We start from the raw sequence: 117,352 nt of genomic DNA, 5'->3' as shown, positions 1-117,352 counted from the left end.
TTCATGTCCAGGGGACCTCAACGTTGCAAGCGAACCTTAAGATGAGACGCGATCGTAGGTACCTCAACGACGACATACCCGCTTTGGAAGTGATACACGACCTCGACTACAAAACGGCCCACGAAATCCTTCCCAAAGTGGACATGATTCAGGATCCAATCTGTTGCTTGGCATCGGCGGAGAGTTTGCTTTCGATCGGCCGGGAGAGTGGCGTCACCCACGAATATACTCTGCCGCATCTGGTGCTGCGCAACCGACACTATCTGCAGACGCACACCTACAAGCTGGCGATCAACTCTTCGTGATGACACAACAAGCAACGAACTGGAGCGATCGAGCGGCCACATCGAACGAAAGGACGTGTCGGTTATCTGCTGGGTGAAGGACAACACGCAGCTGTTGGCCATCAGTGATGCTCATGTACATCCTGCACGGGTCCGACCCGGAGGAACCGATCACCTGCTCCGGCTACATCTGCCACTTGGAAGACCTTGCTGGACAATATTATCAAGGGTGGAGGACTTGCTGGCGCACGTCGGGATAGCTGAGGCGAAGCAGTTCATCGAGGATAACCCACACTCGCGGCTGTGGAGACTGCTGGGGGAGGCATCACTGAAGAAGCAGGTCCTAGAGACGGCCGAAGCGGCGTTCGTGCGATGCAGCAACTATCCGGGCATGCAGCTCTTTAAGCGCCTCAGGAAAATCCAGCTGGAAGGGTCCCAACATGAGCCGAGATCAGCGCATTTTTCGGCGAGTTCAATGAGCCGGAAAAGCTATACATGGCCGTGGATCGACGGGATTGCGCGGTTCGGTTACGCCAGAAGTTGTTTCGTGATTGATTCCGCACGGTGCAGATGTATCGGATCGGGCCGAGCAGATGAAGAACGCGTGGCGTGAGATCGGCCACCATCACAGCGCCAAGGGGTACTACGAGAAGGCGCACCATATGGAGTTAATACAAATTAATAGATGATTAACGTGATTAAGCTGACAACTTTTGATTTAATTACTCCTAATAGAAAGAAAACTAAACGTTCAAAAGGTAAATAGGGTAAATAAGACACTGGACAACTATTTTACAATGATACTTACTCTGCCCTTCTAGAGCACAGGAACCGATAGGAGGGTTGATAAACTAGAGCCACACTCTACCGTCCTTAGCGCGGATAAGAAAAATTGACATTGTGATTTATAAATTTTGAATCTTGAAGAGCTTTCCAAATTCCTGTGAACGAAAGAACTCACCTCAAATCTACACACCTTTCGGATATTTTGATTAAATATTATCATGCATGTTGTTTATTTGAGGTAGTACATAAATGCGAGTTTATTGCCCAACAAGTTTCTTGTCCTTACATTAACATTGCTTTTGTACAATTATGGCTATGATTAGATTTTGTTTAACATGGTTGTATTATTTAACATTTCAACGAATTTACATGGTTTATGATTTTAAAACTAACAAATCGATCAAATTGAACGCATCTGAGTTTGCGGCCGCACATATTTATCTAGACTGATTAACCGAATTCGTTCAGATAATTCACATAATCTTGTTGTTAATTCTGCGTCAATTCATCCTTTCCAAATTTGATTTAATTTCGTCATAAATTTCATGTTTTGCGTCTAAAGTGGAATATTGCAACCAATCTGTCAAAAATCTATCAATATCCGTCCTCGTTAGGTTCGATTCACTCAAGAGTTTTGAAAACATCGAAGTCCATTCTTTAACCGAAACAGAATTATTTGCAGGCAACTCCTTTCGTATAATACAGTCGGCAACGCGAACATTATTCAAAAACGCATGATAAAACACATTATGATTTTCGGAATCCAGTTGACCGAAGCAGTCGAAAGGATCTTTTTCCGTTAAATAAGTGAATATTTCCAGTTTGTTTTCAGCAGTTCCATAGTTGCACACGCAAAAGAAGAAAGCGTTCCAGTTGTTTTCTTTTTCATTGATTTCTTTCGCATCAAAACCATAATGTTCAATGAGACATTTCGCCAAAGTGAATAAACCCTCCATGCAAGCGATATGCAGAAGATTCCTGCTCGTTTCTTCGTCTCTGTAGTTCAGTTCTCCAGTTGTTTTCAAGTAATCGCAAATGATCTTTACCGACTTTTCATCAACTAAATGATTTTTCTCAAATTGAAGAATCTTGCCGTAGCTATCGAAGTTAGAATTTTTTAACTTGTCCATCAACACAGGGATTCGCTCTTCGATCGGAAGATGTTCGTACAATTTCCACTGTCGTTTGAAAATATCCTTACCAATTTCTTCATTATTAACCCTCGCATACCAAAAGACGCTCTTTCCCTTCGAATCCAGTTGACCGAAGCAGTCGAAAGGATCTTTCTCCATCAAATAGGCGAATATTTTCCGTTTGTTTGCAGTATTTTTACTGTTACTGTAGCACACGCAGTAGAAGAAAGCGTTCCAGTTGTTTTCTTCTTCATTGATTTCTTTCGCATCAAAACCATAATGTTCAATGAGACATTTCGTCAAAGTTAACCAACCCTCCATGCAAGCGAAATGCAGAAGATTCCTACCCGTTTCATTGCTTTTCCAATCCAGTTCTCCAGTTGTTTTCAAGTAATCGCAAATGTTCTTAACCGACTTTTCACCAACCAAATGATTTTCCGCAAATTTAAAAATCTTGCCGTAGCTATAGAAGTTACCATTTTCTAACATGTCCATCAACACAGGGATTCGCTCTTCGATAGGAAGGTGTTCCTGTAATTTCCAATCTCGCTTGAAAATATCCTTACCAATTTCATCATTTATATGCGCCGCATACCAAAAGACGCTCTTTCCCTCTGAATCCAGTTGACCGATGCAGTCGAAAGGGTCTTTTTCTATTAAATAATTGAATATTTCCAGTTTGTTTCTAGCATTTTGACTGTTGAACATGCAGTAGAAGAAAGCGTTCCAGTTGTATTCTTGTTCATTGATTTCCTTCGCATCAAAACCATAATGTTCAATGAGACATTTTGCCAAAGTTAACCAACCCTCCGTGCAAGCGATATGCAGAAGATTCCTACCCGTTTTATTGCTTTTCCAATCCAGTTCTTCAGTTGTTTTCAAGTAATCGCAAATGATCTTTACCGACTTTTCATCAACTAAATGATTTTGCTCAAATAGAAAAATCTTGCCGTAGCTATTGAGGTTACCATTTTTTGACTTGTCCATCAACACTGGGATTCGCTCTTCGATAGGAAGATGTTTCTGCAATACACACTCTAATTTGAAAATATCCTTACAAATTTCATCATTATTAACCCTCGCATACCAAAATACGCTCTTTCCCTCCGAATCCAGTTGACCGAAGCAGTCGAAAGGGTCTTTCTCCATCAAATAAGTGAATATTTCCAGTTTGTTTGAAGCATTTTCACTGTTGCACACGCAATAGAAGAAAGCGTTCCAGTTCTTTTGTTTTTCATTGATTTCCTTCGCATCAAAACCATAATGTTCAATGAGACATTTCGCCAAAGTGAATAAACCCTCCATGCAAGCGATATGCAGAAGATTCGGACCCGTTTCTTCGTCTCTGTTTTCCAGTTCTCCAGTTGTTTTCAAATAATCCCAAATGATCTTTAACGACTTCTCATCAACCAAATGGTTTTGCTCAAATTGAAGAATCTTGTCGTAGCTATTGAGGTTAGATTTTTTTAACTTGTCCATCAACAAAGGGATTCGCTCTTCGACAGGAAGATGTTCCTGCAATTTACACTCTCGTTTGAAAATATCCACACCAATTGCTTTATTGTTATCCGTCGTATACCAAAAGACGCTCTTTCCCTCCGAATCCAGTTGACCGAAGCAGTCGAAAAAATCTTTCTCCATCAAATAAGTGAATATTTCCAGTTTGTTTGAAGCATTTTCACCATAGATCACGCAGTAGAAGAAAGCGTTCCAGTTGTTTTCTTTTTCATTGATTTCCTTCGCATCAAAACCATAATGTTCAATAAGACATTTTCCCAAAATAAACCATCCTTCCATAATGGCGATATGTAAAAGATTCCTACCGTTTTCGTCGCGGTATTGAAGTTCCTCGATTGATTCCAGATTGTCACAAATCAATTTACATTTTGTTTCATCATCTAAATGTGTGTATGGAAGATGTTCTAATATTTCCTTAGCATTCATTCCTTTTGCTTTGAGTAATTTTATCAAATCCAAAATCTGATCTGAGTTCAAATACTTTGACTGCTTCTCAAATTTTCTTTCAATGATGTAATCAGAAATCTTCCTGTTGTTCTTAGCTGCATAATAAAAAACGTTCTTTCCTTTCGCATCCAGTTGACTAAAACAATCCACAGGATCTTTCTCTAGCATATGAACGAAGATATTTTTGTTGTTATCCCCTCTTTCGCAACTTGATGCGCAATAGAAGAAAGCGTTCCAATTGTTTTCCCTTGTATTTGTTTCATTCGGTTGGAAACCGTAATGTTCCATCAGACATTTTACCAAATTTAAATTATCGTAACCTGCCGCAAATTGTAACAAATTTCTACCTTTTTCATCAGTGCCAGCAAGATCTATGCAGTTATCGAGAAGAAAATGATAGGAGCTTTGGCAACGCCATTCAATTTTACAGTTTAGACAAATTTGTCTAATAAAACGATTGTCTAGTTTTGTTTTTGATTTGTGCAATAAATATTCGACTGCGAATGTATTATCAAGGTGCAATGCTCGTGCAATCACAAACTCCGTACCACTATCAATACCTGGATTGTCTCTTATTTCAAACTTTGTAGGAAAATGTTCCATAAGATCGTGTCGCGATGAAAATCCTCTTTTCCATTCCTTAGATTGATGTGGAGTGTCTTCGTGGCAAATGACGTTATGCCTAGTGCAATATTCGTGGAAAAGAGATTTGAATTCCTGTTCATCATTTTGCAAATATGCAAGCAATTCCCACAACTCTCGTTCAAAATTGTCTTCTATCACTTCCAAATACTGTCGATGATCTGTGATCAAATACTGAAGCACATTAATCGAACGATATTTTAATGCTAACTTGAAATGATATTCATTAGGTTGTTTAAGTTTCAAATCACTTGAATTTTCAATGATTACTTTGGACATTACAGAATCAATCATGATGCATAACTCTAAAATTAGTACATAACTGGCGAAGTCTTCCTTCATTTTTGTTATAAGTTTACTTGGTATTTTATATAACTTTAGACCCATTAGTATCGTCGAATTTTGTATCGCATTCATCGATATCTTTAAATTAACTACTTTGTCTAATCCTAAATTCTTTGGTAATTTCGTGAAAAACGTTTCAAACTTAGCTGTATAGTTTCTTTCTGTGAAGAATTCCATGATCAACACTTCGTTTACCGCATTTAAATGTTCTTTTCTAGAAAATAGAGATAACATTTGAGGAGTATCGATGGAAGCTCCTTTGTTTAATAATGTCACTACCCAATGCCAATCACGAACCTTCTTCTCGAAATATGGAAACATTGATTTGTCAGTGCAATATGCATAATCCAATGGAAACCATTCGAAATATGTGTCTTGTATATTCACGTTATTTTCATCAACCCAGTGCAATAGGAATTCAAAAATTTTTCTATTGGCTTCAGATGGAGGAAGTAACAATGCCAATTGCAACGGAGTTCTTCCCCAATCGTCTCTTGCAGTAATGAAGTTTGGGTTTTCAGTTAGAATTCTCTCCATTTTACCTTTTGAACCATCAAGAACTGCCATATGAAGTAAACTTTTCCTACAAATCATTCTGTCTAAAAATTTTCTTATTTCTACTTCATAATTGGTTTCATAAATTTTACGTTTCAGGAAGTCTTTAACACCGGTAACATTTTGATTCGAATAAAACCACAGAGCAGAAAAAAACTCTGCAAACAACCTGTGATTGAAGATCGGTTTGTCATATACAACTCCTTCGATAAGACCAGATTTTTCTGAACCATTCTTAACATTTTCCATGTACCGGAGTGCAGTGTTTTGCGTTTCAACCGTCAATAATTTCTTTATATCATCTTCGGACATAATTGTGTACAAAGCCAAGAGTGAGTGGGTTTCTTTGACCTTTTCTAGATATTGTTCTGCATCATTCATTGCCTTGACCGTTTTGGAACTAGCAATAGTTGAACCGGTTTTTTCAGTGTTCACGATGTCAAGCTTCTTTTCAACAAAACTTTCAACCATGCTGAGAAGTTCAAAAATATTCTCACAATATTTTATAATTTGTCTTAAAATTGTCTCTTCTTCTACATTTATATACATTTTCACAATAGGCATCAATAGCTCTACTCCCATCGATAAAAACAGAGGGATTTCCATAAGGTTTCCCAGGAGCGTTGTTAAAATTACGAAAACAACACGACATGTCCTTGCTTGTTTTGCATCGTCTGATGATTTGTATTCGTCAAAGTGCTTTAAAAGATATCGACCAATAAAAGAATGTTGATCTCCTTGGTCGAATTTCACTAAACGGTAGCTTTCACAATTCTTCAATGCGGTTTCTACTTCTTTTCTCAAACCATACGGACGGCTAGAAAGGTACAACTTGCATATTCCATCAAAGGTTTTAAGGTTGGATAAAAATTTAAGCACCACCGTCTTGTAACGTGGCGCGATTTCGTCAAACCCATCCATCAAAATTATGATTTGTTTGCTGTTGAATTTATGTTGATAAACTCTAAGCAGTATTAATTCCTCAGAAGAAACGGTTTCCATTTTGTTTTTGTCCAGCTTTAAACAGCCGTTCGAATAATCCAGCGCTTCTGCAATTGCCCAAGCATTATTGAATTTGGGTTGGAGCTGAATTGAATCTATTAGAAACATGTTATCGACAAACCAAGCTAAGTAGACAAGCCGAAAAAGAAATCTGATCGAGATCAGTTCATCCATAGTTTCACTTTCATCCCTTTTTTGCAATAGATCGAATTCGTTGCAATATTCGTTTAGATTGAATTTAATAATCCACCAAGACGGACTCTCATCTTGCAGATACTTAGCTAGCCAAGTCAGGTAAAATGATTTCCCCGATCCGGCTTCGTTGAAAATTACATGCACTTTACGATCGGTTTGATCGGACTGTACTTGGCCCTGGCTGGTTCCGTCAACACCGGGTGGATGTGTGTATTTACTGTTTCTATGCAACCGAATTCTGTTAAACTTTCCGTTTTTATAATCCAAAAATGTTTTATAACTAATGCTATTCTCAGCTTCACTGTCAGGAAATAGTTCAGTAAGAGTTGAACCTTCTTTTCTAGCAGACCAAAAGCTCCTACTCGAAGTTTCCCGTAATATATTTCTACCACATCGCTCCCAATTTCTATGAATGAAAAATTCTTTAATTTTCTCATAACGTTCATTTAACTTATTACATGTTATACCTGTCCTATAAGGAAGGTTTAGGACATGCAAAACAAAATTGAGTTTATCTTCATCATGGAAAAGCTCACTGGTTGATGTTTTGGTTCCAAAGCAATTTATGATCTTGCTTTGATTGATTACTTGATCTCTGCATTTGTCCGTCAGATCTCGGACAAGAAGATCCCTTTCAATCTCTGTAGCATTATAAGTTTGGTCGATAAGTATAATTTTTTTGATAGTTTTTGTTGACATGCCTTCAACCCGCCCTTCTATATACCCTTTAATAGTGGACAATCTTTTGCATTCAATCACCAAAATAAGTGAACTTTTCACCGCATGACAGCAATCTATTATCTGCTTTTTCTGTGATTCAAACTGTATGTCTTCTAAAAATAAAAAATCCACTTTGGAATCGATGGATTGTATAATTTGAGGTACAATCCACGAGGGGTAGTTGTACTCATCAATATCCACTTTGAATTCCACGTTTTCATTATCTTTCACTTTTGCAAGCATCGAATTGAGGTTTTTGTACAATTTAAAATCTTTCCAGACTTCCTGCTTGCATTGAAATCCCAAATCAATCATCAATTTAGTACAATTAGAGTTTGATAAGGTGTTTAACTGTGAAAAAATTAACAATGACTCAATTACCTTAAACATCTCATCTACATCCCGTCTTTCAATAGGTGTCCTACTTTTGTCTTTCATCTTATCCAAAATCCACATTCCGACTTTGTTAAAAGTAAACGCGGCATAAGATTCTTCTCTTATGTTTTCGGGCAACACTTCGCATTCGAGAATGCTAGCAACGACTTGCTCTTCCTCGTGTTTAGTATTGCAAACTATTGTAAATGATTTGAAAAATTTCTCGATTTGATGATCTTCTATTTGTTTTGGTAATGCGATTTGACCGTCTTTTACTCTTTTTGGTGATTCGTTTTTGCCACTTTTGTTTTTTTTATTTTCTTTCTTGAGACGTATGCCTTTCTTTTGAACATCTTCCCAAATCTCTAGAGTACTAAGCAGTTTTTGATACTCCATATCAAACAACATTTTGAAATCCTTACAATCTACTTTATTGAAATTGTTTTCATCGACTACGTAACCACCTTTGGGATTTTTATTGTCTGTGGCAATAAACTTTTCTATGACATATCGGTATGTTTTTAATACAGCAATCTGAAAATCAATATCTTTCTCGTGGTAAATATGTTGGGCTAACTGTTTTGCAAGATCAGCTGAATCCGAATTGCATATTCGTTTTTGATTGTTCTCGTCCTCTCTGCTCTGAGACTCTGTTGGTTTTGACTTTTCAATTTTAATGCCTTTCCTTTTTATATCATTCCAAATGAGTTGTAGCTTATATTCGAGTTCAAAAAGTCTTTTAAATTCCATATTTCCATTGAAAAACTCTGCATTTACTTCGTAACATTCGGGTCCTTTACTTTTCTTTGTGGCAATCTTGTTTTCTATGATAGATCGGTATTTTGTTTGAACAGAATCGTTGCGAAAATCTACATTTTTTTTCGAGAAAATATGCTGTGCAATCAACTTTGCGAGGGTACCTAATTCGGAATTTTGTTTTAAATAGTCCAATAATTTGTTTTTGGTTTCGTCTTTCAAGATGTTCAAATCAATTTTATAGGCATCATTAGTGATGGACTTGAGAATGGAATCAACGATATTTGTGCCAAAAGCGTATTTTTTAAAGGACGTTTTGACATCTTCGTGTAACCCGATGTTAGTACAAAGCGCAAGTACGGGTGGCTTTTGAATCGTATCCCATTCCTTTTGTAGAAAAGAGTTTAAGTACTTACTAAACGCAAACTGCTGACTTGCATCCGATGTAAGGTCGTCCCATGTGATGGTGTAGCTCTGATCTTGCTTGACCTTAGCTTGGATAAAAAGGTCTCCACCTTTGGATTGAAATACGATGTCGTCAAACAATCCACCTTCTTCATCGTCGTTGGTTATTGTGAAGTTTAACTGCTTATCTTTTCGAATCAGCGTAGCAACTCGACATACGATCGGTATAGACAGCTTTTGCTGATAAGTTGCACCGACAAGAGAGTCTATCATTCCTAGATTTCTTTGTTTTGCTGAAACGCCATCACTGGAGTTATGTGATGCTTTCTCCTTTCCTCCATGTGTGTTGTTAGAATCGTTCTTATCGATCGTTCCGGAATTGCTGTCACCATCTTTCGTTGGCGAACCTGCGGGGTTTTGCTGGGATGGATCCATTACTTTATCCGATCTGACCCCTTCTTGCTGATTTGCTGGATTAAAACTGCCGAGATCCGATGCTGTTGTCGAATCAACTTCAACTATCCTTGTTTCTGAAGAGGATGCGTTTTGTTCGGAGACTGATTTATAGTCATTCAAAACAACTTCAGCTCCTTGTGTTTGTAGTCTGTAAAGAGACGTTTAAGAAACTTAGTTTATTGTTCACAGTTTATTGTAACAGCATTTTGTCAGGTTTGGACATAGTTCATGTATCGAAAGCGTATGCGAACACTGAGTCTGTGAATGTCCGGCATAGTCCCGGCTTCGACCGTCTTGGCAGCTATCGAGAGTGGACGAGTACGACTGTAATATGGCCCCGTTGGCTGCCAGCACCCTTGCACGAATGTGTTCCTCGATATAGTCGTCGGTGCGGACCCTTTGTCCCAAAATAGGTGCAACATTTTGGACGACTACAGGAGTGAGTTCACCAGCAATATTTCAAACACATAAAAAAGTGCACATAAAGTGGAAAGGAACTAACTCGCGACTTGACAAAATATCTACATTCAAAATTATTGAATTTGATAGCTTAGCCAATATTGCTTCTTAAGCTTGCTTCAGTTTACTTTCTTAAGTGAGCTTCACAGAAATACATGTAGAAAGACAAACTTCCTTAAACATACTAAAATGACATTCTGACACGAATTCAACCGTCAACTAACTAATTCAATTTAACTAACGGCTAGATACGGTGCCCCCAAGCACAGAAGAAGATCGGAAATCCCCGGATGCCATAGGAATTTTGAAGCCCAAAATCTAATTTGCATGATGATAAAATTTAAATATGACACAAGCGACAACCCGTTTTCAAGCCACTGAGAACCGAAAACCGATCAGCGAAAGGACAAAGTAGGACGAGTTTTTCTGTGTTCAGCTTTCGTTGCGCGAATGGACAACATTTTGATTATCCCATGTTTTCAAATAAAATTACTATAAATAGAATAATTTTTCCTGAAACTTATCTACGTAAATCATACTGAGTTTGCATTTGCTTTACTTACATTGAAATTTAAACGATGTACGATGTTCACGTTCTTTATGATAGCAAGTTGTGGGGAAGTGGTATGTCCCACGACCTTCTCCTGTACAAATATCTGCACTCAACGTAGCTGCTTACGTCACTGCATCGTTAATTAAACACTAAATCACGTCAGCTTCGGAAATATAGCCAATAGTACGTCACAAATCACATAGCCTAAGAAGCATCGTTCTGGTCTTAGATTGCGCTGTGCTTCGATAGGCTTACCAGAGAATGACTTCCAGCATTTAGCTCGCGGATACAGCCAATGCTTTCTTCGCAATCACTTCTTATCTCTTCCTTGCTTGATCCACCATAACTCGAGTTATTTGCTAGGGCACTTTGAGTAGCTATAGCCCTTTGTTGTCAAGGGTTTAAAGATTCTGGTTGATTTCGATTGCTATATGCGTACACGGTCGTTCATGATTTTTCTTACTATCACTTGTGAACTACCAAAAGAAATGGTTTTTTAACATCACGAACGCCATTGGGTGTGGTCGAACATGAATTTCGTCATACTTTTAGTTTATTCTCCCTGCGTCACATCTTCTTCTTCTTCTTCTTCCTTCGGCGGTGATTTACTCCAGTACGGCTTTTGAATCCAGCTTCCTCGGCCTTCGCAAGCTAACCCGGGAGACATAGACCTCCTATAGAGTTAATGACCGGCTACTAGGGCCATATGTCCGGATTTTCGGTGGTTATTCTGATTTTCAGGATGAGTCACTTATTGCCTGCGACCATGCGGTCGGTATAACCTTACTTTTCGCTAAACTAATCTAGGAGCCCCGTACACTGCTAACGATCCGCGCTACTGTGCAGTCAAATTAAAACTGTCCCTGGGCCAGGATCACGCAGTAAGAAAACGGTAAGTTTACACTTTAAAACACCTTTCGCCGTAAAATATGGTCACAACCAAATAAATTCACTAAACACAAGACAAGTGGACACTGTACAATTGCACTTTTAGCTTTCAGCGGCTCCACTTTATGCTCCACGTTTATTGCACACGCGCAATCGCAAAACACTTTCGCCTGTAGGCGTTTAGGCTGATATTGACGATTTTGCTACAATCTTCACCATTTGGAATCGTATAATTTTGTAACTTTCCGATATTTCACTTTTCGGTTGCACTAAGCTACTACTCGCAGTGCCAACACGAGAAAAGAATCCCGGTTTTTCGCAATTCTTCGAATAGGGTGGTTCGTACTAGTGATGTGCGTACTAAGTAAGAATGAGTGGTTGAATTAAATCGGGATCGGAGTTGGGCACGACCAGCTCCGATTTTCTTTCGACTGGAATTTATTTGTCAAAGTGGCGATTTGTTTACTTTTGCTCTGATGTTTGCAACAGATTTTGTTCATTACTCTAGGATAAACAATACGCTAAATTCAGTCGTGAAAATGATCAAATAACTGTAAAACACATTTTGTGGAACTTTGCGTTATTACACGAGTGGACATCATTTTTATGTCAAACGCCCTGCCAGAGCCTTCTTTGATAATAAATGTCTGGGCAAAGATGACAGATAAAATTTTCGTCTAATAAGGGCATTATTTGGGCAAAAATAGTTGAACACGATATAAAAAGCATGTTCCACACTATGGAAAATTACAACATTTTTCTAAAGTAAGCATAATCGTCACTCGGGGTCCACACTGCATCGCGACGTCCCGTTTCAAAAGTAGCCCAGTTTCGGCAGAACAATCGCGCAAGCCAAGCGCGACAGAGGTAGGAGAGTATGTGGAAATATCCCAGCGAACGGCGGTACACTGAATATCGAGCAGTTTTTTGCCTTTTTCTTTCGGACCCCCCGATATCCGCTTAACGGGGGGTCGGATTACACGCACACAACGTTGAGTCAGAGGTGACACGCACACCAAGCGCGCCAGGCAAAAAGAAAGCAAAAACATAGTTGCTCTCGTATTCCGCTCTCTACTATGTCCAGCCCCACTCTTTCTTCCAGCTCGTCTTCAATTCTCACCAATGCGTCTTTTTCTACTATTTTGTCGTCATGTTGTCTCGATAGGATAAGTCAGTGCTATAATTACTCTGGGCTATTTGTCAGTTGCCGATGCCCGAGGTTTAACATCCAATATTAACCTACGAGGAATGGACATCGTTTTCCATTACGTTTCATTCTCTCTCCCATCACGGCGCACGACTTTGCTCCGCTCAGGTGTAAGCACGGATGGTTTCGCTTACAGCTGTTCGACGTCAATGATATGAATGGTGTATGTGTTCGATGCATGCATGGGGTATTGTTTTGATTGCGGAATGAAATTGAGTGAAGCTAATGGAATGAAATTGCACACATGAAACTAAGTAATTTCTTTATTTGTCGTTCCTCTTCTACTTTGTTTTCCGTACTTTTCACTATAGAATTGAATAAATGAAAGAACAGCATTAAAACAACGATTAAAAATAATGAATTGCTGTGGGCTGAAATACGGTAGTAATGCGTCTTCAGATTAACGCAACCACCGCAATAATGCCGTTAATCGCTCTATGCACGTGTCATCGTGAGTAAAGGTCCATTGGATTTCGGTTCATGGAAATGAACCAGAGCCTTTGCGTTCATTTTCGCCATTCACATTATTGAAACAAACAGAACCGTACAGCGATTGCTACTAATTTCAAACTTGATATTTGAAATCGAATTTAAATCTGGAGACCTCTACATTGCTCAGCAATCAGCTGTGCCAATAACATAGAAAACTCAGAGCACATGACAAACAAACATAGGTCCAATAAGAGTGAAAGAGATAGCACATTTGAGACATGCTCTTTTTGCACACAGCAGAAAGCATTGAAAGAGAATCCTAAACACGCATACCATGCATATACCTTCCGCTTCACGCACACCATCAACCGATTTTTATGCCGCGTTAACCACAAATGCATGACCCAATGAGGAAGAAAGAGCCAGGGCATAGCATCAATAGCAGCTATCTCGATCTTGTCCACAGTAGAGGGTCGTGGAGATGGAATTCTCCCTACCCCTCGCCTGTAAAATGGACTGATTCGAGCAAAACCGTTCACAGGGATGTATCACATTGGGGCGCAAACTCGGCTAAATTTTTTTATTGAATTTTAAGGTAGTAATGCATGATATTTGTTTAGCTACGTATTTTATGCACCCGGAGTGAGTTTGGCGCTTCCACATTTGAAATTCACTGAGAAAACAAACTTAAACAAACAACGACGATATTTTGGCCCGCCGTAGGAAGTATATATTTCCACATCATCTCCTACTTGTTGAAGAGCAGTTTGTTTACGTTTCGGCACCCGAAAAAACTTTGGTAAAAATATCAATTAAAACGGAGTTTGATGATTGAATTACATTTCTGAAGCCTAAAAATAAGTAGTACAACGAAAAATCCGATGTTTCGTGGAGAATATTGCTCGTTTTGTTCGCGTTTGTGATTCGGTTTGTTTGCGTTTTGTCCAGCTGTCGGTTTGTTTACGTTTCGAATTGACATTTGACAAGAGCTAGCGCGACGTCGCGTTTTTCGCTGTTTCTACACTAGCGCGATTTGTGCGACATTTTTTTTGTATGGATTTCGGCCGCCTGTCAGGCGACGTCGCGTTTCGTGACGGGACGTCGCGCTGTAGTGTGGACCCCGAGTCAAATTGAATGTATTAACGGATGCAATATATATAATATGAACGATTGTCAAGTTTTCCTTATTATTTTAGTGAAATCAAGACGTATTGTTCGGAATGAACCCACTTGGATAGTAATCACTTTGGTTGGATCAAATCTTTAGAATTTGTCAAATGGGATTCGAATCTTTGGAATCCGTCTAAGGATCGAGTCTCTGGATCTTCCGATTCTCGATTTTTCCCAACTCTAGTTTTGATCATTACTGCCAGTTGGTTTTATTTATTTTATTTACCAATACGGTTTTTAGCTTTTAAAGGCCTGGTTCTGATTAGGTTCTGTTGAAAATGAATATTTTATTCTGTCTATTTCCCCAAAATGTCTCACAAACGCGCAATTTACCGAACCGTTGATGCAATTTGTGACGATTTATTGGGATTTTTGGAAAAGTTCGCCAATGAAACACTAGCAAAGCAGGATTGATTCCGCCTGGGAGTCTGGGGTAGGTCGAAAGGGTGGTCAAAATGATTTCAAAGTAACACTTTCTGTTTTGTGTTTGCGTTTCAGGTGGCTCGCTGGCGGATATTCTTTGCGAAGGCATGTACGATCTCCGTTCCGACTTTAGCAAGTGGCAGATATTCTTTTGCGAGCAGCGTGTCGTTCCGGAAGCCGACGAAGAGTCAACATGGGGAATCTACTAGCTATAGCTTGTGGCGACAACGTACCGGAGAGCATATTTTTCCCGGTCGATTGTTCGCTCGATGTCAATGAGTCGGCCGCCGACTACGAGCGTAATATCCGGAAAGCGTTTGGTTTGGAAAAGTCCACCGAAGTGCCCTCGTTTGATCTGTTGATTTTGGTAATTGGCCCCGACGGACTCACGGCCTTCCGTTGTTGAAGGAGGTCCTGAGAAACTGATCGCACCGATTGACGATTCCCCGAAACCTCCACCGAAGCGAGTTACTATGACGCTTCCACTAATAAACAACACCAAGGTGTGCCTGTTAGGTGCGCAAGGCCGCGGAAAGGCAGAAATGCTGAAGGTAAGTCATAAGCCTAGCCCAGCAAAGTAATGCAAACATTAACAACTTCCTTTTACCTACCGTAGAGAATCGTAGCGGATAGAGACAAATCTCTGCCGGCAACTCTCGTGGATCCCCCGAACGGACAACTTATTTTCGTAGCGTGCGACGAAGCGGCTTCGTTGATCGAAGGGGATCCTCTTAGAGGATGCTAAATGATTTCGGAGTGTTTCCTGAACGAGGTTCGTGCTTTTACACTATTGCCATTTTACTCATCATGGAATCTTTCTCGGTCTTCAATGGACATAACTGTGTTTATAATGTGTACATTCCACGATATAACGATGTCTTGTGCCTTCCAGAGATATCTTCTATGATGTTCTAACCAGTTTTGTAAAAAAGGCATTGAAGATTGTTTATCAGAAAGAATTTTACTAACTGGGAACTTTAAATATTATCGTCAAAAGGTAGAGGAAGGTAATGAATTTGTTTTCAAACCTGGACCAGTGTAGCTAGCTAGGAGATCTACAAACAGATGTCCTCAAGGTTATTAACAATGTGATGAAACGGAGAGTCAGTTATCTTTTCTAGCAGGCCTCGATACTCTCCAGAAAATATGTGTTATTCTTGTTATTTGAATTCGTTAACCTCACAAATAAGGTATCGAGAACGGTTTACAAGATGGATGTGCTGTCAATTATAATACTAATCCATGGCATTTAAAAATTCAGAGATTTTCCTTCTTCGCGCTTCCCCCATGGGACGTAAACGGTGGTGGATTGGCTTTTATTTTATTCTAACTTGTACAATAAATTACATCCAATATTTAATATTACACGTATCACATAACATAGCCCAACTCGTGGATTCTTGTTTCATTGCAATGATAAAAGAAAAGTACCCTGAAGGCACGTGGTTGTGAAAAAATAGTAAAATCTTCAACCAAAACGGCATCGGTCGCCTTTCCTGCAGCACCTCTCGTTCCGTGTGGACGAACGTTTCTTCTTCTCAGTCTTCGTCGATAAACTTTTTGTACTCGTAGTGGGTGGCAGGATCGATGGGGCCCCAGGCCGCGGTTGGTTTGAACGAATTTCTTATTTTCTATAGTGGAAAAAAAACAATGGATAGTTCTGTGGAAGCGTTTGTTTGGTGTAAAGTAATTATTGATTTGCGCGTACCTCGGTGAGTGTTTTTCCGCTTTGCTTGTAAATGGCATAAATTCCCCAGATGGGAAGCTGCATCAATCCAAATGCAAAAATACACCATCCAATGTCTACCTCGGTAAGAACAAAAGAAAGTGTTAAAGTGTGTCTCTGGGGTATTATCGTATGTGATAATCTTGCGCCATACCGTATGCGATGGTGGGATACACGTATTGTTTGTACATTAACGGTTCCAGCGTGACAAGATTGTAGATCAGGATGACGAACATCAGCAACGGTGTGATCCAACGCCAGCAGAGCCGCCAGTAGAGGCTGGGTCGGTGCCCGAGCATAAACTCGGTGTCCTTACAAAGCCGGTCCACTCCGTAGACCCACCCGATGGCGATCAGCTCGGCGATCGCGAGCACCAGCGCAATCGACGACGCACCGTAGTAATCGACCAGCTTCAGAATGTACTGGCCACCCTGTGGAAGTTCGTAGAGAAGCACAAAATGAAGCTGACAGAGCAGAAACGGAGCGAAGGGCTGAAAGATTACCGGTGTAACGTAAATGCTGCCGAGGAGAACGCCGCACACGGCAATAATGGTGGCCGCCTGCCAGTTGCGAACCCGCGGGAATTGATCTTTGATCACGGTCATTACGCAAGACGTCATCGCGACGTTGCTACCGATGCCGAGCACGAACAGCATCAGGAAGAACAGCACGGAGAACGCTTGTGGTAGCACCTCGAACTTGGCGATCGCTTCCGGATACGAGATGAACGCAAGCCCGGCATCCGACTTCACCACTGTGCCGACGTCCGCTTTCCCGGTGACATGCGCCAGGTGGCCGAGGATGCCAAAGATGGTGCATCCCGCCAGCAGCGAAGTGAACGTGTCGATCGAGGTGACGATCGTTGCGTCGCGGTAAACGTTATGCCGGAACTTGTTGTATGAGGAGTACATGATGATGTTGCCGAAGCAGATGGAAAGCGAGAAGAAACACTGCGTGACGGCGGCGTACCAAACCTTCGGGTCGTAGATTTTGTCCCACTGTGGTTTGAGGAAGTACACGATGCCATCGATGGCACCCGGGAGCGTACAGGCGCGGATGAGCAGCACCGTCATGACGACGTACGGAAATAGCGCGAGGAAGTACGATGCTTTGCCGGAACTTTTCACACCTGCCAATGGGACGCGATAGTTCAGTCCAAAACGACTCCAAAAAGTTTAATTCTTCACTTACCTTTGATGAGGGTCAGCAGGACAAGCGACCAGGATAGAATGAGGAAGAGCGTTAGCCTCACGTCGGGCATCCCAATGCCATCGTCAATACCATCCAGTTCCTTCAGCACAACCTTACTAAAAGATCCATTACAGATTGTTATGAATGTCTCTCTTTGAAACAAAAAAAATTACATCGATTGTATGACATCACCACGAAAAGCTTCACCCAACAAGAAACGGAAACCCAACAACCTCCACCAGGACGTAATAATACAGGAGGAAACTACAAGGACCACAACACCGAACTTACTTAAAATACAGCTCGGAACTACTCTGTACCGTCGGAACAGAACCGATATTAGTGCTAACGATTGTGTCATTAGTGAAGGTAGTCGTTGTCGTCGCTCCTGTTTTGGCCTCCGAGTCGATGCAGTTTGAAAGCCACTCCGGTCGGCAGTAGGCCCACGGTAGCGGGTTCCAGAACGAGTCTACCATGTAGCGTGAGATGAGTGCCATCAACGAGGAATAGTACGTTATGAGGCAGCATACCGAAAATAGCTGCCCAAAGCCGACACCTTACGTTGGAAGAGTGAAAAGGATGCGGAAGTGCTATACTACACTTGGTTTGTTGACTGCCGCGCTTAAGGTAAAGTCAAGGTTAGTTCCGAAGTTCTACTCGTGAATGCCTTTACCAACAAACCGGGTGGCGTGTGAATGTGCGCGCACTTACGTAAAGTACAACTCTGCGGAGGACGTCCTATTGGACAGACCGACCGCGGTGCTGTTGTTCGGTGCCGTCATGGCCATTTCGGCGGACGCATTGCGCACCCCGGACGGAATGCAGCTTCCGGCCCAGCTGTCCTCGCACACGGTCCAGGGTAGAATGCTTTGAAAGGAGTCGAACAGATACCGCAACGTGGTGGCCATCAGCGACGCGTAGTACGTCGTCACGATCGTCGTCGACAGGATCTGCCCATAGCCGACCCCTTAGTGATGTGGGATAACAGGTTAAAGCAGTTGGTTGGACTGATTTGTCTTTCTCTCATTTTGAAACACACATTCCACCGAGTGTCCTGCAAAAATGAAGGATCGAACATGGCGATGGGTAAGCTTACCTCGCATGATCGGTGCCATATCGTACACCTTAACGCTGCCCCGGCTCGAGAACTGGCCGATGATCATCTCCATGTAGTAGACCGGTTTGCCCACGAGGAGCAGGACGATGATGTACGGAATGACGAACGCACCGCCACCGTTCTCCAGCGCCACGAACGGAAACCGCCACACGTTGCCCAACCCGACCGACATGGCGATGCAGGACATAAGGAACTCGACCCCCTTACCCCACTGGTCCCGATCGGCCGCTGGTTCTGGGATGGCACTGCGGTTCGGGATGATGGGCTCGACGTTGACCGTTTTCCCACCGGTTAGCTCCACGTCGGTAAGGTGAATACTGGTGACACCGGGAACTCCAGGACGGCTAGGATTCGCCGGTGTGTTCCATCGAAACTGACCGGCAATCGAGGGGCTTCCGTCGCCAATGAAACCATTATTATCTCTTCCCTCCATGTTCGCTGTCGCTCTTCAGCAGGTGTTAGTACTTCGATGATTAAATGTTCTGAAAGGGTTACAAAAGGATAGCTGTAAAATCCATGAAGATAAAGTATTTAATGTCTTGTATGTCAACGTCAACAAAATTGAATCACTGGGTAACTTTATTTATAAATCAAGGTTTAAGCCAATCTTATATATTAGAGGCAGAGATCTCTTCGGGATTTCTCCCATTCAAGACTGGCTGATGAACATCCTTTTTCTGGTTAATCGAACACCTTTTGTTTGTTTGGGATGATCCTAAAATAAAAAGCCTTCTTTATTGCACCCTCAAAGAGGTTACTACTTAATTTATAGCGGCTTTTTGGTGGCCATTGCCTTCGCGAGCGTGGTGCGATCGATCGATCCACCTCCATCAGTACGACCGGTGAAACAAGTTTTCCACACGAACGAGCCCCCCTCGCCTCGCACCGGATAGGAAGGATTTACGGTTAGCGAATTTCAATGTCACCGTTAACGGACTCGCATCGAGCGGTTTCCGACCGGCGGCATTTTGGTTCCGTTGCGTGCGTGCGTGTATTGGGGCCAGGCCGATGCTCCACGTAGGTGAAGGTAAGCGAAGGTCACGATCATGGGTACGGCGTGTCTGTAATATGGTGCGAGACTTGACGCTGTTGCCACACCTGTTCGAACAACCGTCGTTCTGTGCCCTGAGGCCTTTTTATTGCATGTCTGTCTCGCATGCTTTCAACTAACCGGAAGAGGAATTTTAATATACTTCCGATGTTAGGGAATGTTACTGATCTTTTATTACGTTTTCATTGATGGAATGCAATCCATAAAATAATATTTAATTTTTACACATCTATCACAGCTGTTAGCTTCTTCCACAATGCCGATCTTCCTGTCCCTACACACTGATCTTCACGCAATGCTGTCGAGTGTCATCGGAAACGTGCTCCCCGGATACGGCCCACGCCTTCCCGCCGACCCCGAGTATGATCTGCGTCAGGTTGGTGCTCTGCTGGTAGATGACCCGGTGATTTTCCGCCTTCAGCGATCGACCAGGCGTCCACTTGACGATGGCACCGTCCCGTGGCAAAATGTACAGCAACTGATCGTGGAAGTCAAGCGTGAGGGCTTGTGGCCGTCCGAGCAACCGCCCAAGGTAGGCGACGTTCGCTTGCATCACGATCTTCTGGATCCCGTCGTGGGGAAAAGCGAGCTGGCGGAGGTTACGGATCGGGAGCGCAAACAGTCGATCACTAACCGTGTCCGCCACGTACAACCGATGGTGGTTGATCGTCATCTCCGACAGCGAGATCGGATGCAACGGGGTAAGATCGGTCCTTCTGTAAGAGTACAAGGAAACACTGTAGTGAGTGGATACGATCTCCACCCAAAGATCAGTCTCCGTTTCCCTTGGGTTGACACTTACTCGAACTGTAGTTTACCCAGGGAGCGCTTGAACAGTGAGTAGATCAGTAGGTAGTCCTGGTCGAGCAGGGTAATGAAGGCACGGGTGTCGCCATCGGATGCCGGTACCGGATCCACGACGATCGTGTGGAAGCGCTGTTCGGACTCCGGACGTCGGAAGCGATACTCAATCTCACCCGTGGCCGGACTAAGCAGGCTACGAATCGTTAGCTTCGGCCGGCAGTGACGATCCGGACCGCTCAGTATCCAGAGACGTGCGATCCGATCGACGTCGGTACTCAACACATTCCGTAGCCCCCGGCAAGAGCACCTCCAACTTCGGTCCAGCTCGTCCGACAATATCCAGGAGCGCTGGTTGGGGACGTTTTCAGGCCAAACGGTTTCCACCAGAGACACTATTCGAGACACGACAGTCACCGAGGATGACAGCTGATTAAGTAGTGCGTTTTAGTAAGTGGACGATTCTTGTCACTCACCGTTCGCCGACTCGATCGTCACGAAAGCCCTCGAGTGGTAGAGAGACACCTGGCGCACGCTAAACCGATCGATTCCTACCGAGCGTAGATCCCACCCGTTGGCACAGGAAATCACAACGACGCCGAGAAGGAACACGCGCACATCACGGGACTTCATTTCGGGAGGATAACACTATCAAACGCCACCTTAAATCACGAACAACCCTCATCCGCGTTGGCACTTTCCAAGACTGACCGAAGCGGAGGGCCATCGTGGCCACACGGGAAAGTATTCGCACACCGTTCCGGGAAAGAGAAGGCTCGTTTGTGCTGTCGTTTGCGCAAAGTTGGTGTTGGATGGAAGGCGACGGTGTGTTGACAACGAGTGGAACGGCAAGGTCGCACTGTAGGTTTTGTACGTCGAAGTGGGAGAGCACGCGACTCCCTTTAGGCTCTGTGGAATGTGGTTCAGTTTTACACAACCGCTCAAAACAAAATCGCACTTGAATCGCACAATGTTTACGTATGAGGATGAGTTGTAAATTGGTTTATTGAAGGGTTCCATTGTAGGTTTAACATTTGTATGCGTCGTAAACCTTATTCTAGTGTACTGTATCGAGCGTGATACCTTCCAAATTCGAAACAATTTCAATAACACGTGTGTCATTTAAATTTGCTCGATCATCAACTGCTTAGATTAGAAGTAGACCAGTGGAAAACAATTTACTAACACAATTCTTTCTTCTTTGGCCGTCACTTCGACAAACATTTCATTTCAATTACCTTTGTAGAATGAATTTTATTAATTGTATGCTCTGTTTCTTTTCTTCAGGTTAAAATGGTACATGACATGTACACCATTTGTCCAACAACCGTTAGCTATTGCTTGATCCGGCAACTGAAGGTAACGATTCTAAGCTGAAGGCAATAATACATCGAGTGCCTGTAATTGTAAGATCTCTATTAGAAGCATCACGCAATAACAGTTTACTCATATACATCTAAATTAAAGACTGACTAACGGGACACGATCATTCGTAGTCTTGCAATTTGATTGAGGAGTTTAAAAATATATTTATTTTGAAACTGCAATGATAGAATTTCAATGATGAAAGATCGTCTAATTTTGAAGATAAAGTGTATGATTACACTAATTTTACTCATCAAATTTTATTTACAAAATTACAGTGGCAATGTAAAGCAAGCTTATTTAGATCCATAACCATCCTTCGATTTTCATTGCTCATATGTTTGCACCGTCTTTTTTTGTGTTTGCGATTGAAGGACTTTATAAATGCAAAGCTAGCATTTGAAATTAGTTCAGTAAAAGTTGCAGCGTAAGTTAAAATCCGACGTAACAGGTCACGATCAAATAATCATAACAGCATGTGAAGGCGACTTTGTTCATTGTCTGAATGATGTTTAAAATCATATGGGTTTATTACGATTCGAATTGTGCCGGCGCAGACCATATACTTAACCTAGAATACGCACCTAATCATAGTGATTTAGAATAGTTGTGGCAGGATAACCTCGCAAAAAGTGAAATAAATATCAAATCCAGATCACCAAGAAGCCTACGTAATAGCGGCGTCCCCTGACTAATTCTACCGGCATCGATCAATCGCGGCTTATTTATTCGTCACTAACACCTCTCCCATGTACCGAACGATGCTTAGTACTTCACATCGGACATCATTCGGAATGCACAATGGGCAAAGGGGAGGGGAGAAAAACACATTTTTATTAAAGCTAGCAGATCACTGCCGAGACGCCTACGACAAAGCACCGTTGCCGGTAGGTGCGTTTCCTTGTGGTGGCACGTGGAAAAGCGGTGCGTACCGAGCGGCCTTCCCTCGGAACGGGTTCGCTCGTTTATGAGATGCATTTAAATTGCACTCAGCTGCACGATTGTGCAGCGCATTTTAATGACCACCCTGGCTCGCGCACAGTTTGCAGGGCTAAATCGGCTGGTAACATATTGTCGCTTGCGTTCCGTTGTCACTTCGGTTTCGGGCAAGATGTCGACGGCTTGTTGATGAAGCTATTGTCATTGTAATTATCGCCGGTGTTTCGAATACTAATAATCAGCTTTGTTTTATTTGGCATTTTTTTTCATCTGTAACAGAGTGACGGTCTTTGTAGGTTGGCCGCTTTTAATCGTGAACCACCGATTGAGGGAATAAATCATCTGCTACCAATGCTAAACTTCATGTTCTACTATGTGTTCCTAAATGTCGGTGTAGGTCATAGGTATCCAACGACCCGGACCGATGCTGTGAAACAATAAATTGATAATTGCATCACAAGCAAATCGCTCGCATACCTCAGTTCTCGTACATGTACGAGACCTTCAGGTTGGGGGCTGTTTTATAAGCTCGAGAGAACGTTCAAGCATAGAGGCGATCGTGCATGGCGATGATCAGAAGCCTGTAGCGTGTAAGCCAAGATTCTCACCGAGATATTGGAGGATGTACACGATCAGCGAAGTTGAAGATCTACTGTGCGCCTGAAAAAAAGGGGTCATCTAGAGCCTAAATCAGAGATTCCTCTTGAGGTGTTGGATGCGCTTCCAATCTTTTCCCTTAGCTACCTTAACCAACCTCCGATCTCGTATCTAGCTGGCCCTTGACAATAATTGACGGCGGACCTCCAGGTTGGTACCAGGTGCCGCGGTTTATAACCGGCGCAAAATTGGCGACGATAAAACTACGGCAACCAACGCGAGATAAACGTCTTTGTTCCGTCGATTAGTTTCGCTTTGGCACTTGGTGTGTTGTTTGTGAGTTTTAGTGCGTCCCGGGTAAATAAGCAGAATTGTAATAATTTCAACATGGCGTCCGTCGTCTTATCTGTTGCTCGGACCGGCAACTTGCCTACGTTTGCTTAGACTCGATTGGAGTGGTGCCGATTTCGTGACGTGTGGGTCTCTCCTGCTAACCTTCCGATGTATGTTCCACCCTCACCAGGTGCAGATTCTTGGCCTTGTTAGACATTGATCTACTTTTTGTTCCCCCAGTGTTGACCTAAAGACCGGATCATACCCGATCGCTGTACATCGACAGGCAAACCGGCAATCCGAAGCTCTATGTTTGCACGTCAGTGTTTCAGGCTCGGATGACGAAGTGTTGGCGTGTCCAAGGTAAATGGATCAACACACAGTACGGAACCTTGGTGTCGCCTCGATCTTGGCAGAGTTCGCTCGTTTCGCCAGTCATTTTGTGGATAGACGAAGGCGTAGAAAAACAGACTAACAAGTTCGAACTTTTAGGAAAAAGCAATTCAATTGGTTTACTTTGAATGCGAGGGGATTCCCACATGGCGCGCTTGCGTATATCTGTAGATGGTGATGAGCATCCTATTTACAAAGTGTCTCATCGAGCAGAAGACACACGAGCAACGTAATTAAACAGAGGGGAATTGTTTATTATTTGCTCTTCGGGAAAATCCTGGAATTTGGATTCATTTTGAGTTATTGATTCGGTTGAGTAATTTTCTTGCTTGTTTTAACTTTTTGTGTTATTGCTTTTTACTTGCGTAACAAAGTTTTCATATTTCTGGTATCTAGTTTTCATTTTTCTGTATGTAGGCTAGATTTCTTATCCTCACCATTTCTTTATTTTTGTTTTCAGCCCTCCAACCTTTTCGAGGATCCAGTTCCTCCACATTTTCCACGTAAGTAGAACCACTTCAAGTTTTTATTTATTTATTTATTGCACTTATCTTACCTAATTAAAAAGCATTAGTATGAATTTTCTTATCGCTTGAGTGATTGCAATTGTTACAACCCTTCATGAGTGCTATCAACAACCATCCTAAGAGGTGTGAATTAAGGATGTACTCTCTCAGAAACGTGATTTTTTACAATCATTACCATCTCAAGGAATCACCCGGTTCTCTTATCTGTTCCGATTGTCGTGATAAGTTATGTTTACTTTTTGGCGCTGCGGCTTTCAGTGTTTTGCAAGTGCTTGAATGCAGGTGTGAAGAGTAAGTTTCCGCCAAAGAGCCGTATTGTCGGGGTGCACGGATGCAAATCATTAGCAGCGATCATTAGGGCCACGCTTGAGCACTTTTTATGTTTTGGTGCGCGAATGGTTTAGTAACCTTGGGGTCGCTTCAACACATTGTGACCGGTTTCGATTTTCTAACGCCAACGGAAAGGCAGCTGATTCATGCGCGTCGTAGGTCGTCAAATCATGGAAATGATGCCAATCCGCCCGTTGACTCTACAACCAGCTGATTGAGAGGTGATGGACCTTCTATTTTTTCTTATTCTCTATGCTGTAACAAGGTGTTCGAGTTGCTTTAACGACCGATTTTCAATATATCGTTTACAAAAACAAACCACCACAGCCGACAATCTAAAGTTCAACGACTTGTGAGGAGGAAAACTGTAGAGATTTGGAAAAGGAGTACGAGCAAGCGGACAAGCGCGCCAACTGCTTGCCCAATTCGATCACAATCGGCTTTTTCCTCCCTTAATCATTCAATCATTGGCGGAAGGTGTGAACGATGGCACACCGATGGTTTGTGGGTTTTGTTTGCATAATGCCCTTCGACGGGTTGGAGTAGCCGCCCGCCCGCCCCCCTTCAGGGCCCTCTCAAGCCCGGTTATGTTACAAAATGCTTCGCATCGTGGCAAACCGAACACGGCGGAATGCAGTGGGGGTAAGAAGTAATCATAATCGGATGGTGGCTTCCAGCGTGGTTGTGGAGGCCATCAAAATTAAGGCCCGATGATAATCTCCCCCTCGGCTTGCGCAGCACCTTTCCCTCCTCTGCTACCCACAAAAAAAAAAGAAACGGAACGGAAAAGGGATGCTCATTGACACCAATCGAAGTAAATCACACGTGCGAAAATAAAAACGAAAAGGAAAGCAAAAACTGCCACCTGAGTTCCCGTAATCGCATCTTTGCCAATCGTGGTGGCGAAACGTGAGCCGAAGGGGATGGGTGTGAGGCGGTGATCGGTTCGCGGTCTGGCGTTTAGTGTCATCACTCGGTTATGTCTGTTTGTGGTTTGGGGTGCAGCATAAGATCATGGATCACGTCACGTGCTTGGGGAAAACGATTTAATCAGTGAGCGAATGAGTTGTTCATATCTTTTTTTCACTATATCTTAAAGGTTTTAATTTATTTTCTGACGTAGGAAGGTTTCGAAATTTATCACAGAATAAAATTTGAAAAATGTTACGCATGATGCGAAACAAATTATTTTTCAATTTAAGAAATTCCATGTAAACGCATTGCAACTAGTTTTCCTGATGGTGACAAGATCACGCTTATTTAAAACACTTGAATTAGTTTTCCAAGATTATTTGAAAATAAAATGATAGTTCCTTTCCTGGCGTGACAAATTGGTTGCACTTTTTGGGTTTATTTTAAAATTATAATAATTCTCTGACAATTTTGCGTAGATCTACACGAAAAGTTGTTAGTTAAATGTTGAAAGGTAAAAAGTAAAAAGTAACCAGTTGTTGACTCCATTTCAATCAATATTGTATCCTACTGTACTGTAATTCCATTAATAAGATGTTACATGGGAAACATCTAGGGAAAGTTAGTCACCATTAGAAAATGTCAACCGCACAATAAAAATTAAATATTTCTCGGGACGTGCATATCCCGTTAGAGAAAAGACTAGTTTAGAAATTAACTACAAGGTAGCAACCAGAAGCCTTGCTGACTAAACCAAGATTTCCTTCGAAGAGCGCCATTAATGTATGCACACGAACTCTTGCCTTTTTAAAATCACGTTCCACTATTCGCGACTTCCGTGAGCCGTGAAGGTAACGTTCAAGAAAATTACTAACTTCCAAGAAGCTGGACATTAATCCTCTTGAAGATACTGCTCAGAGTCGTTCAGTTTGAACGTGTTACAAGTCGGAAGTTGATAGAAATGAATAAAAGGAAATCCTTCGTAGATGAACAACATTGAACTTCCGTTTCGATCCTTTAACGATTGGGTGGGCGATCGATGTCATTATACTTCAGTTTACACTTTCAACGGTTTTTTGTTCTCGTATTCTCCTTGTGTTTTCTCAACGTGCAGCTCTTGTAAGAACTATGTTTGAGGCGTTGTTGGACGCGATCATGAATGGCGGAGTCGCGGTGTCGGTATCGAGGGGGCAAAGTTCCAAGCGTGCTCCTTCACCGTAAACCGTTCGCTCCTTGGGTCGCCTTAAATCATTCAAGGAAAACGGGTGCATGCCTCGAGGGTTCGCTCGTTCACGAAGAAAGAAAAAATATATATAGAAACCTAAAACAATCGTAGTCGCACTTCAGCTCGAGAACGGGAATGTCTAGAACCGTCGTCGACCGTTCGGAGTCGACAGTTTAGATCGATCGAGTACCGACTCGATTTTCCTTTTCTTTTCCCTTTCGTCAAACCAACCCCGTTCTGAGTAAGGGGGAGGGTTGTGTTCTAATTGAACCCCATGGAAGCTGGCCCAAGGGAGCCAGTGTGTGTGTGTTGTGTGGACGACTTCCTGCATCAGCCAGTTTTTGTTTCGTTCGCGGAAACAGGTTCACCTGTTCCGCCGGCAGTGGAGTACTTTTACTCGACTGTGGACTACCGCCCGATGGTTGGTGGTTTTGGAGAGGAGGTTAGTAATTGAGCCGGTTGTTGACTTTTGAATTTGGGATCACGCCTGAGTGGCGAATGGAGACGTTAAACCCGATATCGGAATGATTTATTGCCGCCAAGGATATCAAAAAACAAATCGGTTTTGTGCGGAAGAGGATCGTGTCCTGTACAAATTCTTGTACAGTGTTTTTGGTGTATTCTGACAAATGAGATGTTTCTGGTGTTATTGTTAACTGTTTGCAAAGATTATTCATTTCATACGTGGTTTCATTTTGCTCCATTATGAAAGACATCTTGACGGAAACCATGTGTTAAACTATATCATCGCGCATGAGAGGTGTCAAAAGATTATTGTTCATCTTGCTTCAGAAACATTTTAATAGCCTGTTGATTTTTATTGCCCTAATTCGAACGGAATCCACTTTGCCCCACAGCGTCAACTGAACGTCGCAACATTTGATCCGCAATCGATAATCGGTAGTCTTAAGACCAATCTGTTTCTTTTTTTTTTAATGCGATACAGATCTTGATTGAAACGGCTTGTGCGGCAATTTGGCTTAGAAGTAGGCTCACCGCATGCGTAAAACCTTACGGTCGGTTGGATGCAAGATGCTAAATCGCATTTATTGGCCCCGAAATGCAACGTCATCGTCGCGTAACATTGAACTCGATTTCACTTGGCCGCGGGAGTCGATGGTCTCGTGTCGATCGGTGTGGAGTGCTTTTCGGACGGTAAACAATCGCCGCCACAATTAAGAATACGCACCGAGAAGAAAAAATATAAACAAACCACAAAATGGCAGGATAATGGCGTGAGGGTCACTTGGGTTTGATTCGATTGACAATCGGTTAGGCGGAACTTTGAAAAATTAGTTATAGAAGGGTTTCTGTTGGAACTTATTGCATATTTACCGTGATTGCTTTAAAATGTAAAAACGAGAAGAAAACGATAACAAATACAAAGAATTATATTTGAATTTATAAGCGCCATTCAAAACATAGTTGAACAACAATTTAAAATAAATTGGAGTTTTAGATAAACGTGGCGTGGCCATGATAGTAATTGGTCATGAGTTCAAATCCTATGAGGAAATAAAAAGCCATTTTTCATGGAAATAAAATTCTCGTAAACAAGCCAACCTATACCAACACATCGGCCGTTCCTGCATAATAAGGGCGGAAAAAAGCAAATGTGGAGGTCGACATCAGATGGAATCGTTGGAAATTTGGGATACAGAATTCTGTTCGTGCATCCTCTCGGTGGTTCATCGAATGAATCGAGCATCTGTCAATGATTGTCACTTTTTTGTGCACAATGTGACGGCAGGGGATAACATTTACGTAATTTAATGGAAGTATTAATAGAGATTGCGCGTGTGCGCCCGGTTTTTTTTTGCGCTACTTACCCTTGCTATTGCGAAAGCTACATGAATAAGAATAGCTTCGAAAATTGCACCCCTCGTCCGAGTCACAGAAGTGACAGTAAATTAAGGGTTCGCAGTGTAATGATGAGCAGGATTCTTTTTTTTTACTTTCGGCAGACAGCTTTCGCAGAGCTTTGCAGCGATTCGCCAACGGTAATGAGGTCTTAATGGAGGTCTTTTTCGAGGAGGACACTGACTGTCCGCACTCCCGCACACTTCGAAGGTCCCGAAGATCGATATTTGATGTGAGGACGTTGTGGTACGTTAATGCACACTGGATGGTAATATTCACTTTAGTTGCTTTTTGGCACAGTGTCGATAGGCTGAATGTTTGCAGGTAGTTTTTTAGCGCATCCAAATAACTTTGGCACAGACGATTGATCTATAAACACACGACAAGATGAACGAGGAAACACACTCAGTAGTTTAAACAAAAGTAAATGAAAAATAACGCTTCACTTCGAACATGTGATCACGAAAGACGTTTCTTGAGGGCAAACAGACTCGCGTGACAAAACAGCCGAAAAATTGAGATGAAAATTGCCTACGAACACTAGGACCTGCGAGAGGCCAATTTGGAAAATAGCCGAAAACACGCTGACCGTCGAGTAGCTTCAACACGGTTTATTAGCTACGTCGATTGATGGAATGATCGCTTGATCGTAAGTGAAAAAGAACTCACACAAAATTAACTGAATTTTTTTTTGAAGGTAATTCAACCGTTTCCTCTTGGAAGCCTGAACACACTAAAAAGTACACACACTCTGGTTGAACGAATTTTAGATGATCATTACACGCACTGTGGTTGAACGAAGCGTTGCTGCGTTCTCGTCGAGAAGGGTTTTAGAAGCCGATCGAGCGCCAAACCGATCGCGACGGCCGTTGCTTTGAAACTGAAAGTCGAAGGTAGTGTGCGGCGTGCTTTTAACCGCGCACTTCGCGTACCGCATGTTGGCCATGTGCGATGGAAGTGTGCGGCTCTCGTTTGACAGTTGCGACGCAGCTTTGCAATCTTCCAGTAGTTAAAATATCAGAAGTACTTGGTAAATGATTGAAAGTAAAACATTTCTTGCAGAGGTGGTTTGGCGTTGATAACTTCAGAACAACGTTACAAAACTAAAACGTGTTCCTACTGGTTTCGATTGGTATCTCTCTGCACTCGGGAAGCACCTCATGGAAAGGGCGCCACATGGAGCTTTTGAAAGCTCCGCTAAGTTGAATGAGCTTTGGCCTAACTTGGCGGTTTGACTTGCGAGGTGGTTGCCGAAAGGCTTCGAAACATTTTTAAACATTCAAAACGTTATTTACTTGGTATATATTTGTTTGCATATTTCATAATTCGAGATAAATGCCCGGTTCGCTTGCTTAGTTTCTTGATAATTTGAAATATAAAGCATCGTTAAAGTTTATCTAAAGTAAACTTGAACAAACGGATGAAAAGACCTTCGTTTGCTTTACTCTATTTAATTTGTTGACGATTGAAGCGTTTGGTAGATGATGAGAAGTGAAAGGTTAAGAAACTATCTAATATAAATTATTAGCAATGACTTTACTGAACGGAATTTCGTAATTGTTTCATATTGTGGCTGTCTTTGTGTTAAAAATATTCTCGTTTAACCGTTCTTCAGATTGTAAAAAAAGAATTAAAGAAAACAGAAAAATCAATCACAACTTCACACCACATTTTAAAACGTGTTGTGGTGATTAAATGTAACAGTTCCGCAAAATAACATTGTAGCAAAACCACCTTCTCTACTCTTACAATTAAGTACAGTTCAAACACCCATTGGAAGGCTACTTTAGGAGAAGGCTCTGATTTAAATATTCGTAGCTACTCAACTTGAGTAACGATCTGCTTACTTAACGTCCACCCTCGATGTCAACCGATGCGAAAACCAAAATGAGCTGCAACGAGCTTCGAACTAATGGACGCGGACAAATTACATTCAAATTATCTCCTCCCCTCCATAGTGTGCATACAACGTAACAAACGAATTTTCCGACAAGGTCACATTTTTCTTTCATTAAAGGGTTGTTTTGGTTTGCTAATTGAAAAAGATGGCACCTACCATCCAATTACAGTACTCGATTGTATGGTGGAAACATGTTTACGTTCAATCGAAATTGATAACACAGATAGGTATTGAATTCCGTACTCCTGGGAAGAGATGCGACACGAACTTTGGTTGATCATTTTTGTTAAACCGAGAAAATATTTGAGTTTTTTCGGAGCATAGAAAATCTTGGCTGTTGTTGTAAATACTAAGTTAAGTTAGGAAAAATTATATCTTCGATTTTAAACTGAACAATTATAAATTGAAGAATTGAAAAAACTTTTCTAAATGTCATCTGCTTCAAGAGTGTTTACACCACGTGTTTGAGCCTGAGAATAATTAGATAAATTTTCCATAATGAATTTTACCGATGCTTGTTTGTTATGTTTGCTTGTTTATGCTTTCAACAATCGAATTCTAGTATAACAATAGATCTATTTTTTCAATATTCTTCCACATTGTAAGCTTTGTTATCTAACCTGACTGATTCTAAAAGGAAGTGAATAAACCAGTACTACAATTGCTCGTGAGTCATGTATATGTTTTTATTTTGTACAAGACATGTTTGGTCCGGTGATGTAGTTCAATTTTACCCTTCGCTAATGTGATTTCTTGCTATGCTATTGTGTGTGTGAGTGTGCACAATAGTACGATGATTGTAGCGGTATATCACACCGTATCAAATTATGAGCATTGTGTTTTCCCTCATTTTTTTCTTTACCTCCCGATCGCGGACCCAAGTTGAACTGAATGCGTTACATCTTGCCTTGGGATTCCTACACGCAAATCAACTCATAACACACGAGAATTATAATTACCCACCTAACCCCAGCTCGGTGAGTAGGTTCTTCCCATCTCGGTTGTAAATGTGTCAGTTTGCTTCCACCTGTTACCAAAGGAAGGGGTTCGTTCTATACCTCGACTTCTGGTTTATTTTATTTCGATAAAAATTACCTGGTTAAAACTCCACCTGATGTGGAACAGGGTGTTTCTTTCGATAGGGCTTAAGTGTTGATCACTTTTGTCAACACAACTCGTGTGTGTATTTTCATTTATTTATTCATTTATTTCCTCTCTAATTTGTCACAATCACTTACATCCTAATTAGTAGCCGTGTTGTGTCTACTTCGTCCAGTGGCACAAGTTAAAAGTCATTAAAGTAACAAACATAAAAATCTATCACGATATTGTCGGGCGGTTTCATCTCACTGTGTCATTTCTAAATCGCAAAGCACTTTTCGTTTTCACTTTTCCTTTCCATTCTCGCGCGGAGAGACGGTCGTCCGGTTGTCCGGCTGTGTATGTGCTTTCTTTCACTTATTTCTGAGCATACGGTTGCGCCGGCAGCGTCTTAATTGCGGGTATCAGATGCACCTTGTAAGCATTCCGATGCACCGATGCTAATTGCACGATCGTCTGCGGGAACCCGAGTGGTTGAACAATAGACTGCATCGTTTGGACGTCACGGTTTACGAGTGGAACGGTGAGAGGTGCCGGGGTATCTGACGTCACTGAAGGTCGGCTGCACGAGGGCAAGGTTGCTAGCAGTTCGAGTGCATCGTGGAGCGCAAAGTCTCAGATACACACACACACACGGTGGGTTGTTGTATGGAAAACTCGACTCTAGAGGTCGCTCCGGCTTTTTGGAGAAGGAAAAGAAAAACACAGTTTCGCTCTCACTAGTTGTCTGCTTGCTAATACTGCTGTCACACATGGCTCTGCGGGATTCCGTTTTCCCCGGGGTCTCGAATGATTTGGACAGAGAGCGCGCCCGGACGCGAGGTATCTACAACTACGGTCGGTCCTGCTACACCGACACCCGGTAGGTCTTATCGTTCCGATGGAGAACTCGTCGCAATCGCGTCCAGCGTGACTCGAGCGGCGTGTAGTTGTTGCAGAACTCGAGGTACCGCTTGCGCACGTCCAGCTCCTCCGGGCCCCAGTCGGAGAGGGGTTTCGAGGCGGCGATGATCCGCTTCGTGAGGGTCGTTTCCGTGCGCTTGCGTACGGCAAACCAGGCCCACAGCGGGATCGGTACCAACGCACCGGCGTAAATGCACCACCCGAGAACTGTCGAGACGAAGGGGAGAGAAACCAGATTGAGGAAGGATTAGAATGGGGACCAATTGGTGCTTTGGTGTCAGAACAGAGGGACTGTCAAACTCACCGTGATAGACATCGTCGATTCCAGCTGGACGTTGACTCTTGACGAGTCCAATTACGAGGACCACGATCAGTAGGATCGGCGTGACGAAGCGCCAGCATAGGCGCCACAGGAAACCGGTTCGACGGTTCAGCATAAACTGGATGTCGCGTGTCAGCTTCCGTATGCCGTACAGCCAGCAGAATGCAAACAGCTCGAAGATGGCCGAGGTGAGCGTCACGAACTGCACACCATAGTAGTCGAAGTAGTCCAGCATCTTCGAGCCGGACGGTGTGACGAAGAGTAGACCTAAGCCGAACCCTAGTACTCCGATCACACAAACCGTCTTCCACGACTTGAGCCGGGGGGCGCTATCCTGCAGGGCGGTCAGCACGCTGTTTATGAGCCCAGTGCAGCTACCGACACCGAGCGTTAGTAGCATGAAGAAGAAAAGCAACGCGAACAGATTCGGTACGTGCTCAAACTTGGCCAACGCGTCCGGGTAGGTGATGAAAGTGAGCCCACTGCCCGGATACACCACCTTCGTGTAGTCGGTTTCGTTCGTCAGGTGGCCAAGATGTCCGATGATGGCGAACACCAGCGAACCGGACAGCAGCGACGTGAACGTGTCCAGCCAGGAGATGATCATCGCATCCCGGTAGATGTTGTTGCTGAAGTTGTTGTACGACGAGAACGCGATCACACCGCCGAAACAGATCGACAGCGAGAAGAAGCACTGCGAGACGGCCTCCTTCCACACGTCCGCACTCAGCAGCTTGTCCCAGTCCGGTGTGATGAAGTACTTCAAACCCTCGCCCGCTCCATCCAGCGTGAATGCGTACACCGCGAACGAGATCAGCACCAGGTACGGGAAGAGGGCAAGAAAGTACGCCACCTTTCCGGAACCACGAATACCCTTGATCATCATGATGGTCATCGCGACCCAGATGAACAGCAGACACAAGGTCAGCTTCCAGTCCGGCACACCGAACTCGCCCTCCGTCAGCAGTCCCTCGCCAGTAACCGAGTGTCTGCAATACGCCACCAAGTGGTCAATTAGCACACACTCTCCCTCTTCAGAATCAATCGCCTTCGAACACTTACGTGTAGTAGAGCTCCGCGGAGGTTTTCACCGGTAGTGCATTGTCGAATGCAGGCGTCGGGCCGGTGTTGGACGAGTTGACGCAGTTCAGCCCGGTCCAGGTGACGTCGCAGGAAGCCCACGGCAGCGGACTCTCGAAGGAGGCGACGAAAAATCGAATCGCCGTTGCGATCGTCGCGGCATAGTACACGATCACCACGCAGATCGATACCATCTGAGCGATACCGATACCTGCATGACGAGAAGAGAAAGAGCAAGGTGTTACACTTTAACATGAGGAGGAATTTATTACTATGGAGATAAGAGTGTTTTGGAACGGTTATTGAGATCCTTAAAATCTAGAAATGATAAGATAACCTATTAGAAATATAGGCATTGGTTTAATTGGTTCAAATGAAGCTCATTCCATTTTCGACAACAGTAATCCATTAGATTGGCGTTGGTTAAGCGATGAAAAGGTTTATCTCATCAGATAATGCTGCTCTCGGAGTATTTAATCAAACCGATAACCTATGAAGAGATGACTGTATCTCTGATACTTTGTTTTGACATCGGGCGCTTTGGAGCCCGATTAGAATTACCTGAATATGTACCTCATTTAACCCCTGTCTCAGAACACTAAATCATGACTAACGATCTTCTAATGACAAGGGAGTTCTAATGATTGAAAGTTTGTTCCTTTTGTGTTTCGCGTGCTTTCATAAACTTTGCAATTTGTCGTTGCATTTTTTCTGCTAAAACATGCCGTCTGCGTTTGACGGTACAATCCCAGATGACGGAATGACATGCGGGCGTCAAAGTCGTTAAACGAGCGCAAAAGCAACGAACCCCCCGCCATGGTGAACGATGAGTGATTTATTTGTTTGCTTTGAATTTTATGGACCTTAGAAGCTAGGTCCACGGGTGGTTGTTACGTTTTTTAAAGGATTACGGTATGGGAAGGTATGTCTTTAGAAACTGTGACAGTTGCTTCCGATCCAAATGCTTGTGATCCAAAACTAACGCGATGTTCGCTGACATTGGGTGAACTTCAAACTCCCATTTGAACCTGTGACATTCCAGATGCGCTATAAACTTTTCTCTCCTGCATGTTCGTTTCGTTTGTTTGAATCGCGCGATCCCCCAAAACGAGATGCAAAACAATTTTATCTCGAAACAAAAACGAAAGGAGAATCGTAAACAAACGCATGCATTAGAGAACGTCGCGCCGGGCATTAAACGAATTCTTTCGATGACGAAACCGGTTGACTATCCGTCGGCCAGAATCGAACAGGAATTCGATCATGGAAGAGAAAGGAACTAATTGGTCGCAATCGGCAAAAAAAGAGAATAGAAGTGAGGTTGCAAACGACGTTGCGGTTGGTTGGATGCAGCAAATAGCCACAACGAAACACTCGTGAGTATAATGGGAGGAACTGTTCCTTTCCTATTCAACATTTCAGCGAAAAACCGGGGGTAAATTTTCTGCACTAATCGTAGTCATTTCCTTTCCAGTTGCATGATTGAATTGCATTCGGGCTGCCACATCTGAGCAAAGACACGTGAGCCTCCCACCACCCGGTTGGGAGAAAAGGGGGACTAGCTAATCACTAGCGTGGATCGTGTGCAAACATTTGTTCCTCACGCCGGGGGATGGGGATAAACGATCGCCCGTGCCTCACTACCTACCTCGCATGATCGGCGACACATCGTACACCTTGACGCTACCGCGGCTGGAAAACTGGCCCATCACCATCTCGAGGTAGTAGATCGGCCGTCCGACGATGAGCAGCACGATCAGGTACGGAATGACGAACGCACCGCCACCGTTTCGGAACGCCGTCGACGGGAACTTCCACACGTTGCCCAGCCCGACCGAGAGAGCGATGCAGGACATCAGGAACTCGACGCCTTTGTCCCACTTTGCCCGCTCGACGGGTGGTTTTTCCGGCCCGGCTGCCACTTCGGCCGTGGCCATCGTCGCGAGGGCTAGCGATCCATTCTGGTGGAGGTCCGTTGATTTCCGGTTGGCATCTGCCGCCAGACCGGGGTCGTCCGTTCCGACGAATGCCGGATTATCCGCACCGGACATGGTGGATGAATGAAGCACTCTCTCTACCGAACAGCGAGTTCCACACGGTATGCCAGCCTTTTTAAGGTGTCCTCCAAGAAGATTTGAGCACGAGATTTTCGAACGTGCCGAACGTGTCACTTGGTGTGAATTTGGATTTTTCTCAAATCCCGTCACCAGTTGTCACTAACCTCCGCGTTAATGGATTTGATGCCGTCGTGTCGTCGAAGCTAAATTACTGTTTGTAACATGGTTGTCGCGCTAAATGGCTGTCCGTTACACGGGATTCGAGATGTTAAACAAAACGTATTAAATTAAAATCACAAAGTTCGTGCGGTTTAGGAATATGTCGGTAGTCAACGGGCGGCTAGAAGCGCATTGGATGCGGTTTGTTTTTTCCTCCTTCTAGCTTAGCTGATTGCAATTTTGATTCGACACATTTATCACCGAAGTGTGGCGGACCTGTGTCAAGGACTTTACAAGCACGCGTCGAAGGACACCGGCCACGTGTAAGCACAGCCAATTCTTCACTTTGCACTTCACGGTTGATGTGTTTTTACTCTGTTACGCACTGCAAACTTCACCGACACCTTCGCCCCGGGGTTCACGAAAAGGGATTAGCAGGGCGCGAAAAACCACCAACCACGGCCGGGTACACTACCGTTTCCTGTCACTCGGGGAAAAAAACCCGGAGGCTTCAGATGTTTCCCCTGAGGAGAGTTAAACAAACGATCTAGATCCGCAAGCGGTTCCCTCTGGCGCAGATCCGAACGGGTCGAGTGTTCGTCCGCTAGTGAGGCGCTGCCGGGTCTGGGGCAATTAGTTTATAGCCATCGGGAAGTCGGCGTCTGGCCCCGACGCACACTGGCAGAAGAGCGAGACGGAAGCCGCACACTACAGCACGCGGAAACTCGAACTGCGTCGATTCTAAGCCGCAGAGGGTGCGTCGGATAAGCGCGACCCGGCGGAATCGGCACTGGAATGGGCTCGGAGTGGGGGGCGATTAAATTGCGAATTTACTGACTCTTATGGGTGGCGGGGTGGGATGGGGTGGGTGGCTGGCAGTGCAACTCCTTCCAAAATAGCCCCCGGTGAGGCCGTCTTAGGGGATTCTTATGTTCGGTCAGGTTTTTCGGTTTTTGGCTTTGTATCTCTTGCTGCGGTACTTATTTGCTCGTTGCGCGTTCGCCAATATTCTTTTTCGGCGCTCCGCACGACCAATCCGGGCGATGAAAGCTTCAGGTTTTTGGCAATAACGCGGTGACCGGCAACTTGCCTCCGTGTATTGTTTTTTGTCCTTTTTTTAGGAGTGGAATTTTGCACATCTCATCGCGGCACGACACGTTATAATTTGACTGGTCGATTCGACTCGGCCTGGTACTTATGTTAAGCAACGTACGGTTTGCAGCCGCTGTTTCCATTTTTTTTTGTCTTCTCTCGTCGCTTAAATACTTCTTTAGTCATGTATGGACACAGGTTCATTTGACTTTAAAATTCATTAGTAAGATGCTGCGGTAAGAAAAACTAAAATCACTCGAATTCATTGTGCTAATTGTCGTGGTTGGTATATGGATACTAACAAAGGTTTCTCGTTTTTTTTAAAATGATGTTTGGTTTACTTGTAAAATTGTTTTACTTTAATTGTAGCATCCTCATAATTTGTATTTTGCATTTATCATAAACCTTGTTTACATTTTAATAATAAATTTCAAAAGCTGTGTATTTAATCATCTTTCTTATATTTGCTCTTCACTTTTCTATCGATAGCTGATTTATTGATCTACGCCAGGGGTCGGCAAAGTCCGGCTCGCCAACTGATTTGATCCGGCTCGTAAGAAAATTGTAGTGCTTCATACAAAAAACCTATCTCAATTTTTATCGGACTAATTCACAATATTAAAATTGTTTTCTTTCCAAAAATAAAGATTAAAATAGTTGACGGAGGTGTTCCTGTTATATGTTAAAAAATATCAAAATTCAACGAAAAGAAGTATGAAAATGTTTAAATAGTTTAACGATAAAATTTCAAATATTTTTTCTTTTACTATTTTTCTTTGTAACTTTACCATCGAATAAGATGATACTCCATTCACATGTGTACTACTTTGAAAACATTAAATCATCTCTTAAGGTATCCGACCCGCGCTTTCGGTTTCCTTTTAATCATCTGGCCCTTTTTAGGAAATGTATTCCGACCCATGGTCTACGCACACAAGTTCATCATTGGAATTGTCCGAAAAAAAATTGCCTGTAGGCTTTTTCTCCGATCTGCAGGGGATTTTGTGAATTACAAAAAAAAAACAAATTGATGTTTCTAACTTTTTTTAAAGTCTCAAACATTTCAACTGAGATTCCTTGATGTATTACAAACGTTAATAAGTTTCATTGTTTCGAATCAACTTCGTATGTCTTCATCATCACCAAGTAAGATTGCGTCCCTAGCGATTGCTCTGGGAGGGCGTTGAAATTCCCCGGAAACCTGCCTGGAGTTTTCTCAAAACCCCCACAAAGTATCCTCCACAGTAGAGGGCCCCCGAGGGGAGGGGTTAGCTTCCGAAGTGGCATTTCAAAACCGATTTAACCTTCAAACACCGGCCACGTTTCGCAGATCATCCGAGTCGTGGGGGAAAGCTCGCGGATCGCTTTTGGTTGGGTTCGCGTCTCCAGCATATGCGTTTGACGTAAATCGGCACGTTATGTTTTGGCGGACAGTACGCCATGTATAATATGCTTGGCTAGAACACGTTCTTTCGTGGGGTTTACACAGAAGTGAACCGATTCTGCAGCCATTACGCAACCACAACCGCCCATCTGTGGATGGCCCACGGGAATCACGGGAACTTCATTACCAAAGGGGAAGATAGCACGATCGACCCGATGCGGCCGGATCAGTTTTGTCCCCCTAGAGGAAGCCAGCTTATCAGCAGCAGGTAGTGTTCATTCATCGGCGCTCACGTGCATCAGCGATCCGGGGGAGGAAAAAATGTTTACAAATTGTAGCACTCGATAGCAAAAGTTGTCCGTTGCTTTTTTGTCTGCCATTTTGTTTACACAACGGCGGGTTCCCACTTTGCACCGCGGCTCGGCGTGTAAATATTTACGATAAAATACAACAAACCTCCCGACCGCTGTTCTGCACACCAGGTTTGAGCCGGTTTGTCGTGGATTCGCCGTGTAAACCTAACCACTCCAACAATATTAAACGAAAGGAGGCCAAACGAGGATTCGGTGCAGGGCCAAGCGCGGCTCGTGTTGCGCCTATCCCGGATGAAAGCTATCATCATTTTTATGGCGAAATTCCACCCCCCACCCCTTTCCAACCCGGGCGTTGGGAGGAAATGCAAACACCAACTCACCTTCGACAACTAGCGCCCATTGACGCGCGATTACGATGATGAGGTTGGAATGGCGAGGGGAAATGATGCGAAACAGGGTCGGTGTGGGACATACCGTTCCACAAACCGTCTCACCGTCCTTTGGCTCATCTGACCGCTCACATGCGACAAATTTATGATTTAATAGGTCCATCATTTGTGATAAGCGAAAGATTCCCCAGAAGTATCTTTATGTCGCAGTGTATTAGCTTGTTGCTTCTTCGTGTGCTTGTTCTCCTAGGGAGCTATTAGTGGTCTTCTCACAGACCTTAAAGACAACAACCTTCGGTTCCTCGAAAAACATCTCCGGCCAATGGGGGAGTATAGCCGGGATAGACTCGGATTGGTTGACGCTTACTCGCATTATAGCACTCTAATATCGGTTCCCTTTACAGCTCCTGAGGTTCAGGGACGCAACTGAAGGCTCGAAGGGGGAAATTTATTCCACTCGGAACTCACGAATGCGCTATCCTACGCCATCGGTTCTGTCCGTACTCGATCTAATCGATTTGTCGCAATCATTACTCGACAAATAGATATCCCACCATCATCAGCCGATCACGTGGTTGGGCGAAAGCGGGAAGAGCTGTCTAAACTTTAGTACACCTTTTATTATCCATATTATCATCTATCCGTTCGAAGAGCAGTAAACGTGTGCTGCTGCTGACGCACTGAAGTCCGATGTATCGATGTCTAGGGGCCAGTAGGTTGGAGTGCATGAAACGATACTGTTCCAAAAAGTAAATAACACTAGAAACAAATGGAGCTATTTTCAGATTTACCGTTCAAGGAATCTACTTGTTATATCCCTGATTATACCCTGCATACCATCGAAACCTGGTAGTAGTCCTCGTCAATATCCGTAGTTTGAGTCTGAATAGGTTGTATTAGAGATAAGAGGTTTCAACATTTTGCAACGGCATGACTGGACACAGACAACCTCATTAGAAGGCGAACGATGTTGTTTGTTGTCTCTTTTATTGTTGTCTGGAAGTCCAGGAACCAAAGAGAAACATTAGTGGACACAACGTTCTTTTTATGGGACAAGGAGAAGACAGTATTCGATCTAATCTTTCGGTCAGTCTTTTTAAGGTAAATGATATCGCGGCGTAAAGTGAAAATCATATCAAAAGGACATGGTGTGGAGGGGCTGGTGTTGAACAAGTATTTTGTGTGTTAAGATAACACAGAAAAACAGACCCCTTGTGCTCTATCAACCGTGTACATCTCGGATGTACGAGGTGTGATGGGAATAACTGTACGTGACCGGTATAATGCTAGGAACGATCTTTCTTTATTGGAATCGTCAGACCAACACTTGAAGCACGAAACTAGCAACAAATAATTGTTTAATTTCACGTTTGATCTATGCATTGCGCAACGTCGTCCCGACTGCATGGAACGTTAATAATGACATGGTAAAAAGAAACTGCTTACTTCTTATCGATAAAACTATTACTTACACCTCGTTTGATATTGATGTACTAGTTAGTGTATATTTAACAAAATGAAGTGTTTGGCTATGGCCATCTCACGTCCAGTCTGTGCTCGGCTTTGTTGGTAGTCCCAAAAATCCCACTTTTTTTATAACGCACATCACCACCACTCCGATTTCTGCCTTCGACCACGCATTGTCATAATACTTTCCGTACGACTTTTAAATTCCCTGCCTGCCATTGGAGAGCTCTCGATCAATCACATTTACTGACGCCTCACGTACACCGGACACTACGCATTTGTGATGAGGGAAAGCACCGCAAGCCGCTCGGTGGGGATTGAATCTTTCCACCTTTTCTTGTCTTTCCTTGCTGCCCTGACACACGTTTGTTTTACGAGGAACAAGCTGCGAGCGATTGCGACAAGCGACGAAAATTTTTTCTCGAAATATTTATACTTGTTCGTCGGAAAACACAGATACATTTACTAACAATTGTGAACTACAAAACGGAAGTTCGAGATTACTTACGTTTATCTCGCCCTCAGTCAGTTAATTTACAAATCACACCCAACCATAGGTTTCGTTAAAAAGTCTTGTCTTGAGAAGAAACAGAAATCGATCATTTGGAAAATCCACAAACGTTGTACATATTCAGGCGACCCATTAATCACTGCTTGCAGACGAGCCGGGACGGTACTTTATACTGGTGGTATTTTTTTACTTACGGGAATCCCTATGAGGTTTCCAAATCGTTCGTCCAAAAAAGTTTCACTCTATGTGTGTGTGTGGGAATTTAAGAGTCTGTTTAAACCATCGTGCAGTGGGATTAAGGATCGGGTTTCACAATTCCCTTGAGACGTATTTCATCTACAATGTATGATCATTGCTAGTTTTTGCTTTCAGTAGTTACTTATGTTTTAATGTTTAATTTGCCCGTTAATCTATTACCGATTGCAAATTAGTAACAAAATTGTATACCAGTACGTGTTTGCCATTTGTTTCGGATACGAAAATCAATCAGTACCATAGCTATTTTTAAAAATTTCCTTTGTTTTATTTTTCATGTTTATCATTCAGCTTATGTTGGGTATTATACACAGCACATAAAAATTAATCTAAAGCATTACTACATAATGTTCATGGATAGTAAAAGCTTAATTTTTCAATTTGAGGATCTCTTCAACGTTCTGTCATCGAAAAAAGAATGTTTCTAGCGTGATCCTAACTTTGGTATAGATTTGATTCGAAATGAGTAATGATGTACGAAGTAAAAACATTCTACAGAAATACCTGCATGTTCACTATACACATTCAACATGAACACGAACCTGCAGCACCTTATACTAGTTCCAAAGATTACGTCTAAGAGTTAGAGAGTCGTTTTATCTACTATCGAGAACATCCTTCCCGAGGAGTTTAGATTATCACTGATGTGTGTGTGTGTGTGTGAGAGAGAGAGAGAGAGTTACTCATCCCGTCGAAGTAACGGACCATCAACCCATGTTGAACATGCGTTTTTTGATACGCTGCACTACGCTCGATGGCACGGGGTGAGTCTTTTGATACTGTTCCTCCTCTATCTGATACTGCATGCGGATACCGTCATCCTCCGGTCCCCAAACGGCCAGCGGTTCGAGGGCTTTCCGTGCCGCTGTGCGGAGTGATTCATCATGCCGACTGCGCCGCCGGTGCATTGCGTAGATGTAGAAAATGGGCAGCTGCAGGATGGCGAGGGCGTAGATGGAGAGTCCTAGAACTAAAACGATCAAATCCGGTTAGCAAGAGAGGTCTGCGGGAGAGGGGAGAATCACTCAGCTTACTATTGTATTGTGTTGGGATATCTTTCAAACTGATGTTCACAATACTGAAGACAAAGATGAGTACAGTGGCCATCGGGGCAATCAAACCCCAGCAGATGCGCCAATAGATGGAAGTTTCGATCCGCAGCATAAACTTAATGTCCCGGCAGATCCGATCGACACCATAGATCCACGCGATGGCGGCCAGCTCGAGGACGGCAAACGTGAGCGTCACATGTTTCGCACCCAGATCGTCGATCACATCCAAAAAGTCCATCCCGCCGGGAGTAAGGTACACCAGCCCCGACAGGAACCCGATAATGGCCGTTCCCAGCACGACGTGCCAGTGCTTGATATCGGGCCGCTGGTCCCTGATCGCCGTAATGATGCTTGTCGTCACGCCCAGATTGCTCCCGACGCCCACAATGAAAAGCATCAGGAAGAACAGGGCAGCGAAGACCTGGGGTAGAAATTTGAACTTGGCTATCGCGTCCGGGTACGTCATGAACGTAAGTCCTGCACCCTGCTTTGCGAGCTTCTGTATGTCCGGCTCGCCGGTAACGAGTGACAAATTACCGAGCACCCCGAAAACAATGCATCCGACGATGATGGAGGTGAAGGTATCTAGCCACGAAATAATGACGGCGTCACTACGAGAAAAAAAGGACGATTCAGTGTTGTGTGGTCAGCTAATGAGAGGACTTTAGTCAGGGCGTCACAAACTAATGGTCAACCTACCGGTGTACATTGTTGCGGAAGTTGTTGAAGGACGAATACGCCACAATACCACCGTAGCAGACCGACAGGGAAAAGAAGCATTGACTGATGGCTTCGTACCAGACCTGGAAATTTAAAAGTTAATTAAAACGTAGGAACGGGTGGAAAGTGAATCAGGCTGAAAGTTTGTGCACTACAGTTGCATACATTCCGGCGTAATTCAATCAGTTCAAACCGGTTCAATTACAGCAAAACTAACAGCGTTCTGTAAAAGATGTTTTACAAATTGTAATCGCTTGCTAATTTACCTTTACGTCGCGCAATTTATTCCACTGTGGTGTGAGGAAGTATAGAATTCCCCTCATCGCCCCGTCCAGCGTCATGGTTTGGACGAGCAGTATCAGTATGATCACGTACGGAAAGATCGCCAGAAAATAGGACGCTTTACCGGTACTTTTTGCTCCTCGCATCAGGATAATCGCAACGACAACCCACGAGAACAGTAGACAGAGGGTCAGTTTCCAGTCGGGCGTTCCCAGACCGTCATACAGAGACGGTGCTTTGTGGATGATCGTGTTGCTGTAAGAGTGGAAAATCGATCATCAAACTATTGGTAATTGTAATGCACATTACATTTTCTAAAAAGAATACTTACAGATAGTACAGTTCCGCTGATGAGTGAAAGGTAACGGATGTGTTGGAAACGTTCAGTTGGCCTACGGCCGAGGAGTTCACACAGTTTGGCCAGGATGGATCGCACTCGCTCCACGGCAGGGTGGTGCTAAGCGATGCCACAAAGTATCGGAATGTGATGGCCAGTATTGGCGCGTAGTAGGTCAGCACGACGAACATTCCGATGGACTGTGCCACACCGATTCCTGCAGGTTGTGGAAAACGGTTTTTGTTTAGTCACTATCTGCAACACACACACACACACGCACGGAAAGCACCCATTCCGGTTTTCCTTACCCCGCATGGCTGGCGCAAGATCGTACAGCTTCACGACACCTCTACTGGAGAACTGGCCTAGCACCATCTCGAGGTAGTAGATCGGCCGACCGACGATAAACAGTACGATAAGATACGGCAGCAGAAACGCACCGCCACCGTTCTCCAGTGCGGTGTACGGGAATTTCCAGATGTTGCCAAACCCGACCGAGTACGCGATGCACGACAGCATGAACTCGATGTCGCGGCCCCATTTGCCACGCTCCGATGCCGTGACGTTCTTCACGTCGCTGTCCGTTTCGAGCGTTTCGGTAGAATTCATTACCTACGGGAAAGATGCCGGTGAAAACGTGGGTTGATGGTGGGGTGCGTCAAATTTCTAATCGATCGATTCGATCGATTAATCGGAGTACAATCTAGCAGCACGCGTTTGCTGGTGCTTATGCAAGCCGCACCGTCATTGTTGTGATCGGTGAAAATCAAAACAAAACCGACCGACTGGCTAATCCGCTTCCTTGTTCCTCTCGCTACTACACGTACGTCACACACGGTACGCGAATTTTGACACTTACCGACGAGGCCACCGATCGGCTATCCGCTTGGCCATTGGCGGCCGCTTTCACGCCGCCGTTGCCGAACGCGTGGTTGTCCATGTCGTGTGCGAACCAACACTTTTACTAATTAGTATCACTTTTTAACACTCCGTCAAAGGATGCTGTCCCGGTCGCCAACGTTGGCGTGGTGTGCGCTCACTGGTGATGCTGCCCCGTGCGCGATCGCTGCACGATTGATGGAGCTCCACTGGATGGGCAAAGCATTTAATCCCAAACGGCGAGAGTAAGTTTCGTGTTGGTGTCGTGAATGAATGTGCAAGTATTACTCAACACATTCACCAGCATACCCCGCGATATGCACACCGATCTTAAGCCCGTTGCAGTTCGCGCCCCGCGGAGTGTCGGTATACACAGACGATACGATCACCCCGACTCCCCGCCGCAGCTTCCAACTTCTCTGCCCCGACGGTTTGTTTGTTGTGTCATAAAAGCTGGTGGCCGCTTTTTCCTCCTCGTAAAACCCGAACCACGGTCACCACCATGGGTTGAGGGTTTTCCCCGCTGCAAAAAATAGCAAAACCCGGTAGACCGGCTGCTTGGTGCAGTCAGCCCTAGGCCAGGGGCGCATCGTGTGGCGCTCGCGATCGTTTCCTAAAACGTCGGTGGATAACCCGGTCGCACCGAACGCACACATTGGCAAGCTGAGCGTATCGATCGTTTGTACTTTGCATCAGCATACTGGTTATTTTCTCTATTTCGTCGAACAGAGATAGTTGGCATCAATCGGGCAAGTGAATTTGTTTTTGGCAACCGATGGCATCCGGCGGAATATGCGGGTGTGAGTGCCGCTTCTTCGCAGTTGGTTTCTAGTTATTAGTCAAAAATCAATAAAATGTACCAACCGCAGATTCCCGCTAAACGTGATGGATGCTTGCAAATGGTTTTCGTAGAAAGATGTGCCCTCGTGGAGGGCTGTTTCGTTCGCGTCTGTGTTGATTGGATGACTTAATTCTAAATAAGTGCGCAGATAGGGGAGAAATGTTGTCTTTCCTCTGTTAGAAAAGACGCAACACATTGGTTTATCATTCTACGTTAACTATAAACGTTTTGCCTTTCATTGTACCGTTAGTTGATGTTATTCATTTTTTTTTAAATTTTGATAAACCTTTTTTTTTGCAGAAATATCAATTGTCAACAGTGAAGATGTTGTTTGAAACTTATCTGCAAATCAGTGGTATGTTACATAAACAAGTCCTTTTCGTTTATTTTTCCTACTAAACCACAAGCGATCGCATTGATTCTCTTTTTCCCTGGCTTGTGCTTGTGTTATCTCTTTTTTTCATTTCATTTATCAACACTACACATGCTGACTGATAATTGTTTAAATTAATTATAATTGGAGATTGAAGCATTTGTATCAATTTGCGTACAATGCGGAGGATGAGCTTGAAGATTCCCCGTGAATCTTTCCCCCGTCCCACCATACAAAATAAATGGAAATGCTTCAATCAAGCTGGGTTTTGCAAATTCACATCAGAAAGCCAGCTGATCAACGTGACGCGCTCTTTATTAGTACGAACCCAGTAGATTAGTCATTTTCCTTGATGCACAGGAATGAACTCAAACAGTTAGAACGAGGTGGGGTAAATTGCATTGGGGAAAACACCATTGACAATATTTTTCTAAATTATTGTGGGGTAAATAGCGATGTTATGATTCAATCATAACATTGTGGATTTTTTCTTGCATAAACTTTGTTTTGTTTAGGCATGATTTTAAAATATTTATTTCTATCAAGAGTTCTGTTATTGCCATTTGTATTCATGCAATTTCTATCGTTGGTTTTGTTAATTCCATTCAGACTGGCTACAGGGTACAACAAAGTTGCAGGGTGAATAAGGTTTTAAATTTCATAGCATTCTAACTAAAAATTGATTGTCTTTATATACATATGGTAGTTTTTTTTTATTATGTTCACGTTATACTTAAGAATTATTTTAGTGTGATATTATTTTTTATCGTCCTATCGTCTATAGTAATTTTCCTTCTGAGGGTCGTCATCGGGCCAACAAACGAGCGCACGCTTAAAACTCGAAGTATGCTTTTTTGCCCACGTGGAGTCGAAAGTCAGAATAATGGACCTTGAATTTTCTGTAGATGCTCAGGTAGCGAGCAATCGATGCAATGTTCTGTACTTTTCTTTAAATTTTTGATTGCCGTTTGAGAGGATTTTTCTTAACGGGCTAAACAATGCGCAAATCACAGCACAGTTTTATCAGTAACATTCGGCGATATAATAGTGCTTTTACATGTACGTCAATGAGCACTGCGGCACCCGGTGCAAATTTATGGGCAATAATATAATGGATGCTGGGTGTAACAAAGGGCTCCACAGACAAACGGGCTTGACCGACCCAAGAGCGACAGATGTTAGTAGAGTGATGAACTGGACCCCGTGCAGATAACGTACAGATCAAGTGTAGATACGTACACGTACTTTCACGACGGGCAGCAGGAGCAAGTAAATATTGATGGCAGAGTTTACGCACGAACCAATGCATTTCCGCAGGTGTAACTCGCACATCAGTACGTTTCGATCGTTGATCACGTGCTGACCCAGCACAATCCACTCGCCAGAAGGTTTCGCGATGCCTACGGCCATAGTTTCTCCAATGCGCCGCAAGTGAACTCACATATCGACACCAGACTATACGCCGATCCTATAGACCGTCGGCAAATGTAGTAGTGGGTCTCCAAATTGTTTCATCAGGTGGATTGCTCGAGTGCGACCATATGCCATCTATACGATTGAAGCAGATATTCGTGGCACGGAATATGAAACATGAAAAGTGGAATGAGAAGCGTGGACGGCATGGAACCTTCAATGGGACGGAAGGGGAGCCAAGTATTTCCGATGAGCCAGGTCTTCTTCTTCTTGGCGTAACGACCTCTTGGTCATTTGCCTGCCCGTTAAGGGCTTACGAGACTTGTTTCCCTGTTGTACGTGGATACGTCCTCTCGTACAGGGGAGAGTCTGGTCTCAGTTGGGATTCGAACCCACGCCGTCGAGGTGGTGAGCCCCAGCGCTCATGGGCCGACTTTCTAACCGGCGCTACCGTTCGGCTGTCGCGGACCCCGATGGGCCAGGTATCTGTCCTCAATAAACCTAGTTAAAGATAACTCGGCTATGGCTTCCTAGAAATGGGTAAATAGTTCCATCTCTTTACTTACGTGGATAGGACTTCTTTAGGACTAGAACACAATCCATTATAGGGATGCCCCAGATATGCTAAAAAAAGTTGAAATCCATTTTTTTTTCTTTAACTCTATAAGAAGTTTATTGTCCAAAAAATACAGAAAGCTGCTAAATTGAATACAATAACTTTACAATTTTGAGCTAGCTTGAACTGAAAATGAATACATTTTTCAAAGCTTACATTTGTAGAATTTCTTAATCATAGTTGGCTAGTAGGCGTTATTTTAATATTAGCGACCAAAACCTACAGGTTTTTAGTGACTCCTATTCTACGTTGGTGTTATTTGTAAAAAAAACACATCTTTATAATTTACTATTCATTAGTTGTTTGTAGAATCTTTAACCAAAGAACACTAATTGAATTTCGGAACATCATTTGCTGAAGCTCGGGCACAATGTCTCGATCACGTTGTGGACAATGGTGTTTCCACGGGCACGCTTTTCTTCCGCTCGCTTCCTTACATCCGTTTTGTACAGCATTTGTGTCGTGGGGCTCTCTGGACCCCAGTCCGGTGTTGGGCGACTTGCGGCGATGATTTTGTTCACAAGTCCAGTTTCGGTCCGTTTCGAGACAGCATAAATCGCCCAAATCGGCACTTGTACAACGACCAGCGCGAATAAACACCATCCAAACGCTGCAACGGAAGTAAGAAGAATTGCAAATTTTAGGTCGCTCGACATTCATTGGGTAGCTTCAAAACTCACTGATTAATTCGGACGGAAGTTTTGCGCGGTTCTCGATAGTTTTTTCATTGGGCGTGAAGCTTAAGATCCAGATGATAAAAATCATCATGAATGTGACGAAGCCCCAACAGATACGCCAGAAGATCCCGGTCGATATGCCCAGCATGAACTTTATGTCGTGGCATATGCGATCCACGCCGTACATCCAGCAGAAGGTGACGATTTCCAGGAGCACCAGGGTCAGCACCGTCATTTCCACGCCAAAATCATTGACCACATCCAGAACTTCTAAGCCTCCCTGCAAGTACCAAACCAAAGGGTTTGTTGTTATACAGTTTTCGGCAAATTCCACTTGAAGAATAGATATTCTACCGGAGTGATGTAGACCAGTCCACTGCAGAACCCAAAGATCGAGACCACTGCAACCACCTTCCAGTCGGCGAGCTTGGGATAGCGATCCTTCACACCGGCCACAATCGTCGTCACGATGCCGGTATTGCTGCCGAGTCCGAGCAGGAAAAACATCAGGAAAAAGAGCACGGCGAACACGTTCCGGCCGGCTTCCAACTTTGCTATCGCATCCGGATATGTGACGAAGGTGAGACCAGCTCCACCCAATGTCATATTTTTACTCAGCTCTTCCACTGTAGTGCTCGTAATGCGCGCAATGTTGCCTGCGATGCCGAACACAATGACGCCCGACAGAAGGGAGGTGAACGTATCAAGCCAAGAGATGATCATTGCATCGCTGTAAGGATTTGAATCAGACGATATTTGTATTTGTCTTATGCTAACAGCCTGATTATCTAAGACGATTGACTGCAGTGTTAGTGTTAAGCTCCCAGGCAAGGTTGAGGGATTCCTAATGCGAGTAAAGTTATTACTTACCGGTAGATGTTGTTGGAAAAGTTGTTGTACGATGAAAACACGATAACCGCACCCAGCGAGATGGTCAGCGAGAAGAAACACTGCGCTACCGCTGCTTGCCACACCTGAGTTTAAGAAGAGAAAAATAGATGATAAACACTGAGGCTTCAATCGCAGCGCATATTCGCTATGCTAACCTGAACTGTTAGTAGTTTCTCCCACTGAGGTGTTAGCAGGAAAAATATGCCATCCCAAGCGCCTTGAAGAGTGAAAACTTGTATGAGCAGCACCAGCAGGATGACGTATGGGAAGATGGCGAGGAAGTAGGCCGCTTTCCCGGAGCTTCGGATACCCCGGATCAGGATGACCGTGATGCAGATCCAGCAGAAGAGGAGACACAGTGCGAGATACGAGTCCGGCGTACCGATAGTTCCTGTTATCTTCGTCGAATTGCTATGCATTATGTTCTGATCGAAATAGTACTCCGCCGATGGACGATGAGATGATGTTGGGTTAAATACGATTTCCAGCTTCTCCGAGTCGACACAGTTAGTAGCGTTAAGACAGCGGGCCCATGGCAGTGGGGTGGAGAACGATTCGATTAAGTATCGCACCGAGATCGAGAGAACAGCCGAGTAGAAGCCCAGAATAAGCACCATGATGAGCGTCTGACCGACGCCGACACCGCGCATCAGTGGTGACATATCGTACACTTTCACGCAGCCGCGGCTCGAGAACTGACCCATCACCATCTCCAGGTAGTACAGAGGCCGCCCGACCAGAAACAGGACAATCAGGTACGGTATCATAAAGGCTCCGCCACCGTTTTGCATCGCAACTTGCGGGAAGCGCCACACGTTGCCAAATCCCACCGAAAGCGCCACACAGGACAGCAGGAACTCGATACTGTGGCCCCACTTCGCGCGCCGCACCTCCCCCGATCCGTCCGTCGAGACTTCCGACGGGGTGTCGCGAGCGGTGGCGCCATCCCTCAATTGGCCCAACATCGCGGTATCCGCTGACCAAGTGGTAGGGGTGGTGGTGGTGGTCTGTAAAAGTTAAATATATCGTCAACCATCGAGCTAGTGCGGAAGGAAGGGTGAGTCAGGGTTTTGGGGGTTGGTTGGCGAGAATGCACGCCATTCGGAAAAACGTGACCTCATGGCGGCAAGCACGCCAACGTTGGCACGGTGCCGTCTACCGTCGATATGCCTGATGCAACTCTTACGCGTCTTGAGTGAGAGCGCAGTGCAAGAATATTTCGAAGAATCGAAGGCGCCCTACGTCGCTAGTTGACACAGCCGGTATATTTCTTGGAAGCGAGTCGTTAGTCGACTACCTGCCGTCGCCCTCGCCGCGTTCCGTTGAAGTTCAAGTTCAGACTTCACACAATGCCAGTGCTATCAATGTTTACTTTTGTAATATAACGCTGTGCCGCAGGAATGCGTGGCAATCGCGAATACATGCGAAAAATTTATCAGTTCTGTTGAGTGAAATGTGAACACTTCATTCAGTAAGTACATTTAGCAACCGTTTAGCGAATACAGCAAACATTGCAGGGCGCGGAAAAATCGAACTTCGTCGTGCGTCTGTCGGTCGACTAATTTAATGTTTGTGCCACAACAAGTATATCATAAAATAACATGTTACGTACCCTGTTGGACCTTTCAAGCAGTGCTCTAATATTTACATCTTTTAGTGCGATGCCCACAGCTTTTAGTGAGTCCATCCAACCTATTAATACGATCGCCGGAGCTTTTAAGATAACGCGAGCGTCATTTAATGACTCCGAAGCATTAAGAAGATTGATAAGATAATGCGGGCACGCTTAGTGCGATTGCGATTAGGATATTTGCCTCAGTCACTTTTGTGAAGCTTCAGCGATCGTATTAATAGGATGGATGGATTCACTAAAAGCTGTGGGCATTGCGCTATAAGGTGGTAAAAAATGTCCTGCAAAGCTTGCGAATGTTTCTTCTCAGCCCTTGCAAGTATGTTGGCCCGATTCAGCTTTGTTATAACAATCCCGTGATACTGATCGAACATACAATTGATTGAGTCATAATCGTTCAGATGAAGATTGATTGAAGATGCAACGAAGGGAGTTTTTCTTCGTATATAAACACATTCGCTCATTCGTAATTGCAATTAACCATGTAGCCGTTTAGTTTTACATTTGAGTCACCGTGTGGGATTTTGTTCGGCTGTGAGTTACTGAGAGTAACAAATGAAGTAATAAAATATTAGTTCTCACATAAGGCTGTTTTTCTGCCTAACTTGTCACAATTCACGCTTCTCTTAATGCATTTCGATACACGTTATAAGTGAACGATTGAGAAATTTTGTGTTTGAAATTAGGGAAACCCATTTAAGGGGCATTTAAACAAGCTACACAAACATCTGTTGCTGTTGTCGTGGTTCATAATTGAGTTGATTGCAAAAGGATCAAAACTACATGTTCAATAATTATTTTTTCAACCGCTCAGTACCCCAAAGTAGACCTGTTATTCAATCAAAATAAATTTGTATTTTAACCTTGTCACCATCGGCTTCCGGGTCGTAAGTGTTCGGACGCACCAGGACGTCGTTGAGGTTGCATTCGTTCACCATGATGGCTTTGCTCAAGCTACCAGCTGCCGCACTGAAGACACTCCACTTTTGCTCGTCCAACCGTTAGAATATACTGACCACACTGCAACGACTGCACTTGCCATGCACATGCAAATGCAATGCACGATTCGGTTACACAACTTGGCACAGGACGCTGCCGCTGCTGCTGCTACTGCTGTTTCTACTGCACTCCACTGCTACTCGACTGCGACTGGCTTTCGCTCACCGATCGGCATCCCTTTTTACAACCCTAACGAATGACGCCGTGTGGGTTTAAATTCTCAGTACTTCCCGAACGCACCGCATGGCACTTTGCCCCAACCGAGGGGGGTAACTGCGTTTGAGTGTACGATTTTCCCCGATGCAATAGTGCATCTATCGGCAACGGTTTCTAAACAATTCATGGAACAAAAAAATGTGACCAACAGGCGGGAAGCTTATGTCAACAATGCGTTTCGTCGCAGAACAGCAACAGTTGTTTGCGTCGACTGTGACTTCACGGACGAGAGAGTTTACTTCTAGGTACGCTATGCTAAACATATGTGATAACTGGCAAAAACCCAATACAACGAGAAGGATGACTTTTATCGTACTACCAACGCCGTATATTGTTATACGCGTAAAAACAACCCTTTAACGGAGGTTTGTGTGTGCTCGTGCAGGAATACATATTTGTACGATATTCCGTGCTAGTGAAATAGTTTCCCGTGTAACATATGCACTAGTTGGCGTCTGCGCAGACCACCCTGTTCGTTGATTCTATCTTCCATAACACTGTATTGCTCCCGGATTGCATCATTTTCGGGACCCCAGGATCTGGTGGGGTGGAAAGCGGCCGCCACCTTAGCCCGCCAGCCTTTCTCCTCTTGGGTGTGGATCGCGTAGATTGCCCACAGGGGAAGTTGAAGGATGGCGAAGACGTAGAGCAACCAGCCGGCAACTGAAGGTACAGAGAGAGAGAGAGAGCGAGGGTGTTTCGATGAGTGTTATAAATGATTCATACTTTTGACAGAAGTAGCATGTACCATTGTAGCTGACCGGGACCTTTAGGGAGACGTGGTCTATGAAGCTCACCACCATGATGATGGCGACCAGCGCGGGTGCCAGCAGTCCCCAGCAGATGCGCCAGAAGCGGGTCGTTTCACGCTGAAGCATAAACCCAATATCCCGACAAACTCGATCGACACCGTAGATCCACGCGAAGGTGATGATCTCGAAGAAGGCGAGCGTAAGTGTGACGTACTTCGCTCCGTAGGTATCCAGAACCTCCAGCAGGTCCAGCCCGCCCGGGGTGAGGTACACCACGCTGACACTGCACATTGTCAAGCTGACACCGAGCACAATCTTCCAGTTGGCGACCGTCGGACAACGGTCACGTATCGCCGTGATGACGCTGGTGACCGCGCCCAGGTTACTGCCAATCCCTACGATGAAGAACATCAGGAAGAACAGCACGGAAAAGAGCTGCGGGTAGAACTCGAACTTGGAGATGGCATCCGGGTATGCCATGAAGGTGAGTCCGGCACCCTCGCGCACTAACGTCTGAATGTTGTCCTGGTGGGTGACGTGCGCCAAGTTTCCTAGCACTCCGAACACGATGCAACCGACGACGAGCGAGGTGAAGGTGTCAAGCCAGGAGATGATCATTGCGTCGCTGAAAAATAAACAAGAAATAGGAGTAACTATGTGCGCCTGTGAATTGATAATAGGAAACACAATTCTCACCGGTAAACGTTGTTTGAGAAATTATTAAACGACGAGTAAGCGATGATCCCACCGAAGCAGATTGACAGCGAGAAGAAACACTGTGTCACCGCCTCCATCCATACCTTGGCCGTGAAGAGCGTCTCCCATTTCGGTGTAAGGAAAAACAGGATACCCTTAAGTGAACCCTCGAGGCTGAGGGCATGAGCCAGCAGGATAAAGATAATGACGTACGGGAAGATGGCCAAAAAGTATGCGGCCTTGCCGGTACTGCGGACACCTTTGATGAGTATGGTCGCTAGGATGAGCCAACAGACGACCAGGCATAGCACGAGCTCCATACTGGGCCAGCCCAGACCCTCGGCCAACGAATTGCGGTGCATTATCTTTTCACTGCAAATTGAACAACCGAATCTTTCGCTCAGACTGGCTGACGAAACTCTGCACTGTCGTTACATACGTGAAATACAACTCCGCTGACACGTTCCGGCGCTCCTGCGAGCCGTTGGAAAATGAGCTCTCGACATACCCGCGGAAATCCGAATCGATGCACCGGCTCCACGACTGGTCGCACTTGCTCCACGGCAGCTCGCTGCTAAACGAGAGCAACAGGTAGCGCAGGGTAATCGCCAGCACCGGCGTGTAGTAGGAGATGGCCACCAGCATCGCGATCGACTGCCCGATGCCAACGCCACGCATCGCCGGAGCCATATCGTAGATCTTGACGCACCCACGGCTACAGAACTGTCCCATCGCCATCTCGAGGTAGTACAGCGGACGTCCGATCACAAACAGAACCACCAGGTACGGCACGAGGAACGCACCACCACCATTGTCCAGCGCGGTGTACGGGAACTTCCAGATGTTGCCAAACCCGACCGAGTACGCGATACACGATAGCGTGAACTCGATGTTACTGGTCCACTTTTCACGTACCGGTGCTGTAGGAGCTGCGATCGCAATACTGACGCCATTGATATGCTGCAGGGACGTAAAGTTAGCTTGCGTTAGATTTTTTTTGTAACAAAAACTGCAATTTTAAGGGTTCAAATAAGGGTAGTCCACTTGAGATAAATGAAGTTGCGGATTGTCTAAAAATAGATATCTCTTTTATCTTTATGTTCATCTTCATAAAAATCTTATCTGTCTACCACGACTTTGTAGTAAGTAGTGGATAAATTATATAAATAAAGTTCCTCGTATGTGGGGACACGGTCTCATTCACGTGAGTCGCCCTAGTAAAGTACAAGATTGAGTACATAAATAGAATGTTCCGATAATTTGTTTGGTATTCATTTGACAGCAGGTTGTGTTTCATCTGCTAGTCTCTCTGTTGTTCTCTGCTTAAAGTGCCACTTATCGTTTCAACAACCGTTCAGATGTATTGCCGTATGCTCTCACCCTGCTCAGTGCACTCACTATTCACCTGCTTGGTATCTAATGCTCAGCTTTCACTTGCCACAACGGGTGTAAAACGATAAAACGAAAAGTCCTTCGTCCGTTGGCAGACTCAGACTTGGAAGTCAATGAACGAATCGCTCGGCGATTGTTTATTTGCACCTTTGGTTGCTTGGTTCAGCACCTCATTGAATCGCCATAGCAACGAGTGACGGTCGGTTTCTTGTAGTGTCAGAATACAACTGGGTTGAGCGGAGGTTAGGATTTTTTATTTTCTGGCACATCTGATTTCCCTTTCTACCAATGCGGGTGGACGGTGTTCAGTGATAGGAAATGTTGACCTGAAGTCTTCGGTATCAAGCGATGGTCAGATTTTTGAGCACATGTTTGCCAACTTTGTAGTGTCTGTGATGATGCTCCTGCAGAATGTCACACTTTCTACTTTTCAAACCGTAGGTCTTAATTATCTCTCGTTCTTTACGATACGATTCTTCTGTCTGGTGTATATAAAAACAACCTGACACAACATTGTCAACATTGCGGTGCGATCCCGTTCAACCTACTTTTTCGATCGTGGTTCACGGGGCCAGGGAGATAATTGTAGGCGAATGCTTGCCATACTTGCGTCGCTTTGCGTGTGAAATATTTAAAACGCGGAAATTTGAGAACGCGATGAGATTTAAATATAGTTGGATCTTGAAATCGAATCCGCAAGCAACAGGCATAGGTATTTAAAATGATCGCACCGGCGGAATGGCGGCTGTTTAAATTTATTTTGGAAGTATACATCAACCACTCCCACATGCAATTTCGCATACACGAACACTCAATGGCACTGTACTGCTTTCGCTGGCCTTAGGCCAAAAACGCGCCACATTGGTTTCTGCTCTTAGTGGAAGGAAATGGAGGAACGCAAGGAAATACTACTTGAGACCGGAAACTGCACTCATGAATAATCCATAAATCAAACAATTAATCTCACAGACGACAGTAGTGAAACGACTATGCAAGATGTCTACGCCAATCACGTACGGTCAATCCTTTGGCGATCGTTTTAGGTGTTTCCATTTGATCCTAAGATATCCCACTGCCTTCCCTATCCGACTCCGTAATCCGACAGATCGTGACAGTTGGAGTTGAGCTGGATCGGTGTTCGGATTTCTTGTGGCTCCCTGAATTCACCGCCGTATACAACCACTGTTGATGCACTTAAGCGCAGCGCAATAATTATTGCGACTGAGAATGCGATTATGGTTACGTTAAAAATAAAATTATTTCAAACAAGGGGCCTCGATGCTCCTCCGCGGGAAATGTACCGGTAGAAGGTTTCGTTGATACTGACAGATCAATTGATAGTAGCGGGTATCCATCCGCAACAAGTATTTTGCCGGATTACCGGTTTCACGTCACAATTGCGCAGGAGCGGGAGCTTTACGAGGAGCTGCGCAGTGGGGCTTGCAAATCTTCAACAACCGGCAGGATGCGAGTTTAGGTCGCTAACATTACCTTCAAAATACTATAATGTGTGATATCTAAAATTGGTGAGTGAAATGATATTTTAAAGAATTATCTTTAAAAAAACATATCAATTCCTAACGGATTTAAGGTATGGGAATTACTTTATTTAACATCGTTCATTGTCTCTCTCTTTTAATATGTCCCAGGACGCTTAACTGTTTCGGTTCTGTCCTGTCTATTTCTGTAACGGTCAATTACTTGGTTTTACTTGGTTTCTTGTTAACGCCAATAGAGAGCGGGAGCAAAGCGGACAATGATGATCTGCCTCATGAGTGCCAGTGTTGATCAGCTGTTTTTACCGCTCCAACAGACGCACGTGGAGCACTCAGTTGAAGACGTATATTTTTAACCTGATTTTAAAAACAGGGTGCCTATATTGCCTGCTCTGATAAAAGGAGAATAACAGAGAGCTTGATGGAGATTACCAAAGGGAATTTCCCTGTTTTCTTTTCTAAATCTTCGAAATCGTTCTTATCAATGTTCCATTGCTACATCTACTTACTGTCTCAGCCCCCCCTCAACTATGCCGACTGAATTTCTTTAACATGCTTCAGACAAATAAATCGTGTTATTCTACGGGTCACCCTGTTAACGGTCGTAGCTTTCTTGAATGAAAACAAACGTGCATGGGGGTAGTACGCAGGCGCTCGTATATTCATTGCTGGCAAAGAAGCAATGAATGGCGGTCACGGTCAAGGAACAAAATCGCGCGTAGTTGCGGACGGATGGTGTTATGATTAAAAGGCACCGTACCGCGAGTTTCCCTAGGAAGCACTCTATCTCTCTCGCTCTCTCTCTCTCTTTCTATCTGATTGGTTTATTTTTCAATTACAAAATGCATCATCGCCGCTCGTTATTGGCTGCCCTTTTGCGCTGCGATGATAAGATAAAGATGCACGCAACCACCGTTATGGTTCGATGCTAAATAGGCTAAACAGTAATAGATTTATTGTCAACTAGTGAAATACCACGTTAATCAGCTGCCTAGTTCGTGGGCTGTGCTGCTCGGAAAACTGACGTTTATACTGTTCAATATATTCTGAGTAGTTGGTCCTTGTGATCGGGTCCTCCGGCCCCCAGCTGCTCTTGGGTTGGAAGACTGCTTTAAGTCTGTCGAATGTGAATTCTCCATGTCCAGTTTTTAGAACGGAATAGACGGCCCAACATGGCACCTGGAGCACTGCCAGCGAGTAGAGGCACCAACCGAAAGCTATGGAAAAATGGAAAAAGCGTTAAAATAACTGTTGGATGAAGTATTTACAACTGTTTGGAAATTTTTCTCAACCAATAATACTCTCACCGTTGAAACCGAAGGAAACTTCCTGAGCCTTATATCGGTAGAGACTGATTAGGAGGATGCAAAGCAAAGTAGAGGGAGTTAAGACACCCCAACAGATCCGCCAGAACTTGCCCGTTTTGATATCAAGCATGAACTCGATATCTTTGCAAATACGGTTAACTCCGTAGATCCAGGCAAAGGTGAACAGCTCAAATACGGCGAGTGTAAGCGTCACCAACGTTACACCATAGTAGTCCAACACGTCCAGAACGATCAAGCCTCCCTGTTTGATAAGAATCAGTTACTTAAAAATTCAGTTCATGATGATTTTTTAGAAGATTCCTGTCGCCTACCGGTGTGATGTAGATCAGGCCAATCGCAAATCCGGCCAAACTGACCCCGATTACTATTTTCCACCGCGTGATATCTGGTCGCTGATCGTGGATGGCCGTTATGACGGTGGTAACGATACCGATCAGCGTTCCAATGCCGAGCAGGAACAGCATGAAGAAGAACAGCACCGAGAAGAACTGCGGTATGAAGTCGAACTTTGCTATCGTGTCCGGGTAGGTAATGAACGTCAAAGCGGCGCCACCCTGGACCACCTTGGACATGTCGGACTGTCCGGTAATGTGCGCTAGGTGGCCGATCACTCCGAAAACGACGCATCCCGCAATGAGCGAGGTGACCGTGTCCAGCGAGGTGATAATCAAGGCGTGTCTGTAAATAGAAGGGAATAGTGGATATGTATGTAAACTACTTTATGCGTCAGTATTTCGTCATATTATTGTGTCAGTGCTTACGTTCTATGTACATGGTATTCACTTCTTACTTGTAAATATTGTTGGAGAAATTGTTAAACGATGAGTATACAATCTGTGCACCGAAGCAGATACTCAGCGAGAAGAAACACTGCGTCACGGCCTCGTACCAGATTCCTATCGTGAGAAGTTTATCCCACTGCGGCTGAAACAGATACGTGATTCCCGTCCACGCACCTTCCAGGGTTAACGAACGAACCAACAGTATGGCGATGATGACGTAGGGAAAGATGGCCAGAAAGTAGGATGCTTTTCCGGAACTTTTAATACCTGGAAAGATGGCGAAACAATGATAAAGATCAAAATCGATTGGCTTGGTTTTGCTCAAGGATATCCTCGCAATACCTTTGATAAGTATAGCTATAATACAAATCCAGGCTATGATGAGACAAAGCGTAAGTTTCCAGTCTGGATACCCCAAACCGTTGTCCAGCGTCGCAGCGGCGTGCAAGACCGTTTTCCTTTAAGGTGGACAAAGGTTTTAAAAGTACAAAATCATGAGCCATAGGAGGTATCTAACGGAGATTTTACTCGGAGCTTTACTCACTTAAAAAAAAGTTCGGCTGATGTTTGCGGTTGCGTTACGTTAGGACCCAACGAGAAGTTTCCTTTGAGGGCCGAGTCGACACAGTTCGTCCAGCCGGGATCACATTTGCTCCAGGGTAGCTCCGGACTAAATGAAGGGACCAGGTACCGCAGGGTGATGGCCAACACCGACGTGTAGTAAGTTAAAACTATGAATATGGCGATGGTTTGCCCGACCCCAATACCCCGCATAGCCGGGGCAAGATCGTACACCTTGACGCAGCCCCGGTTGGAGAACTGGCCCAGTACCATCTCGAGATAGTAGATTGGTCGTCCGATAATAAACAGCACAATCAGGTACGGTATCACGAACGCACCACCTCCATTCTTGTAGGCGGTGTACGGGAAGCGCCATACGTTGCCAAACCCCACTGAAAGTGCCACGCAGGATAGCAGGAACTCGATGTTTTTACTCCACTTTTCTCTTGGTGGGCGCCCACTCTCGGTGGGTTGTGTCCCCGGTGTCGTAACCTTTAAATTAGTGACACAGAAATGGTGGACAGTAAGATTAGGTTGATTCAACAATTTCACTACCCTCTGCAAACGGTTAGTTTATCTTCATTCGCCACTTCCTTCAACGTACCAGAATCTGAGAATTCGCAATATTTGTGGTTCCGTAATCAGGGGAGGTTCCGTTAACATCGTAGTCGCCAACGTAAGCACGGTTTTCCATGGGAGTGAATGCACTTTACACTAAAAGGCAAAGCAATAAATACCACACCACACCACAATAAACCTATAACGTTCTTATCACTCTTTGCTCTATTTGAGAAAATGTTGTTTCTAAGGTTACAATGAATTCCCTCCTGGCAGCGTTCAGCTTCAGCACTGACGAACATTTGCTTTCAGACTGTCCATTCAATCCAATCACTCCACAACTTTATATCTTATAGTCGTAATACGTGAGGAATTGGAATGTACAGCGCGCAAAAAAACTTTAACTCTTAAACCACAACTAACAGCAGGTGACACTCTGCTCTAAAACAAACAAACACACACTATCACGTAACGCCTGTCTGGGATTAGGCAAGCTGTACAGTTCTACTACTATCCTTCTTATCTGAATGATCTTCCCCGTAATTTTAAAAGTTTATGGCTTTTTTTATTACCGTTTCTTCTATGTTTCAGGTTTTCATTCTCGCGAATTTATTTACCTGAATCTTTTGCAAGCCAGATGTTAAGCGATTCATGATTTATTTTATTTATTTTTCAAACCACGAGTTAACCCTCTTTGAGATTTTTTTTTGAACATTTGGTTACGTATAGGACCGCATCATGAAAAGTTCCGTTCGCAAACCGATGTCGTTGGCCATTGTAGGTGTTCCTGTTTCCAGTTTGATGAATCTCGAGGCGCCCCTCCAATTATCTCCAACGTAGTCCCGATTCTCCATTCTGAAGATAGGCATGTTACACTTGTCCTGCTTTGGTCAGCGTCGCGCATAGACTAACCAATTTATCCGCGTCGAGTGGTCTTTTATCCTACCTTCCTTCTGGTGCGGAGAGGGTGTGTAACGCTCGTAAAGTACCCCTCAGACCGGTTTATAAAACCCCCAAAAGTTGTGTGTTCGTAGGTTTTTTCTATCACATAATCCGTTGTCTTTACTGCTCTCCCTTCCCTGTTATAAAACATGAGGTCTACTTTAAATAGTTCCATTGGTATAAATCACGAAACGGAGTGTCTATGGATATTATTCAGTAGGCTATGGATTAATCGTCCTACTTGGCCGTTGTTGGTGTTGCCGTTTCTATTTTGGTGATCGTGGTGGCTCCAGTGATTTGCAAAAAAGCCAATGGGTAACGTGGTGAGACTCCCTCCAATATCCCCCATGTAGTGCGATTCTCCATTCTTCAGATGGGTGCCGCACAGTTGTCTCCTTTGGTCTGCTTAATGTAGGATTCTCCAGAAATATCTCTTTGCCACATACAACACTCGGCACTGAATATTTCCTTTCTAGTTCCAAACAGAGTTCAGTACACTTTCACAATACGAAAAGCGCTATGTGACATTACCCTCAAGAGCAGGGATGTCAAACATGCGGCCCGCGGGCCACATGCGGCCCGCGGGCCACATGCGGCCCGCAAGAACATTGGGTGCGGCCCGCGACGCCTTTGAAACATTACATCGAAAGTTTGGATCCTTGAGTATTGGCTTATAGCAAATACCAAAATATTTAATGTAAATTAAATGTCACGAACTGCGAATTGCAAGAGAACTGAACGAATGTCAATTTAAACAATTTCAATAAGAAAGTGATATGCAACTTTGCAGCAAAGGTTTTACACAGATTTTTCTAGACAAGTGGATAAATAGTGTTTATAGAAAACAAACGTGATGAACTACTAGACCATTCCAAACAAAATAACAAATGCGGAGCAATAAGTTAGCTATTGTAATTATATACCTTTACTTTTCTAAAATCATTAACAAAATACACAATAGTGTTGTACTGCAACATATATTTCAATAAACTTGATTTGAATTCGTTAAAATTTGGAAAACGATTGAGCAACAAACCCTCTCTTTTACTCAAAATTTGTAAATTTCATAAGAAGTAATATAATATAAAAAAATGTGAAAATGTAAAACATGATTGACTGTTAAGATAAAACCACATTGATAAGAACATTATTTTCATCACTCCAATCAATTATATGGTTTGGCCCGCGAGCCTATTTTGGGAGAAAATGCTTCCCGCGAACCAATTTTGGGAGGAAATGCGGCCCGCAAGGTGAAACGAGTTTGACATCACTGCACTGTTCGACTTCAGGTCATAGAAAAGGGTGCTCAGGTGATCAGATTGCTTGTAAAGATCCTAGGGTCCGCTCAAATATAGCATCGGGCGCAGACTAACCGACTTGGCGCGATTGAGTGGTCAAGTTATTGCAGCTTTCTTCTGGTGCATAGAAGCCGGACACGAAGCTGAACCTTCAAAAATTTGCATATTCGCTGGGTTTTTCCCGCAAATAATCCGTCTCCTTCTAATCTAATGAAAGAGTTCAAACCTAGTTTGGACTGAATTCTGACCTTGTCGTTTGTAGTTTGTTTAGAACTCAGAACATTCTCTCCCTATGGTTCGTGATGTTGGAATAGAACGTAACGAAAGGTGAACCTTATCCGCGCTAGTAATATTCAGTAGAAAGATGGCGGCTTCACGTTTTTGAATAATTTCATATTCATGATGAAAGTTTAACTTCTTTGTTATGTTTTGTTATGCTAACTTTACACCGAGCTAGTATACGGACAAGCTTCCATAGCAATTTATTCTAGTGTTAAACTATAGCACAAACGAGTTTTTTAATTGAAGTAAATAGCAAACGATCAACTCAAAATGAAAATTTCATTCAGGTGATTCAACGAAAATGGGTTCATCTAGAAAATGTAAAAAATCATTTGAAATTATTGAAAATTTTCTAATGGTGTTACATTTATAAGGGTTAGATTTTCGGTGCAAAATGGAGCAAGGAAATGCAAATGCATCAGTCGGATAAGTAAACTACATATATTTTCTTATTTCGAGTTAAGAGGAGTAGAAAACATATACATTTATAATAATACACAGTTTACAATTATTGGCCTAAAGCCAAACCTAACGTGATCACAATTGGTGTAAAAGCTGCTTTACTCCATAATCTTTTTCAGCAGTTTATGGATAAACGTGCCGGACTGGTACGAACTTTGTTGGTTGTATTCTTCGATGAATTCGGCATACTCGGCATTCTTGGTCGGATCCTCCGGGCCCCAGTCGACCATCGGTCGCAGGACAGCCTTGCAGCTTTCCACCCACGTGTGCCCATGCTTCTGCAGCAAGGCATAGATGGCCCAGCACGGCAGCTGGAGCACTGCGAACGCATACAGACACCACCCGATCGCTGTATGGGATGGAGGGAAAATAGTGTAAATTAAAATTCTATCGAATGGTCAACTATATGAGCCTAACTATAGTTTTACGTACCATTGAGGCTGTAAGGTGCATCAACCGGTTCGTAATTAATAAGACTGACCACTAGGATGATGAATACTATCAACGGGGTCACAATACCCCAACAGATGCGCCAGAACTTGCCCGTTTCGATACCGAGCATAAACTCGATATCCTTGCACACGCGATTAACGCCATAAATCCAGGCGAAGGTGAACAGCTCAAACACCGCGAGCGTTAGCGTCACCAACGTTGCACCATACTTGTCCATCACATCCAGAACGATCAAACCTCCCTGTTTGAGAAAAGTAATGGTTTTAAAGTTGATCAAAATTGAGAATTATTGCAATCCGCTTCCAAATTATGGCAATCTAAAGCATTACTCACCGGTGTGATGTAGATCAAACCGATTGCAAATCCGGCCACACCGACTCCGATGACAATTTTCCACCGCGTAATATCTGGCCGCTGATCGTGGATGGCCGTTATGACGGAGGTAACGATACCGATCAGCGTTCCAATGCCGAGCAGGAACAGCATGAAGAAGAACAGCACCGAGAAGAACTGCGGTATGAAGTCGAACTTTGCTATCGTGTCCGGGTAGGTGATGAACGTCAAAGCGGCGCCACCCTGGACCACCTTGGAAATGTCGGTTTGCCCTGTAACCTTCGCCAGATGACCGATCACCCCGAAAACGACGCATCCCGCAATGAGCGAGGTGACCGTGTCCAGCGAGGTGATAATCAAGGCGTGTCTGTTTGCGAAAAGACGGTTCCGGTGTAAAACAAACTATTATCTAGGGAGCATTTCAGCAAAAAAAAACCTACCGGTAGATATTGTTAGAGAAGTTGTTGAACGAAGAGTAAACGATCAATCCACCGAAGCAGATGGTCAGCGAGAAGAAGCACTGCGTGACGGCCTCGTACCAGACTTCGATCGTGAGAAGTTTGTCCCATTGAGGCTTAAAGAAGTAAGCGATCCCGGTCCAAGCACCCTCAAGGGTTAACGAGCGGACCAGCAGAATGGCGATGATGATGTAGGGAAAGATGGCCAGGAAGTAGGATACTTTACCTGAGCTTTTGATGCCTACAAAAAAGAAGGCACAAGTTGATTATTAGCAAACCCGTTCGTTTCCTTCCAATCACACTTGGATGGTGACTCATACCTTTGATCAGGATGGCAATAATGCAAACCCACGAAACGATGAGACAGATCGTAAGCTTCCAATCGGGGTATCCCAAACCGTTGTCCAATGAGTCAACTTTGTGTGTGATGGTATTCCTGTAGAATAAGTTGAGGAGTTTTAGAATGTATCATCGCTTGATCGCGCCGTCAAGTGTGGAAGGAAAAACCCACTCACTTGAAATATAGTTCCGCTGACGTTTTCGGTTGCGTTACGTTTGAATCCAACGTGAAGTTTCCTTTAAGGACCGAGTCGATACAGTTCGTCCAATTGGAATCGCACTGGCTCCAGGGCAACTCCGGACTAAACGAAGCGACCAGGTACCGCAGGGTGATGGCCAAAACAGCTGCATAGTACGTAATCACCGTAAAGATGGCGATGGTTTGCCCGACGCCAATACCTCGCATAACCGGTGCAAGATCGTACACCTTAACGCAGCCCCGGTTGGAGAACTGGCCCAGCACCATCTCGAGATAGTAGATTGGTCGTCCGATAATAAACAGCACAATCAGGTACGGTATGACGAACGCACCTCCTCCATTGTTGTAGGCGGTGTACGGAAATCTCCAGACGTTGCCGAATCCGACCGACAGGGCCACGCAGGATAGCAAGAACTCGATGTTTTTACCCCATTTTTCTCTGAGTGGTGCTGCACTCTCTTCGGGGACCGTCTTTACGTCGACTTTCGTATGCTGTACCTGAGTGGGAAGAGGAAAACGATAATGAGATAATAATGAAACCGGTTAACGAATATTTGGAATCATTTCCAATTATCTTGCCATCTTTCGCGGGGCAATTCTTGAGGCGAAAATCTTTCATTCAATTACAGCTAGCTTTTGTCATGGTTACCTTGTCGATGCCGACAAGATATTTGTTATAAGCCAAAATCTATTTATTCAAACAGTTATCTCGCAGCGAATGCAGACATAAAGTAAACACATTGAGTAACTGATAGTTTTTCGATCATAATGGTGTTGCTTTAGTCAATTAGAGTTGAGCACGTGTTGGTTTAATTTATAGTTTTTACTTCGCAACGTGTTTTCCCAACCACCCCACTCGAACTCTTTGCGAAATTCAGTTGCTTGCTCTAGTGCTTGCCAATTCGATCGTGATTAATTGTCGTTACTCGTTCACTTTAACGTTCCATGTTCAATTAAATCACCCTTAAATCGGGTTTTGATTGAAAAAGTATCACAAAAGGACCGAACTGTCACACGTAACAGGGCGGTCTGGCGCCACCGGATTTCCTTCAATTGATTCAATTGATCTAAGTTGGCGCCCACGCCTACGCGCCCGCACCGTGTCGGCTTTCGTTTGGGTTTTCTTCTGTTTTGTTTTGGTGTTATGTTTTCACTTCTGGCACCACCGGGCACGTGCTTTGGCACAAAGCACACGGTTGGCGGGCGAGGGTGAGGGCGGGGAAAAAAACGGACACAAACACAACAAACCAGAAGATTCCGATTCACGAAATCCCCTGTCGAGAATGGCACCGGCGAAAGGCGAACGAAGATGAAGCAGAGACCGGGCGTATTTACGTAATGGCGGGGCGTAATGGAGAGCCCCATTGACACGATGAGTCACAAAAACCCGTTTGGCGGGGAATCCAAAGCCGACGACGGCTTGGAGCTCGCACGTGTTGGTAGCGTTTTTCGCCGCTCGCGGTTTGGCGTTCTGTTACACTTGGACACTTTCCAATAAGCCGCCGCATCGTCGTACCTGGCCGTTGTTGGCGTTGCCGTTTCCATCTCGGTGCGCGTCATGGTGGTTGTGGCCATTGGTGTGCAGGTAGCCGATGGGTAGCGTGGCGGCATCCCCTCCGCTCTCCCCCACGTAGCTTTGATTCTCCATGCTTCAAAGATGGATGTGCTGCGGTGCGCTTTGATTTTCTTTTTTCTCCTCACTATGGGGGAATTCCCCTGGCGTCCGGTTTGGCGTAGGTTTGCGCTAGCAACCAGAACAACCTGCCTAGTGGGCACCACTACCGACACCTAAGTTTTGCCGCGGGCTTCAAACACCGTCGAACAGTTCACTTTCACAACACGGCACGCGGTTTCTCCCACCACCTCAACGGATCTGTTTGGGGCCAAGGCAATTGGCGCTCCAACGCTCGGGTTGTGCCGGTGAGTAGGTCCGCTCCGTCGTAGCGTCGCGCGCAGACTAAGCTTCTTGGCACGATCGGGCGGCAAATTTATTCCAGCTGAATGCGCTCGCGTGACACAACAAATACCAGCAGCAACGCCGCGAGTAAAAACAAAAGAAAACCTATACCAATGGAGCTGGACGGCGGGGAGGCTGGGCCGTGAGCAGTGGCGGGGGACGGGGCCAAACCCGCGTGTCGGTGATCGTGCAGCTTCCGCTGCGACCGGTCTGACAAGCCTACAATAAAATCGCGAGTTTTTGTGGGGGTTTTTCCCGCACGTCGTCGATCGTCTTCCATTCCCCGCAACTCCGCTCGATCTTTGATAACAACCTAGTGAAGGTTTGGTAAAGGCCATTTTGGGATGAATTCTAGCGAACCTGCGAAACGTCAACGGTTTGTTTTGGCGATACCTGCCCTAACACAGGTTTACCCTTTCGGTTCGCGTCATTCATTCGTCGCCCACGGTTTGATCAATGTCGCGCATCTTCATCTCGTTCTGGTGGAATAGGATCGGTTTGTTGACACCTGCCTGCCCGCACCCACACACACACACACACACCCGATCGGCGGACCCAACCGATGCCAAAAATGCTCCATACAGCTTGACGCTTAACACGCAACAGGGCTGGGGGATTTTTTGTTTGTTGTCATTTTCATGCCAATGCGGGCCGGTTTCAATCTCTTTTTCTAATCGCGTGCAGAACTGCATCAAATTTGCACACATTACCCTTCGCACAACGGGATTAGATCATCGAGACATGTACGCTTTAGATGCGTTCAAATTTAATAATAAAAATTGTAAAACTAATTTTGTTTTTTATAGCGAACAAATGACTTATATTGGACCTTATTTTGTGTACACAACAATATATTATATTACAACTTTCATTGCATTTAATTTTTTTTGATACTTTCCTTTTGATAACACACTTTTACCACAATGTGCGAACATTAATACACAAAAGGTACTGTGAGTCTTTGTTGGTCGTAGGGTTTCCGGTTGCAAATTAGGGGTTTGGAGTTGACTCACCGAAAGAACACATAACATTAACATAAAAACAATGTTTTAGATATTTCTTTTGGATACTTTTTTCATGCAGTATCCCGAGCTGTGAAATGTATAAATAAATTTTGTTGGACTTATTTGTGTACTTTTCTTCAATGAAATGTATTCCAACCTAAATTTGCAGAATTAGATTATTTAATTTGATTGATACTTTCCATTTTAGAAACTCATTCGTTTCACAATGTGTGCATCTTGTAGAAGATGAGAACGGTTGTTGGATGTTAGCGTCGACTCATCGCGCTTTCACCCAAAGAATGTTAAATTGGCCAAACGGATTTTCCTTCCCATTTGCTTATCTTTGTTAGTATGATTCTACGAATCCATTTAACGCGCAACTGCAATGCAGGGATGTGGAGTTATCACGCGACAAGTCATACTGCCATGTTAAATAAGTATGTATGCACACATACAAGGTGTCATGATTAGAAAACGAAACCCACCCCCTGCGTCATCTTTGCTTCCCACGAAGGACTTTACTGTAGCATAGTTCAACGGAAAAGGAAATTGAACTCACGCAACTGATAGCTTTCAATAAAATCCCAAAATACAGATAGATTGAACCGTCAGACCAGATTGGTTGTTCTACGAAATAAAAAAAATTGTGTCGGGAGTTCCAATTCTAGCAGCTTCAATTCCAGCAATTTAACTTAAAACAAATGTGTCATGAAGTCCATCCATCTAGTTCTATTTCGAATGTCGGTGCATGACTCTTTTCATCTTTCAGTTCTGAGTGTTTCTAGGTTTGGTTGTTTTTATTTCGCTTTCCTTTGAACTACATCTATTTAACTTACTAAAACACGGTCCGATCAATCCGAGTTTCGTCGTAGGGAGTTTAGTGATTAGATTGCCTTTGAGGCATCAACAAACGTTCGCAACAAATAGTTGGAATTGTTTATTGTGCTTGCTGCAGTTTCATATGAACGATTCGCAATCCTAGTGGGCCATTTGAATAATTGATTATTATTCAAAACATAATATGCAAGAAAACAAACTATTCGTTGCTTGACTATCTACTTTGTTTGGAATGTAGTGTTAGGAAATGGAATCGTATTGTACGGGAACGAAAAATGCAGGTTACTGGACTTAATTAGCTATTCGCTTCTAAAATCTTACCTAAAACACTAAATCTGCCTATCAGATAAGTTTCATGTAATCTTAAATGGCATAGTTCTACACCCTAGTAACTCATTCTTCAGCTGAACACATTGTCGAAAATTCGTCTCGCAATCGATCTGTTGCGTGGCAGTGCCTGTTCGGCCTTGTACACCGATTCGTGGTACTTGGCGTTCAGCTCCGGGTCTTCGGGGCCCCAGTCGTGCGTTGGCTTGAAGCAGTGAACAAGGCGATCGCGCCAGTCCGGCTCCTTGCGCTTGAGGAAGGTGTAGACGGCCCAGGCAGGAAGCTGTAAGACGCCCGCGGCGAAGATGCACCAACCAAAGGCTGAAGGCAGAGAGACGGAAGGCATGGTTATTTGATTTTGATTAAAATACACTCAATAGCTGATGCTGGTCACTTACCATACATTCCATCGGGATAGACGTAGCCGTTGAAGGTGAACGATTCGTACGTAGCGATGTGATATATTAGGATGGCCGCCAACAGGGTCGGTGTGATAAATCCCCAGCAGAGGCGCCAGTAGAGCCCCGTCTTGATGCCGAGCATGAACTCAACGTCCCGGCAAATGCGACTTACACCGTAGATCCAGGCAAACGTCATCATTTCGAACACGGCCAGCACAAGCGCCACGAAGGACGCGCCATAGAAGTCCAGAAAATCGAGCAAGTACTGACCACCCGGTGTGGTGTAGATGATGCCGATTGAGAAGCCGACGATCGCGATGCCGAACGCGACCAGGGCCGGCGGAAGGTGTGGAAAGCGGTCCCGGATCACGGTCATGATGGTTGTGGCCATGCCGACGTTGCTGCCGATACCGAGCACGAACAGCATCAGGAAGAAGGCGACCGCAAAGAACTGCGGCCAGAAGGTAAACTTGGCGATCGCGTCCGGGTAGGTGATGAAGGCCAGCCCGGCACCGCCACGGACCACCTGTTGGATATCGGGAGCTTCCAGGACGTGGGCCAGGTGTCCGATGACACCGAACACGATCAATCCGGCAAGCATCGACGTCAGGGTGTCCATGATCGACACGATCGTCACGTCCCTGGATCGTGAAAAGAAAGCCAAAAGATTGTAAAATTCATAACTTGTTGCATCTGTGACAGGACATAAAAGAGCTCTAAAAGGAACCGGTACTTTGGTAACCTACCGGTAAACATTGTTGGTGAAACGGTTGTACGACGAGTACATCATCACATTTCCGAAGCAGATTGTAAGGGAGAAAAACACTTGCGTTACGGCCGCATACCACACCTTCGCCTCCAGGATGCGGTCCCATTGGGGCTTGATGAAGTACAGCATGCCGTCACCGGCGCCCTCAAGCGTACAGGCGCGGATCAGCAGTACCAGCATGACGACGTACGGGAATATGGCGAGGAAGTACGCCACCTTGCCGGAGCTTTTAATTCCTGAAGAATAAGATAATGGAAACGAATGATGGCCATATAAGTTGATCTTGTCTTTTCAACCATTACTTAGCGTTTACGTACCTTTTATCAACGTTAAGCATATGCAGGTCCATGGAACGAGCAGGCACAGGACCAAACGCCAATCGGGGATGCCAATTCCATCATGTATGCTGTCTGCCTCTTTTAAGACATCTTTGCTGGAAAAGTAATTGAACGTAGATCTTTGTTTAATTCTTGTCTCGAAAACATAAGTTATATTCATCGGGGTTCGTTCGATCAGTTCTGCAAGAACATAAAAGAAGGCATGCTCTATCGAGTCGAACCCTATATACATAACATTTCCCCTAATGTTCATTATTATGTCCTTTTTATGCATTTTTCGTTCGTATGCAAACATTCGTTGTAAAAGAATTTATAAAATATGTTTTTGTTGTGGTTATAATAATTTGTTACGTCATTTTAAATATGTTTCTTATGGGGTTATAAGACGAGGACAAATTTAATTTTTTGCGCACAATTCCCTGCTTGCTCCGTAGAAACCCCGTTCGATCGATGTCTTTCAAGAGTAAAAGAAGTTCTAGATAATTGTCACATTAGCGCATCTAGGCTTTCCTATTAAATAATCCAGCGAGTCCTCGAAGCTGAAATGAATGGCCTAGTTTTCCTTACTTACACAAAGTACAACTCGGCAGAGGTGACCGCCCGCGTGGAGTTCTCCTCCATGTTGGTGATGAGCCGGGAATCGATGCAGGTAGCGTTCCACGCATCGCTGCACTCGCTCCACGGCAGCGGATCGCCAAAGGACGCGATCAGGTAGCGCATGGTGACGGCCATCAGCGACGCATAGTACGTCATCACGATGAACGTCGAGTAGGTCTGCCCGACACCGATGCCTCGCATGGCCGGTGACGCGTCGTACACGTTGATGCAGCCCCGGCTCGAGAACTGGCTGATCAGCATTTCCAGGTAGTAGATAGGCCGACCGACGAGCAGCAGCACGATCAGGTACGGGATAACGAACGCACCGCCACCGTTTTCGAGGGCCGTAAACGGAAACCGCCAAACGTTGCCCAGACCCACGGAGAGTGCGATGCATGACAGCAGGAACTCGATATCTTTGCCCCACTTATCGCGCTGCCCTTTGTTGGGCATGTTCTTGACGAGGTTCATCTCGAGCAGCGTGGAGGGAGTGGAGGCAACGGAGTCGTCTGAGGAGTGCAGGTGGTTCACCTTGGCAGAGTTCGTTGGGTCCGCCGTAGTATTTAGGTCGGTGGGCTCGATACCCGAGCCTACTTCCTTTGGCAGTTCGTTCTTGCCGTTGGCAAGCTCCTGGCACGACTCCAGGGGTGTTCGGGTCGTCACCAACACTGGCTCATCGTTCTCGAACGCCGGATTACTGGTGGCCATGGTGGCGATAGAACGATGGAACAGTTTAGCAGAACCAAGAACCAATGCTATGCTTCACAAACACACTACTACTGCTGGAATGGTGGAATGCTGGGGCTTCACTGGGTCGACACTAGGAATCCTACGGAAAGCTACACACTACGACCACGGCCTTAGTGGAATTAAGCGCTCTAAACCCAACTAGCAGCTACTAATACTACCGTGAGAACCGGCTCCACCGTGGCGCCACACCGAGTTGACCTGAACCCTTCTGGGTGGGGGCTCTCGTCGGCACGATAGACGCGCTGGAACCCGGCAACTTAGCTGTGCGCGCGCCCGGTGCCAGGGAAGCACTAAACCTTTCGGTGCTGGTGCAGAACTAATGAAGCATTTGTATCGACATGTGCTACACTCTCTAAGTGGATTATGGTTGGCATACCAGAACTGGCGCCACCGGGGAACCGCCTCCCGACAGACGCGAATCTATTATGTGAGGCTGAAGTTAGCCAAGATCAAACGGAACGTACACCCGCGACCGCTCTCCGAGGACGATGTGTATATTAAAACCAATTATGTCCACTTAAATTATATGTCGGTGCGCGAACCAACGTTCGATTTGTACGCACGCCGCGTTCCTTTGATTTCTGGCCGCTGATTCCTCGCGTCCTTGCTACGATGTGCCTGGCGACAAGCGTTGATCCTGCCGGTTGCACGGCTTCCGAGAGACTGACGACCGTCTTCGATGTTGGACAGCACGTTAGTTGGATCAGAACGCTCCAAGGTGGACGCGATTGAGGCGTCGAAAACCGGGAATCCTAAACCACCCTTCCAGGCACCCGAAGGAACGCCACCCATCCAAGTCGGGGGCACCATTAGTGTAAATGACTCGCTACAATTATAAGCCCCTCCGATCACCCAGCCCACCACCTCTGCCGAATCGGGTACGGCTCTTTCGGGCGAATGAAGCTCTACAACTGCCGGTGCCGTACCCTCCAATGGGCTGGAAATGGCCGAAAATTTTGCCGAAAATATGCCTGCCGATGCACCGACGCACACCTGATAGGGCTGTGTCCCGAAAAGGTGTTACCTCGAAGTAACGTGATCCGGCTGGATGGTGGAGCCGGTGAAGCTTGTCCAATTCTCGGCCCCTTCGTCCGGCGGAAGTGATACCCGTCGGTGGTCGGTGGTGCTTCGATTTGTTAATAATGTGTCTTAAAGGCAGAGACCCACGGTGGTTCTCGGAAATGTTGCCCAAAGCGGAGAAGTTGGGTACCAAAACAAAACGCAAAAAAGTCCCTTCTACCGAAGGGACGTACAGAAGCTTCTACCCACAGAATTATGAACACCTACTGTCTCACCTCTACGTCATCCTTAACCAGCCCGAAAAGTGTGCATATTTGGCACTTGTCTTGTGTATGAATCGTCTTACCGGTTCATTACTGTATTTGCCACCATTAACATTTGTTTTGAAGGGCTACTTAAACAACGCCCGGCGACGAGCTTAGCCTTTGGCGTAAAACCCGTAAAGAAATTGGAGATGCTTACACCTTTTGCCGAAAGACCGGTTGATTGGCAAATGTTGCGCAATCAAAAGCACCTACCTGGTTGGTGGGACCTGGAAGGGACTGACCTTTTAGCAAACACTTGTCACAGTACCCTAATGTAACATTGTAACTGTCTTAAGCCTTCCCCCCTGTTGGAGGTAAGCCTTTCGATCATTGCCGATGTTTGGCTATGGTTATTTAACCAATCAGCAGGTGTTCCTGTTGTGTTTGAAGATGTGTTTTATGAATATTTAAAAGGCATTAAATTGGTTTTTGAAGAACTTTCCGGATGAGTTTGAAGGAACATAAACCCATTTTACTTGGAATCTTTGTGAAACTCTCTTATTCTTACGGTATATTGGAAATTTGTGATAAAAATAATCTTTCTTACTGTTGATCCATACCATCAATCAATGCGAATTGATAACAAACAAGGTACCGATTTGCCCTCCCCGATTGATCGATTACGATTTTACGATCGCTGCTTCAATTCACGAATGATGCAATCGTGTTTTTCATTTAATGAATAAACGATCGACATTGATAATAATTTCGCAATAATTTTGGCGGTGTATTTGATAAATAACATTTAACGATCACTTGTTTCAACTGGAAGAAGTTTAATGGAGCAGAATTAAACAATTGCTTCCTGTTGTTGTGATACATTCAAACGAAAGCTTTAAAGTGCTCGAAACATTGTTCCTTGTTTAGTCTAAATACTAGGAATCGAGGATGCTGCGTAACGTCTGCAAGCCTGCCATCATAGCAGGCCCAGACAACCAGTGGAATCCAAACATCCCGTGGCAGAAAGTCTAGACGCATCGTAAACTGAGCCGGCGTATGGATTTACTTCCCGTATGGTTATTGCACCTGTACCGAACGGCTTCGGTACAAGAAAAAACACAAACCGGTTCACTGATCTTGAAATCTCTCTGGTTGGCAAACTTTAGTTAAGCCAGGGAACGGCCGGGGTGTGAAGGTGGAGGAACACTATTCGTGCGGCACAGCGATGCAGTAAGGATGGGGGACTGGATACCGGCATATGGCGGCGTACGATCAAACGGAACTCGCTTTATCGGGTGCTATAATGTTTGCCGACACTTGCTGGAACCGTACCCAGAGTATGCGGTTTAGTTGGACTTGGAGCATGTTTGTCTGGAGGGCGGATAGAGCTTATGGCGCATCAGGGTTCATCTCTTGGTACCGAATGTTTAGGAAGTGTATTTTACATAATGGGCACACGTCGAAACTTTCACTTTTGCGATCGCTTTCCTTCGAGGTCTTGTTAACTCCTGGTAAGCTGGCAATTCTACACTGCCATTTGAATATCTCTAAGATTACATTTCAGAACTTCTCAATGTCTTGAAGGTCCATTTATGCACGTTCACTAAAAAGGGGGAAGGAATCGGTATCCAACTAAAAGCACTCACGAATGCGACCTGCTGGCACAGCAAGCGCCACAACACTGTCGATCCACGCTGTTTCATTCACATTTACCCTACTCCCACCTGCCGCTACTACCCGTCCCCTTCTCAACACCTTTCCCCTTCTTTTTCACTCCGTTTGGCCCTATTTTGCCGCTTCACGGACACAACTGCACCGGGCGTGGAACGCTAGAAAATGCAGTTCGTTCGCCCTCACTCACTGCTTTGGGTAGCATAATTGGAAGCTATGGAGCGCGGATTACCGGCAAGCATGGACTAGTGGGAGGTGCAGCCCTTAATTCATCGCCTCTGATAGTGTATGTCCCTCCGAGCCCTCCAACCCAATTGAACGTTGTTCAGGCCACGACAAAACGTTTGGTAATCCGTACAAGCGATTAAAAAGTGATCGTGACTACACATCAGCTAACCTAAGTTAGCAATACGCAACACTGGTTCGGTCTAACGTCACCCAGCATCATCGGGCTTTGGCGATATATGGTTGGAGGGGGGGGGGGGGGGGGGGGGGGGGGAGAGGATTAGATTCCCTTGCCCAACGTCGTTCCGGTGTATGGTAGGTCATGCATAGCAACTTGGCCCGGCGGCGGTATCGTTTGCCCAGGTGTGTACATGCGTTCCCTCCGCGGAAAAATACGCAACTCATGGCGGCAATGCGTGATATTGAGGGGTTTAATTTTAATGGGCATTTTATTCGCGACAATAAGCACCCATTTGGAACAGTTATATGGAGGGTGAAGAGTGATGAGTTTTATTGGTTGAGCATTATGGGGGGTGGCAATCTGTTTCTAAGAATAACAAATAACAGCTGTGTTTCTTATAGCGCCCATTCTGTCGATGATACGATGCGCTTGGTGTGTAGATTAAATGTAACTTACGTCATCTGTTGGTGCATGTTTCAGGTGAATTTTGGCAAAAAAGTGTCTTCATTTGATTGTTTATTATGGACGGGTAAAACACACCGTCTGAAAAACAAACTATTTGCTGACCTCGTCTTGTTGCGGAACCAATGGTAAATCCGGCCTATTAAAGCCATGCATTGAAATTGCATAAGCACAGGGGTTCTGGGGACCGGTTTGTTTTGTGTAGACTTTTTGAACCCCAACCCTCAAAAGTGTTCTGTTACCCTATTTAACGGATTCAAGTAGGCTTTGTTTAGGTTTCCTCGAATTGAAAGTAACAATCTATTTCACTAATCGTTAATAGAGTTACTAAATACATATTTGGCCAATAAAGTGATTTAAAAAGTTGGCAATGTTATAATGACCTTTGTAAAGTTTAAAAAACTAACCTTTCTAAACAGTAACTTAATCAAATAACATAACCAATGAAAACCAGAAATATACAGGCACTGAGTGATCTAATTAAATCATTTTTATATGCAAGCATATGAAATCCTTTTCTTGTTGAAAGTTAAGTGAAATTTTGATTTCTGCTCTTAAACAGGTATCAAAGTTTGTTTTATATACATACCAAAATTTCTAAACTAAAATATGTGTTTAGAAACACTTTATACTTTATCATTATATAAACGTTAGATTATTTAGATTCTTTTTCAACAATATGTTCTCGGTTTAGCGAACCAATTTATAAAATATTGTGCAAAATTCTATCGCTGTTAGTCTTTTTACACATAGAGCCTATTTTTGTTACGCTGCTATTTTATCAATGGCTACTTTTATGTACAACTACGCACATTTCGATGTTAGTTACAGTCCCATGTAGAGAACGGCCATGGCAGACAAGGAAGCGCATATCATGAACGCAGATGATATGAAAGTGATAATCAGAGTTGAGCCGACGGCGTCAATAACGGCTCCAATTGCCATCGATACTACAAGCTGTGAGAAGAAACAATATGTGATTAGATTATTGAAATCCGTTAGAGTTTAGATTGTCTTCTGCTTAATCATACCTGCGCCAAACATAACATACTGCTCATCATTGAGACGTCAACACCGAATCCACGTTTCTCGATACTCTCCACGTACTGTCCGTTGACTTCGCTAAACTATAGAAACGTTGTTGATGTTTTAACACGTTGAACGTTGATGTTATGTTGCATATTTCATTGTTAAATTATCCAACGGGACGTTGTACTTACACAATTTTTGGAATGATAGTGCGATATCAGCAGGAACGGAATGGAATAGATGGTCGCATACATGACCCCGGTGAGGGAGCAGCATAGGAACACCACCAGCTTGTGTGGCACCAACCCCATCGCCAGCATGCCGATACTGTGCGCAAGAAGCCCACAGACGTAGACAGGGCGGGCCCCGAACCGCACGATCAACCGTTCGATGAACGTCGAGTAGATCGAGGACGTGGTCGAACAGAGTGCCATACCGAGACACGCGAAACGGACACCATCGGCGTATCGCTCGGCAGCCGGGGATCCTTCGAGAGCCTAACGAAACAGATGAAAGATGATTGTGTGAATTTGTGGAACTTATGGAAAAGAACTTACCCGCACATCGCCATCGTACACTGTTGCACCGACAAAATCGGTGTAGTATAAACAGTACGTCAGGTAGCTCATATGGCTTAGAAGCTGAGTAAGGCATAGAATCTTCATAGACCGTGGCATCTGAAGCACGTTGCGTACGAACTGTCGAAAGCCGACCACTTCCGGCGTATCGTCTACCTCGGCCTCACCCTTCTCGCCGTTAACCCGGCGTACCTCGTCCAGAAGCATCTTTTGAGTGACGGGTCGTAGCATCGGGTCCGATTCTTGCACCGGAAGTGGGATCTCCTGGAAGCTGGTGAGTGTGACGACTAGCCCCACAAACAGGACGATCCAGTTGGCTGCAAACACGGACGAATCGTTTCCACCGAACAGCTCACCGATGCCTATCGTGTCCCAATCGATGGCTCCGAACAAGGCACCCATTGTAGCACCGATACCCCCGGTCAGTACCATAACGCTGAGGACGCGCGTCTGATCACGCACCGTACACACCTCCATCGCGTACGTCCGGCAGATGCCATTGCTCGTCTCGACCGAGAAGTCACTCATGACCAACCCGATGGTGGTGATCGTAGCCAACCATGGCACGCTGTCCAGCCCGAGCAGCCTTCCGACGGCCGTCCCATTCGGAAGGATCAGCATTCCGGTGAGGGTCGTCGCACCGAGCGCCAGAAGGACGGGTCTCCGGCGTCCCCAGCGCGATCTTAACCGATCGCTGATGGATGCGATCACCGGCGCGAATAGAAGCCCTGCAAGGGAAGGCATCGCCCAGATCATCGTCATGATCGTGTGCGGTAAGCCGATGCCGAGCAGGATAGGCGCCACCAACGCCGTCTCCGTCGCGTACGTACACTCGATGCCGACGATCATCAATGACAACCGTACCAGCTCCCATTTTGATTTGGCTCTACGATGAATCAGAATCGAAACGTCACTTATCAGCTTACAACTCGAGTCAATGCGTCCGGAACAGTTTCATCACGGGGACCACCATCATCACCACTCCGGTAAAGGTATCTGTACCGATCGCACCACACCATCGGAACTCACCTGAACGAGTGCTGATAGCCACGGCTCGGATCGGCATTCGCGTACCGGTGTCGCTGCACCAGCATCCCGTGCAGCACTTCATCCTCCGACAGCCGGCCATGCTGCTGGTACGTACCGTACATGGTCGCCTGGGCAGCGTTGCGCACCGAAAGAGCACCGAAACCGTACTGAAAAGACGGATGCTGATCCGTACGATCGTACGCATTTTGTGTCGTCCGTAATCTCTGCCCCGGGACGCGGAAGCGAACGTTTAACCTCAAACTCGTCCTTAATCTCGCGTGATTGTAATAGCGTTGTGACAGTTTTTGTCCCTTTTTGGTAGCTTAAGGTAAGGTGAGGCAATATGCACCACTTGAGCGAAAAACATTGCAAACACATACCCCAAATTACGTACAGATCAATTTGACAACTTTTCCTCAATTACCGAAAATATATCAACACTTTAACATTTTTATTTTTATCAAAAAGCTTTAAAAAGTTCATAGCTCGAAATTTTTGCCACATGTATAGCAGTGTGTTTCAATATTAATACCGGTGAACTCTGCCGCACATAATCCGATGTATATTACCCACGGATAAGAAAGTTTTAGTTCTTGTGTCCACTTCCCGAATACAATGATTAAGAACCCAATTCCTTTCCAGTATTCGTTAAATAATATATTGGGGTACTTGGTGTATATGTGCTCGATTGCAATATCTTATTTCAACACTTGTTACGCTTCAACACTTGATTGCTAACACAATTTTTAATTATTTCTATTTTGTCTGATAATGTAGAACCGTGAAATTAACAGTTCATGTTCATAAGGTCCACTAAGTAGCACAATCCACTAGATTAAAATACATAATTCAACTCAAATATACCGGTGTATTCATCGGTGGTTCATCTTGCTCCACTTTCCCCTACGTACCCTCTAGGGTGCCGACTGACAAAAAAGAAATATTGAATTGTCTGTTCGTTGCGTTGATAAGAGAGAAATGTAACACATTTAAACAAGCAGAATGGGAGAACGAAATAGAAGGAAAAAATAAGGCCCATTCGGGAAAAGATAAGCAGTTTTAACCTCAATCGAAATAAATATAGCACCTTGATGGCGAGCGGCAATTGACCATGAATCGCTCGGGCACGGGCTTCCTGTTCTAGCCCTAGTGTGATTTCAATTTGTTTTTTTATGTTTTCTCTCAAACTACTCCCCAATGTAAAGCAATTTTAACCAAGCGATAAGGATGGCCCCTCCTTAAGGCAGGTTCTAATCAGAACGGGTGAAACCGATTGTGCTCTCCACTAATCGTTCCGGGGATGTTGTGACGTCCGGCTGTTACGTTTTTGCGTAAGAAGTGATAGTTGTGTAGTTAAAAAAATACCCTCCAGCATAGAACTGGTAAATAGTTGGCCCCAACAAGCTGCTGTCATGTTTTTTTTTATAATTACACGAATGCTATCCAATCGAAGTGTAATGTTCATGTAGGGTGTGCAAATGGATTCTAATTACTATCTCCTGATTTTACTTCCACAAACCCCCGTTTCATCTGCTATTACCTGATTACGAAAGAAGAAAATGAATGTTTTCGATGACCGGTTAATTTAAGAAGACGTTAGAAAATAAATTCCTTATTTAAATATTTTGTTTGAAAAATTATAAAGTAAAAGGGAATTTAAGTAAGGGTCTTTAACAGTTTTTAGTACTCCTTCTTCACTCGAACCGTAGGGTAGACAAACGAATTAAATCGTTATGGTATCTGGTTGTTTCAATGTCGACAGCTAGTGTGAATGACTCCGTAAATACCCGCATTGAAAGCATTTCTTTCTATCACAACATCAATGTCACTTGCAAATTTACATAGTTGTTTTTGTACTTGAATGTGGTGTTTTATAAGTAGAAATTAAAATCCCTGCAATTGTGCTTTGAACGCTTTAAAAAAAGGCGATATCCGTTTCGGTTAAGTTTAATTAAATCCGACAAAGAAGTTAACATTTGAGCCGTCGGTGCATCGGTAACACTTCATCGACCAGACATTTATTAGTGCACATCATAGTAAATCACAGTATCGTCCTCCCACCGCTACGCGCGTATCACATTTCCGCCATTCCGTCCAAAGGGTTCCCAATCCATCCGCCACCGGTGCGCTATCACAGTCCCATGTAGACGATCTGCGAGGCCGTCAGCGCGGCCACGAGGGAGAATATGCTGGCGGAAAATATGACCACGACATTCGACTCCACCGCGTCGATAATGCTGCCGATGGCGAGCGATATGATGAGCTGAGGAGGTGGGAAGGAACGAAAAACGGGGACATTATCACCTTGCGGGAAAACGCTTTACGCCGCGCAGCTTACCTGGGCGAGGAACAGCATGCTGCTCATCAGAGAAACGTCCGCTCCGAAGCCCCGTTTGGTGGTGTTTTCGACGCACTTGCCGTCCTTCATCTCAAACTGTGCGGGACGGAAACCGGGAAAGATTCGTCAGTTTTGTGTACCGACTTGCAATTGACCGGTTCGTAACTTACCGAGTTTTTGGAATGATAGTGTGCCACTATCAGGTACGGTATGGAGTACATCCCCGAGTACATGATTCCCACCGTTGGGCAGGCGATGAAAATGACAAACTTCTCCCGGAAAAGGCCCATTATGAGCATGCCGGCGCTGAACAGCAGCAGCCCGGCCATATACACTGGACGAGCACTGATTTGTGGAAGGAAAAGACACGGTTATTACCATTAAGCACATTGAAATGAGCTAGATTCTAAGCTTCCATTATTATTTCCTCATCAAAATATGACAAGCAGACGATAAAGAAATCTTGCAGTTAATTTTAACAAGTAGTAAGAATGTCAAGAAAGAGATATTGTTGTGACTAATTTATATTTTTGTTCAATTGTAGATGTTATCTTCTTATCAACTCACACCCGAGGTTCGCTTACCCGAGTCGTCGAATCAGCTGCTCGATGATGGCCGAGTATGACGCGCTGCAGACGGCGAACACCGCCATTCCCCAGCAACCGTAACGGACCCCCTCCTCGTACAGGGCGAGCTCGGGTGAGCCTGGTGGTGCCGCCACGTCCCCACCGAACACCTCCGCACCCACAAAGTCTGTGAAGTAGAGACAATAGCTGAGGTAGCCGAGCTGCGAGAAGAACTGCGTCGTGTAGAGGATGAACAGACTGCGCGGCATGTGCACGATGTTGCGCACGAAGTCGCGCAGACGGAGCGGCTTCTCGTCGGCATCCGGCTCGACCGTGACGGACGCCTCGACCGCCAGCTCCACCTTCACCGGGTCGGCCACGATGACGTCCTTTGAGATGCTGTATATTGCCCGCTGGCGGGCCTTCTCCGCCTCGAACACCTTCGGGGACACGTGCCGCAGCAGGGGGTCGGACTCGAGCAGCGGTAGCGGAACCTCCCGGTAGCTGGTGAGCGTTATCGACAGCCCGACCGCCAGCACCAGGAACACGAAGAGGAACACGGTGGCCTCGTTGCTTCCGAGCAGGTTGAGGTTCGTCTGGCTCCAGTCGATGGCACCGAGCACGTACCCGACGGTTCCGCCGAGCCCGCCGATAAACATGGCCGTCGTGAGGACGCGCGCCTGGTCGCTCGGCATGCACATGTCCATGAAGTAGGCGCGCGCGATGCCGTTGCTCGTCTCGGCGTCAAAGTCCGTCAGCACCAAACCCACGATCGTCACCGGTATGGACCACCGGAAACCCTCCATCTGGTCGACCGGGACGTCCGGATCGCCGAAGAACACGCCGATCGATTTGCCGTGCGGCAGGATCCACATGCCCGCCATCATCGCTAGCCCTAGCCCGAGAAGTACCGGCCTCCGACGACCCCAGCGCCCTCGGATGGTATCGCTGAAGGACGCGATCATGGGAGCGAACAGGAACCCGAGCACCGGAGAGAACGCCCAGATCATCGTCATGAAGGTGTGCGAGAGACCGATGCCGAGCAGGATCGGTGTAACGAAGGCCGTCTCGGCCGCGTACAGGAACTCGATGCCCACGATCACCATCGAAAGGCGAATCAGCTGCAGGCGCGATTTTTTCCTGCAGTTCATGAGTAGAAACACCACAGTGAAGGTCAGTTCATGTTGTACTTCTTGCGTTCCTGCTTCTTTCTTACAAAACATGGATTCAAGCTACGACCCTCATACAGCGTAATGAATGACATAAAATCATTTGTTTCTTTAACGAGCCAATGGGTTTGCCCTAGATTACTCATGAAGTGTTGTAATTGCAGGCAGAAGATAAGAATTCATTAAATTATCATTAACCCTTTTGGTAGGGTTTATTCTGTTGCAAACAATTACAATTCTCACAATACCTTTTTACACACTTTTAAGCATTTTATTTGCTTACACGAACTGATTTTAATGTAGTTCAAGGTAGAGATGAGTAAAAACAAACCTAAATGAAAAGAACCCATTTTATCCTTATCACCTCATTTTATCACTATCGATCAAAAGGTAGGTCGGTATGATTGGTGCTTTTACCTACATTAACATTGTCAACAATTGTGTTCTATTCAATCTGCTTATCACCATATTACGGTTACTCGCAGTAATCAAGGTGGTTTCTTTTACATCCAAACCCCCTTTGTATTTTATTCTCTTGTAGTTTTTATCTTTGGTATGTGTACCTCAAAGCTAGTTTTAAGTCTTGATGATTTATTCACCAATTCATCTTCTTGGTTCGGTTCTGTTCGTAGGGATCCCCAAAAGAGCGATGGGATTCGTTTCATAATTCAACGAGATGTTTGGATTTTTTTTCTCTTGCTAAAACGCACATTGAAGTAAACTTAATTTAATGCGATTGCTAGTGGGGTTAATAACTGGTTGTAAAAGCTCATGGACTAGTAAACAGTTTCGCACACGTCAGACGTTCTCTCATTAATCCGTTTCGTTCGTGTTGTTTTTGGGTGCTTCTTAGCTCATGGTCCATTCTACCGGGAGGGGTGCAGCAATGGAACAAGTTAAACCAGTCTTCAGTTGAACATTGGCACTGCGGTGTCAAACAGCCAAATGGCACGTTCCGCAATGACAAATTCGTTTCCGAGCCGTAAGCTTGTTAGCCGGAATGAAAGTGCATTTTGAAATTCAAAACACCGGGCAAACATTCGCTTGGCAAAATCCAACCCAGATAGGAGGGTTACCGCTTTACTAAGCTTTAATTTTAAAATGCATGTTTTGTCTATCTCAGAAAGTAAACATACTTTAGCAAACATAGGCTTTCTTATCGAAAAGGTGTACTCCGGTGAAGATAAATATGGCAACACTTGCCTCCGCATCGTGACCATTATCGTGGCTAATCGTCACTCAGATTTCCACGGCAGGACCATCTGGTGTTGGCGACTAAGACCACGTGTATTAAAACTGTTGTTTGGAGCTTTATCAATGCAAGCACTATTGCAAAAGTTTCACTTTCATTTCGTTTCCATGGGCGACCGTTCCCACAGAAGCGATGAACCATATATTCGTTGTCGGGGAACAGATGTTTCCTTGGATACTTAAGCTATCTCTTTCCAAGAACGTTGATGATGTGCAAAATTAACACCACGAAGGCATTGTACCGATGATACGAGGATAAGCAAGTTGTTGACACTCGGTTATCCGTGTAATAACCGAAAACGCGCCGATAAAGCTGAGCATACGCCAGATAAAGTTTGTGTTTTATGGTGCCCCTGTCAGGTGCTGCTTTGGTTGTTTGGGAGAAACGAGTTGCCGGTAAGATACAATCTCTTAATCGACGAATGACTGCTTCCATCCCTCTTCTAAGCCGTGAGAGTGCAATCTGGACCGAGCTGGCTTGTAGCGGCTAATTCCACCCGAAGCCCACCATGTTCCATTTCTCAGCGAGGGAAATACCCACTCCAACTCCCGTGGAAACATAGGCATACATATCGATTATAGCACCTATAGCGCAATAAACCATCGCGCGTGTGACGTTCACAGTGTGCAATTTCGCCAGCGGGTTGTGGGTGAAAAACAATTATGAGCAGCAATGGAGCCATTGACACCGGAAAAGAAGGACTTAGCAGGCATGTTTGCAGAAGGGAAAGGTTATGGTGTCACCTTTAACGCGCGCGTCGGTCCTGAAATGATGTGCAAGCTTTGTTTTATTTGCCATCGTACGACGAGGCGATGTCACTTTAATGAACGCTGGGTGGTTTGCAATGCTGTAATGTTTTATTGGTCATTTGAAACTACTCACAAAACCATTAAAAGTGAATAAACCACTAAGTGCAGATAAGTTTCGTATGCCCCAGATTCTGTTGAATGTTATTACTATTAAATTAGTGTGCCATTTGAGGTCAATTGAACAGAAGGAAATGTATTTTTAAATGAACCACAGACATAGAAAATGGGTCTAACTAGGTTTTATTTCTGCTAATAGATGTCAGAAAACTTCTTTCCGGTTAAATATTTCTCTGTAAAACATTTTCTCGTTTATCCACGATCGATTCGGTTTTGGAAACATTGTGCAGGCGAGCTTCCCCGAACTTACCGGAACAGATGCGAGTAGTCCCGGTCAAGCTTTTTGGCGTGCAGGAAGCGTACCTGCAGCATGCCGTCCATAATTTCCTGATCGGAGGGCTGCGGCCCGCCATTCGCGTACCCTGCGGCGTCCATTTTGTTCGCTGTTTCGTTACTTTCGGCCATCGCTCCCAATACCACTGGCACTTAGCACTAAGTTGAATATGAAATCTGCCTTTTTTTTTCAAATAATTAGCTTTTCTTAGTGAAAAGTTATGGTAACTTTTATGGCACCGGGTGGCAACTGTCGATGGCACTTCGATTAGGCTTTTCTTTGTTTGTTCACGGGGACTTTGTTGCTTTCGTTTCGGCAAAAACCAAAACCCTATGTCACCCGTTCCCGGAGCAGCAGGACAACGAGGACTGCATATTGGGTGTTGATCCTTTTTCTCCACGCCTGGTTCACTCCGGCTTCTCGTCTTTCTTCAAAACAATTCAACTCTAAACTTTCGTTTAAAAGCAAAACCAAATCCTTCGGCCGGGTTCTCAATTTCACAACGTTTTCAGCTCGAACACGCGACGGTCCTGCAGGAACCGAATCCCTCCGCACATGCCGCACCGCCGTCTCACGAATTCACCCACACAAAACTGGCGTAGTTTGGAACACTTCGCCTCTTAAAACGCAAACTCCGAATAACCGAACGAAATCACCGGATTTTTTGTTTTTAAATACTCGCGTTCCACGTGGTTCAGGTGTGCAATTGCTGCAACCTGCGTGACAACTAACGGGTGGTTGTTTCCTCCTCCTCGTTTTTTTCCGTCACCTTAGTTCTCTCAAGCCCACCGTGGAACGTCACACGCGCGCTACTAAACGTCGTCGCCGGCTGCGATCGCGTTTTTATAAGCGGCGTCGCGATTACCGCCTGCAGGTTGGCGGGGTTTATTATTTTTCGTTACCGCTCTTATTGTTGTTGTCGTTGTGTGTATGTGTGTTGGCGGTTTTCCTTACCTGCACGTCGATCTACCGCCCCTCGCACACCCGCCGGAGGGGGTCGTTAGGCCTCCTTCTGGAGGGCTTCAGGCGCGTACGTCCTTGGGCCGAGAGACAGACATATTGGAAGAAAGTATTGAACGAAGAATTATTCGCTGATAAGCGTACCACATTTTCCCACCCCGTTTCATGTGGCGTGCATGTGTATGAGAGAAGGAAGGTGTATTTTATAACGGTCGATCTTTATTATCCTAATTGGGCGATTTAATTTACTGCCGCCAACGTGGATGATGGAGCGAGGAGGGCCGGCGATTATCAGCTTATTTGACCAGTTACGAGATATCGTTTCGTTCCTGGTTGTGTCGATGCCTTTTCGGTACTCTATCTTTTCGCAACTCTCCATTTGTGTTCCAATCGATCCTTATCCATTATTTCATTATAAGAAAGGCACCTTTTCGTGCAACCAACCTCGCTTCAGTTATCGATCATTTGGATGCGATCATCTTCTTCGTACGTGTTTACATGTAGATCAGTTGTTGGAAAAATGTTGAACAGCAACCCGATCGTATTGTTTTGTTCCCGACCGGAACTGGTTGTGTTCAAGTGTTTGTTTCAGTTTTCAACCAGAGTCGGATTACCGGGGTTTTTAAGAGTTTACAGTGGATCGTTCAGTTCGTGGAATGGTTTCCAATCATTTGGCCCATCAGTCAACAACGGGAAACGGTTAAGCACATCCACATCCGGTTGTGTTCCGTGTTTCCATGCAGCTAGAACTTTATTTCAAATGAATGTGCGTACATTGTTGCAGATGCATTATAGACGGTTCACGTGGAAGAGATTTTGATTTAAAAAAATAAAATAAGGTACATTAGGACATGTTAAAGCTGAAGTAGATGCTGGTCTCTTTTTGATAAAAATGTGTTGCAGTTTATTACTGATTTTCTACAAATAGAATCAACAGTCGCTATTAACAGTGGGGAACTATGGCTGGAACGGTGATACTTGATGCGATTTTAATGGCACTTTTGGAAAAAAGTCTCTTGCGAGTTATAATTTAGTTAAAGTTTGTAAATATTTCAATCAAATGTTCTTCATTCGTTGAACGTAAACAAATTTTCGACTATTCTATGTCGAATTCATACTTCTGAGGTGGCAAGCAGCTGAAATAAACAAACGATATCCTTCATTAGCTATTTCAGTTTTTATGCTCATCCGGTGAAATATAGTTTACAAGTTCAATCGTATAGAACGAGAAATAATGCTTCGAAACAGTAGAAGCATGTTTCGGAGGAATAAGACATGCATTCACCTAACGGTAAAACTATGGTTTAGAACACTACCAAGCGAAATAAAGTTTTTGTTAAATTGTTTACGAAATTCCGCTACATTCAAGGACACAGAATTTGTTTGTCATATCTTGAAACCGTCATTAACAGTGTTTGAAACCGTTCTGAGTTCACTTTGGTCTTTTTTCGTCTTTGCACATTTGTTTGCCTATGTCTGCTGTTAAACTCAGCCCGCAGCCCGTTATGTAGGTTCATAAAAAAAGGTTTGCCGTTTGAAAGTAACCTGCGATGCTCATGAGCTGTACCCGAACCCTTGGGTGACTAACCTCCATCTGCCTGAGGAGCCAGCAGAAGGTCAAGACATGCGTCCGCTGTGGTCTCAATCGCTTGGAACACAGATCAGAACGGTCATCTGGTTATTGGCAGAACAAAATGGGTGATGTGATTTTTTATCGACTTTTTTTTCCTTTCGTGACAGCCCAGAACCGGAACCGTGTAGTGCTGCAGCCATGCTACTGCAAATCGGTGCTAGGCGAGATTTTTAATCACCGGTTGTGGACCACTACAGAGACACGCTTCGTGTTGAGATAATCGATCACTCAAACTTACCTTCTAATGGGTTAAACGTGAACTTCAAGAGGAACTTGATTGAGGTTAATTTTGCACACACTCTTTGGTGGTGTGGCTGGAAACTCGTTAGTGACACAACCAAAGCATCGATGAATTATTTAATTTCTAATTTTTAAGGCTCTTCTTTAAGTCATCAGATATTACGCGTCCGTGTGCGGACATTTATTATTCACCTTTCCCATGAAAGTTAGCTCATTCGAGTGCGATCTGCTAACGATATGCACCGACGAAGCTCAACGAATTCATAACTAACTCTGGAACTTATTTAGTCGACGTTTGCCTTCTCGTCAAATATCTGGCGCATACCAAAACACCGTTCCTCTCGACGCACTTTGGGATACGGAATTGTAGCGCCAATCGGTACCGGATTAAACCGTTTTTTTTCGCAACATTGATAAATGGCAAGGGCTCGTGAAATTTACGACCTTGCCGGGTTCGGATAATCAATTCATCACCATCGTCCATGTTTATCACCACGATGGTGGCAAATCTTACCTTGCGACGCATTTTGCGTCAATCGGCGAAAGTGTACACGAGTCTGGCTGAAGATTACTCCATGGAACCTTTGCGAACCTTCAAAAGGTCCAACGATCGAAATTATATGGTCCCAATTCGAGAGCCGATAATGGCCACGCAGTTGTAAGCGCATTGGCACGGGAAAATTGGGTTGTTTTTGGCGAAATCTCCTCCTTTTATGTCCGACCAATAACGATCCGGTTGTCTGATAAAGAACCCGTGAGCCTATTTTAGCCAATTGTAAAATGTTTATTTGATTTCAATGGTGGGAAAATGTGAATCAAACGTAGGGTTGTAGCAATCGAATGCTTTCATGTAGGAAAACAGTTGAAAGAAACACATTTTTGTTCATCCTCTTCAGAATATTGACTTTTTCATATTTGTCCAAAAAATCGCGGATAAAAATAGAACCCAAACGAAATTCTCATTATTTAGTAAAACTATTTATTCATAAAATTTACAACCCTTTGATGGTAAGTTGGGGTTATTTATGGGGTTTTCCATTAAACCCTTAAATAAAGTTAGAATTGGCTTTTGTTGTATCCTATAAACATGAGCGCAACTGTACGAAAAATCTACAATTCTTTGGATTACGCTACTCTATCTACAAAAAAACAAAAAAAAAACAATGAGAAATTAACCTTGCCTTATCGAACTCGATAGACCATGGAGCAGATCCCCGCCTCCCGCTGTTGGTGTCATTTGGTAAAAGTTGGCTACCTACAATCTACATTCCCTAGATCTCTATCGCTATCCCCTTTCGGTTAGTATCACATCGTGGAGGTGTATGCTACTGCGAGCAATAGAGTTAAGGCTACAGATCCAGATACTGGATCTGGGAGGCGCACAGTGCCGCTATAAGGCTGCACACGCTGGCAGTGTAGATGACGGAGGCGGTCGTTCCGGTTAGCGTCACGAGTGGCCCCATCGAGAGGGAAAGGATGATCTGCGCCACGAACAGCATGCTGCCGATAAGCGAGATGTCGGAGGCGAGCCCACGGCGCGGTTGGGTTGCACTGGTTTCGCCACTTGCGTCCAGCTGTGGGAAAAGATAAAGAAGTGTGCGATTTAAAACATTGTTGGTGTATTTCAAACGTATAAATTGAATCCCCAAACCCACGTGCTCAATTCATGAATCTAGTAGGCGTTATAATTTGAATGAAGCAAATTGCATCCCTAAGGTATGCAATAGACAGCACATGGCATCTTGTACAGTGATGTTCAAGTATTTAGCCGGTTTTATGGTTTTTCACAAACCGAAATAAATTATTATTTAAATCTGTATACATACCCATCCTTTCGCGTGGTACTTTGCCAGGATGATGTACGGCATCGTAAAAAGCAGCGCACTGACGATGCCACCTGTAACGCTGAACACGTACACGGTGATTTTGTTGGGAAACGCTGCCATATACATCATGCCGAGGAAATCGATCAACAGCCCACCGCAATAGACGGTCCGTGCTCTGAACCGCCGTATTAACCGCTCAATCGTGTACGAGTACGTGGAAGAGGCCATCGAATAGATAGCCATCCCGAAGCATCCATAGCGGACGCCCTCGATGTAGAGTGCGTACTCGTCGGAGTCGGAGTTTGCCATCGGGTCACCGCCGAACACCTTCTCACCGACAAAGTCCGTAAAGTAAAGGCTATAGCTGATGTGGCTCATCCAGCAGAAGAGATTCGTCGCGCACAGCACCCCCAGCGCGGACGGTATCCGGAAGGTGGTCTTGAGGAAGTCTTTGGTCGTGTGTGCGGTGCTGCCGTTGCCCAGAAGTGGTTCCTTTTCCGTGTGTCCGTTCATGGTGATGTGATGACCGTTCGGTTGCTCGTACTCGCTGTTTAGCTGAAGCACCAAAGAATCGGCGAGGTCTTTCACCGGCACCAGTTGACGCTCGGTGGTACGATGTTGCCGCTCCTTGGCAATGATGCGCTCGGTAAGTGGCTGCAGCAACTCGTCGCGCTCCATGAGAGCAAGTGGAATTTCTCGAAAGCTGCACAGCGTTACGGTGAGGCAAAGCACGAAGATGATCGTCACCAGAATAAACACGGTGTTGATGTTGCCACCAAGCAGATCCCCCAATATCGTTCCATCCCAGTCGATCGCTCCGATGAGGTATCCTATACATCCTCCGACCCCGGACAGTAACGAGTACGTACTACAAGCCTGTCCATGGTCCTCTGTGAATAATCAAATACTCTCGTCAAGATTGTACATTTCTTAACCCCTCCGCACGTATCTCTTACCGGGTAAGCTGACATCCAACAGGTACGCCATTGAAGGGGCCTGCGAAGAGTCGGCACAAAAGTCTAGCAATATAGTGCCGAGGATGGTGAACACTATCGCCCATCGGTAATGGATGCTGGGATTGGTAGTGCTACTCGACAAGATCCAATCCGACCCAGGGTCGATCGCAACAGTGTTGTTAATAACGGGTACTCCTGCTTCTCCGATGTCACCTAACCAATGGCCGATGGTTTCCCCAAACGGCAGCAAAAGACAACCTGCGAAAGTAGAGCATCACGAATTGAAGAAGATTTAATAAAACATATTATAGCCTTCATCAAATTCAAAATAGATTTGAAGTGCTGGTTGAGAAGTGCTTTGAATTGATGGAGATATCAACCTGTTTTCAGTTCAAATGTTAATTTCACACATGCTTCACCACAAGTGCAGCTACCGAACTATTGTATCAGCTTTGTAATTTTGAGTTTTATATTTCTTCCTATTCCTTTACGTTGGCAGTTTTTTGGTACACGTGACTGTGCAGTGATTTTTTTTTTTAAATTGCAACTAATTTGTTTTAATAATTTCGCGATATGAAATTATCAGTGCAAAATGAAACATTGAACATTTCAAAAACATTCGAAAATATCAAAAATGGCTATGAAATCAAATCACAAGTCAGAAAGGTTAAAATTTGTGACTTAATTGGTAAGTGTTGATTTGTTCGTTGCACAGATTACCATATTGCCCGCTCACAAAGGTCAACACACTTGACTGAGTTGAGTTTTGCATGAAATTGTTTCAAGTGCCGTATGATTGAGTCATTCTGGTTCGAAATCACATTCGCTGGTGCATCCGTCGCTGTGCACAATAAGATCGTGGGAAAAAACTGGGCAAATCAGAAACCAATGGCTAACTCATATGTTGAGAAAAAGAAGGTGACTTTAAAATAAAACTGTAAAAGGCAAACGCTCGTGCTCGAGCGATAAGTGGCGTAGCATCGTCCCGTATTGACAATTTCATAACCTGCTCCCGGGCTGATAGCTGCATGACAGCATCGTACGGTCGATTTTATGATGAATGCAGCTGCTCCAAGTTCACCAAGTGCACTGCTAAATCAACGGTGCCGATATCTTAATTCCACTAATCACACAATCCACTCAATAACGTCCGTTATGGATACACGTTTGTATCATTACGTGGCGTCTCCAGTCACAACATCCGCCAGTTGGTGCTGGCGATAACACAAGTCATCCTAGGAAAGGGGAAATATTTCCAGCGGGATCGCGCAGGGATTTTGTAACACAGAACTGTTTTCTAATGGAAGCACAATCAGTGTTTGTGTACACAAACCAGCCGAGATTTGATGATAGCGTTTCAAATCTCGCGCGCGATCTAAACGTGAAAGCAACTCACATGCATGATGTTATGAGGTTGGAAGAATAGTATGGTGTGTTAGTGAACAACCATATGTTTTTTAACTACTCTTCCGAACAGTAGCTTTTCTTCTGCACTTCATCTATTTTTGACTCACTATTTCCAATTTTATTTGTTATTGATTCATACACTAGAACAAATGGCACGAAACAGCTGCTTCACTTTTATGAGAACCTAATGTAGTTTACCTACACTACTACTCATAAAGTAAAAGTGTGATGTAATGAAAAACAAATCTCCCGCACCAAGTACACAAAGCAAACTTGTTTACAAAAGCGAGTTAGTTTGTTCCTTTTTTCTTCCTTTCGCTTTGTTTCACGGTATAGTGGTATCACGGACACGTTCTATTCGTCTGTTCCTAGGTAAGGCACACTTTGATTGATGTAAAACTGAACTCAACAACACGTTTCAATTCTGCATATTTTAGTCGCCCAAAGGATACTGGAATGCACTTGAATTGCTTGGATAGATTGATTGAGATTCATCCAACAAATGACCACACCATACACATTAGTCCATCGGAGTTATACACCACGCCACCAAGTCGAGAACACTGGCACTCACCTAGCACGAGTCCTATGCCCAGCATCACCAGGACCGGGCGGCGTCGACCAAACCTCGACCGGCACCGATCACTGAAGGTGCCCAAGAATGGAGAAACGATGAAGCCGATCAGCGGTGAGATTCCCCACACGACCGTCATCAGCTGGTGCTCGATCCCGATGCCGAGCAGGATCGGTGTTACGAACGCCGTCTCAGCGGAGTACACGATTTCGATTCCCATGATCACGAACGACAGGCGCACAAAGTCCAGCAGCGACTTTTTCCTAGCAACGTAGAAAGGCAAGAGTTAAAAACACAGGCTCGAACTGATCCTGATTCGGGATCGCTCACCGGAAAACGTGCGAATAATCGTGCTGCTGTCGTCGGGCATTCTCTTCCCGTACTCGCCGGAGTTCCCGTGCCACTGCATCGGTCTGTGTTGGTTTGCGGGCGAGCACGACCCGCCCGGATGCCGCCGGATGTGGTCCTCCACCCTTTCCCGTTTTGACCATGGTGATGACGGTTTGGCCGTCGTCGTTGTTGACGCCGTTCGTGCCCTTCCTGGGTCGTCCCCAACTGCGCTGGAATGCTCGGAACGGTCTGGACGCGAACAGGGCCGCAGTGCCACTGACGGCGGCCGACGCGAGTCGGTTGTACAAGCTCTTTATCTCGCGCAACATTCTCCTTTCCCGTCCGGCGTCGCCGGTGGCAGATCACCCACCCCGCGGGTGGTGCGGGTGCAGCAGTGAGGGTTTTTGTTATGGTTTTGAGATGTTTGGTATGTAAATTGCACGCAGCGCAGCGTACTCTGGGCGAGAGGCGCACGTCACCAACGTGTCGGTACGGTCGTCTGTATCTCTCACACTCACTCTCTCTTTCTCTCACACACATGCACACCCACAAGCCACGTCGGTGGCCGTCGCCGGGACGGAGGGTACCAGAGTAGAAGCAGATTCCGCAGGTCACGTTCACGCCGCTCGCCGGGAGAGATTGCCGGCTCCGATAAAAAAAAACGGTCCGGCGTTCCGGCTGACAAAAACCACCCCGTGTGATGATAAGGCCACCCCTGAACCGTGCGTCGCCGTGTAGATGCAGTGACCGACCGTCGGTGTCGACTCCCGCGCACCGCTCTTTGAACAACCACTACCACCACCGATAGCGAAAGTGAGGAAAACAAACAAACCGACAGAGTACACACCGACGGCACAAACCCTTCCCCAAATCACGGTAAATCTTCACACGAACCCGATCGATCGGGCGGCAAATCGCTACTGAAGGCGACCGAAGGTGTCGAACGTTGATTAAAATTGATACCTTCCGCGTGGCGTGTCTGTGACGTAGCGCCCGGGCGCCCCACAGCTGAAGAGATGCTAATCCACCCCGATTCCATCCCGCTGGAGCGCCCTTTTACAGAAGCGGCGGAGCAGGAGGGAAAAGCCGATCGGTACGGTTTAGATTCCGCCGCTGTTGTAATCGATGGAGACCCTGGATGGAGCTGCTGAATGCTCGTGTGTGGATGTTACTGTTCGGGGCTCGGGAGGGCACGTATGAATTGGTAAAACTAAGTACAACACGTATCATCGCGATCTTGCGTTGACGTGGAATACAGCTGCCAACACAATGTTGTACCAATTGTGTGCCTTCCCATGTTTTATTTCATACCGCCATGTCGGCAAGGAACAGATTTTGGTGGCATGGGACTCTTTTTCTTTCTTTCGTCACTTTATCGAGATGTGATAAGACCGTCGATGGTGGACTTTTGTATGAGCTTGTCGATGCGTGATAGCCTAACGAATGGTGTTCCCTAGACCACGGCTGACCGGATGACTCACCATAATTTATTGTCGTTAATCGCAATGTTTACTGCTTTGGCGATACGGGCTTCCGCAATCGGGTGGAGACACATGGGAACCGGAATAAAAATGGGCACCAAAAACATTTCATTGATAAATATTCCTAATTAAACATTACCGTTCATTAGGAGTCAACATTAGCGCACTTTAAAAATAGCCACATCCTTACAGAACAAAAGTGTGCTGATACCTTTATCTCAATGTTTGCATATCCGGGAGATTACGATACAACGAGATAATTTGTGTGCTCGAAGCTGGATCGGCACACGTTACCATTCTGGTTTGTTGGAAAAGGAATTAAACGTGTCTTGAGGCATCGTGCCGACCGTCATTAACATTTATAGCTGTTGTTTATACGCTGCAAACTCCGGAATATTCCATATGCTACGGTTACGTTTTCTTTGCGTAAAAGTACAAGAATATTGTAGGTTTAGTATTTATGAACAGGAATTTCAAATCAAACAGTTATCCAACCATTGCGAACTGCTTAACAAATCAGGGCCGATAGATTGATTGATTAGTTTTCGATAACGTTTTCAATTATCGTTTTGGGGGCAACGATAGTCAAAAAACACGTGTGTAAAGTTTAAAATTTATTTCCGGTATTGCGTGCTGCCTACCTTCCGGCGCAATTAGTTACTGGTGGGATATTTTCACCGATCCTCGTAGACTTTGTCGTCCTGCAACTTCTCTTCGACAGAATTGGATGTCATTACCACAGTATTTTGGGATGTAAAACAGCAACGTAAAACTGGACTTTCTGGACTGGTAAAACTTTCTTTTTTAAACAATTTGACAAAATCTTTATCAACAGAAACCTAAATGTCGCAATTCACACTTCTAAAAGAAATTGAAAACTATACTATCCATAAAACCATTGAGTCCCATAGCCTAGTGGCCGAAGAATAAAGCGTGTAATGAATACTTCAATTTTGGTTTTTAATAACACAGCAAATATCAATTTATTACCAACTACATACAATTTTCTTATCTTAAATTATGAATTAAATGACTATCACCGTAATGTAAATTATCTGATGCAGGTAAAGATGGGTGCCTTCTAATGGTATCGCGCAGGCATCATGGTGCGACTAGAGATCCAGATACTGGATCTGGGAGGCGCACAGTGCCGCCATGAAGTTACAAACACTGGCAGTGTAGATGACGGAGGCGGTCGTTCCGGTTAGCGTCACGAGTGGCCCCATCGAGAGGGAAAGGATGATCTGCGCCACGAACAGCATGCTGCCGATGAGCGAGATGTCGGCGGCGAGCCCACGGCGCGGTTGAGTTGAGTTGGTATCGCCACTTGCGTCCAGCTGTGGTTGAAAGTAACGATCTGTGTGGTTATAATTCAACTCCATAAACTGCAAGAGTAAATTATTTATAAGATTTACAGACCCATCCTTTCGCGTGGTACTTTGCCAGGATGATGTATGGCATCGTGTACAGAAAGGAACTGACGATGCCGCCGGTAGCGCTGAACACGTACACGGTTACTTTGTTGGGGAACAGGGCCATGATCAGCATGCCGAGGGAATCGATCAGCAGCCCACCGCAATAGACGGTCCGTGCTCTGAACCGCCGAATCAACCTCTCTATCACACACGAGTACGTGGAAGAGGCTATGGCACAGATGGCCAACCCAAAACACCCGTAGCGGACGCCTTGAAGGTATAGGGCGTACTCGTTGGAGTCGGAGTTTGCCATCGGGTCACCGCCGAACACCTTCTCACCAACAAAGTCCGTAAAGTAAATGCTATAGCTGATGTGGCTCATCCAGCAGAAGAGATTCGTCGCGCACAACACCCCCAGCGCGGGCGGTATCCGGGAGGCGATATTGAAGAAGTTCTTTGCCGTACGTGAGGTTCTTTCATTACCCATGAGTGACTCCTTTTCCGTGTACCCGGTAAGGGTGACGTGGTTATCGTTCAGTTCGTGCTCGTTGTCTAGTAGAGGTAATAGCGAATCGGCGAGGTCTTTCCTTGGCGCGAAGAGTTTTTCTTCGCTGGTGATGTGCTGCCGCTCCTTGGCAATGATGCGCTCGGTGAGGGGCTGCAGCAACTCGTCGCGCTCCATGAGAGCCAGTGGAATTTCTCGAAAGCTGCACACCGTAACGGTGACACTTAACACGAAGATCATCATCACCAGAATAAACACGGTGTTGATGTTGCCACCAAGCAGCTGGCCCAACATCGTTCCATCCCAGTCGATCGCTCCGATGAGGTATCCTATACATCCTCCGACTCCGGACAGTAACGAAAACATGCTGCAAGCCCGCTCGTGATCCTCTGCAAATTATCAATTGGCCACAACAATACTTGACGATTTTCAAGCACTCTAACAAACCCCTTACCTGGTAAACTAACATCCAGCAGGTACGCCATGGCCGGTGGTTGCGTAGAGTCGGCACAAAAGTCTAGTAAAATAGTGCCAAGGATAGTGAACACTATGGTCCATCGGTAATGGATGCTAGGCGTGGTACTAGGCGGGGTGCTTTCAATCTCTGAGGCAGAGTTGATCACAACAGAGTTGCTAAAGACGGGAACTTCTGCTTCTCCGATGTCACCCAACCAATGGCCGATGGTTTCTCCAAATGGGAGCAAAAGACATCCTGCAAAATAGAGCCACACGGTTTAATTTATGTTTGTAACGTAATGTATATTTTTTGTTGAGTGATTTAGATGCATTCTCTAAAATTCATGTTTGTTTATATAGAATGTACACTCCATCAAAGAGGAACTCCATAAAATATGGGTATACTGAGACCATTTTGTAATCTAAGCTTCAAAGCAAGGTGCTTTGAAATTTCATCATTTTATCACTCATTTTATAATGTTGAATGGATTTCGTAGAATGGAAAGCTGGACTCCAACGACCTTTAAAACCAAACACAAACTAACTGGCAGTGTCTGAGCGATAAGTGGCGTAGCATCATCACGTATACGTATTGACAGTTTCATAACCTGCTCTCGGCGTGATAACTACATGGCAGCACCGCACGGTCGATTGTCGCGATTAATACAGCTGCTCCAAGTTCATTGTTAAATCAACTTAATTCCACTAATCACACAATCCGCTCTATAGCGTTCGTTTCGGATACCCGTTTGTATCATTACGTGGAAACTCCAGTCACAACATCCGGCGGTTGGTGTTGGCGATCAGATCTCGCGCGAAATCTAAGCGTGAAAGCAACTCACATGTATGATGCTGTTGAAGTTGGAAGTATGATGTGTTAGTGAACAATCATATGATTTTTGATTACTGTTTCGAGCAGTAGCTCTTCTTCTGCACTTCATCTATTATTACTCACTATTTCTAATTTGATTCGTTAACGATTAATACACTACAAAAAATTCCACTAAGCAGCTGCTTCATTTTTATGAGAACTTAATTTAGTTTACCAACACTACTACTCACAAGTAAAATTGTGATGTAATTAAAAACAAATCTCCCGCACCAAGTACACAAAGCACACTTGTTTACAAAAGCGAGTTAGTTGGTTTCTTTTTTCTTCCTTTCGCTTTGTTTCACGGTATAGTGGTATCAAGGACACGTTCTATTCGTCTGTTCCTTGGTAAGGCACACTGTGATTGATGTAAAACTGAACTCAACAACACGTTTCATTTCTGCATATTTCAGTCGCCCAGAGGATATGGGATTGCACATGGACTGCGTGGATAGATTGATTGAGATTCATCCAACAAATGGTCACACTATACACATTAGTCCATCGGAGTTATACACCACGCCACCAAGTCGAAAACACTGGCACTCACCTAGCACGAGTCCTATGCCCAGCATCATCAGGACTGGGCGGCGTCGACCAAACCTCGACCGGCACCGGTCACTGAAGGTGCCCAAGAATGGAGAAACGATGAAGCCGATCAGCGGTGAGATTCCCCACACGACCGTCATCAGCTGGTGCTCGATCCCGATGCCGAGCAGGATCGGTGTTACGAACGCCGTCTCAGCGGAGTACATTATTTCTATGCCCATACTAACGAACGACAGTCGTATTAAATCCAACAGGGACTTTTTCCTATAACGCAGGGAAGAACGAGTAAAAGGGTTAAACATCGTGATCGAGACGTCGAGAAAGGGTTGAACTCTCACCGGAAAACGTGCGAATAATCATGCCGCTGGTGTCGTGCATGTTCTTCCCGTGCTCGCCGGAGTTCCCATGCCACTGCGTCACAACCGGATGCTGTTGGGTAAGGGTCGCAATCCTTTCCGGTTTTAACCATAGGAATGACATCATCATCTGCGTCGCTATCCTCATCGTGATCGTCGTCGTCAGTGAACCTCTTGGGTCGTCCAAAATTGCGCTCGCATTTACGATTTGGTCTGGACGCGACAAGAGCCACAGTGCTACTGACGACTGCCGACGCGAGCCAATTGTAAAACCTCTTAATCTCGCGCAACATGTTACGGTTTTGTGTTGTTTTGCATGTAAATTGTGCACAGCGCGATGCGCTCAAACGAAGGGTAAGGCGCACGCCATCAAGGACGGGACGAACTCTGTATCTCACACACTCTCACCAACAAGCCGTGACTGGCTGTCGCCGAGATTCATAGACAAAACCTGATTCCGGAGGTAACGTCACCGTCGCGTGTCGGAAAGGTTGCTGACTTCGACTGACTAAAATCACCCCGCGCACCGCTTTATACCACCTCCAAAGAGATGGATGAGGAAAACAAACAACCCGGAACTCACACCGACTACAACCCTGCCTTCAGATCAAAGTAAATCTTCACGCGAGCTTGATCGTTCGATCGTCAAATCGCTACTAAAAGCGAACAAAGGTGTCGCACGTGGAATTACATTGATATGTTAAGCTTGCCGCGTTTATGACGTAGCTCCTGAGGGCTCCGTAGCTGAAGAGACACTAATCCACCCTCTATCCTTCCCGCTGGTGCCTAGCGTTCTGAATGTGGGAGGGAGAGAGTAGGGCGATTCTGCAACGAGACAGAATGGTTACAGTAGTAATATATGAACTCACGGTGCATCATCCGGGTGTTGGTAATGTACACATTAATTGATAGAAATAATTACATCACGTATCGCCATGATCTTGCATTTCAGGAGCGTGTAATGTAGCTGCTATCACAATCTTCGACCATTTCCTTCTCGTGTTTTGTTGCACTTGTCGACACTGTTATGGCAGCAGATAACTCTGAGTTTGAATGAGGGTCGAGGATGCCTGATGGTCCAGGGACGGTGTTCCCTAGACTTAGGCTGACCCGATGACTCACCATAATGTATTGATAGATATTCAACTGCTGAACTTCAAGAAGATCGGGAGCGGTTCGTCCGATTTTACTATTACCACTCTACAGCGGTAGGGTTTATTTTCAACTGGGGCTTTAACTTAAGTGATGCGCTTTTATACATACGTATTGTTTCAATCCATTCTCACTTAATACGCCTAAACGCATTTTGGAGGGTAGTGTAAATTCATTTATACCTTTACTTCTTCCTGCCATATAAACTTTAGTGTGATAACAGTGCTGGATAGGTTTTGTATCGAGCGTACATGCATATGAAGTTCAAGAATTAAGACCAATTAACATGTTAACGCTACCTTATGTCTCGAAATTAAGCTCTTGCTGATATTTTTTACTTGCGAATGAAAGTTGGAGAGTTTGTTTAAATTAGGCCCTTTATTGGCCATTTACGTTCCGTTCCAGTTGAAGTTTTTTGTCTACTTGTTCGATAAAGCAGCCCGGCGAAAGAAATGCTAAGGTCGTTTTAAACGGAAGAGCTTTGTTGCAAATAAACGAAATTTTTATTGTTTTAAAAAAGAATTTTTCGTTTTTTTCACTTTATGCACTTTATTGTTATTAATGAATTTATGCAGATATTTCATTTCTAAATTTTTCGTTTAAATGAGGGCGCGTTATTGATGCTTTCTTATTCATATTCTCGCAAAGGATATACTTTTTTATATTTTTCTTTGTTGCTGTTATCAGCGAAACACATGGTTACATATTGAAGCTAGACGAAACATGAAAAAGCTGTTGAACAACAATTTATTCATGAACTCTTCTAAATCAACAATACCGTTGACAAGTAGGAAGTATAAGAGCACGTAAACAAAGCAACATGCTTACAGAATAAAAGGACGGTGATCCTTAGCTTAACACATGCATATCCGGGTTATTGCGATACAATGAGATAATTTGTGTACGGATCGTGCCTGGAGGTTGATCGGCGCACGTTACCATTCTGATTAGTTGGGAAAGGAAATTTAAACGTGACTTGAGGCATTCTGACGACCGCGATTTACATTTATAGCCATTTTAAAAAATGAACGGTCTCTAAAGAATCCAGAATGTCTCATAAATTAAGGGTTTCTTTTAATTAGCGAAATGGTACAACTACATCTTTGCTGGACAATGCTACGGATTTCCTAGCTTGTAATTGTTTTCGCATCGTATTGGGTAAGATTAGACCAGTTGGTTTCTTGCATAAAATTATCCAACAATTCAAACAGCGTGTTTTATATTTATCAGCTTACATTGCACATGAAACAATGATCTAACCCTTTGATGCTGCTGAAAACAACTGCTTTCGTTAGTTTGATTCATAAGCTGTTGGTATCGTTGAGAGAATTTTAAAACGAACACGTGTATTAAAATTAATTTAAAATGTATTCCTTGCCTTGCGTGTAGCCTATATTTCGGCGTGAAGCAATCGAGGCGGGCAATTTGAATCTTTGCTAGTAGACAAAATATCCCAATACAGTTAAATAATTTGATAATTCCTTGCTTTCCATATTATATAGTTATAAAATTCTTCAGTTTGTTATCGACTTCTGAAAGTCTTTATCGATATAAAACACAGTATTGCCGCATTTAAACCGCAAACAAAAAGGTATCAACAACGTGTGTCGGGTAGTAGCTTAACAGACAATTCAGCTAAGATGCTATTTATTATCGTAATTCGCTTACATTTGTTAATAAATACCGTACCGTAGATCATCCTCCCCGATCGCTCACCGGCCGGGCCAGAAAAGCGCAGAGTTCACTGAGATAGTTTATTGCTCCTAACGTGAAAGGCCACCAAAAACACTGCGAGCATCAGGAAAGCCCCACAACAAACGTGAGTAAGAATTAAATAAGTGCAGGGAGTATCCGGCTCGTTTGCCGCGAAAAGTAGAGTACGAGCAGAGGCTGGTTTGTAGGTGCAGGTATCACATGTACACGGAAGGGACATCGTTCCCTTACGCTCTTCTTCTCAGAATTATTCTATTACTCTCTTTCTCTCTCCGCCTGTCCGGGATGAATCGTCCTTAGAGATCCATGTACACCACCTGCGTGGCGCAGAGCGACGCCAGAAGACTGCAGATACTGGCACTGTAGACGACGACAGCGGTGGTACCGAACGCGGTGATCAGAGCTCCCATCCCGAGCGCCACGATGATTTGTGCGACGAAGATCATGCCCCCGACGACGGCAATGTCGGTGGCGAGTCCACGCTTCCGTTCCTGTGTTTCTGCGCCAGCCTTATGGACTTTGAACTGCGTGAAGAATGAAGAAAGTGACGGTGCTTATAGATATCTTCAACTTTGAAGACTCGCTTTGTAATCCTGTGTGAACTTACCGTTCCCTTGGCGTGGTATTGGCCGAGAAGGAGGAAGGGCATGGTGAAGAGAAGGGCATAGACGATACCCCCGGTCGCACTCAGCACGAAAACGGTCACCTTGTTCGGGAAGTACGCCATGCAGGCCATACCGACCGCGTCGATGAACAGTCCTCCACAGTAGACGGTTCGCGCACGCAACACCTTGATCAGCTTCTCGATCGTGAACGAGCAGGTGGAGCAGGAGAGCGAGTAGATGGCCATACCGAAGCAGGCATACCGGACACCCTCGAGGAACAGCTTGTTTTCCTCGGAGAACGACGGCGCAGCCGGATTACCTCCGAACACCTCCTCTCCAACGAAATCGGTAAAGTACAGTGCGTAGCTCAGGTGACTCATCCAGCAGAAGAGATTTGTGACGCACAGGATGGCGATCGACTTCGGCATCATGACGATGCTCTTGATAAAGTCCTTCGGGCTCATCTGCTTCTCTTCATCCTCATCGTCGTCCTCCTCCGCCAGCTCGACCGCTGCATCCTTGACCGGAGGGTTCCGTTCGACATCCACCAGCGCGTTGTTGATCTTCTGCGGCACGTTCAGCTCGGGCGACTGAATACTCTGCAACTGTGCCGTCAGCGCCTTGCTGACTTCCCTCACGGTAAAAATTTGCTTCTCCCTGCGTGCCTTCTCCTTCTTCACCACGGTCTCCGTAAGGGGGCGAAGGAGCTCATCCGCCTCCAGCAACGGGAGCGGGATCTCACGGAAGCTTGTAAGGCTGATCGTAAGGCACACGGCGAAGATTATGACCACCAACGTGAATACGGTCTTGATGCTACCCCCAAGGAATTCACCGAACGATGTCTCATCCCAGTTGATGCCACCCATGGCATATCCGACGGATCCACCAAACCCGGCCAGGATGGAGAAAGTGCTGCAGGCGCGTCCATGGTCCTCTGGAGAGTGGAGAGATGGACACAGTTTTAGTTGAGGATGCAAGATCACAAATCCGTTAGTGAGTAGAACTTACCCGGTAGACAGATATCCAACAGGTACGCCCTAGACGGCGTCATGCAGTTGTCGGCGTTAAAATCCATCAGAATCGTGCCGATGATCGTGATCACAATCGCCCACTTGTAGTCTAACCGATGTTCGACGATTTCCTCATCGACGCGGTAGAAGTTGTACCCTCGCAAGGCTTCCGTCGCCACGGTTCCATTCAGATCGATCAGTCTCGCTGCGACCGGGTCCAGAATGGACGACGCCGGATCGACCACAATCTCGCCGAGATCCCCAAACCACTCGCCAATGTTCTTCCCGAACGGTACCAACAGGCAGCCGGCTATCAGGCCGACGCCGAGCGCGAACAGAACGGGTCGCCTCCGGCCAAATCTCGACCGACATCGGTCGCTCAGGCCACCGATAACGGGTGACAGGAAGAAGCCGATCAGCGGCGAGATTCCCCAGATCATCGTCATCAGCTGGTGCTCGATGCCGATGCCGAGCAGGATCGGCGATACGAACGCCGTCTCGGCCGAGTACACAAACTCCATGCCCATGATGACCGCCGAAATGCGGATGAAGTCGAAGCGGGTTTTCCTCCTGTCGGTCGAAAGGGGTAAAGAAGTAACAAAAAAGATTGTTAGTCACACACGTTGATTAGCAAATTGTCTGTGGTGCTGTATGAGCTTGGGGCTGAATGGCTTGTTGGATTGTCCCGAATTGGTTCTAAGGCAGCGTTTACACCCTTACCTGAAGACGTGCGAGTAGTCATGTTTCTGTCGGCGGGCATTTTCCTCACGCGCTTGGCGCATCTCCCGCACGACCGGATCGTTGAGGAACTCCGTGTGAAAGTTGCTGCCACCACCGGCCACCATCGTGAGGCTGTTCTGACCCTGCGTTCGAAGGTGCTTCCCACCGGTTCGGTTGCTCGTACCTGGTCGCGACTGCTGTCCACTGGACGTTCCCGCTGCACCGTCTTTGCCTCCGTCCGCTCCTGAGATTGTTTCTGTAATGCGAATCAGGAGGTAGACATCGGGATTAAGGATTGGATGTTATTTGACGAAACGAAACAGGTTCGATGACGGAAAGAAGACGCCAGAAATCTACCATAACCGTTCATGCTGCAACACCCGCAAGTTAAATCGCCGGACAAAGCGCTAGGAATGCTGTTTACAACACGACAACCACAGCACTAAAACCTTCCCGAACCGGAACGGAAACCAACTGACGCCCTAATTCCTCACCAAACCCAGGCTCACAATCGTCGGCCTGTGTAATTGAGGCGAACGCGGGTCGAAGAATGGGTGGAGATTACCCACGAAACACACACACGACATCCTCCAACGATGACCGATTAAGAGCCACCGTTCTAGCAGCCGAGGCATGACTGTGTAATCGGGAGGACGTATTCTTTTCCTTCGATCATTTCACTCTTCTTGCTTTTTGTTTTAGGCTACACCAAAACATCTAAAAAACGAAAGAGAGAGGAAATATCGACGGTTCCGGGGACGTGGGAAAAAAGCCTTATTTGATAGGTTATCAGTGGTTCCTTTTTTCCAATTAGCGTGATCGGGACAAAATCGGCTGTTATGGCTACTTTACCGACGGTGTTTTGCTGCTTTTAGAACTATGATGCAAGTGAAAGGAAACTCGAACGATAGTTCAAAGAAAACGAGCGCGAAAGTTACCAACAAACTTGTCGAAGGATAGTACGTTATAAGCACTTGATAAAACTCACTTTTCATGGTAGATATTTTACGAATTTCGGGTACAATTTTAACAAACAAAAATACTCCAGAACACGCCAAAGTTGGGAGAATTGTTGACGTACTGTATTTTCACGAGCGCCGCCTGCTAGATTGTTTTGCACTTCTGATTCTGTACTGGTAATGTGTTGGATTATTTGTTCTAGGAGAAAGTTTGAACCTCGAATTGCAGTGCAATATTAGTTTTGTTTCATATTTTCAGCTTTTTGCACAGTGCTTTTCGGCGCAGAAGGAAATTGGTACAATTAGCATTTAATTTAATTATCTTCTGTCGTTATTGAATTTTATTACATCGTTCCATTTCGCTTCTAAACAGCAATATGCTGCAAACGCTGCTAGCAACATCTTTCACATTCCAACCGAATTGAAGCGTTGCAATAAACTATCGCCTTTTCCAGCCAACCACAGTGTTACCAAGTTACGTACGATGACTCGTTATTCCATTACACCGAGGAACTATTTCCCAGTTCCCGAAGTGCCGCTTGCTGTCCCGAGTTCGGTTTTACACCGAGCATGCATGGTGAGCCTCTCACTATCTCGGGTGCCTTTTATTGGCATTCTTCATTCTTAATTTCAGTTTTATTTTATTTTATGATGCACTGACAACTACACGCATCCCACATGCCTTTTCGGTTGCTACTGATAACCGGCTTAGGGCCGGCTGGAAGCTCCTCGATTTGCCGCTCGAATGAAACCAAAATTATTGCTGGGCATGTTTTGCAGCATTCGACAGCATGTGAGGGAGGTATTTGAAGTCCTTTTCTTTTATTTATTTCGTTTTTATGAGACATATGATTAAATTCCTTTATCGTCAAGGGTATCACAAATATGCATATTAAAATGTTGAACATCCTATTCTCAGTGATAATTGTTAATAGGTTTAGGATAACTGAAAACCAAACCCATAATTTGAAATGCGTTCATAATATTTAGTAAAATATTTTAAAAAACAATAAAGGAATATTCGGAAGTATCCTAAATGATTTAAGCTGTTACTTCTTTACTAGTATTTACTACTTTTACTTAGTAGATTATCTATGATGAATTTTTTAAATGAATTTTTATCAAAATCATTAATCATTCTTTGTATTTTTCTTCTCTTTTTCTGTTCGAAATAGATTCTGGCTAGTTTTACAGAACATTGAGAAACTTTGAAGCTACGCCGCGTGGTGGCTAATCAAACGTCCTTCCAAAATCTTTTCCAACGGGCTCGGACTCTGGTTTAACAGCGCCTGGGTGTGGGTCTTCACTTTCAAGCGGTTCGGATGATGCGTGAAAATATGTAGCAGCCGCCTGGGAATATGTTGCCCACGGTCAGGGTAACCGCAATCGCTCGTTAATTAGCGAGAACTTCGACCCTGTCTGGAAAATGTTTCGGCACCTCGACGCTCGCTGGTGGAATCGTTCAAACCGAAATCCCACTAACAAGCGCGATCGCGTTATCAATTAACAAACTGCACAAACCGCAAACACCCAAATGAGCCAATCAAGCGGACAATCGATCGAACGTCGCTATCAGCGGCACTATTTTCGTCCCAATTAATTCGCACCGATCCCAGGGCGGGTGACCCGTTTGATTTTAACGGTGGTACCGAAATGATTTGCACACAAACCGTGCGCTTCTCCGGCCCGATCATTAGACTTGCTGATAGGCCTTTCGACGGGCCCCGGCAGCAAGATTGTTTACTGACAACGAGACACGAGAGGCCGATAAGGAAACATCTCGTACTCTTATGCTTCTGCCAACAGGAAACGAATTCCGTCACCCTGACGAAGCGAGAACGCTAAGACACAAATCGCCCTCACGGGATGGCCGACTGGAGGAGTTTGAAGGGGGAATTTACTGCCTGCGATCCAAATCCAAACAATCACATGGTGGTCGGCTAAAGTGTGACCGGCCGGTTTCAAGTGGTAAGCAAAACGAAACTTACTGTCCCCATTCGTGAAGGAGGGGCTGTTAATACCTGTTTGCAACAGCATTTTAATCGCTCCCTTCCACTTCAATGCAGAAAAGGCACCCGCGCACCAGACGACCCGGTGTGGAGTTCGCGAACCGTTGCCCCAAAGGCAATGGGTGCTACAAATGCACCCAGCTCCGCCGAAAGGGCCGCAAAATCCCACCGCCAATTTTCAAGTTCAAACCATCGGTTCCACGGTGCCGTTCCTCCCTAGGAGCGGCGGTTCATGGCCTTTACCTGAAAACACCTGAGTTTCCACCGTCTACATAACCCCAACCGAGTGCTCCAGGCGTAAACATGATGCTTCGGGTGGAAAACAACGGCGCGGCGGTGTCTGGAAACGGCGAACATTTGTGTCAATGTCTCGCTATTTGATTGCTGGATTGATTTGCGCAAATGCGCGTCGGTTTGTTTTCGGCAACCTGTTATTATTCCCCTCGCAAAGGTGAGTTTTAACATAATTTCCTTACATCTCAATTGCATTGTTCCAATGTTTTAGCAAAGTGCTGTGCTAAGTTAATTTACCAGAGCTTCACACAATTTTCTGCTAGCATTCATTTGATTTTCGATCAATTCTATCGCCAGAATACCAATTTAATGTGGTTGCCTGTGTTTTTTTTAAAAACTGTATAGCTGATTATGTTAAAATTCTATAATTTAACATTTACTTCTAAATACTTGTAGCAAAAAACCAAAAATTTAACATGCTACAGTTAGAGGATAAAAAGAATTACTAAACGTTAAAGTTAGTGAATCATTATAAGCGCTCCTTGGATAAACAAACATGTTGTATTGATTCATATAACATTGAACTCGGCAGTTGACCGCCAAATGACAAAAAGCGTATTAAAATAACAAAAAAAGATTAAAAGATAAAACCCGTCATGAACGTGGAAACATAAGCGCAATAAATAAATTAGAATCATAAATTACTTTCAACTGGTCCAAAGAAGTGATGGGAAACAGGTTGTGTTCCCTCAACTTGGCCTCTTCTAGCAAATCAATTGTACAATAGAAAATAAAGCACACACATCAACTTGAGGTCATGCCCAGTAGTGCGGAAGTTCACTGTAACCAAGGTGCATGGTGGAGGTTTATCTGTCTCTCGTGGAGTCACTTTCGTCACGTGGTTGAATGAATTTTGAGCTCGATTTGACATACGCAAGGGATAGTTGACCTGATAGGTCAGATTGCTGGGTTCGGCGAAATTGTAAACTGTTGTCCAGGATACTGAAGTCACTGAAGCACGCATGATACTCACCGTTCGCAACACACGGAACACTTCCAATGCGAGTCCCAAATTCACGACCTCGGCAGTCCTTGGTTTGGGAATGTTCTTGTCACTACTGCCTTCAGGCGTCGGTTCTTGTAGCCGATGAACAGGGACACTTTGCTCATAACTTTCGCGCACTGCTCGGCAACGACCGTTGGCTGGTGGGCACCGATGACTTTCCCCACGGAAAACTCGCTCACGTGCCACTCGGGCGCAATTGTTGCTTCGTCCACCTCGATTTGTTTCACTTCACTTCCTCTCACTTGGTCTCACTGTTCCGTCCCTTCCTTGGCGGTTCCAACGCGTGGAAGGATGTTCTCTCGAGCCACGATCCACACTAGCCGGTTATCAAGCGCACACTGAACGGTTCCTCTTCGGAGTAAGATTAATTTATACAAAGAAGATGCCCCATCGCCATTATCGCACCATCGGTCCCGGCCGATCACTTTAACGTACCGCTGCACTTGAGCTAGACCATCCATGCATCTTACTTCTCTACGTGCTACAACTATGTGTATGTGTGTGTAGGTATTTACGTAGGGGAGAGGGTGGTTTCGTAGAAAATCGAAATCATTTTTCTCACAGTCCGATAAATCGTATCAGTGAAGCTGCATCTCGCGATTGTCAAGCTGGGCCAGTTTGTCCCGGAACAAAATCACGTCAATTTCGCCGGTCGGAGACAGTTCGCGGGAACGTGATTTGCCGATGTTATTTTCGCTTATCCGAACGGCCGTGGCAACCACATCTGGACGTTCGTGGCAGCCACAAGACTGGCAGGTGGTGGATAGAGCGAATCGAAACCGATAACCAACCAACTGTCCAACCATTCGTCCAAGGTCACCCAAATGCGGAAAAATACCGGTCGGTGATTCCCTTCGAATCGGTTCAAATATGGTCGATGGCTTTCCTAAAAATAAACGACTTTACAAACATGTCTTGGCAAATTAGTTAAAAATCGAATAGAAGCCAGTTTGAATGAATTAAAATTATCCGAAGACTGTTTTTTTATTGTGAATTATTGAAGGACAGTAAAAATGTTTTCCCATTTCGGATAGTGTTTTTAAAATATGTATGATTTGAATAGAAAATTACAATAAATTAAAACTTTTACTGCTTTTCCAATGTTTCGTACAAATTTACAAATATTTCAATTAAAAACAGTGCTAAATTCCGAGCGTTGTATTCAAATCAATTATCCCGCGCAGCTAAACATTCCAAAAGATTAAACTTGAAACACTTTTTTATAGTCCTTGCTAATCACACATTTTTTTATATTCCTCGGTCCCATCGGACTGTCCTAATGAAGTGATCTCAGAGTAGTACCAGCATGACATAAGTAACGTGCAAAAAACTGTTAACAACACTGTCGCTTGAAGTTAGTTAGAGGATGTAATCTTTTCATTTTAAACACGTAAAAACATTTAAATAATGTTAAACTCTTTATGGCATCGGAAAAATGTATGTAGTTAAAAATGGCATTAAAAACTACATTGTTTAAAACACTAAAAGTTGAAAGGTAGTACCCAGCGCGGGGGATGATAATTCTTCCCAGTAAATCTTCCACACCCTCTGATCTGAGCTGACAAGCGTACTCTCTTAAGCAAACGAACCGAGCGCGTCCCATCGATTCATCCAGAACAATCTTTCCCACGCACTATCGTTGTGTACCGATCAACAGTGGAATTCTTGTCGCTTACCACCTACTTGTCGTTGGTCAATAAGGGCCTCAACAACGTAAAAGTGCTTACCGAAACTACCGAAACGTCTAATCGTGTATTATTTAATCATCACCGCGATGAAAATTGAAACTGTTTGCGTTGTTTTGTGTTCTGTTTTTGTTCCGAACACTCGCTGTGGCATTAAATTGATACTTTGCTTACTTAGAGCGTTCGCCAAAACAGGGGATGCCTAGTAACACGCTCGAACGCAACTCTTCCGCGTCGCCGGTTACCACGGGCAGTGCTTCTTAAGCTCTTAAGGAGGCTAAAACGTGGACCAGCATTTGAGACTATCGAAGAGGGTGAATTAAGAAAACAATGTAAATTGTTTAATATAAAAGGATTGAAAAACCAAGGTTACTAAACACTAGACAGGTTGCGACAGAGCAGTTTTGCTCGGAACCATTTTGGATATCTTGTTTATAATTTGTCTGTCAAAATAACGGCGGTGTTGTTGCGGTTTGCAGGAACGTTGGAGATTATTTAGTGGCTCGCATAAAAATGCTTCTGTTTCTCTTCTTTTGGTTTGCTTGGACCATGGACGTATAGGTTGTGATAAGCGTAAGATGTGAGAAACAACATTGCTCTCAATCGTACAATCGGAGGAAGAACCCAATGTGTACAATGAGTTGATCTTGAAGAATGATATGAACTTCATCCATTTGTACGTCCCCAGTAAAAACCGTTTACGAAGTTGATCGAGGATTTAGTCCGGAAATCAGGAACACAACGCGTTTGCAATGTTTAACGATGGCAAGGTCGGCCCCATGACGGACATGCTCGAGAGTAAACTGTTACACCCGAACAAGTGGAACAAATATATCTACACCTAACTTTGTGAGTTAATGCCCATGCAGTAGCTTGTATGAGACGGTGTTCTACATCAGTCATACGTGGCCTCTTGCCGCGACATGGATAGCCAGACAATTCGTAAAGGAAATTATCGAAGGCAAAAAAAAAGAGTCGATCAACCATCAGATTAATGATAGCACAAAGCTGCGCGAGGAAGGTCGTACGCTAATGCCCCATTTAAAGACGTGCTGCAAAAATAATGGTCAAATGAAGCTACGGAGCAACGGAGTTTGAAAAAATTTGAAAATGTCTGTATTCGTCGGTGATACGGCACTGAGCACTATACGTTAACAAAGGTACGTAGTCATTCTAAGATTAAGACATGGTTTTTGTTGTTATTACCGTAACAAACGGAACAATTTTTGTAGAAGATGAAATTATTAGTATGAACCAACAAATTTTAATCAACTCAAAGATAGTGTTCAATAGATTTCGAGTTCTCTTCTCTGTAAATCTGTCCCTCCACTAATTTTAATAATCTGGTTAAAGCCTTCTTTGATTGAAAATAGCAGCGCTAACAGTTCATTTTTTTTTTTAAATCTTCGTTATTCCAATCCGAACGTAAACAAACCATTCCAACTTGTTTGTCAAATTTTTCTTTCATTTTTTTTGTCGTCAACCGGTAAAAATGTTCTATTTGTCGCAACCTGTCTAGTGTTTAGTAATCTTGGAAAAAACGCTCATTGATTATCTTTAGTATGACAATTTTGCATGACACATAGCGTTGAGAAACACTGCAGCGAGGTGTCTTGTTTTGCTTTTTTTTTAAAGTAGCCAAATAGAAACGCTTACGTCCCAATCGTTATCTGGACAGATTGCTCCGGGCTTTGTGTAATTTTTTATAGGCCCTGTCTTTCACATTTCGACTCGAAAGGCAAATCACTCCAAATGATCGGAAATATTCCTCGATTCCGGCGACTTCTAAGCCTTCACGCGCATGCATCGAGAGTTCGCCATTATCGAGACGCACCACGACAATTACGCCGTGGGTGAATTCTACTTTCGCTCTGTTGTTTCTTTCTCCGCTGATGGTAGCTTATCGCGGGTCGGAATCGCTTCCAACGCCCTATCTACAGTGTGTAGCCCTTTCGGCAGGTGTAAGCTGCAGACGCCGGCTCAGGTCATCCATCATCGTTGGTTGGATCGGCGTTGCATCGCTGCTACCGACGCGTACTAAGTAGACTTTCATCTTCGGCCCTACGCTCGGCTGCTGCGTTATCTTCACTGTTGGCCCGTGCCCAATCGGCTCGACACGGATTGTGAGATAGGAATTTTCCCCGTGCCGTGTTTATCAGTGCAGCCAGCGAGACAGTGTCACATACCAACACCGCCCTTCTAGGACCGTTCCATTTGGGTCCGGTTAAAGGAAAGCATGGAAAAGTAAACACCCGAGAACGTTGCCGTTGGGCCGGAAATGTTTCACAAATCTCACACCTTGTCCTTCCGGCACGCGAACGTTATGTAACTGAAGCGGACTTTTATCTCGTCAGCCACAGAAATTTTACCTTAACGGTTCCATTGTCCGACGTGCTGGAAATACGTACATTTCGCCCTGAAAAGATAGCTGAGTACATTTTATGGCATACCCAGTCCGTCATCATTTGAACGACGTGTGAACCAATTTCGTAAATTTCGGCCTGAAAAAAGTTTGATTTCTGTTTAACCTGATGGCATGAGAATTAAGGATAATGAGCAACGGTCAGACCTAAAATTAAATTAGGTTTATTAGAACTTTTATTTTACAAACTAACAACGAGTGACAGTTAATGTCCGCACAGATAATTTATTTCCGGTGCTCGTGTGTTACAGTGTGAACGGGGAAAATTGTAAACCCTTTTCCATAGAAGCGATAAAACACACAAAATGAATGGGATTATGTACGCATCATATTTCCATTCCATTTACCATGGAAAAAAAGATGAATGGATGTGACAAAATTCATTTATTTTGAATGATTCGTTGCAAAATAACGAATGAAATTACCAATGAAAATTAATTGATGAGAATAAAAAATAAAACCCTCACTTAAAGTGTGATGTAATTTGTATGGTTATAATGAAGGAGCTTTTAAAATGCAGAACCGTGATTCAAGCTTATTGTTTCAAATAATAATCTCTGGTTAGAGCAGTATTAGTTCGAATCGCGTTACTACATATCTCTCTCTATTACGAGATTTACTAATAAACAAAAACTGATCAAAAATCCTACTTAAACCCCTTTGAAACCATAAATGGTTGAACAAAATCCTTTCAGGGTAAAAATTGCCGGGAAAAGGTATCAATCACTCACAGTGATGTAAAAATTGGTTAGAATTATAAAAATAGACCCTTGCATTACGAAACAATGTTGAGGCAGCAAAGTTTAACTGTGTAGGCAGATTAAAATCGGCACAGCTGTGTGATTGATGGGTTCATGGCGCCGTGTTAATGAGTTACAGTTTACATATCATGTTTCTGTTGGCATTAGCGGTGGGCAGCTTTTATCTCAATCAGCAAATTTCAAGCGAAAAGTCAAACGGCTGTAAAGGGTTTGAATAGTAAGCCCCACAAAGTATGCAATTGTCATCATAATGTTTTGCTATAAAATTTCTTGTTAAGAACATTAATTGACGTTGATTTTATTGCTCAATGAAATACAAATCCCATCAATTTGTGTTTATGTTACTATTCCATTTTTCTTCTATTGTTTATGTATGTAGCGGTTCTAATTTAATATTGTTTCTGGTTATGTTTACTACCTCCTTCCTTCAACATTGCTCTACCGGTACTATGTTGGTCAACCACCCCGTTTTTTTTTCGCACACGCTGTATATTTTTAGCTGGGCTAGTCTTTGAAAATCACTATTCGGACATGATTTGAGTGCGAAATCCATCCGTCCCTCGGGAAAAAGGAAGCGGGACTGGCTCCACCAAAGAAAACAATGCCTAATGATGTTTTCTATATTTATGCGTGGAGACGTCACCCGACGTCAGCTCAAACAAAACAATTGCGGGGGTGGGATGATGGCGTCGGAGAGGGAGGGAAATCCATCAGCACCATCAGGACCTTCGGCCCGGACTCCGATTCCGATGGGAACTGGCACGTTCGTCATTCGAGCGAAACTGGGGACGAATTTTCTTCCTCCGCACAAAACGCTATTTATTCCCCCTCCTATCCCCCCAACGGGAGGGGGGGGGGGGGGGGGCAAGAAAAACACGACGAAGACAAAAACAAAAATGAAAAACTTCCATCAACAAAACTACCCCCATCGTGCCGCCGGTGAAGAGTGAAGCAAGCCATTGATATTCGAAAAGGAAGTAAAACGAATATTTGGCGTAGTGCGTGGGAGGTTTGCATTTATGCTTTACGCCGGATTCGGCTCTACCCGGCGGTGGACAGTGTTTAATGTTCGTTCCGCTCGACATCTGCTTCGAACGATCCTTCATCCGGCGAGTGTATCGATCACCGCGGCCAAAAGGAGCGCGAACGGAAAATCCACCTCCCCGGGTGGGAAAGAGAGTCGGTGGTAAACGGTGCGCCAATCGATGTCACCAGTGGCGTGTGTGGAAAATGGCCGGAAAATTGATGTACGTATGGTTTGTATTTTTAACATTCGCTCACATTGAACTTGACCGCCATTTCACCGACCGGTCGGGGGGTGTGAATGAAAGGAAACGCCGCGTAACGCCAGGGTGGATGAGTAATCTATAATTTCCCGGCACGAGAAAACGATGGAGTCGGGTCCAATGGCATCCGCGTTAAGCCGGGACGACATTTTCCCAACCGCAAAACGGTCATCCTCCACCGACCGTTGGCAGGATGGAAGGGGGTGAATTTTGGAGTTTTATCCAACCCGACCGGACGACCACATGTTGGCATCGGTGTGAACTATTTTTAAACAACCACCACCACTGGAGGAGGTGGAGTTGCTCGGGTGGTGGTCGGATTTTCCGGTTTCCTTTACGCACCGCAGTAATGTTCAATTCTCTTGAACTCACTTGAAATAAATCATTCAATACTATCTCATCCTTCGATTCAGGGATCGAGGTCGGCACTCTTTTCCTTTGCTTTGTTGTGGCAAATAGCTTTTTGTCGGGACGACCCGGGGGGATGAAGAAGTAACGGGGCAGAGTGCAGTAATGGATAGCGTACGGAACGATTTATTGGATAAAGATTATTGCCGTCAGCAGCTTCCTACAACAAAAAAAAAACAAGGAAATAATATTAATTGAACTGGTTGTGATGGAATTTCGTGAGAAAAACATTAATTTTTATACTTCTGCGGTGGGAAAAGAGGTTTTTAATGATGCATTACACCGCACGTATTGATTTATTTGCTAGCTAGTACATTTAAATAAGATTAAAATTAAATTTGATTTAAAAAGATATTTATTCCGACTAAATGGACAACTTGTCATCATCATTCATTATCAACTCATTGACAGCTCATAACAGCATTCACTCGCTAGTTTACAGTTCAAGTATTTATTATTATTTATAAGTATTTAGTTCTAGTATGATTTTTATTCCATGAAACTTGTTCTTCTTTTTTAATTACTTATTGTTTGAGGCTCTTTTCCATGGTTGTTAGTGCAGCAAACTAAGAAACATCCCATGTATTCCAAAGTAAAACACCTTTTTGTAGATGATGTCAAGAAAACTACGGCATTTATTTTGTCCAGCTGCTCCTGTTTTAATACTAAACCGTTTTTATGTTATGTAAATAAATTGGATTGCTTTCCTTTTCAAACATTCACAACACAACGCGAAAAATAGCTGTTATCATGGTATTTCTTCAAGTACATGCAGCATATTAACTTTTCAACAAGAATGCATGACCTACATCGATGAAGAGAACAACAGAATGAAAAAGTTAAAGTTCTTGTAATGATATTTTCTTCTTTCTCCGTAATTGAAGCCAAATATGCCGACGGCTATTAAATGCGGCTTGATTCATTGAAACTTCTTCACACCTACTCAACAGCAATCAATTTCGGATCTTTAATTGGCTCCGCACAGGGCTTTCCTTGCAATAGATCAAACGCTAGCCCCAGCGGGAGAAAAGTTTTGCGCTTCACAAAGAATGTTCACTGACTTTTCATCAATGTTTCGCTTCCTACACAGAAGCGTTCCATTAATTCCTCCGTCGCTCGGCGAACTCGTAGTGAAAATGTGCGTTTTGCGGTCTTCATTTCCCATCCGAAATCAAATCCATTTAACCGTTGTCACACCCACCCCGGACGGCGGCGTTCGTTATCAGCGACGAATTGCGCTCTAATCGCCCCTTTTCTCACCAGCTCAGCTCGCTCTCACTGTTCTGGTGGCGTGAGAATTTGCGGCTGCTCACTCGCTCTCGGAATTCGACAGCACGTCTCACATCGCGCCCGATGTCTTCGGCGGAAGGTCGTGTCGGAACGTGTCGATGTCCGGATGCGGAAGTAGTCGGCGGGGGTTGACGGGGGGGTGGAGTGTGCACGGAAGATACCTCTAGCGCGCGCCAACATAACGCCTAACGGCAGTTGCAATTCGACCGTCGCCGCTCGAAGGTGCGAACTTTTCCGACCAGTCGGGAAAGGTGTCGGTGTTCTCGGTTAGGAAAGAAGTATAACCGTTGGAAAGGTGGAAACCTGTGGCACGTTCGAGGTTCCAATTATGTGTCCGCACGTTTCGCGACGGTGTGATAAAATGATTTATGAGTGATTGGAAAATGTGAAACAGTGTAAAGTGCGATCGTGTGTGTGTTTGGTTGCCATTAAAAATTTAAATCCGTATTTTTTGGCGATCCTTAAGTTTTAAATAAGTACACGAAAATATCGTAACCAACTTTTCCCGGCAGAAGCTCTTTAAGCGAAGTGATTGCCAAACACATTCCCACAGCAGTTCATAAACTCACCAGAGGAAAACCCTCCACTCCTTCCCGCCAAGTGACAGTGAAAGTGTGATCAAACGATGTATGTTTTCGCGATAGGAAGTTGTCGGTAATTCGTTCGGTCCCTTCCCCGGAGAGTCATCGAAGCGAGTGGTGCCAATTTGACAAAGTTTGTCGTACGCGAAAAGATCACAGCAACCCAAGGGAACACCGGGCGATCCCTTCGATTCCTTCGATACGCGGACGGGGTGCGTGGGATTTGGGGGGAGTGGGATAAATCAACGTTGGAGCCTTATTAATTAACCGGCCATCCGGAGGAAAATGAAACGAACGGATAACTAATTAGACCGTGCGGCACAACTACCGACAAGCAAACCCAAATCGGCCGAACGGAACGAGGTGTTCGTTCGAGGTTCGCAATATCCCAAGAAGTAGCCAAAACCGACAGCATCTGGGGTGAGATTACGGTTAGTTTGGGTATCAGCAGCGGCCCTTTTTTCTACAAGGGGTTTTCCTCAACGAAGATCAATCAAAATGTGTCCGAAAGCGTGAAAAGGGTCGCCGGTGCCTTAGGAAAAGTTTTCCTTGACGAGGGGTGATCGTTTTTATGTTCCAGCTCAGTTTAATTCAATTTCATTAATTGATAGCACGATATAAACATGTATTGTAATACA

General features: G+C 44.6%; 14 protein-coding genes and 1 pseudogene across 15 annotated transcripts; 1 reads left to right on the top strand and 14 right to left on the bottom strand.

Annotated features, from left to right (window-relative positions):
* The first annotated feature begins 14,637 nt into the window (after window positions 1–14,637).
* LOC131288514 (6-phosphogluconolactonase-like) lies at window positions 14,638–15,513 on the top strand (annotated as a pseudogene).
* Window positions 15,514–16,268: 755 nt separating this feature from the next.
* On the bottom strand, window positions 16,269–19,218 carry LOC131289315 (sodium-dependent nutrient amino acid transporter 1-like). 2 transcript variants are annotated; one of them, XM_058318546.1, is made up of 7 exons: window positions 18,765–19,218; window positions 18,380–18,635; window positions 17,669–17,784; window positions 16,981–17,606; window positions 16,632–16,908; window positions 16,460–16,554; window positions 16,269–16,382 (listed from the first exon to the last, which is right to left on the bottom strand). In XM_058318546.1, the coding sequence occupies exons 1-7, from the start codon at window positions 19,216–19,218 to the stop codon at window positions 16,290–16,292; spliced, it is 1,917 nt and encodes a 638-aa protein (XP_058174529.1). In that variant the 3' UTR covers window positions 16,269–16,289. The 2 variants fall into 2 exon arrangements, with proteins under 2 accessions (XP_058174529.1, XP_058174528.1); XM_058318545.1 differs by lacking the exon at window positions 18,380–18,635 and adding an exon at window positions 17,960–18,224.
* An 892-nt stretch (window positions 19,219–20,110) lies between these two features.
* LOC131285811 (uncharacterized) lies at window positions 20,111–21,270 on the bottom strand. The gene is made up of 3 exons (XM_058314666.1): window positions 21,114–21,270; window positions 20,639–21,032; window positions 20,111–20,552 (listed from the first exon to the last, which is right to left on the bottom strand). Exons 1-3 carry the CDS (start codon window positions 21,268–21,270, stop codon window positions 20,111–20,113), a joined length of 993 nt encoding a protein of 330 aa, XP_058170649.1.
* Window positions 21,271–32,207: 10,937 nt separating this feature from the next.
* LOC131289540 (sodium-dependent nutrient amino acid transporter 1-like) lies at window positions 32,208–41,944 on the bottom strand. Its single transcript, XM_058318821.1, has 5 exons — window positions 41,795–41,944; window positions 36,073–36,723; window positions 34,407–34,635; window positions 33,327–34,333; window positions 32,208–33,229 (listed from the first exon to the last, which is right to left on the bottom strand). Exons 2-5 carry the CDS (start codon window positions 36,473–36,475, stop codon window positions 32,967–32,969), a joined length of 1,902 nt encoding a protein of 633 aa, XP_058174804.1. The 5' UTR covers window positions 36,476–36,723; window positions 41,795–41,944; the 3' UTR covers window positions 32,208–32,966.
* A 388-nt stretch (window positions 41,945–42,332) lies between these two features.
* LOC131286009 (sodium-dependent nutrient amino acid transporter 1-like) lies at window positions 42,333–45,486 on the bottom strand. The gene is made up of 7 exons (XM_058314866.1): window positions 45,303–45,486; window positions 44,752–45,055; window positions 44,438–44,660; window positions 44,091–44,361; window positions 43,804–43,907; window positions 43,087–43,715; window positions 42,333–43,022 (listed from the first exon to the last, which is right to left on the bottom strand). The coding sequence occupies exons 1-7, from the start codon at window positions 45,381–45,383 to the stop codon at window positions 42,760–42,762; spliced, it is 1,875 nt and encodes a 624-aa protein (XP_058170849.1). The 5' UTR covers window positions 45,384–45,486; the 3' UTR covers window positions 42,333–42,759.
* Window positions 45,487–48,912: 3,426 nt separating this feature from the next.
* On the bottom strand, window positions 48,913–51,098 carry LOC131285810 (sodium-dependent nutrient amino acid transporter 1-like). The gene is made up of 5 exons (XM_058314665.1): window positions 50,289–51,098; window positions 50,113–50,216; window positions 49,597–49,972; window positions 49,246–49,522; window positions 48,913–49,175 (listed from the first exon to the last, which is right to left on the bottom strand). Exons 1-5 carry the CDS (start codon window positions 51,096–51,098, stop codon window positions 48,913–48,915), a joined length of 1,830 nt encoding a protein of 609 aa, XP_058170648.1.
* Window positions 51,099–53,390: 2,292 nt separating this feature from the next.
* Window positions 53,391–56,871, bottom strand: LOC131285809 (sodium-dependent nutrient amino acid transporter 1-like). The gene is made up of 5 exons (XM_058314664.1): window positions 56,836–56,871; window positions 54,866–55,386; window positions 54,427–54,798; window positions 53,727–54,355; window positions 53,391–53,641 (listed from the first exon to the last, which is right to left on the bottom strand). The coding sequence occupies exons 1-5, from the start codon at window positions 56,869–56,871 to the stop codon at window positions 53,391–53,393; spliced, it is 1,809 nt and encodes a 602-aa protein (XP_058170647.1).
* Window positions 56,872–58,277: 1,406 nt separating this feature from the next.
* Window positions 58,278–60,679, bottom strand: LOC131285808 (sodium-dependent nutrient amino acid transporter 1-like). Its single transcript, XM_058314662.1, has 7 exons — window positions 60,590–60,679; window positions 59,969–60,477; window positions 59,767–59,882; window positions 59,433–59,691; window positions 58,954–59,320; window positions 58,622–58,883; window positions 58,278–58,531 (listed from the first exon to the last, which is right to left on the bottom strand). Exons 1-7 carry the CDS (start codon window positions 60,677–60,679, stop codon window positions 58,278–58,280), a joined length of 1,857 nt encoding a protein of 618 aa, XP_058170645.1.
* A 2,946-nt stretch (window positions 60,680–63,625) lies between these two features.
* Window positions 63,626–66,957, bottom strand: LOC131288389 (sodium-dependent nutrient amino acid transporter 1-like). Its single transcript, XM_058317520.1, has 7 exons — window positions 66,865–66,957; window positions 65,287–65,807; window positions 65,092–65,207; window positions 64,754–65,012; window positions 64,314–64,680; window positions 63,960–64,221; window positions 63,626–63,876 (listed from the first exon to the last, which is right to left on the bottom strand). The coding sequence occupies exons 1-7, from the start codon at window positions 66,955–66,957 to the stop codon at window positions 63,626–63,628; spliced, it is 1,869 nt and encodes a 622-aa protein (XP_058173503.1).
* Window positions 66,958–69,507: 2,550 nt separating this feature from the next.
* LOC131288388 (sodium-dependent nutrient amino acid transporter 1-like) lies at window positions 69,508–72,247 on the bottom strand. The gene is made up of 5 exons (XM_058317518.1): window positions 71,514–72,247; window positions 70,922–71,037; window positions 70,582–70,840; window positions 69,833–70,476; window positions 69,508–69,755 (listed from the first exon to the last, which is right to left on the bottom strand). The coding sequence occupies exons 1-5, from the start codon at window positions 72,245–72,247 to the stop codon at window positions 69,508–69,510; spliced, it is 2,001 nt and encodes a 666-aa protein (XP_058173501.1).
* Window positions 72,248–76,918: 4,671 nt separating this feature from the next.
* On the bottom strand, window positions 76,919–78,851 carry LOC131288693 (proton-associated sugar transporter A-like). The gene is made up of 5 exons (XM_058317861.1): window positions 78,730–78,851; window positions 77,680–78,586; window positions 77,314–77,619; window positions 77,125–77,220; window positions 76,919–77,050 (listed from the first exon to the last, which is right to left on the bottom strand). Exons 1-5 carry the CDS (start codon window positions 78,849–78,851, stop codon window positions 76,919–76,921), a joined length of 1,563 nt encoding a protein of 520 aa, XP_058173844.1.
* Window positions 78,852–80,860: 2,009 nt separating this feature from the next.
* Window positions 80,861–85,385, bottom strand: LOC131288579 (proton-associated sugar transporter A-like). Its single transcript, XM_058317721.1, has 5 exons — window positions 85,231–85,385; window positions 81,652–82,773; window positions 81,238–81,412; window positions 81,068–81,163; window positions 80,861–80,992 (listed from the first exon to the last, which is right to left on the bottom strand). The coding sequence occupies exons 1-5, from the start codon at window positions 85,383–85,385 to the stop codon at window positions 80,861–80,863; spliced, it is 1,680 nt and encodes a 559-aa protein (XP_058173704.1).
* Window positions 85,386–89,436: 4,051 nt separating this feature from the next.
* Window positions 89,437–93,509, bottom strand: LOC131288578 (proton-associated sugar transporter A-like). Its single transcript, XM_058317720.1, has 5 exons — window positions 93,181–93,509; window positions 92,851–93,113; window positions 90,870–91,127; window positions 89,914–90,803; window positions 89,437–89,661 (listed from the first exon to the last, which is right to left on the bottom strand). The coding sequence occupies exons 1-5, from the start codon at window positions 93,507–93,509 to the stop codon at window positions 89,437–89,439; spliced, it is 1,965 nt and encodes a 654-aa protein (XP_058173703.1).
* Window positions 93,510–95,773: 2,264 nt separating this feature from the next.
* LOC131288413 (proton-associated sugar transporter A-like) lies at window positions 95,774–99,106 on the bottom strand. Its single transcript, XM_058317545.1, has 5 exons — window positions 98,796–99,106; window positions 98,459–98,721; window positions 97,036–97,293; window positions 96,081–96,970; window positions 95,774–95,998 (listed from the first exon to the last, which is right to left on the bottom strand). The coding sequence occupies exons 1-5, from the start codon at window positions 99,104–99,106 to the stop codon at window positions 95,774–95,776; spliced, it is 1,947 nt and encodes a 648-aa protein (XP_058173528.1).
* A 2,868-nt stretch (window positions 99,107–101,974) lies between these two features.
* Window positions 101,975–104,383, bottom strand: LOC131285807 (proton-associated sugar transporter A-like). Its single transcript, XM_058314661.1, has 5 exons — window positions 104,371–104,383; window positions 104,014–104,269; window positions 103,292–103,863; window positions 102,286–103,217; window positions 101,975–102,202 (listed from the first exon to the last, which is right to left on the bottom strand). The coding sequence occupies exons 1-5, from the start codon at window positions 104,381–104,383 to the stop codon at window positions 101,975–101,977; spliced, it is 2,001 nt and encodes a 666-aa protein (XP_058170644.1).
* Between the last annotated feature and the right edge of the window lie 12,969 nt (window positions 104,384–117,352).

Source organism: Anopheles ziemanni, chromosome 3 (assembly GCF_943734765.1).
Source record: "Anopheles ziemanni chromosome 3, idAnoZiCoDA_A2_x.2, whole genome shotgun sequence".
Lineage (NCBI taxonomy): Eukaryota > Metazoa > Arthropoda > Insecta > Diptera > Culicidae > Anopheles > Anopheles ziemanni.
Note: the sequence above shows the minus strand (reverse complement) of the source record. Positions and strands in the feature narration are given on the sequence as shown.

Bases quoted from the DNA above. Each gene is read 5' to 3' on its own strand.
- LOC131289315 (XM_058318545.1), bottom strand. From the start codon at position 19,218: ATGGAGGGAAGAGATAATAATGGTTTCATTGGCGACGGAAGCCCCTCG. The intron at 18,225-18,764 runs GTAAGCTTACCC...TTCCAACGTAAG, and splicing joins TATGGCACCGATCATGCGAG to GTGTCGGCTTTGGGCAGCTA. The intron at 16,383-16,459 runs GTACGCGCAAAT...TTTCCACTATAG, and splicing joins GCGGAAAAACACTCACCGAG to AAAATAAGAAATTCGTTCAA.
- LOC131288693 (XM_058317861.1), bottom strand. From the start codon at position 78,851: ATGTACGGTACGTACCAGCAGCATGGCCGGCTGTCGGAGGATGAAGTG. The intron at 77,620-77,679 runs GTAAGTTCTTTT...CTGTTTCGTTAG, and splicing joins TGTACGATGGCGATGTGCGG to GCTCTCGAAGGATCCCCGGC. The intron at 77,051-77,124 runs GTATGATTAAGC...TTCTTCTCACAG, and splicing joins GTATGTTATGTTTGGCGCAG to CTTGTAGTATCGATGGCAAT.
- LOC131288413 (XM_058317545.1), bottom strand. From the start codon at position 99,106: ATGTTGCGCGAGATTAAGAGGTTTTACAATTGGCTCGCGTCGGCAGTC. The intron at 97,294-98,458 runs GTGAGTGCCAGT...TCTATTTTGCAG, and splicing joins GGGCATAGGACTCGTGCTAG to GATGTCTTTTGCTCCCATTT. The intron at 96,971-97,035 runs GTAAGGGGTTTG...GATAATTTGCAG, and splicing joins GCTGGATGTTAGTTTACCAG to AGGATCACGAGCGGGCTTGC.
- LOC131288388 (XM_058317518.1), bottom strand. From the start codon at position 72,247: ATGGCCACCAGTAATCCGGCGTTCGAGAACGATGAGCCAGTGTTGGTG. The intron at 71,038-71,513 runs GTAAGTAAGGAA...TTACTTTTCCAG, and splicing joins TCTGCCGAGTTGTACTTTGT to CAAAGATGTCTTAAAAGAGG. The intron at 70,477-70,581 runs GTAGGTTACCAA...TTCACGATCCAG, and splicing joins TTCACCAACAATGTTTACCG to GGACGTGACGATCGTGTCGA.
- LOC131288389 (XM_058317520.1), bottom strand. From the start codon at position 66,957: ATGGAGAATCAAAGCTACGTGGGGGAGAGCGGAGGGGATGCCGCCACG. The intron at 65,808-66,864 runs GCGCACCGAGAT...CTTCCCACTCAG, and splicing joins ATGGCCACAACCACCATGAC to GTACAGCATACGAAAGTCGA. The intron at 65,013-65,091 runs GTATGAGTCACC...TCTTTTTTGTAG, and splicing joins TATTGCCATCCTGATCAAAG to GCATCAAAAGCTCAGGTAAA.
- LOC131288579 (XM_058317721.1), bottom strand. From the start codon at position 85,385: ATGGCCGAAAGTAACGAAACAGCGAACAAAATGGACGCCGCAGGGTAC. The intron at 82,774-85,230 runs GTAAGTTCGGGG...CATGAACTGCAG, and splicing joins GACTACTCGCATCTGTTCCG to GAAAAAATCGCGCCTGCAGC. The intron at 80,993-81,067 runs GTAAGCTGCGCG...CCACCTCCTCAG, and splicing joins GCATGCTGTTCCTCGCCCAG to CTCATCATATCGCTCGCCAT.
- LOC131286009 (XM_058314866.1), bottom strand. From the start codon at position 45,383: ATGGACAACCACGCGTTCGGCAACGGCGGCGTGAAAGCGGCCGCCAAT. The intron at 43,908-44,090 runs GTAAATTAGCAA...TTAAATTTCCAG, and splicing joins ATAAATTGCGCGACGTAAAG to GTCTGGTACGAAGCCATCAG. The intron at 43,023-43,086 runs GTAAGCTGAGTG...TGATCGTTTTAG, and splicing joins TATCCCAACACAATACAATA to TTCTAGGACTCTCCATCTAC.
- LOC131285808 (XM_058314662.1), bottom strand. From the start codon at position 60,679: ATGGAAAACCGTGCTTACGTTGGCGACTACGATGTTAACGGAACCTCC. The intron at 59,692-59,766 runs GTATTGCGAGGA...CCATCTTTCCAG, and splicing joins TATAGCTATACTTATCAAAG to GTATTAAAAGTTCCGGAAAA. The intron at 58,884-58,953 runs GTAGGCGACAGG...CTTATCAAACAG, and splicing joins GCCTGATCTACATCACACCG to GGAGGCTTGATCGTTCTGGA.
- LOC131285807 (XM_058314661.1), bottom strand. The intron at 103,218-103,291 runs GTAAGTTCTACT...TCCACTCTCCAG, and splicing joins GTTGGATATCTGTCTACCGG to AGGACCATGGACGCGCCTGC. The intron at 102,203-102,285 runs GTAAGTTCACAC...TTCTTCACGCAG, and splicing joins AATACCACGCCAAGGGAACG to TTCAAAGTCCATAAGGCTGG.
- LOC131288578 (XM_058317720.1), bottom strand. From the start codon at position 93,509: ATGTTGCGCGAGATAAAGAGCTTGTACAACCGACTCGCGTCGGCCGCC. The intron at 91,128-92,850 runs GTGAGTGCCAGT...CTACTTTCGCAG, and splicing joins GGGCATAGGACTCGTGCTAG to GTTGTCTTTTGCTGCCGTTT. The intron at 89,662-89,913 runs GTATGTATACAG...CTTTTCCCACAG, and splicing joins AGTACCACGCGAAAGGATGG to CTGGACGCAAGTGGCGAAAC.
- LOC131285810 (XM_058314665.1), bottom strand. From the start codon at position 51,098: ATGTTGGGCCAATTGAGGGATGGCGCCACCGCTCGCGACACCCCGTCG. The intron at 50,217-50,288 runs GTTAGCATAGCG...TCTTAAACTCAG, and splicing joins AGAAACTACTAACAGTTCAG to GTGTGGCAAGCAGCGGTAGC. The intron at 49,176-49,245 runs GTGAGTTTTGAA...CTTCCGTTGCAG, and splicing joins ACTTCCGTCCGAATTAATCA to CGTTTGGATGGTGTTTATTC.
- LOC131285809 (XM_058314664.1), bottom strand. From the start codon at position 56,871: ATGGAAACACCTAAAACGATCGCCAAAGGATTGACC. The intron at 55,387-56,835 runs GTACGTGATTGG...ACGTCCCTGCAG, and splicing joins CGATCGCCAAAGGATTGACC to CATATCAATGGCGTCAGTAT. The intron at 53,642-53,726 runs GTACATGCTACT...CTGTACCTTCAG, and splicing joins GGTCCCGGTCAGCTACAATG to TTGCCGGCTGGTTGCTCTAC.
- LOC131289540 (XM_058318821.1), bottom strand. From the start codon at position 36,475: ATGTCCGGTGCGGATAATCCGGCATTCGTCGGAACGGACGACCCCGGT. The intron at 34,636-36,072 runs GTAGGTAGTGAG...CTCGTCATGCAG, and splicing joins TGTGTCGCCGATCATGCGAG to GTATCGGTATCGCTCAGATG. The intron at 33,230-33,326 runs GTGAGTTTGACA...TCGTCTCGACAG, and splicing joins AATCGACGATGTCTATCACG to TTCTCGGGTGGTGCATTTAC.
- LOC131285811 (XM_058314666.1), bottom strand. From the start codon at position 21,270: ATGAAGTCCCGTGATGTGCGCGTGTTCCTTCTCGGCGTCGTTGTGATT. The intron at 21,033-21,113 runs GTGAGTGACAAG...TGTCTCGAATAG, and splicing joins GACGATCGAGTCGGCGAACG to TGTCTCTGGTGGAAACCGTT. The intron at 20,553-20,638 runs GTAAGTGTCAAC...GTACTCTTACAG, and splicing joins CTGGGTAAACTACAGTTCGA to AAGGACCGATCTTACCCCGT.